A 144,179-nucleotide genomic window follows, 5' to 3' on the forward strand; every position below is an offset into this window, starting at 1 on the left:
GTAAGATGTATAATCGAAACAGAGATCATTACTTATTATAGTGTTTGGAGTTGTTAAAAAATATTTGTTTAATGAAACAGTACACTTTGAAAATCCATTACATTTGAACTGAATTTACATAACATTCTAGCACATTCTAAAAAAGTAACAAAATTTTGATAAATTTCTATTATGAGGTTTCTTGAGTAATTTGATTTTGAAAAGTTCCATAGATAATTTTTAATTTTCCAAAGAGTTTTTAATGCATTTTCTGAACTTTTAAATTTTTTATTCACACACACACACACACACACACACACACACACACACACACACACACACACACACACACACACACACACACACACACATATGTATATAATTTGTATAATATCAGTTACAATTTTCATTTTGCGAGGTTATACACTTCGAGTGAAGAAATGTTAGTTTGTTTCTAGACACAAGAAATCCTTTAGTCATCTAGTTAACTCCGTTCGTTTTCTGTATTATTTTTATCTTGTTGAACGGCAAAACAAATCAACTCAAAAATCAAACGATTAAAGATCCTATCATAAGAGTGTTCAAAATACTTTGACAGGGTTTATACTTGGGATTGTAAACACTTCTCTAGTAAACAGTTGTAGTAAATTAGTATTTTTGAGTTTGAATTAATTTTTAAGACTAATTTTCTTTCAGCTAATTATTTCTCACCGCATTAAAGCTATGATCTCTCTTCTTCAAAATTAAAACCACTAATATGTCAATGTTCATAAACTGGTGTTCTAAGAATAAAAACAGTACAAATTATGAATTCCGTAAGGACTTTAAATGTACTTTAAATTTGACTCAGGATCACCAAGTTAATAGCGTATATCTCAGTGAGCCTTTACATGCAAAAACTTGCTCCAAACATGTTATAACTTATGATTTACTTTTTATGCAATGAATTTTAATAGGCTCATCATACTTATTTATTATTATGTTTTAAAATGCAATCTAATTTAGAATGTATGTTTACGTTGCTTAGAATATATTTTATTAACTCCTGTGGAATACTAAAGTTTTCTTTAGGAACATTTCTTGTTTTCGTAGATATTTGATTCCAATTGAATGAGGAAGGATTCAATGAAATATTGCTTATATATCTTGATAAAAGTGATCTGCCACGCTAATTTTATGTTTTTATTATGTGGCAAACATTTTAAGACAAATATTTATGCAGTGGACAGTACAGAATTAACTGTGGTCTCAAAAGCCTATAATTTATTTTATCGAATGTATAATATAGACTATATTGCTCACCGGGAATGTGAAAAGAATCTTCATCTTTGAAGTAATATGGCTATTTAAAGTTCTCATCCTTAAAATAATTGTGTCTTACAGGCAACTACGTTTCGATTTCAATTCTGCCGGTTTTTAATGTACTGTATATATATATATATATATATATATTATATATATATATGTATATATATATATATGTATATATATATATTCAAAACCGGCAGAATATATATATATATATATATATATATATATATATATATATATATATATATATATGATTCTGTAAGTTAGTTAATGGAACTTAGTGAGCGAATATTTTTACTTTGGTTTTTTAAATATTATTATGATAGCAGCGATAAAGTTGCAAGATAAACAAATCGTATTTGAGAACACATATATGAGTTATACAGATTTAGTATGAAACCACAACAAACCATGTTAAGTAATGCTTGGTGGGAATTCTACTAAATATATTATTATTTATCCATACATTTATGAAATTTATAAATCAACTTACGTATAAAGATATATTAGACAGTATTTGTGTTAAAAAACTGTATTAATTTGAAAACGCAACAATCTTGGGATATTTTGTTGGATAATCGGTTTGTTATTTTATTATTTAGATATCATTTATAATTTTAACATCTTTATAACGGAAACTTAATCAAAAACCGGTTACGACTAATGGTTTTGTCGGAAAGTATGGTCTAAATGATATGTTGCAATGCCACATTTACATTTTTGTACTGTGAGTCACGAGAAGGTCGATCCAAAATGATTATTCAAAATATCTATTATATAAGAAATAATATTAATAACCTTAACAAATATGAACGATAAATCTAGAACTAAGTTATATATATATATATATATATATATATATATATATATATATATATATATATATATATACGAGTAAAGCATATGAAAGTTTGTGTTATATACTTATTCTAAATATTATTAAAAGTTATTTTATAATAAATTATTAAACATAAATTTAAATAGTTATAAAAAAATCAAATTGTCTCGCTACTTTACGGAATGTTTAATTACAAAATATTTTTCACAGGTCTTGGCATTCAATTTAAATACATTTATGTTGAAAAAACCTTTTCAAATAAGAAAATTGTCTATTAATTATGATTGATTATTAGCAGTAATATAAATGTATAACAGTGTTCTTTTCTTAAACGTGATTAAACAAGTAAAACTGTGGCAAAAAGTGTGTAAAAGTGTGGCAGTCTAGCGGTACGGTTGTATTTACCAGTTGCTCCGTGTTCCTAACCTATATCCAGTATGAGTGAGTGTTCGATTTGTGCCGATCCGCTACCGTTACCTAATGAATATGCCAAGTGTACCCCCAGTGTGATTCTAATTTACATTTTATTTGTGCTGATATTTTGGAAAGTACCTGGATTCGTATGGGACAGTCTAGGCGGGATTCGTAGAAGTGCAAGAGTTGTACTGGCAAAGCGAAAGTAACCAAGGATACTGGCAAGGATAATATAAGTAGGGAACAGATTAGTAAAGTGCATGAAGAGTTTCTCAATATAATTGAAGACACTATTAAGCAACAGTTTTCTGAGTATCGGAAACAGTTTAATAAACAGTTAGAAGAAGTTCAAAAATCCTTAGAATATTTTTCTGGCAAAATAGATAGCAACTCAAAAAGCTGTTACACTCAAATGAAGGACTTACATGAAATTTGTACTGATTTACAGAGGGAAAACCAACAATTAAAAAAGGACCTAGATTCTTATAAAATTCAGATGGAGAATCTAGAAGAGTACAACAGGAATAAAAACGTTCAAATTGAGGGAATACCAGAAGTATCTTAACGAGAAACTTAATATTGTTATTAACAAACTTGCAGAGGTAGCTAGTGTCAACATGAACCCGGACACTGATGTGCAGGCTGTGCATCGTATACCAACTAGGCGTGAAAAGGGTCCTAGGCCTATTATTGTGCAGTTTGTAAACAGGCAGGTGCGTGATAATCTACAAATATATATATATATATATATATATATATATATATATATATATATATATATATTGGCAAAGTGCAGGAAACTGCGAATTTAATCGACTGATTTTGTTGCGAACGTACCGGATACCAACGTATATGTGAATGTCCACCTGACACCTTTCAACAAATAACTACTCTACCAGGCGAAAAAGCTAAGGGATTATGGATGGTAGTTTGTTTGGACTATTGAAGGAAAGGTTTTTGCGACACAGACAGAGGATGACAGAAGAGTGCATGTTACTTCACTTGACCAAATTGAGAAACTTATCGCAGGTGGTCATAAGTAATTTTAAGTGTTTAATGTTGTTTGTATTTTTTTCCATAAAATAATAATAATATTGGTCAAAAATGGAAAATTTTACATTTTTAATTTAAATATTCGAAGTCTGCGGAGACACTTTGATGAACTGTGCATATATCTTTACGGACTTTCATCAACTTACAATATGGTAGTATTAACGGAGGTGTGGATCAAGAGCGGGGAAGAAGTACGAGATACCGGGATACGACATGATACTACAGCCAAGGACAGAGAATCAATCAGGTGGTGTCGTTATCTACGTGGACTCTGACCTCCAATACTCGCACCGGCTCATCTCTTGTTATACTGCAGAAATAGTTCATATTGATTTTAACGTTACCGTCAACAATAATTCTTTAAGTATAACACTTTTTGGGGTTTATCGAAATTGTAAATATACATTTAAGGAATTTAAAAATGATTTTATAAATATATTACAGACAACAAACGACCCTACTATAATTAGAGGAGATATGAATATGTTAAATGAAAGAGGGGGGTTCAGCTATGGATTATTTAAACTTAATATCATCATATAGATTTCAAAGCTTGGTGAATGAACCAACTAGAGATTTTAATAATAGAGAAACATGTATTGACCATTTGCTGTTCATTTGAAATTCAAAAAATTTAAACTATGAAAGTAATGTTGTGAAATTGGAAATAACCGATCACTTTGCCCTCAGTCTCACTTTGTTTGTGAGTAGTAATACATTAAATAAATTAAAGTTCGTTAAGGCTCTGGATCAGAAGCTTTTTTGTAGACAGTTAAATTTAGCTGACTGGAATCCGGTGTACAATGAAATCAATGTAAATAAGTGTGTACAAAATGTTTATACGATTTATAATAATTATTATAATAATGCTTGTTTTTTGAAAAATCTTAATAGTAAGAGTAGAAAAAGAAAGGAGTGGATTTCAGATCGCCTTATTTGTTTAATAAACAGAAAGAATAAATTGTTTTTTATGTACAATAACAATAGAAGTAATTTGGGTTTAAGGTCAGAGTATAAGAGGTATGAAAAAAATGTAACAAAGCAAATTAATTACCTTTGAATATTGACCTTCACTCATCTGTGTTTGCCTATGCGGATGACAGCGCTTGTATGCTCTGCCTATAATAGGCAATCACTGTATTATAAAATAAACAGTGATCTAGAAAAAATATCTCAATGGCTAATTAGCGATAAATTATTGATAAATGCCAGTAAATCAGAGTGTATAATGTTTTTTGACTACTGTGAGATTAAAGAAAATCTTACAAATGTTTTCAAACTGTTTTGCCACGTGCATCATTGTATTTACGGTTGTTCTTGTTCCAGTATTGAGGTAGTTGAGTTTGTAAGATATCTGGGGATTTACATTGATCAATTTTTAAAGTGGAGACAGCATGTGAATATTTTATCAAACAGATTGAGAAAAATAACTTATACAATATATCATTTAAAAAGATACTTAAAATAAGATCAATTAAAGCAGATTTATATGTCTTGGTTTGAGAGTGTATTGAGATATGGAATTGTACATTTTGGAGGTACCTACCCAACCATTTTAAAGCCAGTTGTAATGAATAATGGCACGCCTTACGAATTATATGTATTATCAAACATTATGATAGATTAAGATATATATTCGCTGAGACAAATATTTTGACATTTGAATAGTTATATAAATATTCAATGGTTATGTACATTTAGAAATATTTACAAAACTTTGAGTTTTAAACAGCATAATAGGTTTATTGATCAGGTCAGGTTATGTCAATATCAATTCAGTTTTTTGTCAAAGAAGTTAGCAGGCATCACTTTTATAACATGGGTCCGACCAATTATAACAAGTTTATGATATTTTGTGGAATGATATTATTTTTGAGACAAAAAATAAAGTAAAAATGAAATTGTTAGACTTTGTTCATATGTAATGTTTATTTATACACACAAATTAAATTATTATTATCGTATTGTATTGTTGCTGTTTTGCTGTTATATTGTTGTTAATTTATATTGTTATTGTTATGAATTTATACTGTTATTGTTATGAATTTTTATTGTTATTTATATTAATTTTAATGTTATTGTTGTATTTTTCTTATATTTATTACTTTGTTGTTATTTGATTTGTTTATGGTTCAGGTGGTATATTGAAAAAAGAAAACATTTAAATGATAAATTATCTATGTTTATGATTAAAAAATAAGGTATGAAATATTTAGTGACTAAAGACTGCTGTTAAAATACAATTAGCATAAAATAAAATTAAAATGGCCAACTGTATTCCCGCACGCGCCGTACGTGGTGCATTAGGAATGATTAATATAAACTGTGTTCTGTATTATGTTACAATGAATAAAGGAATTTTGAACTTGAACTTGAACTTGAAAACTTAGATGTTTTAGCTTCTAAATATCGTAACTCTTTACAATTTGTCTGTGGTGTGATTTTAAAGCGATTTAAACTCTTTATGTTGTTTTCAGCTATAATGTTGGTTACTATTTTAATTCAATGCTCTCCCATGAAGACGATAGCAAGGAGACAGAGTCAATAATCTCGTGATCTGTCAACGTCTATTCTCCTTGCACATTCCTTGTGAGTTTATTTCTCATTATTTGTAAATCTAACAAGATATTTAGAGCTCAAGTCTCTAGCTATTTCAGGAAAATCTGCAGTAAATTACAAATAAATAACCTTTTTGAATACAGTAAATTGTTTACAATAATTTGTTCACATAAAACGTATGTGACATATTTTCACACCAACGCCTTTTTTATTTATTAAGGTTTAAATATATCATAAAGGATCATTGTAGGGTTATAAGTATTATTTTTCTTATAATAGATATTTTGAATAATCATTTTGGATCTACCTTCTCGTGACTCACAGTACAAAAATGTAAATGTGGCATCGCAACATATAATTTAGGCCATACTTTCCGACAGAACCATTAGTCGTAAACGGTTTTTGATTAAGTTTCCGTTATAAATATGTTAAAATTATAAATGATATCTAAATAACAAATTTAACAAACCGATTATCCAACAAAATATCCCAAGATAGTTGCGTTTTCAAATTAATACAATTTTTTTATGAAAATACTGTCTAATATATCTTTCTACGTAAGTTGATTTATAAATTTCATAAATTTATGGATAAATGAATAATATATGTAGTAGAATTCCCAACAAGCATTACTTGACATGCTTTGTTGTGGTTTCATACAAAATCTGTATAACTTATTTGTTAAGCTATATGTGTTCTCAAATACGATTTGTTTATCCTGCAACTTTATCGTTGATATCATAATTATATTTAAAAAAAACCAAAGTAAAAATGTTCGCTCACTAAATTCCATTAGGTAACTTACAGAATCATCAAACTTCATGTATCCTTTCTAGATATGAAGCTTCATGTAAAATGTCAAGTCTATAGATCAGTTAGTTTGCAAGATATTGTGCAGGTAGATAGACAGACATATGTAACTAAAATGTTTCCAACCGCTAAAGTGCTTGACTTTGTTAAAGCACAGTTAAACAAACGGCTAATGTAATTGTTCAAAAACTTAATCGAAATCATCCATCAAAATTCCGCATTTGGATCAAAGATGGCGGTGGACACTGTGAACTAAATATTATTTCCATTACGAAATGACGGGTTTTTGTGGTTCAGTAAGAATTTTTAAACGTAGTAAACTGAGTGGGATGAATGTTATTATAAAACTCCTTGTTTACATAATAATTAAAAAAAAAAAAAATCAAAACACATTACCATCACGTTTATTAAAATTGGTAAAAATGTCACTAATTTTGAGTTTTAATATTTTCATAAATTTTTTATGTTTGATTTTTTTAATAGCTATGCTAGTAAACACAATTTGTCATTACAATTTCATAAAAATGGTATAAGATAAATAGCATATACTAAACATATACTAAATTATTATCAAGTAATAATTTATCTAACACGTGTATGTTTATAATTTAATCGCATGCGTTGTATAACTAGAGGATCTCTTTTGAGTAATATTTAAAATTATAAAAATAAGAATAATTTCAATCAATATACATCAAATATTAGAAGGCTTGCTACGGCTGTCTAAATTTGGTCATTGTGTAATGGCTCTTCTGCACACTCGTGTAAGAAACTAATTTTATATTTGGAAATGTATTTCCTTGTAGCCAGTAAATTTCCCTGTCCTTTACTCAAGAGAGCGATGAGATCACGTGAAGGCAAAATTGTCTTTGAAGTACCTATGATGGATCAAACAATAATGTCATCTCCAATTATAACAATTATTGGAAAATCAAACACAAATAGATTATCTTGACTTTTTCTTAAACTGTCTTGATAATTTAATGATATATAAACTTTCTTTATTTTAATTTAAACATTCTAACCGCTGGTAGATTTAAGTAATATCTTTTCCTTCAGTGATCTACAAATACTACAATGAAAGTGACATTTATTTCTTTTGTCGTGATACTCCTCAGTTTATGTAAGTAATGTTAGAAATAAGTGATATTTTGTATGAAATATTGTGTTGTCATTTTTTTGAGTGGTGGAAAATATTAAAAGTTTGAATGGTAATTAGTTAAGACAATCTATTTTACTTCCTTTATATACTTTATGTCGTATGAATGAAAATAATATAGTAACCGAACAAGTTTTGACTAGTAAGATTAACGCCAAATGTAAGATGAACAAAGTAAAAATAAATGTATTGTTCACTGACACTTTCTTTTACTTCAGTGATGGTATCTATTAATAAAGTACTATTCCGTCACATAAATTTGCAACAAAATTTAGTACAATATTTAATTTAGCATTTTCTGGATAATATTACACACAATTACTTACTGAAGTACATAATTAAAGTATAATACAAATATATTTCAATCTGTTTCTCTGCACATTTTCACGCTATCTATTGGATAAGTACAACAATATAGTAGTAACTGTTTTAGAAAGGTAGGTACATTTTTATAACCCACAACACATACTTTATGTGTATGATCTAAAAAAATTGCATTTAGGCAAATTTAAATATACACAATCAACATTTAAAAACATTTTCATATAATTAGTTACTATCAAGTGTTCTAAATACACTATCATATAAAAATCTCGCGTGCGTGTCTTACTCAATCACGTTAAAACTATAAAACTGGTTATACTAACGTTTTACGTAGCTATTATTAGTTTCTATGGTTAACATATGTTATGAATCCTATTTATATTTCTAATATCCCTCCGATCTACGCCCTACTGGTCTCTACAGTTTTGAAAATCCCATAAAAAAGTATTACAGCAAACAAATATTATTATTAACGTAATCACCTGTTTGGTGTAAACTTATTTATGACAGCACAACCTTATGAATAATGAATTTAAGTGTTATTATAGTTTACTTTTAATTTATAGTCGTGAAAGTAAATAATAACCTGGATAGTAACAACAATTTAATGTTACACGATTTACTCCAGTCTCCTTTATGCCATGGCGATTGTTATTTATTGTAGAACAGTGGTCAGTTATCAGTACTGGAATTGTGTCTATATAATTTGTGCTAATTTACAAAATGTGTGTTTAATTTTATTAAATACTTTATATCTCGTATATCATGTATTTTCTTGTGCAAGGGATTAACACTTTTCCAGACTTACGCGTAAGATAAGGCAAACTTTAATAATAAATTTAAACATTTATTATTAAGTTTATAATTTTATCCGGATCTATACGACAGTACTAGCTAATGCTCTTGAATCCGCACGCGATTTCGCAGTCTGAACGTTTAGCAGTTTATGATTTCAAAACTATAAATCTAAAAAAAAATTAATAATTGTAAATTAATTGAACTCATGTTGGGCTGTTAAAAAACTTTTTTACACAGAATTGTTTATTACATTAAACAGGAATCTTGAAATAATAACACCAGTTTTCAAATGTAAATTTCGAGACTAAAGGACATAGCTAGGAAGGAATTTGGAAATAAGACTAGGACAACCAGAGACTGTAAAGAAATTCATGTCAAATTTCAGTACAATTGGTTTTTACGCGATTAAATAACATGCCAAGCCGGCACCATTATATTTTTATGTAATAATATAGATCAATAAATACATTACAGAAAATTATTTAATTCTTCATTTTATTTTTTAACAATACTTTAACAAAATAAAGATTTAAATTTAAACTTAATTCAATAGTATTTGTAATGTTGCTAAAATTATTAATTTATCCATACATACGTCGCACTTCGTTGGTAAATATCCTCAGTCTAACAACATAAGTAGTAACAATGTTACATTTACAGGTTTAGCAAGGGGGCTACAAATTCAGGGGCAACATCCTAGGGCTAACATCGTAAGCAGTAACAATGAGAAATCCAGTCTTGGGATAATTAATGGCAAAACCACTTCCATTCAAAAATTCCCATTCATGGTAAGTATAGCTATTTGAGTGTATGTATTATTTATTTAAATCTTTCATAAATACGTATCATAGCATATCTTAGTTAAGATGTTTACAATATTATCCTTCAAAATTGTAAATTTGTTTTAATATAAATAAAAATAAATTAGAATAAGAGTAATTATCAAGACGAAACTGCTAAAATGTAAGTATAAGAAAATGTTTAATACTTGCGTGCAGGTATTAAACTACAGGTAGTGAAACAGGTACTCAACAACAAAATATACATATGAATTATTTTTAAATCAAACAAATATATATATGTATTTAATACATAATTTAACTATTAAAGGTACTATAAATTGTATAGCATTTTATTTATTTACATATAATCTTACCTTTAAAACTGTATTTATGATTTGTAAGCATGTGTTATTTATTAGATATAGGAGTGTTGAGTTATCAAAAAACATAGTCTTGGTATTTAGTAACTTAGACTATAAACTATAATCTGTAATTAAAATTGTGAATGTGTGTAAACACATAGGATTATTATTAATCAATAGTGGTGGTATCCTTGGCGTATAGTACAACGCTGTGAATAAATGTCTGGATATTAGCAGATTTAAGCTGTTACCATATATTTTTAACTCCTGTTGCAAAATTACCTATTGCAGGTTGCCGTACTCCTGTAAAATGAATTCTATAGCACAGGAGTTATTCTCAACTCTCGGTGGATACTACTTACTGCTTTCATCGTATCTTGGTAAGACATAAACAATGGTTCTTACCCTTTCCATATTTTACTCATGGTTACAAAAATACTCTTATAAAACCTGAAATAAAGACATAAAGACGCGAGCGTGAATATATATATATATATATATATATATATATATATATATATATATATATATAAGGTCCATAAAGAAAAACTGGGATTTACTCATGTTAGAATTAAACATCTTTTCTGATACATTCGATGTGCTGATTCTATCAGAGATATTTTGTGACGAAATTGAGATAGACAAATTTAACATTGATAACTTCAGCAGAATTAGTGCATGTAGGGTGGGTAAAAGAGGAGGAGGTTTAGCCTTATTTTATAATACCTTAAAACTTAAATTTACCGAATTTAACATTCATACAGAATCATTTGAAAACATTGCTGGGTCATTACATACTTACGGAAATAATTTTAGTTGCAATTTGCAGATTCTAGCTCTTTATAGGCATCCAACTCAGAGCACAGGTTTTAGCGTAGGTTATTTTGTGAACGAATTATCAATTAAGTTGGATAAAATTTATCATAATGGGAATATAATTATGATTGGGGACACAAACATTAATATTAATGGTGACCTGGAGAATTCTGCTTTAGATTATTTAACGATGTTATTGTCGAAGGGACTGGATAGAGTAATTTACGACAATACTAGGGAAGAATTTAGAGGTGAAATATTATGTTCATCTTGCATTGACCATATATTTATTAGAGAAGTTTCTACTTTCGAGAAAATTGTTGGAGGCGTTATTAGGTCTAAAATTACGGATCACTATCCTGTTGGTGTAAAACACAAATTTGTACAATCCATCACAAACTGTAGTGCATCTTTGCCCAAAATAGATAATATAAATGAAACTAGGTTGAAATTAGAATTAGGTAACATTGATTTATTAAATATGCCTATAGAGAACTCAGATATGGCCTATAACTATATAATCAACAATCTGAAAGCATTATACGATAAATGTAAGGTTATAAATAAACCCCAAAACAATAAAAAAATTAAAAATAGGACAAGAAAAAGTAAAGAGTGGATGACTAATGACCTGAGAGACCTGACAAAGGAAAGAGATAGGCTATTTAGAAAATCGAAGGCGAGTCCTACAAATCTAGTTTATAGGAGGAACTACAATTGCTTTTGAAATAGAGTAAATAGTGAAATTTCAAAAAGAAAAAATGAGTACTATAAACATTATTTTCAGAACACTAAAAGTGACCCTAGGAAACTATGGAATGGAGTAAATAAACTATTGGGCAGATTGAAAGATAAAAATTCCGATAACCAAATAATGGGTTCCATATCAGACTCTGTACAAAATATAACTAACGGATTTGCCAACCAGTTTGATACAGGGGTGATGAAAATTAAACATCACTGTGCTAATAAAGAATTTACTGGTACGTGTAACAATGCAAAACATAGTTTCTATATACCTAAGGCAACTGCAACAGAGATTAAACGTATTATTGATAACTGTAATGAGCACAAAGCTCCAGGAATAGACGGGATTAGGTACAAAGATCTGAAAAGTATATCTGCATCCTTGGCTCCTGTTCTGGCCAAAGTTATAAATATATCGATTTCGACGGGGGTATTTCCAGAAAATTTAAAAACTTCCATAGTTAGACCAATATACAAAAAGGGGCCCAGAGAGGCCTATATTAATTACCGTCCGATTGCATTGCTTTCAAGCATAGAAAAAATAACTGAGATGTTCATTGTTGGAAAATTAAATAAATATCTTAATGAATGTAGTTTAATTAATGAAAACCAATTTGCATTTCAAAAAGGCAAAGAAGCGGAAGATCTCTTACATGTATTTGGTACATATATTAATAAACAATTATATAAAGGATGTCACGTACTGTGCCTATTTATTGACTTGTAAAAGGCATTTGACACAATTGATTATTGCAAAATGGCTGAGACACTTAAAAGCATTGGGGTGGTTGGTTTGCAGCTGCAATGGTTCCAGTCCTATTTGAAAAATCGGATGTTTACAGTTAAAATTTCCAACATATTTAGCACTTACAAAACAAATACTTGTGGGGTGCCCCAAGGTAGCAATCTTGGGCCAGTACTTTTTAATATTTACCTTAATAAAGTGTTTGAAACTGTAAAACATGTAAAATTATGGGCCTATGCTGATGATTTGCTACTAGTAGCAAGTCATCATTGCTTGCCGACAGCTCAATCCATGTTGCAGGCCGACTTTGGCCGGGTTTGTGAATGGTTTCATGACATGGAACTGATCGTGAACTCGGAGAAGACGGTTATGATGCACATTCACTTGAGAAATAAAAATGTAGCAATAAATCCAGTAATAAAATATCACAAGTGTTCCTGTCCAAATTTTAGAAATTCAACAAATGGAATAGTAGCAGTATGCAGTTGCAAAGAAATAGAACTGGTAGAAGATTGCAGTTATTTAGGAATAATAATTGACAGTGGTCTTACTTGGAAAAAACATTCTGAAAAAATTCAAAAGAAAATGTTGTCATGTATGACTGCGTTTTATAGATTGAAAAACACCATTAATTTAGAATGTAAAATATCCAGATATAAAGCATTAATTGAGTCTATTATTAGATATGGAATACAACTGTATGGGTCAGCAGCGAATTGCCATTTGAATAAGATTTGCCAACTTCAAAACAGGAGTCTACAGCTGATGTTTACACGCAGCCCAGATGATATAAATATTAGCAATCTACGTAGGGCGAATACATTAACCCCTCAAGATTTTTATAAATATACGATATACGTGAGATACTTTGGTAATGACGAATACATGATGGTAAACTCTAATACTACATCTGCAAATTTAAGAAACACAAAAAAACTAATTGTTCCTTACATAAAAACGGATTTTGGGAAGAGACTGGTGGAATTTATTGTGCCTACTCTTTACAATAACTTGCCTAACCACATTTACAATGAAAATAATTTTACAAAATTTAAAGAATCTGTATATAATTGGTTAGTTCACACATATTAATGGTAAGGCTGAACATTTCCTGATACTTTATGGACCTTGTTGTTGTTTTGTTTCACTATAATATTGTTTTATTTCATATTTTTAAGAACTGTTAATGCCAAAGATGTATTCCTGTAGTTGTATTGATGTTTTTCTATGTTCATTAGTTTAGATCACTGTTGTTATTTATTATTGTCATGTTTACTAAGTATTATTTATATATAATTTTACTCATTACAAATAATATCTATAAAAGACAAGACCTATCTACAAGTGTTTGATTATATATCTGGCAGAGAATGTTTTGCTTTCTTTTATTGTTATGTGTACAGTTTAATAAGATATCTTTATTTGTTTACTAATTAATTCAAGTATATCTCTCTAGACTTCTGTTATCCTCAGGGATGGATTTTTATTATTGTTTTTTTTTCTGTTTAAAACTTAAATAATATATTTTTGCTTATTTCACACTTTAATGAACATATTGAATAATCGACTAGGTATAAGGTAATCTGAACTTTACGTAAAACTGATGATTGCAATTTGCTACTGGTGTTCCATTAATACTGCACAGTATAGCACTTTGATAATACATCAAGTAAATCAACCGGTAAAGTACTCAACCGGTGCTTACCAATTTAATAAGGAATGCATATTTTAATGGTTCTAGAGGTAATCTCCATTGTTCTGTATGTAGTGTTTCTGGTACACTATGTCTACTAAAGGATATAACAATTACTAGTTGTGTTTAATTATTTGAGCTTATATTAGAAATGAATTTATGTACTCGGTTACTATCTGTTGTTATAAACGACTAATATAGAAAGTTTGCTAAGACCTGCCAGATTGAGAGTTGCTTGAATTTTTATTTATTCTATGCACTGAATGTAAATATAACGAAGAGTGTAGCTTTAATATATAACAAAATAATTCATATTATATCTAGTATTAAATGTAAGTTATTAGGGGCAATATCATAGTTATCAAGATAATGTTATTTACCTGGAAAATAGAATATCCAAATTTCCACTTACACAGTTGAATAATTTCAATCACACTTTACACAACATTTAACAAAGACATAACCGACACACAGTACGCCAGCATATGTTCAAATACTTGTATGCGAAGAAAAGTTATTAAGTAAGAATGAATAAATTTGATATACATAATTTCTATAAAATAAATAAATTAGAATAGCTGTAACAGTTGTAAGAACCACATTTATATCATATTAATTCACCTCGATCCGTCTGTATGTAGGCTACACGACATGACTGTTGGTTCTTGCCCAATGCACGGAAATTAATCGTTTTTGAAAACATGTTTGAATTGTACGTAATATTTGTCTACCTCTTCCGATAACCCAATATCTTTAATGGTTATTACACAAATGGATAGGAATGGGTAATAACTGATAAGACTAATGAGTTACTTAGTTGACCGAGTCTTTTGACTATTCGCCACGGTCAATACCATCGACCTATTCACCCAATTTATTTACTTTTCTTCAACTTTTCAGTTTATCTAAAAGCTTAATCAACAGAATGTTCTAAATATTTAATAGTGTTATGGGAATGATGTATTGTATTAACTTATAGTCATAATCAGACAATATTTTTTAATCACTCCAAATTAATAATTTCACTGTTGTATGTATATTATATACCAATGTTCACCACAATTAAATTAAAAATACTAAGTTAAGGACCTGAAAGATAATTAAATGTAATTATGTATCTCAACTGTAGTTAAATATAGTTATATAGGTTCCCGCTGACAAGTATTGTACTTAGCGGGGCCTCAGAAATGTATAATTTCTTGGATAAACGCAATTCAATTCAATTCAATTCAAAAATTCAATATATATATATATATATATATATATATATATATATATATATACATATTTCTATGAATAGTTATTATTAAATCACAAACATTACTTTCTCCGAGGAGAGTGTGCATGTAGAGACTGTGTATGTATTTAAAAAAATATTAGGATTAAACAAAGATTGACTGTTTTTGGACTTCATCTGTCTATGATGTGGGACATCTCAAAAACAAATTGGGATGTCAATTTGTAATTTTGCATGTATCTTATTTTCTACTAAACAAAGCTACTCTTTTCATTATGTTATAAAGTTTAAATTTGGCACGGTGGAAATTTGTCAAGAAATCAATTAAATATAGATTTGAAAATTAGACATAAACATTAAGGTTTGTACGTAGCTTTATTTCGTCCCCTGGCAGATATAAAGTGTATTATATCAAATATTACATTCATATTAATGTTCCAGAGTAATAATTGGCCAGTAAAGATTTTTGAGTGGCAAAATGGCTGTATAAGGTTGCTATGTACCTTAATTATCAATAGTCTATAGTCAATAGTCAAGTATTTATTGTGGAGACAAAATGTACATTTTTATAGCTAACGTCAAATATCTAATAATTTTGACACACATGCTACATCGAACTCTCATTCATACATACATTTCACACTCACTCTGCTCCATTCATCGCCAATTTTTTACCCACCTCTTTTCGAGAGTAAGTCTACTGATTGTGCGGTCTCCCAGTTATACACCATAAACTTGTTCACGCTATAAAAATTGTTGGACACTAAACAGCGTTTCAAACGAGTTTTAAATGCTTTATGCGTAGGCGAGTTTTTAATTTAAATTGACAAGCTGTTGATGAGATGAACTACTGCCTGTGAGGGCAAACTTTCTTGGACTACCGTCCTGTGTCTCCTTGTTCGGTAGTTTTCTCTGCCTCTTGTCTCGTACGAGTAAACTTCCCGACCATTGTTCAAGGTAGATTTAAGCATACAATATGACGTTGTTTCTAAAATGTAGAGACTTGGCAGAGTCACTAGTTTCAATCTTTTATAAAACTGGTCTGCACGACCCTCTTAATTTTAATTTTGCCATGATGCGTATCGCTCGTTTTTCAAACTTGAACGGTCTTAAAAATTAGTTACTTGCACATGCACTCCACAGCACAAGTCCATACGTGAGATGTGGATAGATCAAGCAATAATAAGCCGCCATCATAACCTAAATAGGGCAGTATTTAGCTTGAGACCTCAACACATAAATGCCTGAGGCTAATTTGGAGCAAACGTAATCGATATGAAAATTTCATGTCAAAACTTGTTCAAGGTAAATTCCGAGGAATTTCGAGGAACAGACCTCTTCTAATACGGCCTCATATAACACGATGGCCGGGCCATTTTCGCAGTCTGTCAATCGCAAAGAAAAATTTAGAACATTGGATATTGAAGAATTTTCTTTTAGATTGAGGCTGTGAAAATGTTGCACGCAAATATTTACTGCAACAAATGTGTTTTGTTCTAAAACTGATTTTTTTCATTAAAACTAAGATTCGTATCATCCGCATACTGCACGATTCTTACATGTGGTAGTGATGATTCTATCTCATTAAAAAAGAGCAGGACAGAATATGGCTGAGAATTGATCCTTGAGGGAGTCCATAAATAATTTTCATTGAATTAGAAACATGGTTTGAAATTTGGACAACTTGAGATCGGTGGATTAAAAATGAACTAAGCCACAAGATAGGCACGCCTCGGGTACCATGTGACCCCAATTTGTCAAGCAGAGTAAGGTGGTCAACATAATCGAATGATTTAGATAGATCGAGAAACACACCTAATTTGTGATTTCGATTCTCTAGCTCTCTAAAATCATCTCAACAAGACTCACAACTGCGTCTATCGTTCATTTGCCCTCTCTGAATCCAAATTTTTCATTTGAGTGCTTATTTTATTTGTTAAGAAAATGAAGTAAAAAAATGTTTTCGAATATTTTGCTTATTACAGGCAAAATCAAGGGAGGCCGGTAACCATTGATGAGTGTGGGGTCGTCTATTTTGAAGATTTGGATTACTTTTGAGATTTATAGGAGCGAGGGGAAAACTCCTGTGCGAAATGACAAATTAACTAATACAGAAATATGTCTCACAATCATTGGACCTTTTCGATGGAAGCTGCTGAATGAGTCTATCCACCACTTCCTCAACGACAGTTGTAAGGCCATTGGGTTACTGGACTTGGTTTTGAATGGGTTTTACTTGATTTGATGATGGATGAGGGCCCGGGTCACAGGAAACGGAAATATTTTCAAAAAACTTGTCAAATTCATTTGCCACCTCAATCTCATCAAACACAATTCGATCCCTAATTTTAATTTGGACTTTTCGAATCTTTGCCTTTATTGTCAATAATGCCCCAAATGGTTTTTGAAATATTTTTGGAAAATATTATAGAATTTAATAAATCATATGATTATGAAGCTTGAATAAATTTTCTATAAATATTTTTATAGTTCCTGAAAAAAAACTTTATTGTCTTTTGTGTTTTTGTTAATTTTGGAGAAAAGTTTTTCTCTCGAAATCAGGATGCCTTTGGTAATCTATTTATTTTTCATGTTTTTATGACAAACTTTGACAGTTTTTGTAGAAATTAACATAAAAATTAAGACAATTGTCGAAAATTTTGAACAGCTGCTTTACAGATTAAAAAGAATTTAAAAATCTTTTTGCAAGTGAAACATTGAGAATGACGGAGTTTTTTAGCCTTGTGTCTCTTATATATACCATACCAATATTTTAGTTCTCTATTTTGTATGGTTCCAGCAAAAGTGAATTGAAAAGCAGTATTATAATATTAATATTTAGTATTATATAAGTATAAGGAAAACCAATAAAAACAGTATTGCCGAATAAGGTTTAAAAGTTGCAGCACGATAAGATTGATGCAAACATAATTGTGGCCGACAAGAAATAAATCATCTACTATGTTCGCTTCAATGAAAGATTCTTAAGTTAATTTAACAGCCAAGGTAAAAATAATATAGAGTCTTAACCACACTAATCCTACCTATACATACTCAAAGCAATAAGCATAATGTTATAATCGTTCAAATTTAAAATTAAAATAATATTAAAATCAAATAAAAATGGGTTTATATATTTTAAATTTGTTTTAATGTGTTTCTTTAGAAAAAGAATAATGTGACCCTTTTGGTCACACACTTGCTGTACCTAGCCAGAGTAGGTAACCTAACTTAAAAATATTTATTTAAAGATACAATCACTTTTTGTCATAAGAATGTATGTAGAGTTAATGTTTTTTTTAGGTGTGATACAAGAGAGCTGTCATTCCGAATTGGCAGCACCAAGTCTGAAGATGGCGGCCAGATCTTCACTGTAGACCATTTTACAATCCATGAAAACTATACGGGCAGATGGGATAACGACCTTGCGGTCGTCAAGCTGAACAAGCCCATCAAGTTTGGGAAGCACGTAAAACCCATCAAACTTGGAACAGAAAGTCTCAAAGTAGGAACTAAAGGCATGATAGCAGGATGGGGAGGGAGATCAGAAGTGAGTAGTAGCGATGTAACATTCTAAAAAATTAACAACACAGTAACAATGTAACTGGTAATATTATTTGATAAAGTTAACACAGTAAAAGTACACCACACTACTCGTCATAACGGTCTTAAATAGGTTTTCATTGCTCATTGCATTCGCCATATGTCTTGAAGACAGACAGAATGATAAACATCGTACCAACAGAGGTTGATAATAGATTATGCATTAAGGAATTCATTTTTTAAGAAAAAAAAAATCAAAATCATGTCAAAATATCAAATGTCAAATGTCAATTGTGTCATGCTCAAAATATAAAATCTTTCTTGAAGTACCTTATGTGATAAATTCTCATTTTCGTTAATTACATTGGATTTCATATAAGAATTAAAATAATAAAATACTACTCACCAAGACAGTATAACATAATGAGTGTGTTGGTATAGTTTAGCTAAGTTTTTTAATATTTTATATGTTTAAATGTATAGGTGTATTGGGTTTTTGAAAATTGATTTATTCTTATATCTTTCAGTTACCATAATATTAAAACATAAGATCAATGAAAAAATATTCGCTAACTGTCAAAAACTTACATTTACCATCATCTTCTCAGTGTTCCTCATAATAATGAAGCTTTATGGACAATTAATTGAGACTGTAGGTTTGTTTTGTTTTAAAGATGGCAGAAAATGAAATTTTTCTAGCCCCCACAGCTCTCGAGCAATACGCATTGATCATTATATTGAATAAACGAATTAAAACAACGTTGAAAGTCAGATTGGTTTTTATATATTTAGCTGCACCTTAGAGTAGGGTTGAGGCTGAGCTCTAGCCGAGAGATCACGCGGGGAAGTCAATAAAAGATCATTTTCTAAAGGCTTTGGACCATAATCTCCTAAAATCGTTTAATAAAACTGATACCGCTGACACATAAAGAACCTGATTCGAACACAGGGCTGAAAAACCTTAAATTACACCATGTGTAATGAATTGATTTGGAAAATTTACTGATTCGATTTAGTGCTAATAACAAATACCAAAATATAGGCTGTGGGAGACATTGAAATCTTTTTCGTGAACTTTTGATCATTTTATTAAACTAGAGAGGAACATATTTTCTATCTATGAAACCTGTTTTATTTCTCGTATCCAGATATATCATAGGTCTATATAGTGTAGTAGTTATCAAAATTTACAGTGTAAAATCTTTTGGAATATCACGATTACAATGTCTATTTAGTAGATTAATTCATACATCAGCTGTCCAATCCCAGTCGTATACCAGGAAAAATTTGTTGAGCCAATAAAACTATAATGACTTACAAAGTATTTAAGGATTCTGTTTGATTTAAAACATTGCTCGTCATTTATACAATAAATTATTTTAGCCATCTAAATTAAAGCACTTTTACAATATGATTTTCCATCCTTGGACTGAGCAGTGTATTGTTTATTAAAGTACGAGGAAGAAAACAGTGTACGTAAAAATTGTGATGTTTTTTATAACCTCATTATGGGTTTAGTCCGAAGAGTCGTCGCCTGTCTTGATGGCAACAAAAGTGACGGTTTCCGACTGGCAGAAATGTAAAGATATCTACCCCGATCACCTCACACCTAGACAGATTTGTACCTACGACACAAAAACAGGACCTTGCAATGTAAGTGTATTAAGATATAACGACGAATATATTAGTTATCACTAGTTACAATAATTTTAGTTTACCTTGGAAAACTCTCGATTAGCGAGTACAAAATTCATGAGTTTTATAAAATGTATCACAGCATTTAAATTTATGAACCTGCATTATTCCTGAAACGTACATATAATATCTGGTGGTTTACAATTTAAATAAGTTCTTACACTAATTATGGTACAACACCACCCGAGATTTATTATAAAGATGCAAATGTTACTATCAAACGTTTTCTTTAGCCATATAATTGTACAAGTAAAGTTATAATATTATTTTATTGGTTTCATGGTGAAAAATGTTTTTTATGAACGTGGTAGACAATTTTTATCCATGTCATATAAACATAAACCTAAATACTGTCTACTGAGAGGTATCATTTGCTTTTCACAAATTCGATAACAAGTCAAGTTTATCAAATCTGCATTTTCATTTATTTTATTGTGACACTTTCCAAATTATTTTAGCGGAATAAAATCTCTTATTATTTTTCTTTTTAACGATTCATTTCCTCAAATTTTTTAAATAATGTTCGGTGAGATAAGATGTTGGTTTAATTTTATCATTTCAATTTGCTGAGAATTATCTTAGGAAAACAAATTGGAAGTTTAGTACTAAAATTGATTTAATTATAAAACATTTACACCCAACAGTTTCAAACTTATATCAACTTATATAAACTAATAACAATTCTATATGAGTAAACAAATAATGTCATGTACAGTTTGACTGGGGAGACCCGCTGGTGTACAAGGGAGCGTTGTACGGGCAGTTGATTGGGATCAACGATTGCCTCTCTAGTCCGGTCGTTTACACTGATATTCCTGCATATGCTGACTGGATCAAAAGTGCCATACAAGAGTGATTGACCAGACATATAGAAAACTACAGTGAATAGTATAGATTGTAACATAGCTTATTTATAGATGGCCTAAACCACCATATGTGTTAGTACAGCCATGATATTTACATTGTGGTTTCATTGCCCCAGATCCATCACATTCCTCCGCAAACTCCTGTTCCAACTGCAAAACTTAGGGCATTTTTTTTACTGCATCAAATGAGCTCTGTCGTCCAAGAGATCAATTTATTGAAATAGATAAAAATAAGAGATATCAAAAAATTAATTAAATCTTTTATCAAATATTCACAACTAAAATTCGTATACGTGAATTATTTTGCAATGTATTACAGGAAAAGTATACATTATTTTAAAATGTATTAATAATGTAATTAATTATTTGCTTATTTTTTTTCTTTTTTACTTTAAGTAGTTCTGTTACTTTTAGTTTAATGATTTCTTTATTGCAAGAGTGTGGTTTTTATGTTGTTTTGAATAATTTTGGAGGTACAAATACAGATTATCTCGTTATTCTAACAATATTAATAAAAGCCAAAATAAGGACCACCCGTGGCTCTCATGGCCTGAGGATGGCTTTCATCTTTGAGAACCACTGGCTGTCTTCATTGTGCCTGTGTTGGTTTTAAAGATTGTGCCTCATGTTTCAAATTTTAAATAATCCTCGTCAGTCAACGTGCTACGTTCAAAAGGATATTATTTTATCTACTTACCCTATGAATACATGACTCATAAAGCCAATGTAAAAATACTTATTCTGTGTAGTAGCATTTTCCTTCATTGTTCTAGTGTTGCCCATGTATAAATGAAACTTCATAAAAAAATTAGACAATAGATGATTACGTTTTTGAGATGTGGGAAATAACAGACATATGGACAGTGTCATGCTTCTTTCCAGTCAATCAAATGTGGTCCAATGAATAGTTATTTGATAAGGCATATATTATGGTAAATTTAATCTATTCTTGTCTTTAGAAATAAGAATGATATTCTATATTGCCAGCTAGTCAAGCCTATTATCTCAAACACTTAAAACTCGTATTAGAACTAATTATTTTATATAAAAAAACTCATAACTGAATAAGAAAATACATACAAATTATTAAACTGACGTCTTACCTTGTACGTATGAACATAAGATACGTATACAAATCTTCCGCCTCCATTCTTAAAGTGGAAGTTCATTAAAAACTAATATTCTTAAAGTTATTTGTATAAAAATTAAACTAGAGACAATGTATTAGATCTTGTAATAAAGATAAACGTAGGGGATGAAAACAGGTAACACCTGCTATAATTCTCAGAAGTGGATGCATTTATTTGACCGTCTAACTTATTTGAATGAACTTTATTACGCACTGTAACATATTCATTTAAACATTGCATTTCCATTGCAATAGTGAAATTTATTTCCCTTGACGTTGATGTTGACTCACATGCGGTGGGCGTTAGCATCGTGGTTTGACATTGCAGCTGTAGTCGGAAAAAAGTTAAAATTAGTAGACTAGAATTCTAAATTCGCACCCGAAGTTGTAGTACTCATCATTAATATCTAACTCAGAGACTCGAAGTTAAACCCGCGGACATGGCACGCGAGGTGTTGCTCGGCAGCAGGACCGTTAGCTACAAAGTTCCCGAAAGAAAAATTAATACGTATGCTAATTAGGTTGTTAATTCGTAATGAATTTAGTTCCAAGAACATCGGATGTAAATTAAATACTTGCCTTGTGTTTCGAATAAGAAAATATATGTACAGTTATTTTTATATACCTTGAAGGTATATATATATATATATATATATATATATATATATATATATATATCTTTTGTATTACCAATCAGCTTGAATATTCTTCCAAGTAGTTTAAAGCTTAAAAACAGAAAATCTAGAGTTCATGTTTTAGTTTTCGAGTTCCTAGAACTATTCATCAGAAACACACTAAATTAATAAAACAGAACGTAAAGCAAGTAATAAAAACATTTAAAAAAGTAATTTTAACAAATAAGTACCGTAAACAACATGATTATAATCAGATGTATGTAGTATATTTGAAAATGTTTACATAGAGCTAAAAATTGGAATAGGAAAGATAATCGAATCATCTTAGGTTTAACCATTTAGTTGCCTTGTTTTTTAACTTAATTGATGTGCGATGTCAACATTTCTTAAATTTATCAGATCAGTATTTTTATTGGGATTCGGCTATAAATTGAAATTTTCTATTAGCAGATAAGGGTCTCTCATAATTTTGATGAACAACATCAACCCGGTGATTGGTCATTCTCACTCTTAATGGTGTGATGTCTTTTCCAATATAATATTTGGAACAGAATTTACAGGTTAGTTTATAAATGACGTTTTTTGTGGGGTAATCAATGTTACGTTTAATATGATATTTTTTAAGCTGTACTACTAATTCCCACATCTTGGCTTATTACAAGGATTGCACACGTTAGTATTGATGCTATTACTTTTTGAATTGCCTTCACAGTTTAGTTTTGGGCTGGAGAGAATGTTTTGTAAATTTGAAGGTTTCTTAATGATTACTTTAGAGGGCTTAGAAAATCAATTTCTAGTTTCAGGGAAAGATTTCAAAATAGGAAAAGAAACCTTCAGAATTTTGTGATTTTATGAAGGACAGGAAAATATTGAGTAATAAATGTAGGGTCATAGGATCATTAGGATTAATAGCATTGGAATTGTTTTAGTTGCTCTGATTTGTTTATCAAAAAGATGTTTTGAATACACCGTTTCAAAAAGTACATTAGACAGTCAGTTTATGTACCAAAGTTATGAAATTCTGAAATGCACTCAATTTTTTAAATCGAAGGGCATTCTAAGGAAAATCATTTAAAATACAATATGATGAAGCCCTACGATATTTTTTAAACAATAGTAGGTATAGATATAATACTTTTAATTAAGTGGTCATGGTAAAGAGGTGGAATAGTACCAAGCATCTTTATTGATTCTTATTTCAGTAGTTGCGCATGTAAGACAATGCATTGTTATTCAGATACATTACACTTCTTGTCTTAGCTCAAATTATGAAAGTAAATGAACACTAGACTTATGGAAATATTTTTAAGGTAGTTAGTGACACTTTACATCGAATGGAGGATGCTCTAAAAGAGTTCAGCAAAACTTTTTAACACAAGGGTAACTCAAGATGTACATTGCTATTAAGTGTGATTTAAGTTGTACAACAAAAGAGGTCCAACGCCTTACCTAAAGATAAAGATTTTCTATTTTAATAACTGATACCAGGTTTTTCTCTTCATCTCTGCTAAATAAACGCTTTATGTACATCTTGAGCTAAGCTTATGGTAAAAATTCCTTATATAACATTTCCATTATTCATTCCGCCAGATCATGCAAGAACAGTTTCCCGGCCGCCTGATCTCATTTTGAGGGTATGTTCCATGGCCTTATAGTTCTACCGATTTGAGCTCATGTGATTATTCTATTTGGGATTACTTTAAAACTGAGGTTAATACAGTTCGACCAAAGACCTTGGATGCCCTTAATGAAGCAAATGCTGATATAATCGCTGTAATATCGCCAGCTATGCTGGGTAGAGTTTTAGAAAACTGTTTTGGCAACTTAATATGTACATTGCTTGTCACCTAGACGATATTATTTCCAAAACCTTGAAGAAATAAAAAGCTTTTTTAAGCATTTCGGCTGTTTAGAAAAATAATACTATCTTTATTAAAAAATAACAGTTGAAAATAATAGTATTTATACTTTTAATTACATGTTCAGTCTGATTGTGACTGGCTGTTAAACTGTCTCTCTGAAGGATCTGAAGGAAGGCAGGAGCCTTGTACGTGGATGTGCTTGTATTTGTCGACTGGGTCAAATGGGCCGTGAAGCCCTGGCCGACAGCGAATTCTTGGTTGAATAAATAATGAATTATTTGACATCGTTGTTTTCTTTTCCAATTAACTTTACTCTATGAAAAAGACACGGGTATGTCGATTAGGCCACAATTATAGTCTTTGTGGAGTCTCTTATTCAGCTGTTCCTTTCACCACGACTTAATTGACTTCTTGAAGTTTGTTCGTAGGAAGAACTTCTCTTTTTCATTAGATAACTTGATGATTTCATGGAACTTTTATAATTTGTGAAATTGATACGAAAGACTAAACAAAATTACAACACTATTCACGTCACTTTCTAACTCGTCACAATAAATGAAAACCGATTGAAGTTTAGAATAATAATTTTAGCTGAGGATATCAAATACTAATGCAATATTTTAAAATATGTGACTGCTATTTTGAAATGAGAATTAAAATAATTCTCCCATGTATTTTTGGCGAGACTCCTTGTTTTAAAGAGAAATTACTTCTTGAGATCGGTGTGGATAGTTGTGAGCCTACCAGAGGCGTCGCTCTGATATAGCGGTCCTGCCACGCCATTACGTTGTTCAGAGAATTTAACTATTTTCGTTATTGCTATTTATACTTTGACCATTTTATCAAACATTTACTTAAAATTTCTACTGCAGTTTAATAATCAATAAAACTTTACAGAAAACTGAATTTAATATTTAATGAACAATATTATTTTCACTCTTGATATAAGTCTCTTAGTCTTGGAATAATGTAAACTTTATAAAGAAATTTTGAAATCGATTTTTTCTTGGTATAAATTAAGTTTCAAATGAATTTCAGTCTTATAACTAAACTTTATCAATACTTGAATTTAATGTAGAAATGGTCGTTAAAATATTTAATATTGATAGAACATTATATTCTTGAGGTATTTTTAGCCTTTTTACAGACAGACCTAAGAAAAATTCTGCTACCTAAATTAATGTAGAAAATTCGAAATAAAAGCGTTCTCGTTATATCATAAAAGATAGGCTTTTTTAGCATAGTCTCATGGAGTTTCATTATTATCAAACTCAAATCTTGCCTGTATAAATGAAGTGTAATTCTAAAATTTAGTTTTACATAAGTATAAATAGGGAAAGTGAAAAGAATAAATACTATAAACATAACTTTTTCTGTCCTTATTTGGAATTATAATATTAATCTTCAGATTTAACTGTTGAAATAAGACTGTTTTTCAATTAGTATTATTTGAATGTTTTGATGCGAAAATGAAACCTAGAGTTTTTAGTTCGGATAATGTATTTTAGAATGAAGAAGAACTTTTTTGTGTTAGAACATACAACACCTGTTATGCTTCCCAAAACGGATAAATTAATTTTAATTTTCAACTTACATGAATGAACTCTGTTATAATTAGCAAACTATTAAACTTTGTATTTGCATTGTAATGCTTTAATACTCAGGTTTGATATATCTTCTTACATCTTTCTTTTTTGTCGAGAGTTCTAATAATAATACTGTTAAAACGTAACAGATCTAAAGATATATTAATAATTCAAAATAGTAATTTCCTGAAGCGAAACTTTCTAACAATTATACATTTTCAACGCTTAGCTCACATTTTTGCGTTAATTGCTATTTGTTTATTTATATGATCAAGACCAAAATAGAGTAATAGTGAGTGAGAACTCCAAACCTGCAGAGATCCAAGGATAGCAGTCATCATGTTTTCTCTTTATTTCAAGAGAATAGCAACAGGAAAACCTCAGAGAACCTATATGAGGGGAAAATATACTGAGTTTTGTTCCATTTATAAGACCAGTGCTGATCCTCTATCTTTATTTGTGTAATTAATATCAATATTTATTAAGTAAGTACATCTGCTTGTTTAATGCAAGTTTCTTTATAAGACAAAATTATTTTAAACTTGAGAACTTTAAATTACCATATTATTTCAAGGATGAAGATTCCTTTTACATTCCAAGAGAGCAATATGGTATGTATTATAGTTTTGATAAAATAAATTATAGGCTTTGGAGACCAGATTCAATTCTGTACTATCCACTGCAGAAATGTTTGTCTAAAAACTTTTGCTACTTGTGAAGGAAACAGGATTTTTCCGGACATTTGCCATCGTTCAGTGAAACAATAAATCAGTAACACTACGTTTCGAGATCTGCAATCTGATCTCTTCTTCAGGTAAAGAACTAACCTAATACATAATATTACAAACTAGGTTAAAATAAACAAATCTTACCAAAGCGTTGTGGCACGCCTAAGTCAGGAATCACAACCTACATGTTGTTTGTCAACTTCACTAACTGTATAAACATGCACTTAATAAAAAACTATACAAAACATTAATCATTAAAACTTTTGCTACGGCATTAATTTAATTAAAATAATTAAAAAAACAAAATTGGTGCGGGCAGATTACTTTTATTAAGACATTTAGGCAACATTTCATTAAATCCTTCCCCATTCGGCTTAAATAAAATATTTAGGAAAACATGAAGTGTTCCTAAGGACAAAGTTAGTATTTTACAGGAGTTAATAAAATATATTCCAGGCAATGGAAACATACTTTCGAAGTTAGATTGCTTTTCAATAACACAATAATAAACGAGTATAATGAGCTTATGAAAAATCATGATATGACTAGTATATAAAAGGTTATGGCATGCTTGGAAAAAATTTCCGCATAACAAAGCTCACTGAGATCATCGCTATTATATTTGTAATACTGAGTCAAATATTTAAAATAAATTAAAAGTCCTTTATATAGTGAAATAAATTATTTAGTTTTTTATTCTTAGAACACCAATTTTTGAATATTGAAATGTACTTGGTTTTGATTTTGAAGAAGAGAGATCACAGCTTTAATGCGGTGCTAAAACTATATTGTTATTGGTTAACATTATATTTTACTAAGTAATAATTAGCTAAAAGACAATAGTCGTAACATGTCTTCTAAAGCAAATAAATTAATTAACTAAAAGTATTGCATAGAGAAGTGTTACAATCTCAAATATAAATTTTGTCACAGTTTTCTGTCAACTCTCTTGATAGGACTTCAAATTGTTTTAAGTAAAAAGTATATAACTTGGTGGTAGAAAATTGCACGACCCACCTTTCTCCTTATAGGTTATGGCCGTTTAGCGGATTACACTCTGTAACTGAGCCAACACGAGGACACTCCTAATTATTTATACTTCAACGATGCACACAAACACCTGCTACTGTCGTACGTAGTTTTGGCATGCCGTCTCAATTCGGGTTTGCGGAACCGATCTGTCCCTGTATGAAGTGCACACACACTGCACTAGGGTTCGTCAGGTGTTCAATATGTCTCACAATGCAGTTACACTTTAATATACCACTTGGTGAAATACAACCAGGAATTGCGCTTTTATAAAGCATGAATTGCCGACGCGATCATCTCACTACTACACACGGTAAAAATACCATAGGATTGCGTGGTGAAACATAACAGTGTGATAACGTAATTTGCTGCTCTCAAAAATAAACTAAAGAATCTGTATTCATTTTATTGGACATTATTTTATTGCTTTGCAGAGTGCACAGTACTTAAAGCATTTAATGATTCCAGTTTTCAAACCTGAATATATTAAAAGGAGAAGTAGCCTAGCATAAACATTTTTAAAGCTATTTTAACGTAACAATTTTCGTGTTGGTATGTTTTTCCATACAAAAAGATAAAAAGACAGAAAACGAACGGAGGTACCTGGATAAATAAAATTACGAAAGGAATCCATGTATCTGGAAACAAACTAATGTTTTTTCACTCGATTCTGATGACCTCTCAAAATGAAAATTTCTACAGATATTATACAATTATAAATGAATATAAATAAATAAATAAATATATATATATATATTATCTTTGGAAATTTTCAAAATCAAATGTCTCAAGAAAACCTCGTAATAAAAATTTAGCAAAATATTTTTATAGCTGTAACACATGCGGATTCGACAATATCTCGCAAAAGTGCTGTCAATATCTGGGAACTGGTGACATCTTTGGCTATAGCCCCTGTGATCTAGGTAGAAGCGGCGCGTGTACTTGTGGGACTAAAACACAAAAAGTCAAGTGCCATCAATGGAGTGTTAATGTAGATGTTAAAACGTTGTTTCAAGCAGTTAATAACACCACTAACAAAATGGGTAACTGTTAATTGAAGATTGGTATCTTCCTATCAAAATTGAAAAGAGCAAAAAATATTCCAATTTTCAAAAAGGATGGTCCTTTGCTGATCAGCAACTACCGTCCGATTTCAATTCTGCCAGTCTTGAAAAAGTCTTTGAGAAAATCTTTGTTGAACTACTCAAATGTTTTCTGGAAAATTTTGAAATTGTCAATCCCACTCAATTTGGATTCAGAGAAAAAAGTGTACAACAGCTGCTGTAAAAAACCTCATTGAGCAAGTTGGCGATGGACTGGAAAGGCGGGAACATGTGTTACGCGTCTTTCTCGACCTCTCCAAAGGATTAGAGTGTGTGCATCATGGAACATTGCATCACATGTTAGAGATGTGTGGAGTACAGGGTCTGCCTTTAAATGAATTGTGTCTTGTCGTTGCAAACAAGAGCAGTGTGTACAGATTTCGGACCGTATCACCAAAATGAAAGATCACTCATGGAGTCCCGCAGGGATATATCCTTGGTCCAATTCTCTTTTTCATTTACATCACACATGATCACAACCAATCAATACAAAATAGAAAGGTGGTTCATTAGGTGGTTGATAGGACTCTCTGCGTCAAGGCCAGAACAGTTCAGGACCTCGAAACAATTATGTTTTCTGACTGATTTCCTGCATTAACTTTTTCTCTGAAATAAACCTGAAAACAAACGAATCAAAAACAAATGTCATACAATTTGCATTGAGGAATCAAGACTCTGAAACAAAACTTTCAGTGTTTGTGGAGGATGCTCCACTCCAGGAAACACTGTTAACAATATTCCTTGTAATGTACCTAGATCAGCGTCTGACTTGGGATAACAACACTACCAGTTTTAATATTAAAACGTAAAAACGTAAGTGCTTGGTGTCTTTATCACTGATTGTATAATACCCTAAAGTTACTTTTTACAATAAGTTCGATTCTTGATACTAGGTTTTATAATGGAATTCACCATAATAGTACTTAAAATGAGAGTCCACCTTAATTGCAAATTAAAAACCCCGAAATCGCAGAACACACTAGGAAAAACACATTACTGGGTAAATGTAGCACAAAATAGAGAGGATAATACAAGAAAATGATTAGGCTAATTAAAAAAAAACTATACAATACATAAATGTTGTATTTAAAAAAATTATTTCATAACTAATTAATCACGAATTTTCATAATGGAAATCTATTTATAGAGAAAAAGATGCTACCCTAGTAGATATTTGTACTGGAGAAACATGAAAACTAACACTTATATCGAAGATTTGGTAAACTCTAATAAATTTTGCCAAGAAAGAAACACAAACAGATATGATAATAATAACAAGCACCCTCGGAAGGAAATGTTTGTTACTGGCAAAGGAACTTAAAAACATGCCAGGAGTACGGCCAACATAAGGCCAGTACTTAGAATCTATTTGCTAGAGTGGGTAATGATATTTTCCATGGAATGGGTGCACCATTCAATTATTCTAGCAAAGGAGAATCAAAGCGCAATAAACCGAAAATAAGAAATTAAGTTCCTATAAGTTTGTGGAACATATAAACTTATAGCGTACAAAGCAATATTCACATGTACGTAATAAAAATAGTATAGCGAAAGTGTATAGAATACTTTGTAAACAGTTAAGTAAAGTAGAATCCTTATGTGAAGAGCAAAAATTAATAACAATGTTATATGGAAATGAAAAAAAAAAAAAAACGAAATATTTTCTAAAACAATAAGAGTGAGCAGTTAATAAGTTCCTCTTTTTTATAGTTATAATTTGTTTTTACTGATTCAATGCCTGTTATAAAACTGTGTTTATGTATTTTTTCTGCTTTAACACATTTAATACTTTAATTTTCTCTTCGTGTAGTATTCTCTTTGTTAATCGCTTATGAAAATTATTGGAAATAAGATGTTCATTAATGATTTAATAAGCCTCTTATAAGACTTTTACAAGAGTATAAGCTGTGTGTTTTATCTAGGTGGCTGAATTAACAAGGCTGGTTTATGTTGACCAATACGTCGTAACAAAGTGACAGACAGTCAGACTATTTTGAGTTAAATTCTTGTCGGAAAGAGTATTATTCGTTTAAATAAGCCTAGACATATTTGCGTTACGTCTTAAATTCACCGCAAATTGTTATCAAAAAAATCCTGTTTGATTTTTTTTTTCTATTTTTCAGAAAATTTATGTAATTATGTAAAAAAAACTGCATTTTTCTCCAATTTTTACTTTGTAAATAATTTTTTATTGGAGCTTTCTGAAATTTCATGAAATTGCAATTAAAAAGACCATAATAAGTAATTCACATAACTTTATGTGATACTTATTACCAATAAAAGTAAGAAAAATGAAATTTCTTTTAAGATTAAAAAAAGATTTAAACCAATATTCTGGTGAAATTTAAGTGAGATTCAATTGTAAAATTTCACAAAAACTTGTCCATTTAATAAGCTACTTTTTAACATAAAAAGTATTTATTCCTGGTTCAAATAGCTGGAGAAAAGTGAAGTTGAATGTGGAAAAGCATAGACGTTTGTAACAAACAACACTAATACAAGTTGGTATTAAAGTTATAATATACACTAAAATACACTAAAAAGGACAAATTTTATTATGATTATGAGTAAAATGGTGAAACATTTGTTGTTCAGCTAGTAATGATAAAAGAGAAAATCCTCACACAGTTTTAAAATTTCACATATCATTTTCAAACTCCCTGCCTTGTTTCCTAAGACATGCTCTTGCTCTTTTCATCATCGCTCTAACTGTAACTTTGAAATATAAGGTTTGGCGAAGTTTCTCAAAAGCTGCTAATATTCTTCCTCTTAGTTCTGGTTCTGAGTTTACTGGCGTGGAGTATCTTTCATGAATCCCCAGACAAAAATCCATGTATTCTCTTTGTTAATCGCTTATGAAAATTATTGGAAATACGAAGTTCATTAATTATTCAATAAGTCTCGATCAATAATAACGATATTATGTTTTAAATACTTTGCAATACCAATTTAAAAGCTTTTAGCGTTGTATTGTATTCATTATATGCAATACGAAATAATTACAAATATTTAAAGTGTCGTACTTATTCTGCCTTGATTTATTATTTTATTTAAACCTGAAAGTTGTGAAAAAATTTGTTTCAAATACAAGACGTTAGCGACATCTGTGATTAATAAATTCTTTACAGATTTGTCATTCATATTTGATAATAAATTGCCTCTCTACAGTTTGTGTTCAATACTTTTTCTAAATATTATTACAAGTTATTTTATACAAAATTCTCAAACATAAATTTGAATGATTTATATTTTTCTTACAATCACAAAAAATATAATAAAATCGTCTCGTCACTCTACGGACTGTTTAATTCAAAAATCTGTTTGGCAGGTCTTGGCATTCCATTTAAATTCATTAATTAAAAAAATCTTTTTAAGCAAGAAATTATCTTTTATTTAGGATTGATTATTAGCAGTAATCTAAATATATTACAGTGTTCTTGGTTTAACGTAATAAAAATTAGACCAGTGAAAGTTATATGTTTTACCTTCTACATATCTCAACTTCTTATAATTAATTGTCATTGGTGTGAATTTAAAGCGATTTAAACTCTTTATGTTGTTCTCAGCTATAATGTAGGCCATTATTTTAAATAAAATGTGCACCCATGAAGTCTATAGCAAGGAGACAGAGTCTATACTCTCGTGATCTGTCATCGTCTATTCTCCTTACATATTCCTTATAAGTTTATGTCTTATTATTTGTAAATGTTTATAGTTTCTATTTCAGCAAAAATCTTCAGTATATTCCAAAAAAAAAAAAAAAAACAACCGCTTGGAATACAGTAATTTTTTAGAATTATTTGTCCACATAAAACGTATGGGGCACATATTCACGCCTACGCCTTTTATATTTCTTGAGGTTTAAATATATCATAAGGGATTTTTTTAGGTTAATTAATACTTTTGTTTCATATAATAGATATTTTGAATAATTATTTTAGATTTACCTTCTTGAGACCCACAGTACAAAAACGTAAATTTGGCACCAAAACATATACTATAATTTCCGACAGAACCATTAATCGTAAACGGTGTTTGTTTTAGTTTCTTATAAAGATTTTAAAACTATAAATGATATCTAAGTAATAAAACTGTACAGACACATTAGCCAACAAAATATTATCCAATATTCCAAAAATTGATGCGTTTTCAAAAATAATATGTAATGAAATTTCAGTCTAATATACCTTTATATGTAAGTTGATTTATAAATTTCATACTTAATAGATAAGTGAATAATATATATACAAGGTAGTCCACCAAGCATCACTTAACATGCTTTGTTGAGGTTTCATACAAAATCTGTATAGCACATTTATCAAACTATGTGTTGTCAAATACGATTTGTTTATCCTGCAACTTTATCGTTGCTATCATGATTCTTCAAAACCCAATGTAAAAATCTTCGCTAACTAAATTTCATTAGGTAACTTACAGAATCATCAAACTTCATGTATCCTCTGTAGATAGTAAGCTTCATGTAAAATGTCATATATATATAGATCAGTTAGTTCGCCAGATATAGAGAAGATAGATAGACAGACATATATATCAAATGTTTCCCACCGGTAAAGTGCTTGATTTTGTTAAAGTACTGTTAAACAAACGGCTAACCTAAACTTGTTTTGTCCAAAAACTTAATCGAAATTATCTAATTAAATTCCGCATATGGATCAAATATGGCGGTGGACAATGTGAACTAAATATTATTTCCAATACGAAATGACGGATTTTTGTGGTTCAGTAAGAATATTTAAACAAACGTAGTAAACTGAATGGGATGAATGTTATTATAAAACTCCTCCTTTACATACAGAGCAAACAAAATAATCAAAACACATTAGCATCACGTTTATTGAAAGCAAAATTAAATGTTACTGAGTTTTAACATTATTTTTTTTGTTTTTTTCAGAGACTGCTAATAAACACAATTGCTCATTACAATTTTATAAAAATGGTATAAGATAAATAGTACTGTATATGTAAAATAAATTATTACTAAGTAATGATTTGTCTAACACGTGAACGTTTATATTTTAGCCGCATTCATTGAATAACTAGAGAAGGTCTTTTGAGTAATATTTTAAATTAAAAAAGAAGAATATTTAAAAGTAATATGTAGGAAATATTAGAAGGCTTTCAAAAAGCAGTCAATTTTAAACATTGTGTAATGCATCTTGTGCACAATCACTTAAGAGAATAATTTTAGCTTTGGAAATGTATTTCCTTGTAGCCAGTAAATTTCCCTGTCCTTCATTAAAGAGAGCCATAAGATCTAATCAGTTGTAGGCATAATTGTCTTTGAAGTATCTATGATATTTTAAACAACAATGTTATCAAAAATCATAACAATTATTGGAAAATCAAACACGAATAGATTATCTTAACTTTTTCTTAAACTGTCTTGATAATTTTATGATATTTAAACCCGTACCACAATTCATATTAAATTAAACATTCTAACCGCTGGTAGGTTTAAGTAATATCTTTCCTTCAGTGATCAACAAATACTACAATGAAAGTTGCATTTATTTATTTTTTGGTGATTATCCTGAGTTTATGTAAGTAGTGTTAGAAATAAGTGATTCTTAGAGTGAAATATTGTGTTTGGCATTGTATGTGAGTGGTGAAAAATATGAAAATATTGAACGATAATTTGTTAAGACAATCTATTTTACTACCATTATGTTCTTTATGTCGTATGAATTAAATATAATAACCGAAAAAGTTTTTACTAGTAACGTTGTGATAGGGTAACACCAAATCTAAGATGAACAAAGTAAAGATAAATTTACTGTTCACTCACACTTTTTTCACTTTAGTGATGGTATCCATTAATAAAGTACTATTCCTTAAATTGAATTTACAACAAGCTTTAGTAAAATAATAAATTTTGCTATTTTCCTGCTAATATTGCACACACATACTTTAGTCTACTTTTATATATTATGAAATACATAATTAAAGTACAATACAAATATAATTCAATCTGTTTGTCTGCACATTATCCTTGGAATATATTCATATATCGACTGTATCTATTAGATATGTACAACAATATATTAGTAACTTTTTGAGAATGGTAGGTACATCTTAGTAACCCACAACACATATTTTATGTGTAATATCTAAAAAAGGATGTATAGGTTAATTTAAATATACATACTCAACATTTAAAAAACGTTTTTATATAATTAGTTACTAGCAAGTACACTAATTTACACCATCACATAAACATCGTATGTGTTTGTGCATTACTCAATTACTTTATACTTATTTTACATAACGATTCTTAGGTTCTCTGGTTAACATATGTTATGAGGCCTATTTATATTTCTAATATCCCTCCGATCTACGCCCTACTGGTCTGTAAAGTTCCCATAAAAAAGTATTACAGCAAACAAATATTATTATTATGTTTAACGTAATCAACTGTTTGGAGTAAACTTATTTTATGCCAGCACAACCTTATGAATGATGAATTCAACTGTTATTATAGTTTTTCTTTTAATTTATATTCTTGAAAGGAAATAATAACCTAGATACTAATAAGAATTTAACGTTACACGACTTGCTCCCGTCTCCTGTATGGCATGACGATTGCTATTTACTGTAGAACAGTGGTCATTTATCAGTAGCTGGAATTGTGTCTATATCATTTGTGTTAATTTACAAAATGTGTGATTAATTTGATTAAATACATGATATCTCTTATATCATGTATTATCCTGTGCAAGGGACTGACACGTATTTCCAGACTTACGCGTACCATAAGACAAACTTTATACATACAATTAATCAATTATTATTAAGGTTATACTGTTATCCGGATCTACACGACGTTATTAGGTAATACTCATGAATCAGCATGCGATTTGGCAGACTTTAAACGTTTAGCAGGATTTCTAGTTCGCGTAAATTATTTTTCCAATTGGGTATGTATATTTATGGACATTTTAATTTAATCTGGTATTTCTTGCTACATAGATTATTATGCCTTATTTACCCGACAAGAATATATATTACATAATCAGGTCTGAGAAGCATACTTTAGTCAAGAGACAACTAAGATGGATTTTACAACAATCCTTAAATATATAGTGCAAGATAAATAGTAACAGCCTTTGATACCTGCATTACAATACTGATAAGTTACTGCATTATTAATGTTTTTAATATTTATAGTTAAAAGTATTATTTTACTTAAACATTTAATTTTGTTATCTGGATATTGTCTTACTCCATGCTACACAGAGTTTGAGGAAAACGCTTAAATAAAATATATTGTGAGTATTAAACTTACTTTAGCTTCCACAACTATAAATGTAAAAAATATTAATACTAGTAAAATTAATTAAACACATATTTTGCTAGTAGTAGTACAATTGGTGAAACACATGTTGGGCCGTTAAAAACATTTTTTACACATAATTTTTTATTAAATTTAACAAGATCTTGAAATAATAACATCTTTGTTCAAATGTATATTTCGGGAGTAGTGGACGTAGCTGGGAAGAAATTTTTAAATAAGACTAGGGCAACTAGAGACTTTAAGGCAATCCATGTCAAATTTCAGCACAATCGGTTTTTACGCGATAAAATAACATGTATTTTTTTAACAACAATTTAGCAAAATAAAGATTTCAATCTTAAGTTAATTCGATAGTAATTGTAATAATGCTAACAATAGTAATTTATCCGTACATACGTCGCACTTCGTTGGTAAATATCCTCAGTCTAACAACATAAGTAGTAACAATGTTACATTTACAGGTTTAGCAAGGGGGCTACAAATTCAGGGGCAACATCCTAGGGCTAACATCGTAAGCAGTAACAATGAGAAATCCAGTCTTGGGATAATTAATGGAAAAACCACTTCCATTCAAAAATTCCCATTCATGGTAAGTATAGCTATTTGAGTGTATGCATTATTTATTTAAATCTATCATAAATACATATCATAGCGTATCTTGGTTACAGTGTTTACAATATTATCCTTTATAATTGTAAATTGGTTTTAATATAAATAAAAATAAATTAGAATAAGAGTAATTATCAAGACGAAACTGCCAAAATGTAAGTATAAGAAACTTTTTAATATTTGCGAACAGGTATTAACTACAGGTAGTGAAACAGGCACTCAACAACAAAAATATACATATACATATGAATTATTTTTAAATCAAACAAATACATAATTTAAGTATTAAAGATACTATAAATTGTATAGCATTTTATTTGTTTACATATAATCTTGTACCGTTAAAACTGTATTTATGATTTGTAAGCATGTGTTATTTATTTTATATAGGAATGTTGAGTGATCAAAAACATACATAGTCTTGGTCATTAGTAACTTAGACTATTAACTATAAACTTTACCTAAAAATGTGAATGTGTGTAAAACATATGGGATTATTATTAATCAATAGTGGTGGCATCCTTGGCGTATAGTAAAACGCTGTGAATAAATGTCTGCATATTAGCAGATTTAAGCTGTTACCATATATTTTAACTCCTGTTGCAAAATTACCTATTGCAGGTTGCCATACTCCTGGAAGATGAATTCTTTAACACAGGAGTTATTCTCAACTCTCGCTGGATACTGACTACTGCCTACACCGTTTCTTGGTAAGACATAAACAATGCTTCTTACTCTTTCCATATTTAACTCATGGTAAAAAAAATACTGTTATAAAACCCGAAATAAAGAGCCGCACTTTTTAGAGCGTATCTTACTTAGAAAAGTGTAAAGATTCTGAGTTTAATATTATTCTAGCTTTATGTAAAAAAAGATATTTAATGCAAATAATATTCTTTTCCTACCTAAGACACAAAATATTTTGTAAATATCGATAATCATTGCTATTATTAGCTGACACCAGTGAAACCTGTCCAAAGGATCCAGTCTTTATTAGAAATCAAATCAGGCCACTGCTAATTTATACATATTGAATTAAAACACACACATACACACACACAATAGCGCGCGCGTGAATATATATATATATATATATATATATATATATATATATATATATATATACGTATTTCTATGAATTATTACTGAATCACAAAAATTACTTCCTCGGAAGGGAGTGTGCATGTATAGACTGTGTATGTATTTAAAAAAGATTATGATTAAACAAAGATTGACAGTTTGTTGACTTCATCTGTCTACGTGATGTGGGATATATCAAAACCAATTGGGATGTGAATTTTGAATTTTTTTATATATCTTATTTTATACTCAACAAAGTTACTCTTCATTATGTTCATAAAGTTTAAATTTGGCACGGTGAAATCTTGTCATTAAATATAGATTTGAAAATTAGACATAAACAAAAAGGTTTGTAGGTAGTTTTATTTCGTCTCCTGCAGACCTTAAATGCATTATATCAAATACTACATTAATATTAATGTTCCTGAGTATTGCGGAGACAAAAAGTACATTGGTATAGCAAACGTCAAATATCTAATAATTTTGACACACATGCTACATCGAACTCTCATTCATACATTCATTTATGACACTCACTCTGCTCCATTCATTGCCAATGATTTACCCACCTAAATTCGAGAGTAAGTCTTCTGATTGTGCGGTGTCCCAGTTATACGCCATAAAATCGCTCACGCTATAAAAATTGTTGGACACTAAACAGCGTTTCAAACGAGTTTTAAATGCTTTATGCGTAGGCGAGTTTTTAATTTAAATTGGCAAGCTGTTTATGAGATGAACACCTGCCTGTGAGGGCAAAGGTTCATTAACTACCGTCCTGTGTCTCCTGGTTCGGTAGTTTTCTCTGCCTCTTGTCTCGTACGAGTAAACTTCCCGACCATTGTTCAAGGTAGATTTAAGCATACAATATGACGTTGTTTCTAAAATGTAGAGACTTGGCAGAGTCAATAGTTGCAATCTTTTATAATATTGGCCTGCACGACCCTCTTAATTTTAATTTTGCAATGATGCGTATCGCTAGTTTTTCAAACTTGAACGGTCTTAAAAATTGGTTACTTGCACATGCACCCACATTACAAGTCCATACGTGAGATGTGGATAGATCAAGCCATAATAAGCCGTCATCATAACCTGAATATAGCAGTATTTAGCTTGAGACCTCAACACATAAATGCCTGAGGCTAGTTTGAAGCAAACGTAATTGATATGAAAATTCCATGACAAAACTTGTTCAAGGTAAATTCCAAGGAATTTTGAGAAACAGAGCTCTTCTAATACGGCCTCATCCAGCACGTTGGCCGGGCCATTTTCGCAGTCTGTCGAGCGCAAAGAAAAATTTAGAACATTAGATTTTGAAGAATTTGTTTAAGATTGAGGCTGTGAAAATGTTGCACGCAAATCTTTACTGCAACAAATGTTTTTTGTTCTAAAACTGATTTTGTTTCATTAAAACAAAGAGTCGTATCATCCGCATACTGCACGATTCTTCCGCAAGAGAGGCACGCCTCGGGTGCCATGTGACCCTAATTTGTCAAGCAGAGTAAGGTGGTCAAACACAATCGAATGATTTAGATAGATCGAGAAACACACTTAATGTGTGATTTTGACTCTCTAGCCCTCTACAATCGTCTCAACAAAACTCACAACTGCGTCTATCGTTCATTTGCCCTTTCTGAATCCAAATTGTTCATTTGAGAGCTGATTTTATTTGGTAAGAAACTGAATCATTAAAAAAGCTTTTCGAATATTTTCTTATTACAGGCAAAATCAAGGCAGGCCGGTAACCATTGATGAGTGTGGGGTCGTCTAATTTGAAGATTGGGATTACTTTTGAGATTTATAGGAGCGAGGGGATAACTCCTGTGCGAAATGACAAATTAATTTATACAGAAAAATGTCTCACAATATGCTTAGAGCATTGCTTGATGAGCCACATTGACATTACATTATTATCATTGGACCTTTTCGATGGAAGCTGCTGAATGATTCTATCCACCACTTCCTCAACGACAGGTGTAAGGCCATTAAGGTTACTGGACTTGGTTTTGAATGGGTTTTACTTCATGTGATGATGGACGAGGGCCCTGCTCACAGGATACTTTTGCAAAAAACTTGTCAAATTCATTTGCTACCTCAATCTCATTAAACACAATTCGATCCCAAATTTTTATTTGGACTTTTTCGAATCTTTGACTTTATTGTTAATAATGCCCCCAATGGTTTTTGAAATATTTTTGGAGAATGGTATCGAATTTAATGTATCATATGATTTTGCAGCTTGAATAAATGTTATATAAATATTTTTATAGTTGCGGAAAAAAAACTGTATTGTCTTTCGTGTTTCTGTTAATTTTGGAGAAAATTTTTCTCTCAATTTCAGGATGTCTTTGGTAATCCATTTATTTTTCAGGTTTTATGACAAACTTTGACAGTTTTTGTAGTTTGCTTGTAGGGCAGCAGAATATAAGATACAAATTAAGACAATTGTCTTAAAAATTATGAACAGCTGCTTTACAAATTAAATAGAATTTAAAAAGTTTTTAGCAAGTGAAACGTTGAGGATGGCGAAGTTATTGGCCTTGTGTCTCTTATATATACCATACCAATATTTTAGTTCTCTATTTTGTATGGTTCGAGCAAAAGTGAATTGAAAAGCAGTATTATAATAATAATATTCAATATTATATAAGTATAAGGAAAACCAATAAAAACAGTACTGCCGAATTAAGGTTTAAAAGTTGCAGCACAATAAGATAGATTTAAACATAATTGTGGCCGACAAGAAATAAATCATCTACTATGTTCGCTTCAATGAAAGATTCTTTTGTTAATTTAACAGGCATAGGTAAAATTAGTATAAAGTCTTAACCACACTTATCCTACCTATAGATAATCAAAGCAGGAACATTAAATCATAATGTTATAATCGTTCAAATTTAAAATTAAAATAATATTAGAATCAAATAGAAATGGGTTTATATATTTTTAATTCGTTTTAATGTGTTTCGTTAGAAAAAGAATAAACCTTTTGGTCACACACTTGCTGTACCTAGCCAGAGTAGGTAACCTAACTTAAACATATTTATTAAAAGATACAATCACTTTTTATGTCAGAAGAATGTATGTAGAGTTAATATTTTTTTTAGGTGTGATACAAGAGAGCTGTCATTCCGAATTGGCAGCACCAAGTCTGGAAATGGCGGCCAGATCTTCACTGTAGACCATTTTACAATCCATGAAAACTATACGGGCAAATGGGATAACGACGTTGCGGTCGTCAAGCTCAACAAGCCCATCACGTTCGGAAAGAACGCAAAACCCATCAAACTTGGAACAGAAAGTCTCAAATTGGGAACTAAAGGCATGATAGCAGGATGGGGAGGGAGATCAGAAGTGAGTAGTAGCGATGTAACATTCTAAAAAATTAACAACACAGTAACAATCTAACAGGTAATATTATCTTCCAAAGTTAACACCGGAAAAGTACACCACACTACTCGTCGTAACAGTCTTAAATGAGGTTTCCATTGCTCATTTCATTCTCCATATGTCCTGAAGACAGGCAGAATGATAAATATCGTACCAACAGAGGTTGATAAAAGATTATGCATTAAGGAATTCATTCTTTAAGAAACGTAGGGTCATGCAAAATTTAAATTCTAAATATAAAATATTTCTTGAAGTACCTTATGTGATAAATTCTCATTTTTGCTAATTACATTGGGTTTCATATTAGAATTAAAATAATAAAATACTACTCACCAAGACACTATAATATAATGAGTGTGTTGGAATAGTTTAGCTAAGTGTTTTAATATTTTAGATGTTTAAATCTATAGGTGTATTGGGTTTTTGAAAATTGATTTATTCTTTTATCTTTTAGTTACCATAATATTAAAACATAATATCAATGAAAAAATATTTGCTAACTGTAAAAAGATCATATAGAGTCACATTTACCATCATCTACTCAGTGTTCTTCATACTAAAGAAGCTTTATGGACAATTGAGACTGTAGGTTTGTTTTGTTTTAAAAATGACAGAAATGACATTTTTCTAGCCCCCACAGCTCTCAAGCAATACGCATTGATCATCATACTGAATAAACAAATTAAAAATAACGTTGAAAGTCAGATTGGTTTTAATATTTTTAGCTGCACCTTAGAGTAGGGTTGAGGCTGGAGCTCTAGCCGAGAGATCACGCGGGGATGTCAATAAAAGGTCATTTTGTAAAGGTTTTGGACTATCATCTCCTAAAATCGTTTAATAAACTGATACCACTGACACATAAAGAACCTGATCGAACACAGGGCTGAATAACCTTAAATTACACCATGTGTAATGAATTGACTTGGAAAATTTACTGATTCGATTTAGTGCTAATAACAGATACCAGAATACAAGCTCTGGGAGACATTGAAATTTATTTTGTGAACTTTTGATCATTTTATTAAATTAGAGAGGAACATATTTTCTATCCATGAAGGCTGTTTTATTTCTCGTATCCAGATATATCATAGGTGTATACAGGGTGATTCATGAAGTTCTCCCCCCACTTCTACAGCACATTGTACTAGTAAAAATAATGAAAAAATGTTATATAAACATAGGTCCGAAAACGCTTCATTAGCGAGTTACAGCTAGCGAAAGATTTCGCCTGAATTCCTGGGTAAAGAGTAAAATAAAGCCATACTGAACTTTTGGAAAGGTTAATTAAGTAAGAAATATCGTGGATTCTTATGTATTTTTACCTGATAAAGCTAATAAAATAGGTTTCAGAACTGTACCTGTAGTAGTTTTTGAGGGATTCAGGGTTAAATGCAAAAAATTGGGGCACGAAACAATGTTTTTTTAAGTTTGATGTACAATAACTTTGTTAAATTGGTAATAAATACATAAAATCAACAAATATTAATTGTAGAGAATTTAATTCTGAGAAAATTGATATAATCAAAGTCTAAAATAAAACAGAAATAAGTACCAAAAAATCGATTTTATTCAGTATAATACATTACTAGCTGTAAAGAAATACTGTACGGTATTTAGTTAAAATAAAACAAAAACAAAATGTTTGTTCCTTAATGATGAGATAAATTGAGAAAACAAGATTAACTGTTAAATAAATTTGTTTGTAAATAAAAATATCATGTTTTATTACGTTGAAATTTTTTTTTAATAAAAATTTACATCAAATGTTCGAAAATAAATGAAGCAAACATTTTCCCATTATTGTTTACTAATCATCGAAATGCAGTTTTTTGTTTTATTAATTTCTAAGTTGGTAACGCACGAATAACAGCTGATCAACAATGGTATTCTGTACTGTTATGTTAGAACTGTGTATTAGTGGTGTTTTGCAAGCTACAGCAGGAGATCGGGTTCTGTGAATCGTGTTATTAAATGCAATTTTTCTGTGAGTTATAATTCGATTGTTTATTCAGCGAAAAAATGCCTTACTTATTTACATCAGAGGAATACGCTGATATGGTTTTTATTTTGGGTTACTATAATGGTAATGCTAGAGCTGCTGTAGAAGAATATGAACTACGTTACCCTAATAGGAGGATTCCAGATACCAAAACAATTTCAGGAACTTTTCGTACTCTTCGGGAAACAGGATCACTACCAAGTACTAGAACCAATTATGAACGAGCTGTCCAACTTGATGATGATATTGTTATTAATGCTGTTCATCGCAGTCCAGGTGTAAGTACACGACGTATTTCTAGGCGGATAGGAGTTTCGCAGTCAACGGTGTGGAGGTCACTTAATCGAAACAAATTTTATCCGTTTCATAAACAAAAGGTTCAACATCTACAGCTAGGGGATGGTCCGCTTCGCTTGGAGTTTTGCAACTTTTTGAATATTAATAATCAACTCTACAAGCGTATTTTGTTTACGGATGAGGCACAATTCACTCGGGATGGTGTCAATAACTTGCACAATGAACACTCATGGGCAGAAGAAAATCCACATGAGGTAGTGGAACAGAACTTTCAACACCGATTTAGCGTCAATGTCTGGTGTGGCCTTTTGCACAATCGGCTGATTGGACCTTTCATATTACCTGGACGCCTAAATGCTGAGTTCTATTTGCATTTCCTTCAAGAAGAGTTGCTGCAGCTGTTAGAGAATGTTCCTTTACATCTCAGACAAAATTTGTACTTCCAGCATTACGGAGCACCTCCCCACTTTTCACGTGCCGTTTCTGCTTACTTAAATCATCAATTTCCTGGACACTGGATTGGTCGTGGAGGGCCTCACCCTTGGCCACCAAGATCACCAGATCTATCTCCATTGGATTATTGCATCTGGGGATGGATGAAAGACATTGTATACAAGACAAAAGTGAATTCTCGTGATGAATTAATTGCCCGTATTATGGATTTGGCTGTGCAGATACAGGGAAGTCCTGAAAAATTAAGAAACGCAACAAAAGCAATACACAAACGTGCTGAAAAATGTATTGATAATGATGGCCTCATTTTCGAACATCTATTATAAAAAGGTGCGTACGGTTGGCCCAACCTGATTAATTTTGCTTAAAACTAGTAATGTATTATACTGAATAAAATCGATTTTTTGGTACTTATTTCTGTTTTATTTTAGACTTTGATTATATCAATTTTCTCAGATTTAAATTCTCTACAATTAATATTTGTTGATTTTATGTATTTATTACCAATTTAACAAAGTTATTGTACATCAAACTTAAAAAAACATTGTTTCGTGCCCCAATTTTTTGCATTTAACCCTGAATCCCTCAAAAACTACTACAGGTACAGTTCTGAAACCTATTTTATTAGCTTTATCAGGTAAAAATACATAAGAATCCACGATATTTCTTACTTAATTAACCTTTCCAAAAGTTCAGTATGGCTTTATTTTACTCTTTACCCAGGAATTCAGGCGAAATCTTTCGCTAGCTGTAACTCGCTAACGAAGCGTTTTCGGACCTACGTTTATATAACATTTTTTCATTATTTTTTCTAGTACAATGTGCTGTAGAAGTGGGGGGAGAACTTCATGAATCACCCTGTATAGTGTAGTATTTATCAAAATTTACTGTGTAAAATCTTTTGGAATATCACGATCAAAATGTCAATTTAGTAAATCAATTTATATATCAGCTGTCCAATCCCAGTCGTATACCAGGAAGGATTTGTTGAGCCAATAAAACTATAATGACTTGCAAAGTATGTAAGGATTCAGTTAGTTTTAAAACATTGCTCGACATTTATACTATAAATTATTTTAGCCATCTAAATTAAAACACTATTAAATTATGATTTTCACACGTAAAACATTGCAAGGGTTATCCTGAAAATTAAAAGCATTGCACCTTGGACATAGCAGTGTATTGTTTATTAAAGTAGGAGGATGAAAACAGTGTACGTAATAATTGTTATGTTTTTTACAACGCCATTATGGGTTTAGTCCGAAGAGTCGTCGCCTGTCTTGATGGCAACAAAAGTGACAGTTTCCGACTGGCAGAAATGTAAAGATATCTACCCCGATCACCTCACACCTAGACAGATTTGTACCTACGACACAAAAACTGGACCTTGCAATGTAAGTGTATTAATATATAACGACGAATATATTAGTTATCACTAATTGCAATAATTTTAGTTTATCTTTGAAGACTCTTGATTAGCGAGTACATAATTCATGAGTTTTATAAAATGTATCACAGCATTTAAATTTATGAACCTGCATTATTCCTGTAACGGACATATAATATCTGGTGGTTTACAAGTTAAATAAGTTCTTACACTAAATATGGTACAACACCACCCGAGATTTATTATAAAGATGCAAACGTTACTATCAAACGTTTTCTCTAGCCATATAATTGTACAATTAAAGTTATAATATTATTTTATTGGTTTCATTGTGAAAAATTTTTTTAATGAACGTGGTAGACAATTTTTATCCATGTCATATAAACAAGATATAATTTTTTTTTTAATTCGATAACAAGTCAAGTTTATCAAATCTGTATTTTTCCTTTATTTGATTGTGACACTTTCCAAATTATTTTAGCGGATTAAAATCTCTGATTATTTTTCTTTTCAACGCTTCATTTCCTCAATTTTTTTAAATAATGTTCGGTGAGATAAGATGTGGGTTTAATTTTATTATTTCAATTTGCTAAGAATTATCTTAGGAAAACAAATTGGAAGTTTAGTAATAACATTAATTTAATTATAAATCATATACACCAAACAGTTTCTAACTTCTATCAATTTACCTAACCTAATAACAATTCTATATGAGTAAACAAATAATGTCATGTACAGTTTGACTGGGGAGACCCGCTGGTGTACAAGGGAGCGTTGTACGGACAGTTGATTGGGATCAACGATTGCCTCTCTAGTCCGGTCGTTTACACTGATATTCCTGCATATGCTGACTGGATCAAAAGTGCCATACAAGAGTGATTGACCAGACATATAGAAAACTACAGTGAATAGTATAGATTGTAACAGAGCTTATTTATAGATGGCCTAAACCACCATATGTGTTAGTACAGCAATGATATTTACGTTGTGGTTTTATTGTCTTAGATCCATCCACATTCCCTCGCAAACTCCTGTTCCAACTGCAAAAATTAGGCCAGTTTTTTATATGCATCAAATTAGCTTTGTCATTTAAGAGGTCAATGTATTGATATAGATAAAAATGAGAGATATCAAAAAATTAATTAAATCTTTTATCTAATATTCACAACTCGAATTCGTATACGTGACTTATTTTTCAATCTAGCATAGGAAAAGTATACAATCTTTTAGAATTAATTAGTAATATGAGTAATTATTTGCTGGTTTTTTTTCTTTTTGATTTAAAGTAGTTCTGTTATTTTAAGTTAAGTGATTTCTTTATTGCAAAAGTGTGGTTTTATGTTGGTTTGAATACTTTTGGAGGTATAGATATAGATTATTTCTTCAGTCTAAAAATATTAATTAAAATAAAGTAAAAATAAAATTGTTGAAGCCAAAATGACGACCGGTTGTGGCTTTCATGACCTGAGGTTGGCTCTCACCTTTGAGGACCACTGGCTGTCCTCACGGTGCCTGTGTGCCGGTTTTAAAGATTGTGCCTCATGTTTCAAATTTTAAATAATCCTTGACAGTCAACGTGCTACGTTCAAAATTGAGCTAGGGAGAGTACTACAATGCATAAGTGTGATAAAATCAATTCTTTACATTGAATTTTAACGTTGAGTTTCAAATATATTATTTTATCTACTTACTCTATGAATACATGACTCATAAAGCAGCCAATGTAAAAATACTTATTCCGTGGAGTAGCATTTCCTTCATTGACCTTAGTGTTGTCCATATATAAATGAAACTTCATACACAAATAAGACTATAGATGATTAAAACTCAAAACTGAATAAGAAAATACATACAAATTGTTAGTGGGACGTCCTACCTTGTACATATGAACATAAGATACGTATACAAATCTTCCGCCTCCATTCTTAAAGTGGAACTTCATTCAAAACTAATATTGTTAAAGTATTTGTATAAAAATTAAACAAAAGACAATGTATTAGATTAAGTAATAAAGAATAACGTAGGGGCTGGAAACAGGCAACACATGATATGTTTACCAGAAGTAGATGAAATTATTTTACCGTCCAACTTACTTGAATAAACTTTATTACGCTCTGTAAAATATTCATTTAAACATTAAATTTGCAATGTAATAGTGAAATTTATTTCACTTCACGTGATGTTGACTCACATGTGCGGGCGCGTCAGCATCTTGGTTCGACATTGTAGCTGTAGTCGGAAAAAAGTGAAGGTTAGTAGACTAGAAGTTTTAAATTCGCACCCGAAGTTGTAGTACTCATCATTAATATCTAACTCAGAGACTCGAAGTTAAACCCGCGGACATGGCACGCGAGGTGTTGCTCGGCAGCAGGACCGTTAGCTACAAGTTCCCGAACGAAAAAATTAATAAGTGTGCTTATTAGATTGTTAATCCATAATGAATTTAGTTCAAAGACCTTTGGATGTTAATTAAATAGTTGCCTTGTGTTTCGAATAAAAAATATATGTACAGCTATCCGAGGTTTAGCAAGCAAGCTAGGAGGCTTTGCACGTGTATGAGCACTTCTGGTTCCAGTTAATTATATGTCCGATGAGTATTCCATGTTCCTAAGAGAATCTGCCATAAATTGTACATTTATAGCTATTAAAATTTTCTTAGGTCTAAGAATTTTTTTTCACATACATGATTTTGCTTTGTTTCCCGTACAATAATATATATATTATAATTATATATATATATATATATATATATATAATGCAGGGCAGAGTATTAGAAAACTTTTGTTGGCGACTTAATATGTACATTGCTCGTCACCTGGACAATATCGTTTCCAAAACCTTGAAGAAATAAAAAGCTTTTTTATCATTTCGGCTGTTTAGAAAAATAAAACTATCTTTATTAAATAATAACAGTTAAAAATAGTAGTATTTATACTTTTAATTGCATGTACATTCTGACTGTGACTGGGTGTTAAACCGTCTCTCTGATCCTGCCTTGTACGTGGATGTGCCTGTGTTTTTCGACTGGGTCAAATGGGCCATGAAGCCCTGACCGACAGCGAATTCTTGGTTGAATAAATAATGAATTTTTTGACATCGTTGTTTTCTTCTCTAATCAACATTACTCTATGATAAAAGACACGTGTATGTCGATTAGGCCACAATTATAGTCTTTGTAGAGTCTCTTAATGTTCATCTCACCACGACTTAATTGACTTCTTGAAGTTTGTTTGTAGGAAGAACTTCTGTTTTTCATCAGATAACTTGATGATTTCATGGAATTTTTATAATTTGTGAATTTGATACGAAAGACTTAACAAAATTAAAACACTATTCACGTCACCTTCTAACTCGTCACAATAAATGAAAACCGATTGAAGTTTAGAATAATATTTTTAGCTGAGGATATCAAATACTAATGCAATATTATAAAATACGTGACTGCTATTTTGAAATGAGAATTAAAATAATTCTCCCATGTATTTTTGGTGAGACAACTTGTTTTAAAGAGAAATTACTTCTTGAGATCGGTGTGAACAGTTGTGAGCCTACCAGAGGCGTCGCTCTGATATAACGGTCCTGCCACGCCATTTCATTGTTCAGAAAATTTATCTCTTTTCGTTATTGCTATTTATACTTTCACCATTTTATCAAACGTTTACTTAAAATTTCTACTGCAGTGTAATAATCAATAAAACCTTACAGAAAACTGAATTTAATATTTATTATTCTAACAAAAAATATTATTTTTACTCTCGATATAAGTCTCTTAGTAATGGACTCATTTAAACCTTATAAAGGAATATCGAAATCGATTTTCCCTTGGTATAAATTAAGTTTCAAATGAATTTCAGTCTTATAGCTAAACTTGATCAATCCTTGAATTTAATGTAGAAATGATCATTAAAAATATTTAATATAGATAAAACATTATATTTTTGAGGTATTTTTAGCCTTAATACAGGCAGACCTAAGAAAAATTTTGCTACCTAAATTAATGTAGAAAATTCGAAATATATGCGTTCTCATCATATCATAAAAGATAGGATTTTTTATCAGTCTCATGGTATTTCATTATTATCAAACTCAAATCTTGTCTTTATATAAATGAAGTGTCATTCTACAATTTAGGTCTAAACATCTATTAGTTTTTGTGTTATAGTTCAGATATACAAACAAAAGTGTAATTTATCCATCCCTCCCCAGAGGCCCCCAACGAGTATTCATAAACGCTCCTCACTAACACAGCTTGAATGTGATAAATACTGTAACTATGATACGCAGTCTTTTATTGCACACAAACAATGCTGAATGTAACAATAAAAGTAACACCAAGAGTGTGAATCAGTTAAGGAGGGGGGGGGCATTGCTGTTTTGTAATCGTAACCGGTTTCAAGTGTTTCATTTCAAGCTGCTGTAATTTAATATTAGTTTTTGAACTGGAACTGACCATATTATGAAATTTAAGACCGGTCTTTCTCGGTGATAGTATAATCAAAATAGAGATATTTATTTATTTTTATTTTGAAGTTGTTTAAAAATATTTGTTTAATGAAAAAATCACTGTAAATATCCATCAAGTTTGAACTGATTTTACATAAAATTCCGTTACAAAATTTATTTCTAAAAAATTTAGTTTTTTATTAGTTCTGCACTTGTAAGTAAAACGTCAGTACTAAATACCAAAAGGAATCTATTCAGATTTATGAATCGATTGGATTTTTTACCTTTTGACATATAGGGTTTTCGTCAAAAATATATTTTACAAAATAATAAAAATTTTAATTAATCGCTATTATTATGGTCCTTATATTTCTTTGCAAAACTATTATCAAACAGTTAATATTGAGCGAATTCATATTTAAAATATGTACTTCATACTACAGTAATACATTCCTGATGGATGACTACGTTGCCATTAACTAGTTAGTGTGTAATATCTTTTAGTTTAACATAAGAATAAATAGGGAAAGTGAAAAGAATAAATACTATAAACATAACTTTTTCTTTCCTTATTTGGAATTATCATATTATTCTTCAGATTTAACTGTTGAAATAAGACTGTTTTTCAATTAGTATTATTTGAATGTTTTGATGCGAAAATGAAACCTAGAGTTTTTAGTTCGGATAATGTATTTTAGAATGAAGAAGAACTTTTTTGTGTTAGAACATACAACACCTGTTATGCTTCCCAAAACGGATAAATTAATTTTAATTTTCAACTTACATGAATGAACTCTGTTATAATTAGCAAACTATTAAACTTGGCATTTGCATTGTAATGCTTTAATACTTTGATATATAAATAATTCAAAATAGTAATTTCCTATAGCGAAACTTTCTAACAATATTCATTTTCAACGCTTAGCTCTCATTTTTGTGTTAATTGCAATTTTTTATTTATATGATCAAGACCACAACAGAGTAATGGTGAGTGAGAACCCCGAACCTGCAGAGATCCATGGATCTCAGTCATGATGTTTTCTCTTTACTTCATGAGAATAGCAAAAGGAAAACCTCAGAGAACCTATATGAGAGGGAAACAGACTGCGTTTTGTTCCATTTATAAGACCAGTGCTGCTACTCTACCTTTATTTGTGTCATTAATCTCAATATTTATTGAGTAAGTACATCTGCTTGTTTTAAGCAAGTTTCTTTATAACACACAATTATTTTCAACATGAGAACTTTAAATTGCCATATTATTTCTAGGATGAAGATTCCTTTTACATTCCAGGAGAGCAATATGGTCTATATTATAGTTTCGATAAAATAAATTATAGGCTTTGGAGACCAGAGTCAATTCTGTACTATCCACTGCAGAAATGTTTGTCTAAAAACTTTTGCTACTTAATAAATACACGAAATTTGTGCGGGCAGATTACTTTTATTAAAACATATAGGCAACATGTCATTGAATCCTTCCTCATTCGGCTTGAATAAAATATTTAGGAAAACATGAAGTGTTACTAAGGACAAGTTAGTATTTTACAGGAGTTAATAAAATATATTCCAGGCAATGGAAACATACTTTCGAACTTAGATTGCTTTTAAATAACATAAAAATAAACGAGCAAAATGAGCCTATGAAAAATCATGATATGCGTGCTTGGAACAAATTTCCCCATTACAAAGCTCACTGAGATCTACGCTATTATATTTGTAATACTGAGTCAAATATTTAAAATACATTTAAAGTCCTTTATATAGTTAAATAAATTATATCGTTTTTTATTCTTAGAAAACCAGTTTGTGAATATTGACATATTAGTGGTTTTAATTTTGAAGAAGGGAGATCACATCTTCAATGTGGTGCTAAAAATATAGTAATTGGTTAAAATTACATTTTACTAAGAAATAATGAGCTAAGAGACAGTTAGTAGTAAAATGTCTTCTAAAGCAAACATACTAATTCACTGCAAATATCGCCTAGAGAAGTGTTATAAATCTCAAGTATAAATCTTGTCACAGTTTTCTGTATACTCTTTTGATAGGATTTTAAATTGTTTTAAGTAAAAGGTATTTAAATTGGTGCAAGAAAAATTCACGACCCACTATTCTTTTTATTGGTTTACGGTCGTTTAGCGGATTACGCTCTGTCTCTGAGAGTAACACAGAGACACTCCTAATTATTTAAACTTCACTGATGCACACAAACACCTGCTACTATCGTACGTAGTCTTGGTGTGCGGTCTCAATTCGGGTTTGCGGAACCGATCTGTCCCTGTACGAAGTACACACACTGCACTAGGCCTCGTCAGGTGTTTAATATGTCACACAATGCAGTTACACTTTAATATACAACCTGGTGAAATACAACCAGGAATTGCGCTTTTATAAAGCATGAATTGTCGACGCGACAATCTCACTACTACACACGGTAAAAATACCATATGATTGCGCGGTGAAACATATCAGTGTGGTAACCTCATTTGCTGCTCTCAAAAATAAACTAAAGAATCTGTATTCTTTTTATTGGACATTATTTTAATGCTTTGCAGAGTGCACAATACTTAAAGCATTTCATGAATTCAGTTTTGAAACCTGAATAAATTAAAAGGAGAAGTAGCCTAGCATAAACATTTTTAAAGCTATTTTAACGTAACAATTTTCGTGTTGGTATGTTTTTCCATACAAAAAGATAAAAAGACAGAAAACGAACGGAGGTACCTGGATAAATAAAATTACGAAAGGAATCCATGTATCTGGAAACATACTAATGTTTTTTCACTCGATTCTGATGACCTCTCAAAATGAAAATTTCTACAGATATTATACAATTATAAATGAATATAAATAAATATATATCTACATATATATATATATATATATATATATATATATATATATATATATATATATTATCTTTGGAAATTTTCAAAATCAAATGTCTCAAGAAACCTCGTAATAAAAATTTAGCAAAATATTTTTATAGCTGTAACACATGCGGATTCGACAATATCTCGCAAAAGTGCTGTCAATATCTGGGAACTGGTGACATCTTTGGATATAGCCCCTGTGATCTAGGTAGAAGCGGCGCGTGTACTTGTGGGACTAAAACACAAAAAGTCATGTGCCATCAATGGAGTGTTAATGTAGATGTTAAAACGTTGTTTCAAGCAGTTAATAACACCACTAACAAAATGGGTAACTGTTAATTGAAGATTGGTATCTTCCTATCAAAATTGAAAAGAGCAAAAAATATTCCAATTTTCAAAAAGGATGGTCCTTTGCTCATCAGCAACTACCGTCCGATTTCAATTCTGCCAGTCTTGAAAAAAGTCTTTGAGAAAATCTTTGTTGAACTACTCAAATGTTTTCTGGAAAATTTGGAAATTGTCAATCCCACTCAATTTGGATTCAGAGAAAAAAGTGTACAACAGCTGCTGTAAAAAACCTCATTGAGCAAGTTGGCGATGGACTGGAAAGGCGGGAACATGTGTTACGCGTTTTTCTCGACCTCTCCAAAGGATTAGAGTGTGTGCGTCATGGAACATTGCATCACATGTTAGAGATGTGTGGAGTACAGGGTCTGCCTTTAAATGAATTGTGTCTTGTCGTTGCAAACAAGAGCAGTGTGTATAGATTTCGGACCGTATCACCAAAATGAAAGATCACTCATGGAGTCCCGCAGGGATATATCCTTGGTCCAATTCTCTTTTTCATTTACATAAATGATCACAACCAATCAATACAAAATAGAAATGTGGTTCATTAGGTGGTTGATATGACTCTCTGCGTCAAGGCCAGAACAGTTCAGGACCTCGAAACAATTATGTTTTCTGACTGATGATCAAAAACAAATGTCATACAATTTGCATTGAGGAATCAAGACTCTGAAACAAAACCTTCAGTGTTTGTGGAGGATGCTCCACTCCAGGAAACACTGTTAACAATATTCCTTGTAATGTACCTAGATCAGCGTCTGACTTGGGATAACATCACTACCAGTTTTAATATTAAAACATAAAAACGTAAGTGCTTGGTGTCTTTATCACTGATTGTATAATACCCTAAAGTTACTTTTTACAATAAGTTCGATTCTTGATACTAGGTTTTATAATGGAATTCACCATAATAGTACTTAAAATGAGAGTCCACCTTAATTACAAATAAAAAACCCCGAAATCGCAGAACACACTAGGAAACACACATTACTGGGTAAATGTAGCACAAAATAGAGAGGATAATACAAGAAAATGATTAGGCTAATTAAAAAAACTATACAATACATAAATGTTATATTTAAAAAAATTATTTCATAATTAATTAATCACGAATTTTCATAATGGAAATCTATTTATAGAGAAAAAGATGCTACCCTAGTAGATATTTGTACTGGAGAAACATGAAAAACTAACACTTATGTCGAAGATTTGGTAAACTCTAATAAATGTTGCCAAGAAAGAAACACAAACAGATATGATAATAATAACAAGCACCCTCGGAAGGAAATGTTTGTTACTGGCAAAGGAACTTAACAACATGCCAGGAGTACGGCCAACATAAGGCCAGTACTTAGAATCTATTTGCTAGAGTGGTAATGATATTTTCCATAGAATGGGTGCACCATTCAATTATTCTAGCAAAGGAGAATCAAAGCGCTTAAACCGAAAATAAGAAATTAAGTTCCTATAAGTTTGTGGAACATACAAACTTATAGCGTACAAAGCAATATTCACATGTACGTAATAAAAATAGTATGGCGAAAGTGTATAGAATACTTTGTAAACAGTTAAATAAAGTAGAATCCTTATGTGAAGAACAAAAATTAATAACAATGTTATATGGAAATGAAAAAAACGAAATATTTTCTAAAACAATAAGAGTGAGCAGTTAATAAGTTCCTCTTTTTTATAGTTATAATTTGTTTTTACTGATTCAATGCCTGTTATAAAACTGTGTTTATGTATTTTTTCTACTTTAACACATTTAATACTTTAATTTTCTCTTCGTGTAGTATTCTCTTTGTTAATCGCTTATGAAAATTATTGGAAATAAGATGTTCATTAATGATTTAATAAGCCTCTTATAAGACTTTTACAAGAGTATAAGCTGTGTGTTTTATCTAGGTGGCTGAATTAACAAGGCTGGTTTATGTTGACCAATACGTCGTAACAAAGTGACAGACAGTCAGACAATTTTGAGTTAAATTCTTGTCGGAAAGAGTATTATTCGTTTAAATAAGCCTAGACATATTTGCGTTACGTCTTACATTCACCGCAAATTGTTATCCAAAAAATCCTGTTTGATTTTTTTTTATTTTTCAGAAAATTTATGTAATTATGTAAAAAACTGCATTTTTCTCCAATTTTTATTTTGTAAATAATTTTTTATTGGAGCTTTCTGAAATTTCATGAAATTGCAATTAAAAAGACCATAATAATTAATTCACATAACTTTATGTGATACTTATTACCAATAAAAGTAAGAAAAATGAAATTTCTTTTAAGATTAAAAAAAGATTTAAACCAATATTCTGGTGAAATTTAAGTGAGATTCAATTGTAAAATTTCACAAAAACTTGTCCATTTAATAAGCTACTTTTTAACATAAAAAGTATTTATTCCTGGTTTAAATAGCTGGAGAAAAGTGAAGTTGAATGTGGAAAAGCATAGACGTTTGTAACAAACAACACTAATACAAGTTGGTATTAAAGTTATAATATACACTAAAATACACTAAAAAGGACAAATTTTATTATGATTATGAGTAAAATGGTGAAACATTTGTTGTTCAGCTAGTAATGATAAAAGAGAAAATCCTCACACAGTTTTAAAATTTCATATATCATTTTCAAACTGCCTGCCTTGTTTCCTAAGACATGCTCTTGCTCTTTTCATCATCGCTCTAACTGTAACTTTGAAATATAAGGTTTGGCGAAGTTTCTCAAATGCTGCTAATATTCTTCCTCTTAGTTCTGGTTCTGAGTTTACTGGCGTGGAGTATCTTTCATGAATCTCCAGACAAAAATCCATGTATTCTCTTTGTTAATCGCTTATGAAAATTATTTGAAATACGAAGTTCATTAATTATTCAATAAGTCTCGATCAATAATAACGATAATATGTTTTAAATTCTTTGCAATACCAATTTAAAAGCTTTTAGCGTTGTATTGTATTCATTATATGCAATACGAAATAATTACAAATATTTAAAGTGTCGTACTTATTCTGCCATGATTTATTATTTTATTTAAACCTGAAAGTTGTGAAAAAATTTGTTTCAAATACAAGACGTTAGCGACATCTGTGATTAATAAATTCTTTACAGATTTGTCATTCATATTTGATAATAAATTGCCTCTCTACAGTTTGTGTTCAATACTTTTTCTAAATATTATTACAAGTTATTTAATACAAAATTCTCAAACATAAATTTGAATGATTTATATTTTTCTTACAATCACAAAAATAGAATAAAATCGTCTCGTCACTCTACGGACTGTTTAATTCAAAAATCTGTTTGGCAGGTCTTGGCATTCCATTTAAATTCATTAATTAAAAAAATCTGTTTAAGCAAGAAATTATCTTTTATTTAGGATTGATTATTAGCAGTAATCTAAATATATTACAGTGTTCTTGGTTTAACGTAATAAAAATTAGACCAGTGAAAGTTATATGTTTTACCTTCTACATATCTTAACTTCTTATAATTAATTGTTATTGGTGTGAATTTAATGCGATTTAAACTCTTTATGTTGTTCTCAGCTATAATGTAGGCCATTATTTTAAATAAAATGTGCACCCATGAAGTCTATAGCAAGGAGACAGAGTCTATACTCTCGTGATCTGTCATCGTCTATTCTCCTTACGTATTCCTTATAAGTTTATCTCTTATTATTTGTAAATGTTTATATTTTCTATTTCAGCAAAAATCTTCAGTATATTACAAAAAAAAACAACCGCTTGGAATACAGTAATTTTTTAGAATTATTTGTCCACATAAAACGTATGGGGCACATTTTCACGCCTACGCCTTTTTTATTTCTTGAGGTTTAAATATATCATAAGGGATTTTTGTGGGGTAATTAATACTTTTGTTTCATATAATAGATATTTTGAATAATTATTTTAGATTTACCTTCTTGAGACCCACAGTACAAAAACGTAAATTTGGCACCAAAACATATACTATAATTTCCGACAGAACCATTAATCGTAAACTGTTTTTGTTTTAGTTTCTTATAAAGATTTTAAAACTATAAATGATATCTAAGTAATAAAACTGTACAGACACATTAGCCAACAAAATATTATCCAATATTCCAAAGATTAATGCGATTTTAAAAATAATTTGTAATGAAATTACAGTCTAATATATCTTTACATGTAAGTTGATTTATAAATTTCATAAATTTATAAATAAGTGAATAATATATATACAAGGTAGACCACCAAGCATCACTTAACATGCTTTGTTAAGATTTCATACAAAATCTCAATTGCTCATTTATCAAACTATGTGTTGTCAAATACGATTTGTTTATCCTGAAACTTTATCGTTGCTATCATGATTCTTAAAAACCCAATGTAAAAATGTTCGCTAACTAAATTTCATTAGGTATCTTACAGAATCATCAAACTTCATGTGTCCTCTGTAGATAAGAAGCTTCATGTAATATTTCAAGTCTATACATCAGTTAGTTCACCAGATATAGATAAGATAGATAGACAGACATATAAAATGTTTCCAACCGCTAAAGTGCTTTACTTTATTAAAGTACGGTTAAACAAACGGCTAACGTAAACTTGATTTGTCCAAAAACTTAATCGAAATTATCCATTAAAATTCTGCATATGGATCAAATATGGCGGTGGACAATGTGAACTAAATATTATTTCCAATACGAAATGACGGATTTTTGTGGTTCAGTAAGAATATTTAAACAAACATTGTAAACTGTTTTGGATGAACGCTATTATAAAACTCCTCATTACATACTGAGTAAACAAAATAATCAAAACACATTGGCATCACGTTTATTGAAAGCAAAATTAAATGTTACTGAGTTTTAACATTATTTTTTTCAAAGACTGCTAATAAACATAATTGTTCATTACATTTTTATAAAAAATGGTATAATATAAATAGTATATGTTAAATAAATTATTACTAAGTAATGAGTTGTCTAACACGTGAACGTTTATATTTTAACCGCATCCATTGTATAAATAGAGGAGGTCTTTTTAGTAATATTTTAAATTAAAAAATAAGAATATTTTAAGTAATATGTAAGAAATATTAGAAGGCTTTCAAAAAGCTGTCAATTTTATACATTGCGTAATACATCTTGTGCAAAATCACTTAAGAGAATAATTTTAGCTTTGGAAATGTATTTCCTTGTAGCCAGTAAATTTCCCTGTCCTTCATTAAAAAGAGCAATGAGATCTAATCAGGTGTAGGCAAAATTTTCTTTGAAGTATCTATGATATATTAAACAACAATGTTATCTCAAATCATAACAATTATTGGAAAATCAAACACAAATAGATTATCTTAACTTTTTCTTAAACTGTCTTGATAATTTTATGATATTTAAACCCGTACCACAATTCATATTAAATTAAACATTCTAACCGCTGGTAGGTTTAAGTAATATCTTTTCCTTCAGTGATCTATAAATACTACAATGAAAGTGGCATTTATTTATTTTATCGTGATTCTCCTGAGTTTATGTAAGTAGTGTTAGAAATAAGTGATTCTTAGAGTGGAATATTGTGTTTGGCAATGTATGGGAGTGGTGGAAAATATGAAAATATTGAACGATAATTTGTTAAAACAATCTATTTTACTACTATTATGTTCTTTATGTCGTATGAATGACATGTAGTAACCGAAAAGGTTTTTACTAGTAACGTTGTAATAGGGTAATACCAAATCTAAGATGAACAAAGTAAAGATAATATTATTGTTCACTGATACTTTTTTTCACTTTAGTGATGGTATCCATTAATAAAGTACTACTCCTTAAATTGAATTTACAACAAGCTTTAGTAAAATATTAAATTTTGCTATTTTCCTGCTAATACTACACACACATACTTTAGTCTACTTTTATCTATTATGAAATACATAATTAAAGTACAATATAAATACAATTCAATCTGTCTGTCTGCACATTATCCTTGGAATATATTCATATGTCGACTGCATCTATTAGATATGTACAACAATATATTAGTAACTTTTTGAGAATGGTAGGTACATCTTAGTAACCCACAACACATATTTTATGTGTACTATTTAAAAAAGGATATATAGGTTAATTTAAATATACATATTCTACATTTAAAAAACGTTTTTATATAATTAGTTACTAGCAAGTACACTAATTTACACCATCACGTAAACATCTAGCGTATGTGTATGTGCATTACTCAATTACGTTATACTTATTTTACATAACTATTCTTAGGTTCTCTGGTTAACATATGTTATGAGGCCTATTTATATTTCTAATATCCTTCCGATCTACGCCCTACTGGTCTCTAAAGTTTTGAAAATCCCATTAAAAATTATTACAGCAAACAAATGTTATTATTATGTTTAACGTAATCAATTGTTTGATATAAACTTATTTTATGACCTTATGAATGATGAATTCAACTGTTATTATACTTTTCTTTTAATTTGGAATCTTGAAAGGAAACAATAACCTAGATACTAACAAGAATGTAATGTTACACGACTTGGTCCCGTCTCCTGTATGGCATGACGATTGCTATTTACTGTAGAACAGTGGTCATTTATCAGTACCTGGAATTGTGTCTATATCATTTGTGTTAATTTACAAAATGTGTGATTAATTTGATTAAATACATGATATCTCTTATATCATGTATTATCCTGTGCAAGGGACTGACACGTGTTTCCAGACTTACGCGTACCATAAGACAAACTTTATACATAAAATTAATCAATTATTATTAAGGTTATAATTTTATACGGATCGATACGACGGTAATACTCATAAATCCGCATGCGTTTTTGGCAGACTTTAAACGTTTAGCAGGATTTCTAGTTCCCGTAAATTATTTTTCCAATTGGGTATGTATATTTATGGACATTTTAATTTAATCTAGTATTTCTTGCTACATATTTCATTATGCCTTATTTACCCGACAAGAATATATATTACATAATCAGGTCTGAGAAGCATACTTTAGTCAAGAGACAACTAAGATGGATTTTACAACAGTCCTTAAATATATAGTGCAAGATAAATAGTAACATTCTTGTTTTTAATATTTATAGTTAAAAGTATTATTTTACTTAAACATTTAATTTTGTTATCTGGATATTGTCTTACCCCATGCTACACAGAGTTTGAGGAAAACCCTTAAATAGGAGATATTGTGAGTATTAAGCTTACTTTAGCTTCCACAACTATAAATGTAAAAAATATTAATAGTAGTACAATTGGCAAAACACATGTTTGGCCGTTAAAAAAACATTTTTTACACATAATTTTTTATTAAATTTAACAAGATCTTGAAATAATAACATCTTTGTTCAAATGTATATTTCGGGAGTAGTGGACGTAGCTGGGAAGGAATTTTTAAATAAGACTAGGGCAACCAGAGACTTTAAGGAAATCCATTTTAAATTTCAGCACGATCGGTTTTTACGCGATAAAATAACATGTATTTTTTTAACAACACTTTAGCAAAACAAAGATTTCAATCTTAAGTTAATTCGATAATAATTGTAATAATGCTAACAATAGTAATTTATCCGTACATACGTCGCACTTCATTGGTAAATATCCTCAGGCTAACAACATAAGCAGTAACAATGTTACGCTTTACAGGTTTGGCAAGAGGGCTACAAATTCGGGGGCAACATTCTAGGGCTAACATCGTAAGCAGTAACAATGAGAAATCCAGTCTTGGGATAATTAATGGCAAAACCACTTCCATTCAAAAATTCCCATTCATAGTAAGTATAGCTATTTGAGTGTATGCATTATTTATTTAAACCTATCATAAATACATATCATAGCATATCTTGGTTACAGTGTTTACAATATTATCCTTCATAATAATTGGAAATTTGTTCTAATTTAATCATTTATAATTATAATTTAAGAAAAATAAATTAGAATAAGAGCATTATCCAGACGAAACTGCTAAACTGTTAGTATAAGAGAACTTTTAATACTTGCTTACAGGTATTAAACTACAGAACAGGTAGTGAAACAGGTACTCAACAACAAAAATATACATATACATATGAATTATTTTTGAATCAATCAAATACATAATTTAAATATTAAAGATACTATAAATTGTATAGCATTTTATTTATTTACGTATAATCTTGTACCGTTAAAACTCTATTTATGATTTGTAAGCATGTGTTATTTATTTAATATAGGAGTGTTGAGTGATCAATAAACATACATATTCTTGGTCATTAGTAACTTAGACTATAAACTATAAACTTTACCTAAAAATTGAATGTGTGTAAAACATATGGGATTATTATTAATAAATAGTGGTGGTATCCTTGGCGTATAGTACAACGCTGTGAATAAATGTCTGCATATTAGCAGATTTAAGCTGTTACCATATATTTTAACTCCTGTTGCAAAATTACCTATTGCAGGTTGCCATACTCCTGGAAGATGAATTCTTTAACACAGGAGTTATTCTCAACTCTCGCTGGATACTGACTACTGCCTACACTGTTTCTTGGTAAGACATAAACAATCGTTCTTACTCTTTCCATATTTTACTCATGGTAAAAAAAATACTGTTTTAAAACCCGAAATAAAGACCCGCACTTTTTAGAGCGTATCTTACTTAGAAAAGTGTAAAGATCTAAGTTTAATATTATTCTAGCTTTATGTAAAAAAAGATATTTAATGCAAATAATATTCTTTTGCTAGCTAAGACACAAAATATTTTGTAAATATCGATAATCATTGCTATTATTAGCTGACACCAGTGAAACCTGTCCAAAGGATCCAGTCTTTATTAGAAATCAAATCAGGCCACTGCTAATTTATACATATTGAATTAAAACACACACACAATAGCGCGCGCGTGAATATATTTATATATAAATACATATCATTGAAATATATTCAAATAAATATTTATACATATTTAAGTGAATTTTTATTCTTGAATCACAAAAATTACTTCCTCCGAAGAGAATGTGCATGATCTCGAGAACAAATTGATATATACATATTAGAAATTAAATTATACTATTAGGGCTATCAAGTGCTTTTAAAGATCCAATCTTGATTAGAAATCAAATCAGATCACTGCTGCTTATACATATTTAATAAAACACACACAAACGCCCGAGCGTGAATATATATATATATATACATACATATTTCTATGAATTATTAATGAATCAAAAAAATTACTCCGAAGGGAGTGTGCATGTGGAGACTGTGTATGTATTTGAAAAAGATTATGATTAAACAAAGATTGAATGTTTGTTGACTTCATCTGTCTACGTGATGTGGGATATCTCAAAAACAAATTGGGATGTGAATTTGTAATATTTCATGTATCTTATTTTATACTAAACAAAGCTACTCTTTTCATTATGTTATAAAGTTTAAATTTGGCACGGTGAAATTTTGTCATTAAATATAGATTTGAAAATTAGACATAAACAAAAAGGTTTGTAGGTAGTTTTATTTCGTCCCCTGCAGACCTTATATGCATTATATCAAATATTACATTAATATTAATGTTCCTGAGTATTGCGGAGACAAAAAGTACATTGGTATAGCAAACGTCAAATATCTAATAATTTTGACACACATGCTACATCGAACTCTCATTCATACATTCATTTATGACACTCACTCTGCTCCATTCATTGCCAATGATTTACCCACCTCAATTCGAGAGTAAGCCTTCTGATTGTGCGGTGTCCCAGTTATACGCCATAAACTCGTTCACGCTATAAAAAAGGTTTGACACTAATCAGCTTTTCAAACGAGTTTTAAATGCTTAAAGTGCAGGCGGATTTTTAATTTAAATTGGTAAGCTGTTTATGAGATGAACTACTGCCTGTGAGGGCAAACTTTCTTGGACTACCGTCCTGTGTCTCCTTGTTCGGTAGTTTTCTCTGCCTCTTGTCTCGTACGAGTAAACTTCCCGACCATTGTTCAAGGTAGATTTAAGCATACAATATGACGTTGTTTCTAAAATGTAGAGACTTGGCAGAGTCACTAGTTTCAATCTTTTATAAAACTGGTTAGCACGACCCTCTTAATTTTAATTTTGCCATGATGCGTATCGCTCGTTTTTCAAACTTGAACGGTCATAAAAATTGGTTTCTTGCACATGCACCCCACAGCACAAGTCCATACGTGAGATGTGGATAGATCAAGCCATAATAAGCCGTCATCATAACCTGAATATAACAGTATTTAGCTTGAGACCTCAACACTTAAATGCCTGAGGCTAATTTGGAGCAAACGTAATTGATATGAAAATTCCACGTCAAAACTTGTTCAAGGTAAATTCCAAGGAATTTTGAGAAATTGACCTCTTCTAATACGGCCTCATCCAGCACGATGGCCAGGCCATTTTCGCAGTCTGTCGAGCGCAAAGAAAAATTTAGAACATTGGATTTTGAAGAATTTGTTTAAGATTGAGGCTGTGAAAATGTTGCACGCAAATCTTTACTGCAACAAATAATATAAAATAATATAAAACAAATATATAAAAGTATTTGTTCTAAAACTGATTTTGTTTCATTGAAACAAATAGTCGTATCATCCGCATACTGAACGATTCTTCCGCAAGAGAGGCATGCCTCGGGTGCCATGGGACCCTAATTTGTCAAGCAGAGTAAGGTGTTCAAACACAATCGAACAATTTATATAGATCGAAAAACACACTTAATCAGCCCTCTACAATCGTCTCAACAAGACTCACAACTGCGTCTATCGTTCATTTGCCCTTTCTGAATCCAAATTGTTCATTTGAGAGCTGATTTTATTTGGTAAGAAACTGAATCATTAAAAAAGCTTTTCGAATATTTTGCTTATTACAGGCTAAATCAAGGCAGGCCGGTAACCATTGATGAGTGTTGGGTCATCTATTTTGAAGATTGGGATTACTTTTGAGATTTATAGGAGCGAGGGGAAAACTCCTGTGCGAAATGACAAATTAACTAATACAGAAAAATGTCTCAAATATGCTTAGAGCATTGCTTGATGAGCCACATTGACATTACATTAGTATCATTGGACCTTTTCGATGGAAGCTGCTGAATGATTCTATCCACCACTTCCTCAACGACAGGTGTAAGGCCATTGAGGTTACTGGACTTGGTTTTGAATGTGTTTTACTTGATGTGATGATGGACGAGGGCCCTGCTCACAGGATACTTTTGCAAAAAAACTCAATCTCATTAAACACAATTCGATCCCAAATTTTAATTTGGACTTTTTCGAATCTTTGACTTGTTGTTAATAATGCCCCCAATGGTTTTTGAAATATTTTTGGAGAATAGTATCGAATTTAATGTATCATATGATTTTGCAGCTTGAATAAATTTTCTATAAATATTTTTATAGTTGCGGAAAAAACTTTATTGTCTTTCGTGTTTCTGTTAATTTTGGAGAAAAGTTTTCTCTCAATTTCAGGATGTCTTTGGTAATCCATTTATTTTTCATGTTTTTATGACAAACTTTGACAGTTTTTGTAGTTTGCTTGTAGGACAGCAGAATATAAGATACAAATTTTCGACAATTGTCTTAAAAATTTTGAACAGCTGCTTTTCAGATTAAAAAGAATTTAAAAAGTTTTCAGCAAGTGAAACGTTGAGGATGGCGAAGTTTTTGGCCTTGCGTCTCTTATATATACCATACCAATATTTTAGTTCTCTATTTTGTATGGTTCGAGCAAAAGTGAATTGAAAAGCAGTATTATAATATTAATATTCAATATTATATAAGTATAAGGAAAACCAATAAAACCAGTTTTGCTGAATTAAGGTTTAAAAGTTTCAGCACAATAAGATAGATTTAAACATAATTGTGGCCGACAAGAAATAAATCATCTACTATGTTCGCTTCAATGAAAGATTCTTTATTTTTTCATTTATTTTTCAAGTTTTTATGACAAACTTTGACAGTTTTTGTAGGGCAGCAGAAATTAAGATAAAAATTAAGACAATTGTTGAAAACTTTGAACACCTGCTTTACGGATTAAAAAGAATTTAAAACGTGTTTTGCAAGTGAAACATTGAGGATGGCGGAATTTTTGGCCTTGTGTCTCTTATATATACCATACCTATATTTTAGTTCTCTATTTTTCATGGTTCCAGCAAAAGTGAATTGAAAAGCAGTATTATATAAGTATAAGGAAAACCAAAAAAACAGTATTTCCGAATTAATGTTTAAAAGTTGCAGCACAATAAGATAGATTTAAACATAATTGTGGCCGACAAGAAATAAATCATCTACTCTGTTCGCTTCCATGAAAGATTCTTAGGTTAATTTAACAGCCATAGGTAAAATTAGTACAAAGTCTTAACTACACTAATCCTACCTATAGATAATCAAAACAGGAACATTAAAGCATAATGTTATAATCGTTCAAATTTAAAATTAAAATAATATTAAAATCAAATAGAAATGGGTTTATATATTTTTAATTTGTTTTTATGTGTTTCGTTAGAAAAAGAATAAAACTTTTGGTCACACACTTGCTGTACCTAGCCAGAGTAGGTAACCTAACTTAAACATATTTATTTAAAGATACAATCACTTTTTATGTCATAAGAATGTATGTAGAGTTAATATTTTTTAGGTGTGACACAAGAGAGCTGTCATTCCGAATTGGCAGCACCGAGTCTAAAGATGGCGGCCAGATCTTCACTGTAGACCATTTTACAATCCATGAAAACTATACGGGCAAATGGGATAACGACGTTGCGGTCGTCAAGCTCAACAAGCCCATCACGTTCGGAAAGAACGCAAAAGCCATCAAACTTGGAACAGAAAGTCTCAAATTGGGAACTAAAGGTATGATAGCGGGATGGGGAGGGAGATCAGAAGTGAGTAGTAGCGATGTAACATTCTAAAAAATTAACAACACAGTAACAATCTAACAGGTAATATTATCTGCCAATGTTAACACCGTAAACGTACACCACACTACTCGTCGTAACAGACTTAAATAGGTTTCCATTGCTCATTTCATTCTCCATATGTCCTGAAGACAGGCAGAATGATAAACATCGTACCAACAGAGGTTGATAAAAGATTATGCATTAAGGAATTCATTCTTTAAGAAACGTAGGGTCATGCAAAATTTAAAATCTAAATATAAAATCTTTCTTGAAGTACCTTATGTGATAAATTCTCATTTTCGCTAATTACATTGGGTTTCATATAAGAATTAAATAATAAAATACTACTCACCAAGACACTATAATAAGATGAGTGTGTTAGAATAGTTTAGCTAAGTGTTTTAATATTTTATATGTTTAAATTTATAGGTGTATTGGGTTTTTTTAAATTAATTTATTCTTTTATCTTTCAGTTACCATAATATTAAAAACATAAGATCAATGAAAAAATATTCGCTAACTGTTAAAAACTGTTACATTTACCATCATCTACTCAGTGTTCCTCATACTAAAGAAGCTTTATGGACAATTGAGACTGTAGGTTTGTTTTGTTTAAAAATGACAGAAATGAAATGAAATTAAATTACACCATGTGTAATGAATTGATTTGGAAAATTTACTGATTCGATTTAGTGTTAATAACAGATACCAAAATACAAGCTCTGGGAGACATTGCAATTTTTTTTTAACTTTTGATCATTTTATTAAATTAGAGAGGAACATATTTTCTATCCATGAAGGCTGTTTTATTTCTCGTATCCGATATATCATAGGTCTATATAGTGTAGTATTTATCAAAATTTACTGTGTACAATCTTTTGGAATATCACGATCAAAATGTCTATTTAGTAGATTAATTCATATATCAGCTGTCGAATCCCAGTCGTATACCAGGAAGAATTTGTTGAGCCAATAAAACTATAATGACTTGCAAAGTATCTAAGCATTCAGTTTGATTTAAAACATTGCTCTACATTTATACTATAAATTATTTTAGCCATCTAAATTAAAACACTATTACATTATGATTTTCACACGTAAAACATTTCAAGTGTTATCCTGAAAATTACAAGCATTGCACTGATATATATATATATATATATATATATATATATATATATAATATATATAGATATTTATATATATAAGACAATTGGCACTACGCAATATGACAATACTGTAACTAAATTAAAACATTGAATATATATCAATGTGTTGATTGATATGATCTTTTCCATCCTTGGACATAGCAGTGTATTGTTTATTAAAGTAGGAGGATGAAAACAGTGTACGTAATAATTGTTATGCTTTTTATAACGTCATTATGGGTTTAGTCCGAAGAGTCGTCGCCTGTCTTGATGGCAACAAAAGTGACGGTTTCCGACTGGCAGAAATGTAAAGATATCTAACCCGATCACGTCACACCTAGACAGATTTGTACCTACGACACAAAAACAGGACCTTGCAATGTAAGTGTATTAAGATATAACGACGAATATTTTAGTTATCACTAATTACAATAATTTTAGTTTACCTTGGAAAACTCTCGATTAGCGAGTACAAAATTCATGAGTTTTATAAAATGTATCACAGCATTTAAATTTATGAACCTGCATTATTCCTGAAACGTACATATAATATCTGGTGGTTTACAATTTAAATAAGTTCTTACACTAATTATGGTACAACACCACCCGAGATTTATTATAAAGATGCAAATGTTACTATCAAACGTTTTCTCTAGCCATATAATTGTACAAGTAAAGTTATAATATTATTTTATTGGTTTCATGGTGAAAAGTTTTTTTAATGAACGTGGTAGACAATTTTTATCCATGTCATATAAACATAAACCTAAATACTGTCTACTGAGAGGTGTCATTTGCTTTTTACAAATTCGATAACAAGTCAAGTTTATCAAATCTTCATTTTCATTTATTTTATTGTGACACTTTCCAAATTATTTTAGCGGATTAAAATCTCTTATTATTTTTCTTTTTAACGATTCATTTCCTCAAATTTTTTAAATAATGTTCGGTGAGATAAGATGTGGGTTTAATTGAATCATTTCAATTTGCTGAGAATTATCTTAGGAAAACAAATTGGAAGTTTAGTACTAAAATTGATTTAATTATAAAAAATTTACACCCAACAGTTTCAAACTTATATCAACTTATCTAAACTAATAACAATTCTATATGAGTAAACAAATAATGTCACGTACAGTTTGACTGGGGAGACCCGCTGATGTACAAGGGAGCGTTGTACGGGCAGTTGATTGGGATCAACGATTGCCTCTCTAGTCCGGTCGTTTACACTGATATTCCTGCATATGCTGACTGGATCAAAAGTGCCATACAAGAGTGATTGACCAGACATATAGAAAACTACAGTGAATAGTATAGATTGTAACATAGCCTAAACCACCATATGTGTTAGTACAGCCATGATATTTACATTGTGGTTTCATTGCCCCAGATCCATCACATTCCTCCGCAAACTCCTGTTCCAACTGCAAAACTTAGGGCAGTTTTTTTACTGCATCAAATGAGCTCTGTCGTCCAAGAAATCAACGTATTGAAATAGATAAAAATGAGATTATATAAAAAATATAAAAAAAAACTCGAATTCGTACACGTGAATTATTTTGCAATCTGGCAGAGGAAAAGTATACATTCTCTTAAAATTAATTAATAATATGATTAATTATTTGTTGTTTTTTTTTTTTTTTATTTAAAGTAGTTCTGTTATTTTAAGTTAAGTCATTTCTTAATTGCAAGATTGTGGTTTTTATATTGGTTTGAATACTTTTGGAGGTACAGATACAGATTATTTCTTCAGTTTAACAATATTAATTAAAATAAAGTAAAAATAAAATTGTTGAAGATAAAATGACGACCACCCGTGGTTGTGGCTTTCATGGCCTGAGGATGGCTCTCACCTTTGAGGACAAATTGACTGTCCTCACGCTGCCTGTGTGTCGGTTTTAAAGATTTTGCATCATGTTTCAAATTGTAAATAATCCTCGACAGTCAACACGCTACGTTCAAAAGTGAGCTAGGGAGAGTACTACAATGCATAAGTGTGATAAATCAATTCTTTACATTGAATTTTAACGTTGAATTTCAATTATATTATTTTATCTACTTACTCTATGAATACATGACTCATAAAGCCAATGTAAAAATACTTATTCCGTGGAGTAGCATTTCCTTCATTGACCTTATTGTTGTCAATATATAAATAAATCTTCATACACAACTTAGACTATAGATGAATAAAACTCAAAACTGAATAAGAAAATACATACAAATAGTTAGTGGGACGTCTTACCTTGTAAATATGGACATAAGATACGAATACAAATCTTCCGCATCCATTCTCAAAGTGGAACTTCATTCAAAACTAAAATTTTTAAATTTATTTGTATAAAATTTAAACAAAAGACAATGTATTAGATCAAGTAATAAAGAATAACGTAGGGCTTGGAAACATGCAACACATGATATGTTTCCCAGAAGTGGATGAAATTATTTTACCGTCCAACTTATTTGAATAAACTTTATTACGCTCTGAAAAATATTCATTTAAACATTGAATTTGCAATGTAATAGTGAAATTTATTTCACTTCACGTTGATGTCGACTCACATGTGCGGGCGTCAGTATTTTGGTTCGACATTGCAGCTGTAGTCGGAACAAAGTGAGGATTACTAGACTAGAAGTCTAAAACATGAATGCTGGACCAGGGAGGACAGAACAAGATAGAGTGGCTGTGTATATTACGCGCAGATAGCCGACTGCTGGCGGGTAGACGGACCAAGATGGCTGCCCTAGAGTGGTGAGCCACCCTACTGCTGCGCGCCACAACCACGTTGTACCTCATCCCCGCTAGCAGTACCACGCTGACAGTGTTAAGTTATGGTGTTTTGTAATAGTGAAATTTATTTCACTTCACGTTGATGTCGGCTCACATGTGCGGGCGTCAGCATCTTGGTTCGACATTGCAGCTGTAGTCGGAAAAAAGTGAAAGTTAGTTGTAGACTAGAAGTTTTAAAACATGAATGCTGGACGCACCTGAAGTTGTACTCATCGTTAATATTAAACTCAGAGACTCGAAGTTAAACTCGCGGACATGGCGCACGAGGTGTTGCTCGGCAGCAAGACCGTTAGCTACAAAGTTCCCGAAAGATAAAATTAATACGTGTGGCAATTGTGTTGTTAATCCGTAATGAATTTAGTTCCAAGAACATCGGATGTAAATTAAATAGTTGCCTTGTGTTATTCAGATACATTACACTTCTTGTCTTAGCTCAAATTATGAAATTAAATGAACACTAGACTTATGGAAAAACAGCATTTTTCTCGAATTTTTACTTTGTAAATAATTTTTTATTGGTGCTTTCTGAAATGTCATACAAATTCAATTAAAAAGATCATAATAAGCAATTTACATAACTTTATGTGATACTTATTACCAATAAAAGTAAGAAAATTTAAATTTCTTTTACAATTAAAAAAAGATTTGAACCAATATTCTGATGAAATTTAAGTGAGATTCAATTGTAAAATTTCACAAAAACTTGTCCATTTAATAAGCTACTTTTTAACATAAAAAGTATTTATTCCTGGTTAAAATAGCTGGAGAAATGTGAAGTTGAATGTGGAAAAGCATAGACGTTTGTAACAAACAACACTAATACAAGTTGGTATTAAAGTTATAATATACACTAAAATATACTAAAAAGGACAAATTTTATCATGATTATAAGTAAAATGGTGAAACATTTGTTGTTCAGCTAGTAATGATAAAAGAGAAAATCCTCACACAGTTTTAAAATTTCACATATCATTTTCAAACTGCCTGCCTTGTTTCCTAAGACATGCTCTTGCTCTTTTCATCATCGCTCTAACTGTAACTTATATAAGGTTTGGCGAAGTTTCTCAAATGCTGCTAATATTCTTGCTCTTATTTCTGGTTCTGAGTTTACTGGCGTGGAGTATACTTCATCTTTCATGAATCCCCAGACAAAAATACATGTATTCTCTTTGTTAATAGCTTATGAAAATTATTGGAAATACGTAGTTCATTAATTATTCAATAAGTCTCTTATAATACTTTTACATGTGTGTAAGCTGTGTGTTTTGTTAAGGTGGCTGGATTAACAAGGCTGGTTTATGTAGATCAACACGTCGTAAGAAATTAAAAAGTCGGACTATTTTAAGTAAAATTAAGTAAAATATGATTTGATATATATATATATATATATATATATATATATATATATAAATATATATAAATTAAGTTTCTACCATAGCACGTTCACCCGGTAAGTGAGAGATCTGGGTTCGAGTCCCGGCGGAACAAGACATTTTTTTGATTCAACGTACACTAAAATTATATGAATATATATACATATATATATATATATATGTTTCTTAATTTACAAATAGAATATATATGTATATATGTATATATTTAAAACTTCGTTCTAGATTTTTCATTTATAGTAACTGCCTCTCAAGAGTTTATGTTCATACTGTTCTAAATATTAATAACATTTCAACGATATTTGTTTTAAATTCTTTGCAATACCAATTTCAAAGCTTTTAGCGTTGTATTGTATTCATTATATGCAATAAGAAATAATTACAAATATTTGAAGTGTCGTACTTATTCTGCCATGATTTATTATTTTATTTAAACCTGAAAGTTGTGATAAAATTTGTTTCAAATACAAGACGTTAGCGACATCTGTGATTAATAAATTCTTTACAGATTTGTCATTCATATTTGATAATAAATTGCCTCTCTACAGTTTGTGTTCAATACTTTTTCTAAATATTATTAAAAGTTATTTTATACAAAATTCTCAAACATAAATTTGAATGATTTATATTTTTCTTACAATCACAAAAATAGAATAAAATCGTCTCGTCACTCTACGGACTGTTTAATTCAAAAATCTGTTTCGCAGGTCTTGGCATTCCATTTAAATTCATTAATTAAAAAAATCTTTTTAAGCAAGAAATTATCTTTTATTTAGGATTGATTATTAGCAGTAATCTAAATATATTACAGTGTTCTTGGTTTAACGTAATAAAAATTAGACCAGTGAAAGTTATATGTTTTACCTTCTACATATCTTAACTTCTTATAATTAATTGTCATTGGTGTGAATTTAAAGCGATTTAAACTCTTTATGTTGTTCTCAGCTACAATGTTGGTTATTACTTTAAATAAAATGTGCTCCCATGAAGTCGATAGCAAGGAGACAGAGTCAGTACTCTCGTGATCTGTCAACGTCTATTCTCCTTGCATATTCCTTATGAGTTTATCTCTTATTATTTGTAAATGTTTATAGTTTCTTTATATTTATAGTTTTACTTCTGTAGCTATTTCAGCAAAAATCTTCAGTATATTACAAAAAAAACAACCGCTTGGAATACAGTAATTTTTTAGAATTATTTGTCCACATAAAACGTATGGGGCACATTTTCACGCCCACGCTTTTTTATTTCTTGAGGTTTAAATATATCATATGGGATTATTGTGGGGTAATTAATACTTTTGTTTCATATAATATATATTTTGAATAATTATTATAGATTTACCTTCTTGTGACCCACAGTACAAAAACGTAAATTTGGCACCAAAACATATACTATAATTTCCGACAGAACCATTAATCGTAAACGGTTTTTGTTTTAGTTTCCGTTATAAAGATTTAAAAACTATAAATGATATCTAAGTAATAAAACTGTACAGACACATTAGCAAACAAAATATTATCCAATATTCCAAAAATTGATGCGTTTTCAAAAATAATATGTAATGAAATTTCAGTCTAATATACCTTTATATGTAAGTTGATTTATAAATTTCATACTTGATAGATAAGTGAATAATATAAATACAAGGTAGTCAACCAAGCATAACTTAACATGCTTTGTTGAGGTTTCATACAAAATCTGTATAGCTCATTTATCAAACTATGTGTTGTCAAATACGATTTGTTTATCCTGAAACTTTATCGTTGCTATCATGAGTCTTCAAAACCCAATGTAAAAATCTTCGCTAACTAAATTTCATTAGGTAACTTACAGAATCATCAAACTTCATGTATCCTCTGTAGATAGGAAGCTTCATGTAAAATTGCATATATATATAGATCAGTTAGTTCGCCAGATATAGAGAAGATAGATAGACAGACATATATATCAAATGTTTCCCACCGGTAAAGTGCTTGATTTTGTTAAAGTACCGTTAAACAAACGGCTAACGTAAACTTGATTTGTCCAAAAACCTAATCGAAATTATCCATTAAAATTCCGCATATGGATCAAATATGGCGGTGGACAATGTGAACTAAATATTATTTCCAATACGAAATGACGGATTTTTGTGGTTCAGTAAGAATATTTAAACAAACGTAGTAAACTGTGTTGAAGGAATGTTATTATAAAACTACTCCTTTACACACTGAGCAACAAAATAATCAAAACACATTGGCATCACGTTTATTGAAAGCAGAATTAAATGTTACTGAGTTTTAACATTTTTTTTCAAATACTGTTAATAAACACAATTGTTCATTACATTTTTATAAAAATGGTGTAAGATAAATAGTATATGTTAAATAAATTATTACTAAGTAATGATTTGTCTAAACACGTGAACGTTTATATTTTAACCGCATCCATTGTATAAATAGAGGAGGTCTTTTTAGTAATATTTTTAATTAAAAAATAAGAATATTTTAAAGTAATATGTAGGAAATATTAGAAGGCTTTCAAAAGGCTGTCAATTTTATACATTGCGTAATGCATCTTGTGCACAATCACTTAAGAGAATAATTTTAGCTTTGGAAATGTATTTCCTTGTAGCCAGTAAATTTCCCTGTCCTTCATTAAAGAGAGCAATGAGATCTAATCAGGTGTAGGCAAAATTTTCTTTGAAGTATCTATGATATATTAAACAACAATGTTATCTCAAATCATAACAATTATTGGAAAATCAAACACAAATAGATTATCTTAACTTTTTCTTAAACTGTCTTGATAATTTTATGATATTTAAACCCGTACCACAATTCATATTAAATTAAACATTCTAACCGCTGGTAGGTTTAAGTAATATCTTTTCCTTCAGTGATCTATAAATACTACAATGAAAGTGGCATTTATTTCTTTTGTCGTGATTCTCCTGAGTTTATTTAAGTAGTGTTAGAAATAAGTGATTCTTAGAGTGGAATATTGTGTTTGGCATTGTATGGGAGTGGTGGAAAATATGAAAATATTGAACGATAATTTGTTAAAACAATCTATTTTACTACTATTATGTTCTTTATGTCGTATGAATGAAATGTAGTAACCGAAAAGGTTTTTACTAGTAACGTTGTAATAGGGTAACACCAAATCTAAGATGAAAAAAGTAAAGATAATATTATTGTTCACTGATACTTTTTTTCACTTCAGTGATAGTATGAATTAATAAAGTACTACTCCTTAAATTGAATTTACAACAAGCTTTAGTAAAATATTAAATTTTGCTATTTTCCTGCTAATACTACACACACATACTTTAATCTACTTTTATCTATTATGAAATACATAATTAAAGTACAATATAAATATAATTCAATCTGTCTGTCTGCACATTATCCTTGGAATATATTCATATATCGACTGTATCTATTAGATATGTAGAACAATATATTAGTAACTTTTTGAGAATGGTAGGTACATCTTAGTAACCTACAACACATATTTTATGTGTACTATCTAAAAAAGGATATATAGGTAAATTTAAATATACATATTCTACATTTAAAAAACGTTTTTATATAATTAGTTACTAGCAAGTACACTAATTTACACCATCACGTAAACATCTAGCGTATGTGTATGTGCATTACTCAATTACGTTATACTTATTTTACATAACTATTCTTAGGTTCTCTGGTTAACATATGTTATGAGGCCTATTTATATTTCTAATATCCTTCCGATCTACGCCCTACTGGTCTCTAAAGTTTTGAAAATCCCATATAAAAGTATTACAGCAAACAATTATTGTTATTATGTTTAACGTAATCAACTGTTTGGTGTAAACTTATTTTATGACAGCACAACCCTATGAATGATGAATTCAACTGTTATTATAGTTTTCTTTTAATTTGGAATCTTGAAAGGAAATAATAACCTAGATACTAACAAGAATGTAATGTTACACGACTTTCTCCCGTCTCCTGTATGGCATGACGATTGCTATTTACTGTAGAACAGTGGTCATTTATCAGTAGCTGGAATTGTGTCTATATCATTTGTGTTAATTTACAAAATGTGTGATTAATTTGATTAAATACATGATATCTCTTATATCACGTATTATCCTGTGCAAGGGACTGACACGTGTTTCCAGACTTACGCGTACCATAAGACAAACTTTATACATAAAATTAATCAATTATTATTAAGGTTATACTTTTATCCGAATTTATACGACGGTATTAGCTAATACTCATGAATCTCCATGCGATTTGGCAGACTTTAAACGTTTAGCAGGATTTCTAGTTTGCGTAAATTATTTTTCCACTTGTGTATGTATATTTATGGACATTTTAATTTAATCTGGTATTTCTTGCTACATAGTTTATTACGCCTTATTTACCCGACAAGAATATATATTACATAATCAGGTCTGAGAAGCATACTTTAGTCAAGAGACAACTAAGATGGTTTTACAACAGTCCTTAAATATATAGTGAAAGATAAGTAGTAACAGTCTTTGATACCGGCATTACAATAATTATAAGTTACTGCATTATTAATGTTTGTAATATTTATAGTTAAAAATATTATTTTACTTAAAATTTTAATTTTGTTATCTGGATATTGTCTTACTCCATGCTACACAGAGTTTGAGGAAAACGCTTAAATATGAGATATAGTGAGTATTAAGCTTACTTTAGCTTTCACAAGTATAAATGTAAAAAATATTAATAATAGTACAATTAGTGAAACACGTGTTGGGCCGTTACAAAAAATTTTTTACACGTAATTGTTTATTAAATTTAACAAGATTCTTGAAATAATAACATCTGTGTTCAAATGTAGATTTCGGGAGTAGTGGACGTACCTGGGAAGGAATTTTGAAATAAGACTAGGACAACCAGAGACTTTAAGGAAATCCATGTCAAATTTCAGTGCAATCGGTTTTTACGCGATAAAATGTATTTTTTTAACAATACTTTAGCAAAATAAAGATTTCAATCTTAACTTAATTTGATAGTAATTGTAATAATGCTAACAATATTAATTTATCCGTGCATACGTCGCACTTCATTGGTAAATATCCTCAGGCTAACAACATAAGTAGTAACAATGTTATATTTACAGGTTTGGCAAGGGGGCTACAAATTCGGGGGCAACATCCTAGGGCTAACATCGTAAGCAGTAACAATGAGAAATCCAGTCTTGGAATAATTAATGGCAAAACCACTTCCATTCAAAAATTCCCATTCATGGTAAGTATAGCTATTTGAGTGTATGCATAATTTATTTAAATCTTTCATAAATACATATCATATCATATCTTGGTTACAATGTTTACAATATTATCTTTCAAAATTGTAAATTTGTTTTAATATAAATAAAAATAAATTAGAATAAGTGTAATTATCAAGACGAAACTGCTAAATGTAAGTATAAGAAAATTTTTAATACTTGCGTACAGGTATTAAACTACAGGTAGTGAAACAGGTATTCAACAACAAAAATATACATATAAATATGAATTATTTTTAAATCAAACAAATACATAATTTACGTATTAAAGATACTATAAATTGTATAGCATTTTATTTATTTACCTATAATCTTACCTTTAAAACTCTATTTATGATTTGTAAGCATGTGTTATTTATTTGATATAGGATTGTTGAGTTATCAAAAAACATACATAGTCTTGGTCATTAGTAACTTAGACTATAAACTACGAACTTCACCTAAAAATGTGAATGTGTGTAAAACATATGGGATTATTATTAATCAATAGTGTTGGTATCCTTGGCGTATAGTAAAACGCTGTGAATAAATGTCTGCATATTAGCAGATTTAAGCTGTTACCATATATTTTTACTCCTGTTGCAAAATTACCTATTGCAGGTTGCCATACTCCTGGAAGATGAATTCTTTAACACAGGAGTTATTCTCAACTCTCGCTGGATACTGACTACTGCCTACACCGTTTCTTGGTAAGACATAAACAATGGTTCTTACACTTTCCATATTTTACTCATGGTTACAAAAATACTCTTATAAAATCTGAAATAAATACCCGCGCTTTTTAGAGCTTATCTTACTTAGAGAAGTGTAAAGATTCTAAGTTTAATCTTATTCTAGCTTTAATGTAAAAAAGGATATTTAATGCAAATAATAATCTTTTGCTAGATAAGACACAAAGTATTTAGTAAATATCGATAATCATTGCTTTTATTACCTGACACCAGTGAAACCTGTCCAAAGGATCCAATCTTTATTAGAAATCAAATCCGGCCACTGCTGCTTATACATATTGAATTAAAACACACACACAATAGCGCGCGCGTGAATATATTATATATATAAATACATATCATTGAAAATATATTCAAATAAATATTTATACATATTTAAGTGAATTTTTATTCTTGAATCACAAAAATTACTTCCTCCGAAGAGAATGTGCATGATCTCGAGAACAAATTGATATATACATATTAGAAATTAAATTATACTATTAGGGCTATCAAGTGCTTTTAAAGATCCAATCTTGATTAGAAATCAAATCAGATCACTGCTGCTTATACATATTTAATAAAACACACACAAACGCCCGAGCGTGAATATAAATATATATATACATACATATTTCTATGAATTATTAATGAATCAAAAAAATTACTCCGAAGGGAGTGTGCATGTGGAGACTGTGTATGTATTTGAAAAGATTATGATTATAACAAAGATTGAATGTTTGTTGACTTCATCTGTCTACGTGATGTGGGATATCTCAAAAACAAATTGGGATGTGAATTTGTAATATTTTCATGTATCTTATTTTATACTAAACAAAGCTACTCTTTTCATTATGTTATAAAGTTTAAATTTGGCACGGTGAAATTTTGTCATTAAATATAGATTTGAAAATTTAGACATAAACAAAAAGGTTTTGTAGGTAGTTTTATTTCGTCCCCTGCAGACCTTATATTGCATTATATCAAAATATTACATTAATATTAATGTTCCTGAGTATTGCGGAGACAAAAAGTACATTGGTATAGCAAACGTCAAATATCTAATAATTTTTGACACACATGCTACATCGAACTCTCATTCATACATTCATTTATGACACTCACTCTATGCTCCATTCATTGCCATAATGCCAATGATTACCCACCTCAATTCGAGAGTAAGCCTTCTGATTGTGCGGTGTCCCAGTTATACGCCATAAACTCGTTCACGCTATAAAAAAGGTTTGACACTAATCAGCTTTTCAAACGAGTTTTTTAAATGCTTAAAGTGCAGGCGGATTTTTAATTTAAATTGGTAATTGGGCTGTTTATTACAAAAATACTTCTTATAAAATCTGAAATAAATACCCCGCGCTTTTTTAGAGCTTATCTTACTTAGAGAAGTGTAAAGATTCTAAGTTTAATCTTATTCTAGCTTTAATGTAAAAAAGGATATTTATTTAAGCCATAATAATAATCTCTTTGCTAGATAAGACACAAAGTATTTAGTAAATCGATAATCATTGCTTTATTTTAAAACCTGACACCAGTGAAACCTGTCCAAAGGATCCAATCTTTATTAGAAATCAAATCCGGCCACTGCTGCTTATACATATTTAATTAAAACACACACACACACACACACACAAAAGCGCGCGTGAATATATAAATGAATATTCACATATTTAAATGAATTGTTATTCTTGAATCACAAAAATTACTTCCTCCGAAGAGAATGTGCATGATCTCGAGAACAAATTGATATATACATATTAGAAATTAAATTATACTAATAGGGCTATCAAGTGCTTTTAAGGCCGGTATCGACAGTGCGATGCTGCTCGCTGCAAATGCCTCTTGGCGAATGCTCGGCTTTGCCTCGGACTGTGGATACCGGGGTTGCTCGCTATGAGGCGTTCGCGTCGCACAATGTGAGGTGAGCCGTGTGCTTGTCGGTTTTAGAGCAGTGCTCAAAGGTGCCTCGCTTCGAGCTGTGTGTCAAGTAGATACCTGCGCTGTCTGCCTCGCACCGTACAAGACACAATTCTGCACTGCAAACCAACACACCTCCACAACGAAACTGTCAACACGGATAATCATGAAATGATCAGACAATTAGGCTCTATCAATGTAATTAAACGTTCAAAGTCTTGCTTGGACATTCGCAAGAAATTTGACACGTATTCTTCGAACCTCACGTCTTCTAGGAGTCTGTTCCCATATTAGAACCGATTTCGATAAATTTTTTGACCCACCGATGGGGTTTACATCGCTTTTTCTCTTGTTTTTTTCCTGATAATCACAATAAAATCAGCGGCAGCAACTTGCGCATTTCTAAAAAAAAACATATTGTCCCGACTGTCTGCACTACGAATGCGGGTGGTTCGCGTGCTCGCAGTGAGCATTCGTGGTTACAACCTAGCTGCTAGCTGAAGAGCTCACCCTGAGGCAGATGGCACGAGGCATTCGCAGCGAGCAGCCTCGCACTGTCGATACCGGCCTTTAAGGATCCAATCTTGATTAGAAATCAAATCACGTCACTGCTGCTTATACATATTTAATAAACACACACAAACACACACACAAACGCGCGCACGTGAATACAGTATTACATATTTCTATGAATTATTACTGAATCACAAAAATTACTTCCTCCGAAGGGAGTGTGCATGTAGAGACTGTGTATGTATTTAAAAAATATTATGATTAAACAAAGATTGACTGTTTGTTGACTTCATCTGTCTACGTGATGTGGGATATCTCAAAAACAAATTGGGATGTGAATTTGTAATTTTTCATGTATCTTATTTTATACTAAACAAAGCTACTCTTTTCATTATGTTATAAAGTTTAAATTTGGCACGGTGAAATTTTGTCATTAAATATAGATTTGAAAATTAGACATAAACAAAAGGTTTGTAGGTAGTTCTATTTCGTCCTCTGGCAGACCTTAAATGCATTATATCAAATATTACATTAATATTAATGTTCCTGAGTATTGCGGGGACAAAAAGTACATTGGTATAACAAACGTCAAATATCTAATAATTTTGACACACATGCTACATCGAACTCTCATTCATACATACATTTTGACACTCACTTTGCTCCATTCATCGCCAATTTTTTACCCACCTCAATTCGAGAGTAAGTCTTCTCATTGTGCGGTGTCCCAGTTATACGCCATAAACTCGTTCACGCTATAAAAATTGTTGGACACTAAACAACGTTCAAACGAGTATTAAATGCTTTATGCGGACGCGAGTTTTTAATTTAAATTGGCAAGCTGTTTCTGAGATGAACTCCTACCTGTGAGGGCAAACTTTCTTGAACTACCGTCCTGTGTCTCCTGGTTCGGTAGTTTTCTCTGCCTCTTGTCTCGTACGAGTAAACTTCCTGACCGTTGGTCAAGGTGGATTTAAGCATAGAATATGACGTTGTTTCTAAAATGTAGAGACTTGGCAGAGTCAATAGATGCAATCTCTTATAAAACTAGCTTGCACGACCCTCTTAATTTTAATTTTGCAATGATGTGTATCGCTCGTTTTTCAAACTTGAACGGTCTTAAAAATTGGTTACTTGCACATGCACTCCACAGCACAAGTCCATACGTGAGATGTGGATAAATCCAGCCATAATAAGCCGTCATCATAACCTGAATATGGCAGTATTTAGCTTGAGACCTCAACACATAAATGACTGAGGCTAATTTGGAGCAAACGTAATCGATATGAAAATTCCATGTCAAAACTTTTTCAAGGTAAATTCCAAGGAATTTTGAGGAACAGACCTCTTCTAAAACGGCCTCATCCAGCACGATGGCCGGGCCATTTTCGCAGTCTGTCGAGCGCAAAGAAAAATTTAGAACATTGGATTTTGAAGAATTTGTTTTTAGATTGAGGCTGTGAAAATTTTTACTGCAACAAATGTGTTTTGTTCTAAAACTGATATTGTTTCATTAAAACAATGAGTCTTATTATCCGCATACTGCACGATTCTTCCGCAAGAGAGGGACACCTCGGGTGCCATGTGACCCCAATTTGTCAAGAAGAGTAAGGTGGTCAAACACAATCGTATGATTCAGATAGATCGAGAAACACACTTAATGTGTGATTTCGACTCTCTAGCCCTCTACAATCGTATCAACAAGACTCACAAATGCGTCTATCGTTCATTTGCCCTTTCTGAATCCAAATTGTTCATTTGAGAGCTGATTTTATTTGGTAAGAAACTAAATCATTAAAAAAGCTTTTCGAATATTTTGCTTATTACAGGCAAAATCAAGGCAGGCCGGTAACCATTGATGAGTGTGGGGTCGTCTATTTTGAAGATTGGGATTACTTTTGAGATTTATAGGAGCGAGGGGAAAACTCCTGTGCGAAATGACAAATTAACTAATACAGAAAAATGTCTCACAATATGCTTAGAGCATTGCTTGATGAGCCACATTGACATTAAATTAGTATCATTGGTCCTTTTCGATGGAAGCTGCTGAATGATTCTATCCACCACTTCCTCAACGACAGGTGTAAGGCTATTGAGGTTACTGGACTTGGTTTTGAATGGGTTTAACTTGCTTTGATGATGGACGAGGGCCCTGCTCACAGGATACATTATATTGGACTTTTTCGAATCTTTGACTTTATTGTTAATAATGCCCCAAATGGTTTTTGAAATATTTTTGGAGAATATTATCGAATTTAATGTATCATATGATTTTTGCAGCTTGAATAAACTTTCTATAAATATTTTTATAGTTGCGGAAAAAACTTTATTGTCTTTCGTGTTTCTGTTAATTTTGGAGAAAAGTTTTTCTCTCAATTTCAGGATGTCTTTGGTAATCCATTTATTTTTCATGTTTTTATGAAAAACTTTGACAGTTTTTGTAGTTTGCTTGTAGGGCAGCAGAATATAGGATACAAATTAAGACAATTGTCGAAAATTTTGAACAGCTGCTTTACAGATTAAAAAGAATTTAAAAAGTTTTTAGCAAGTGAAACGTTGAGGATGGCGGAGTTTTTGGCCTTGTGTCTCTTATATATACCATACCAATATTTTAGTTCTCTATTTTGTATGGTTCCAGCAAAAGTGAATTGAAAAGCAGTATTATAATATTAATATTTAGTATTAAATAAGTATAAGGAAAACCAATAAAAACAGTATTGCCGAATTAAGGTTTAAAAGTTGCAGCACGATAAGATAGATTTAAACGTAATTGTGGCCGACAAGAAACAAATCATCTACAATGTTCGCTTCCATGAAAGATTCTTAGGTTAGTTGGTAAAATTAGTATAAAGGTAAAAACAGCCATAGGTAAAATTAGTATAAAGTCTTAACCACACTTATCCTACCTGTAGATAGTCGAAGCAGGAACATTAAAGCATAATGTTATAATCGTTCAAATTTAAAATTAAAATAATATTAAAATCAAATAAAAATGGGTATATATTTTAAATTTGTTTTAATGTGTTTCATTAGAAAAAGAATAATGTGACCCTTTTGGTCACACACTTGCTGTACCTAGCTAGAGTAGGTAACCTAACTTAAACATATTTATTTAAAGATACAATCACTTTTTGTCATAAGAATGTATGTAGAGTTAATATTTTTTAGGTGTGAAACAAGAGAGCTGTCATTCCGAATTGGCAGCACCAAGTCTGAAGATGGCGGCCAGATCTTCACTGTAGACCATTTTACAATCCATGAGAACTATACGGGCAAATGGGATAACGACCTTGCGGTCGTCAAGCTCAACAAGCCCATCAAGTTCGGGAAGCACGCAAAACCCATCAGTAGACCTCCCGCGGATCTGGCCGTAACATGGGCTCTTATGGAGTTATTCTGGACCAATGAGAGAGCAGCAATGGCGGCTAGGCCACGCCCCCTGCACCCCTCCCCCGCCACCACCATCGCCTCTGGACCAATGAGAGGGCAGCAATGGCGGCTAGGCCACGCCCCCTGCCCCCACCCACCCCCTCCTACACCCCCTGTCACCTCCTGGTCCCTCCCCTAGCCAATGGGAGATTGTCTCTTATGGGAGGTACATTTCGGTGTTTCCTAACCACAGACTTCCTGTTTTCCGACGACTTATCTCAACCTAGACTTCCTGTTTGTCACACACCTCTGACTTTCTGCACTGCTTAACCACCCGTCCACAGGTTCCGTGTCGATGTCTATTGACACTCACCTTTTTGAGTACCTGAGAGTCTTAACACCCGCACCCGCGTATCTGATGGCTCCTACAGGAGTCCGACACTGTCCTACTGCCTCCCGCACTCCGAGCCTGGCGTAATGCCCATACCCGGATTTTGACCGCCTAACCTTTACCGGCAATGCACGACATATTCCGTCACCCATCTTTTCGAGTACCGGAGTGCATGACAAACCGCACCCACATTTCTAACGGCACCTGCCCAAACATTTCGAATGCCTCCAATACTCTTAACCACATATATTACCCACACTGTTATTTCTAACAATTCACTCCAGGACCTAGCCACCCATCTATACCCCCGTCTCTTGCAGACCCATACCTGAACAGTTCCTCACAGGGTTCCAACTTATACCCAAATCGGTACTCTGATCGCCTATCTTTTATCGGATGAATGATGATCTTTTAATCGTGTACTCGTACCCTGCCGAAACCCTACACTTTTCGATTGCCTCCAGTACTCCTACCCGAGCGTATCGCTCTTACCCGAATTTTGACCAATTTACAGTCCAATGTACCACATAGGCCTGCAATCGCCCGTTTCCCGGACCTACACCTGTATTTCTAATGGTCGCTACAGAAAACTCACACTATGCTATTACCTCTCATACCTCGGCTCTTAACCACGGATATTGCACATACTACGATTTCTAAATCCCCGACCTTTACGTGTGTATACGCCTACAGCCTCCCACCTCTCTCGTGTACCCAAGCGTCTTCGGCCCTCATCCGCACCCTACCGAGGCCCCACACTTTCCACTCCTAGTCAGGCATAAAGCCTATACCCAGATTTTTACCATTTTACCGACCAATGTACCACATAGGCCTGCAATAGCCCGTCTCCTGGACATGCTAAGACCTACTTTTCTAACGGATCCTGCAGAGGCTTCACACTTTCCTATTGTCTCCCATACCTCGCTCTTAACTACGGATATTGCACATACTATGATTTCTAACTCCCCGAGCTTTACGTGTGTATGCGCCTATATCTCGTGTACCCTAGCGTCTTCAGGCCCTCACCCTCACACTGACGGGACAACAACACTTTCCAAATGCCTCCCGTACTCTTACCCAGGGGTATCACCCATACCCAATTTAGACCACCTACACATTACCCACTAGTATCCACAAAGTCCAACAGGCATCCATATAATATGTCGTACACCACGTCTCTTAGCCCTTACACATACTCCACGACTCCACACTCTAAAGTGTTTACTACGCGTAGCGTCACATACGAAAATTGTCTTCCCACCATTAATACCCTGTACTGGTTCCCACACATATAGTTAACACCTTTACCGTATTAATCTCCATATACGAGTATTTACCGAGCACATCGCACAATCTTAGTTAGCCTTACCTTCGTAGGATTCAAACTTGCATTTCGTTCAATTTCTAACATACCGAGGTCCCCATTAAAAAAAAACCAAGCCTAACACGGGACTCTCATTTTACTGACAAATATTCATACATTACCTGAAAGTGTAATGCTAATATTTACCGAGTACTTTCCCAACAGGATATTCTCATCCCGAGGTCCTAGTCTCAAGCTAACAGCTTATAACACGAGGCGTACCTTCTGAGCGACTACTATTTGCCGATCAATGCCCGTGCATATGTTTCAATACCTGGACACCTAATGTCTACGAAGTACTTCATATACTCTTATCCCACGCAACCCATCACGGGACCCTAATTTCTGTTACCTTTCACTTGGATGTCTATCACTTCATTCCGGGACCCAACTCTCAAGCAGACTTAACCGGTAATTAAAAGAACCGTATTTCATTATTAACAAAGCACCATACATTTATTTCAACTACTGCTTAGACATTTAGTTTCCATATTAATCAAGTATTTTGTTTTCACTTAACCCACGCCTCCCTTTACGGCACTCCAACTTTTTATCCACGTTAAATCCACCGTCACTTTCTAACGGCCAGGCTCTCATTTTCATAATATCAAGCGGGCGTAGCTTAATACGGAATACCATCCCATACAATTTAAGCTTTACCGTGTGTAATTATATATGTCGCTTATACTTGGACATCTAAAGACCCATCATACCTCACTCTGGTTTCCTAGCTGTTCCCTTACTTTAATTTATTTATAAAGAGACGCATACAGAGGTATTAATCCAATCGTCTCGAGACCGCGTTATACTAATGTTTATATTATAATCTATACTAGCACTTTATGAAATCTCGACCACAGTGACTTACCCATTGCACCGGCTCATGACACTGCTCGTAACGGACAGTTTGCGGTTTGCGGTTACCTGCATCCTCGGACTCTAATAATTCATTTTCTACAACAATATTAAAACTAATAACTATTATAACATCTTCAGTACAGCACGGGATATCTGCCATCCTGAATACAGTCGGAATAATACATAGGTACTGCATTCGGTGTGTAATAAGTTTTAATTTTTCTCCCGAGTGTGATGTAAAGAGCTTTAACTTATTTATAGTCTATTTTCAAAAAAAAAACGTATACCGCTTCGTATACTTTGAATTTAGTTAATCATACAGGATGCGATGATTGAGGTTTGCGGTTACATGTAAAAACCCAGACGAGTAACGGTACAGCTGCAACCGCAATTTTAAGAGACCTCATTGGTCAAAATAAGCGCGTCTCTGATTGGTCTAAAATAGCCGCCAAGCACTCCGATTGGTCAGTGTTCTACACAGGCGGCAGAGATTTCCCTGTCTCGCCAGTCTGGAGGTGGACGTCAAAGAGGTAAGACCTATGTCGCTCTGTTCCTTGATATTGCACAACATTGTGTATACAGAGTCGATATCAAGACAAGAAATTTTATAAAAGTAAATTAGCTTATAGGAGTTTTATTACATTTTCAGTTTATTAAGTGCTTGTACTTTATTTAGCGATCACAGACATTAAACTCCTTTACACTGTGTGTGTTCTTAAAGTGTTTATACTATTGCTTCTTTAAATCTAATACAGTGTTATTGTGTTTTTATGAAAGTGAACAAGTTAATTCGTTGTGTTACTGTGTTTGTATCGTAGTGACAAATCCAACATAGATTTCATTAATTTATTTGTGTGTCGTATTTATAATCAAGTTTTGTGTAATTTATTTCGGTTATTACATCATACCACAGTGCACTGTAAAAAAGTTTACTGCGCATGCGCACCTCCTACACTTACTTAAATGCGTGACGTAGTCTTCTTGTCATTCTTAGACGTGACGTTGAACAGTCAACACCCATTCCAAAAGCTTGTATCAAAGCTGCTTGCTGTATTATTTTAGAGCTAATTACATACAACATGGATCCCGTAAAAGTTTTGCATACCGGTGAAACCTACTGTAGAAGGTTTAGAACATATGGGTCAGAAACAGTTTTCAAGTTTAACCCAGTACCCAAAGGAGTGTCCGAACTTGATTGGATTAAAAAGGGTTTTGGGAGTATTGTCGAAAAGGCGAAAGCCGGTACTACCGAATATGACTACCTAGGCTTCACTTTAGATTCTCTGAATTTTAGGACCAAAGATTCCGGATATATCGCTTATAGACCTGCAAATCAAGTTCACGGGGATATAATTTGGGATATATTTGGAAAACTTATCCAAAGTAATACGGATTCGATTAAGTCCATGGATACATTTAGAGTTAAGTGCACCCGCACCAATATTCCAGTAGGTAGTGGTGGCCTCAGAAGACCAGGTTTGTACAATAATTTCCAAGAAGAATGTAAAGCACGTAATGGTATCGTAGTCATTAAGAATAGTGATAATCTGTGTCTGCCCCGAGCTATAGTGGTAGCAAAAGCCTATGCCAAAAAAGATCCTCAGTTCAAAGCAATAAGGCAGGACATGGGTAAGCGACAAACTTTTAGAGCCCAAAAACTGATGACTAAAGCCGGGATCCAAATTTCTGAACAGGGAGCGGGGATCCCCGAACTTAATAAATTTCAAGACCACCTCAAAAAGTACAATATTACAGTTTATAACTACGATAATAAGGGTCGAGATGTTTATTTTTCAGGTACTAACTCCGATGCTCAGTACAAAATAAACTTGCTGTATCACGAAAGCCATTACAACGTAATAACTAGCTTAACTGCAGCTTTTGCATGCCATTTCTATTGTGAAGCATGCCATGTCCCTTATGACCACAAAGCTGAACACAGATGTTCAAATATCTGTCCTGCATGTCAAACCGTTTCTCCACCCTGTAAAGAGGAGCATGGGGGAATTTTATGCCCTGACTGTAACATGACCATGAAAAATCAGATCTGTTTCGCAGCTCACAAGAGTCAACGATGCAAGTCGGTAAAAAAATGTTTACAGTGCCAAAGGCTTGTCTTTCTCAACAGTCGTAAGTCAAAACACGTGTGCGGGGAAGTTTTTTGTAAAATATGTAACGATTTCATGCCCCCGAACCATCAATGTTACATGCGGGTCGACACAAACAAACCAAAAACCAAAGACTTTCTTTTCATTTTCTTTGATTTAGAGACCCGTCAAGATGAAATTTTAACGGAAGAATCTAGAGTTCATAAAGTTAACCTTTGTGTTTCTCAACAATTTTGTTGGAAATGTATTAATGGTAAATCTTGTGAAATGTGCAAAGACCGAACAAAGATCTTTGATAGTGATCCTGTGAATCAATTTATGAATTACGTAATGGAGGAGAGAAAAAAATTCAAAAACGTATGTGTAATGGCTCATAACGGTCAGGGTTTTGATTTTCAATTTCTGTTAAAGTACGTTCTCGAACAAACAAAATTCACTCCAGAGCTAATTATGCGTGGCACTAAAGTCATTCTTATGGAACTGGATAACGTTAGATTTATCGATTCGCTAAATTATTTCCCCATGGCCCTCTCTGCACTACCCAAAGCCTTTGATCTCCCCCCGGAGAAGAAGAAGGGTTACTTCCCTCATCTTTTCAACACTTTGGCAAACCAAAATTATGTGGGCCCCATACCACCCAAGGAGTACTACTGCCCTGAATCAATGTTTGAAAAGACTTACAAAGATTTTGAAAATTGGCACAACGACCAACTTAACCAAAATGTAGTTTTTGACTTTCAAAAAGAGTTGGTCGAGTACTGTATCTCCGATGTGGAGATACTGGCGCAAGCGTGTATTAAGTTTAGAAACATGTTTCTGAAAGAATGTAATGTAGATCCATTCATGGAAGCCGTCACCATTGCCAGTGCCTGTAATTTGGTTTTTAGACGGAATTTTCTCAAAGCCAACACTATTGGTCTAGTCCCAAAGAACGGATACCGTATGGTTGATAACCAATCGCCTATTGCTTTACAATGGCTGAGCTGGGAGGAAGAACAGCGTAGTGTCCGCATTCAGCATGCGGGGAGGGACAGAGAAGTTAAAATCGAGGGATTAAAAGTAGACGGTTTTGACGGAGAACGAATCTATGAATTTCAGGGCTGTTATTTCCATGGGTGCCCGAAATGTTTTCCATTTAATAGAGAAGAACCACTCAAAGAGGACCCTTCCGACTCCCTGCACTTAAGGTTTGAGAGAACCAAAGCTAAAATGGCTCGTCTCCGAGCATCTGACTATGAAGTAATTGAAATGTGGGAGTGTAAATTCAATCATTTAAAGAAAGAACAAAAATTGGATTATCTAAATTTTCTCCCCATTCTAAACACACTCCCACTCAATCCCAGAGAGGCCTTCTTCGGGGGCAGAACAGGCAATGCAAAATCTTATCACAAGTGCGAGGACGGGGAAACAATTCAGTATGTAGACGTTTGCTCCTTGTACCCGTTTGTCAATAAGTTTTCTCCTTATGTTTTATCCCATCCAAAAATATATGTAGGGGACAAGGAGTGTAGAGAAAGAGACATGGAGGCCGAAGGTCTCATGAAATGTAAAGTATTGCCTCCACTAAATTTGTACCATCCCGTCCTTCCAGCACGCATGAACAATAAATTAATGTTTGTTTTATGCCGTACATGTGGTCTAGAAATGCTAAACACAGACTGTAACCATAACATCGAAGAAAGAGCATTGACAGGGACATGGACAATGCAGGAAATGAGAAAGGCCGTAGAGAAGGGGTATACCATTTTAGAAATGTACGAACTTTGGGATTATAAAATTATTACTTACGAAGACGGTGGTCTTTTTACGGATTTTATTAACACATTTCTCAAGATTAAACAGGAGGCATCGGGCTACCCCTCTTGGTGCCTCACTGAAGAGGACAAGGCTAAGTACGTTCAAAATTATTATGAACACGAAGGTGTCAGACTTGACCCTTTCAAAATTGAAAAGAACGGAGGTCTTCGCTCCCTTGCTAAATTGATGTTAAATTCTTTCTGGGGTAAATTTGGTCAAAGGGAAAATCAGACAAAAACATCAATCATAAGAGACCCCTTTGAATACTTTCAGTTGCTGTCCAACCCTGAAATAGATGTAAATACTACTCAAATTATTAACGATACTGTACTAATTGTGAACTGGCAGCATATTGAAGAAGCCGCAGAAGCCCTAAGGACAGTGAATGTTGTGGTTGCAGCATTTACAACGTCACATGCTCGATTAAAACTGTATGAACACTTAGAAAAGTTAGGGAGGCAAGTTCTTTACTATGATACAGACAGTGTCCTTTACGTACACAGGGAGAGTATGCACAAGGTCCCCACAGGGGACTACTTGGGCGAAATGACCGACGAGTTGGCTGACTATGGTCCAGGGTCATACATAGTAGAATTTGTTTCCGGAGGCCCCAAGACTTACGCCTATCTTGTCTGGTCAACAAATAAAAACGCACTAGTTGAAGTTTGTAAAATAAAAGGCCTTACTCTAAATTTAAAAACTAGCGAAAAATTAAATTTCGAAACATTGAAAGCATTAGTTCTGAGTAATTCATTTGACTCAGTGGACATAGAAGAGAACAGAATAAGACGAACCAAGGACAAAGACATTGTTACAGTCAAAGAAACAAAGTCTTTTAAAATTACAGGGCCCAAAAGGAGACTTGAAGGACCCTACGATACTGTACCGTTTGGATTTAAGAAACAAAAATTAACACTCTAACATGTTTAAAAAACTACATTTTCACCAATCACAACGTTAAAATTTCATTACAAATCCTGAGACATACATAGAGAGAGATTAAATGTAATTATAACCCACCACATCCGTTGGTTGTGACCGATCGTTCGTTAAACCGCTTCCTTCAGATGTGTACTAGTATTGAATTATGTTATGAGAGCTGACAACGAGTAAAAATTTTAAATTATTTTATTATACAGGTATTTCAATTACGTACAAAAGAACTTTTTAAATACTAGATAATTGTACTGTATTATTGCAGCCATTACATATAATTTTGCACTCCAGACCCTTCTTTGGGTGGTTGGCCGAAAGTGCAAAATACAAATGTTTTGAGTGTATATCTCCCCCCGTCATCTTTACCTTCAAATGTCACATAAGTGTGAATGTTTGATCACCCTCGCGTCAAGGGAGCTTCTGCTTCTAAGGCCGGCGTAAAACCTGTAAGTCCTGGAGCAGTTCGACCTCTTTCACGGCCGGCTTAAAACCCGTAAGCCCGGGAGAGGTTGACCCTTGGACAGTGTGGAGGGTGAGACTGATTTGAAGGAGTGAATGTGGGAACTCAGTAGGATGCGTGGACTTGGGCATGGAGATGAACAAGTCTATGCTCCGAACGGCTCAGCATGAACGAGGTCTCTAAGGCAGGCCTAAACTCTGTAAGTCCTGGGACCGTGATCGTGTAATATAGTGACCACATTGAATGTGTACTGATGACGGAGCCGATAAACGCTGATTTCCCTCTTCTTAAGCCATCTGATACAGCAAACTGTTAGATACGTCATTACATAGTTATTTGCTCGAATGTTAGCATTTTATATTTGTTTATTGTTTTTAATAACATAAATACCTTCCAGTGTATGGATAAAGTCAATTATCACAAACATTTTACCATACCGATTTTTCTACGTCACTTAAATATGCTCTTATGTGTGATCTCAGGTCCACTTCAATACATACACGCTGACATATCCATCAAACACTATTCACTCTGTAATTTCACCGCAAAATCAGAATGTCTAGGAGCTTTAAATAATTATGCCCCTCAAACACTCACATGCACTACACAGGCTTACAGGTGGATACCAATAGTTTTATTTATAAATTTGTAGATGACTCGTCTCATGTTCATTCGCAAATGAGCACTCAGAGCGTTAACATGGCAACCTTCCTTAAGCTTGAATCTAGAAATGTGGTTAACAGAAGTGAGAGGTTTCGTACCACACGTGAAGAACTAACGTTTATACTGACCTCTCCCATTGACTCAATAGATTGGCCCCTAGCATTTTCAGAGTACATTGTCGATCATATAAAGGATGGAGCCTCACCTACTGATCACTTTGGAATTACAATTAAACATCAAACTATAGCCAAAGAAGGGATTATACCTTTCATGGCAGCATCTAAATTAACCTCTTACGTGTTTGATGATGCGCTTGAGAAGACATTCGTTAATGTGGAAACATTGATAGGGCCTTTAATTGTGACAGCAACTATAGTAAAAGTACCTGAGCAGTTTCTTCAGTAATAGGCATTTAGTATATCTCCTTGTATTATTAGTAAAGAGACAGAGAGAGGTTAGGCATTGAGTTGAGGATCACTTTGTGTTTGCTTTGAATAGGTACACGGAGGAGGAATAAAAATAAGTACAAAGACCCATTTTACGTTTTTTAGTAGAGTGAATTGAAAGACTTCTCCGAGTATAGAGAACTGTTGAACTTGCAATGGACAAAATAAAAAAAAATAAAAATAAAAAATAAAGTATAAAATCTATCTCACCGAGAGGTGAGGTACAAAAAAAATATGTTGGGAGGTAGCAGATTTGTCATGGAATGGCTACCACCGTAAAGAGCGATGGTTGGGGCTCTTTACACACGTGGATAGGCCTACTGGGGAAGGAGCCACGTAAAAAATCTCCTAACGCGCCATGGTCCTACGCCCTGGTCACGCGGCAAGCACGTGTGTACCTAGCGTGGTGGGGAAATGTGACCACTCGTCACAACACGGTTGTTAATACATATAGACCTCACCGAAACATACGAGTATTTCTAGGACGTCAGATTAACATATATAGTGACACCATTTAATCTACATACCAATAGCATGACTTGACTGGTTCATCTGAACCCTCATCTGCACCCTGCGCCTAACACTGTTGCCAGTTTTACTTGTAGTGAAAATTATTGGTCTCTCTCAGCATATGTTGCAATAAACAAACGTTATCAATTGTTACCGTAAACAAATAAATGTACATTTTATTTCACTCATCTATTTTACATTCATATACATTAAGCAGAGCCAGTATATGACCATATCCAGGTCATAACGGGATCAGCTGGTGATCAGCATCGATATGGTAACACCGTCTCAAATGTCATTGAACTATTTTAGTGCAGACTGTTTTAATTGTTTAAACAAATGGGTAAATAAAACAAAAATTTCAGAAAATCTTTTGTCAGTAATAGGTCCATTACCCGCAGGTTAGTGAGGCGGTAGAAGGCATCCAGCGAGACGGTGCAGTTGTTCATGTGCAGCTCCTCGAGTGTACTCTCCACAGGTTTGAACGTGTTCATAGACAGTCGGATTTGCTGTAATGTTAAATATGTATTTTTAACTTAAAATCTATGAAAACAACTTTATAAAAAGGAAATTTTACTCTGGGTGATTTAGGTTAAGTTGGAGCGTAGGGTTTTAGGTTGATTAAGGACTACCTAGGATATAAGGGAGTAGGAACGTTAGGGCTACCAGGAATAGGACTACTAGGATACTCCAACTTAACCTAAATCACCCAGAGTAAAATTTCCTTTTTATAAAGTTGTTTTCATAGATTTTAAGTTAAAAATACATATTTAACATTACAGCAAATCCGACTGTCTATGAACACGTTCAAACCTGTGGAGAGTACACTCGAGGAGCTGCACATGAACAACTGCACCGTCTCGCTGGATGCCTTCTACCGCCTCACTAACCTGCGGGTAATGGACCTATTACTGACAAAAGATTTTCTGAAATTTTTGTTTTATTTACCCATTTGTTTAAACAATTAAAACAGTCTGCACTAAAATAGTTCAATGACATTTGAGACGGTGTTACCATATCGATGCTGATCACCAGCTGATCCCGTTATGACCTGGATATGGTCATATACTGGCTCTGCTTAATGTATATGAATGTAAAATAGATGAGTGAAATAAAATGTACATTTATTTGTTTACGGTAACAATTGATAACGTTTGTTTATTGCAACATATGCTGAGAGAGACCAATAATTTTCACTACAAGTAAAACTGGCAACAGTGTTAGGCGCAGGGTGCAGATGAGGGTTCAGATGAACCAGTCAAGTCATGCTATTGGTATGTAGATTAAATGGTGTCACTATATATGTTAATCTGACGTCCTAGAAATACTCGTATGTTTCGGTGAGGTCTATATGTTTTAACAACCGTGTTGTGACGAGTGGTCACATTTCCCCACCACGCTAGGTACACACGTGCTTGCCGCGTGACCAGGGCGTAGGACCATGGCGCGTTAGGAGATTTTTTACGTGGCTCCTTCCCCAGTAGGCCTATCCACGTGTGTAAAGAGCCCCAACCATCGCTCTTTACGGTGGTAGCCATTCCATGACAAATCTGCTACCTCCCAACATATTTTTTTTGTACCTCACAGTTCAACAGTTCTCTATACTCGGAGAAGTCTTTCAATTCACTCTACTAAAAAACGTAAAATGGGTCTTTGTACTTATTTTTATTCCTCCTCCGTGTACCTATTCAAAGCAAACACAAAGTGATCCTCAACTCAATGCCTAACCTCTCTCTGTCTCTTTACTAATAATACAAGGAGATATACTAAATGCCTATTACTGAAGAAACTGCTCAGGTACTTTTACTATAGTTGCTGTCACAATTAAAGGCCCTATCAATGTTTCCACATTAACGAATGTCTTCTCAAGCGCATCATCAAACACGTAAGAGGTTAATTTAGATGCTGCCATGAAAGGTATAATCCCTTCTTTGGCTATACTTTGATGTTTAATTGTAATTCCAAAGTGATCAGTAGGTGAGGCTCCATCCTTTATATGATCGACAATGTACTCTGAAAATGCTAGGGGCCAATCTATTGAGTCAATGGGAGAGGTCAGTATAAACGTTAGTTCTTCACGTGTGGTACGAAACCTCTCACTTCTGTTAACCACATTTCTAGATTCAAGCTTAAGGAAGGTTGCCATGTTAACGCTCTGAGTGCTCATTTGCGAATGAACATGAGACGAGTCATCTACAAATTTATAAATAAAACTATTGGTATCCACCTGTAAGCCTGTGTAGTGCATGTGAGTGTTTGAGGGGCATAATTATTTAAAGCTCCTAGACATTCTGATTTTGCGGTGAAATTACAGAGTGAATAGTGTTTGATGGATATGTCAGCGTGTATGTATTGAAGTGGACCTGAGATCACACATAAGAGCATATTTAAGTGACGTAGAAAAATCGGTATGGTAAAATGTTTGTGATAATTGACTTTATCCATACACTGGAAGGTATTTATGTTATTAAAAACAATAAACAAATATAAAATGCTAACATTCGAGCAAATAACTATGTAATGACGTATCTAACAGTTTGCTGTATCAGATGGCTTAAGAAGAGGGAAATCAGCGTTTATCGGCTCCGTCATCAGTACACATTCAATGTGGTCACTATATTACACGATCACGGTCCCAGGACTTACAGAGTTTAGGCCTGCCTTAGAGACCTCGTTCATGCTGAGCCGTTCGGAGCATAGACTTGTTCATCTCCATGCCCAAGTCCACGCATCCTACTGAGTTCCCACATTCACTCCTTCAAATCAGTCTCACCCTCCACACTGTCCAAGGGTCAACCTCTCCCGGGCTTACGGGTTTTAAGCCGGCCGTGAAAGAGGTCGAACTGCTCCAGGACTTACAGGTTTTACGCCGGCCTTAGAAGCAGAAGCTCCCTTGACGCGAGGGTGATCAAACATTCACACTTATGTGACATTTGAAGGTAAAGATGACGGGGGGAGATATACACTCAAAACATTTGTATTTTGCACTTTCGGCCAACCACCCAAAGAAGGGTCTGGAGTGCAAAATTATATGTAATGGCTGCAATAATACAGTACAATTATCTAGTATTTAAAAAGTTCTTTTGTACGTAATTGAAATACCTGTATAATAAAATAATTTAAAATTTTTACTCGTTGTCAGCTCTCATAACATAATTCAATACTAGTACACATCTGAAGGAAGCGGTTTAACGAACGATCGGTCACAACCAACGGATGTGGTGGGTTATAATTACATTTAATCTCTCTCTATGTATGTCTCAGGATTTGTAATGAAATTTTAACGTTGTGATTGGTGAAAATGTAGTTTTTTAAACATGTTAGAGTGTTAATTTTTGTTTCTTAAATCCAAACGGTACAGTATCGTAGGGTCCTTCAAGTCTCCTTTTGGGCCCTGTAATTTTAAAAGACTTTGTTTCTTTGACTGTAACAATGTCTTTGTCCTTGGTTCGTCTTATTCTGTTCTCTTCTATGTCCACTGAGTCAAATGAATTACTCAGAACTAATGCTTTCAATGTTTCGAAATTTAATTTTTAGCTAGTTTTTAAATTTAGAGTAAGGCCTTTTATTTTACAAACTTCAACTAGTGCGTTTTTATTTGTTGACCAGACAAGATAGGCGTAAGTCTTGGGGCCTCCGGAAACAAATTCTACTATGTATGACCCTGGACCATAGTCAGCCAACTCGTCGGTCATTTCGCCCAAGTAGTCCCCTGTGGGGACCTTGTGCATACTCTCCCTGTGTACGTAAAGGACACTGTCTGTATCATAGTAAAGAACTTGCCTCCCTAACTTTTCTAAGTGTTCATACAGTTTTAATCGAGCATGTGACGTTGTAAATGCTGCAACCACAACATTCACTGTCCTTAGGGCTTCTGCGGCTTCTTCAATATGCTGCCAGTTCACAATTAGTACAGTATCGTTAATAATTTGAGTAGTATTTACATCTATTTCAGGGTTGGACAGCAACTGAAAGTATTCAAAGGGGTCTCTTATGATTGATGTTTTTGTCTGATTTTCCCTTTGACCAAATTTACCCCAGAAAGAATTTAACATCAATTTAGCAAGGGAGCGAAGACCTCCGTTCTTTTCAATTTTGAAAGGGTCAAGTCTGACACCTTCGTGTTCATAATAATTTTGAACGTACTTAGCCTTGTCCTCTTCAGTGAGGCACCAAGAGGGGTAGCCCGATGCCTCCTGTTTAATCTTGAGAAATTTGTTAATAAAATCCGTAAAAAGACCACCGTCTTCGTAAGTAATAATTTTATAATCCCAAAGTTCGTACATTTCTAAAATGGTATACCCCTTCTCTACGGCCTTTCTCATTTCCTGCATTGTCCATGTCCCTGTCAATGCTCTTTCTTCGATGTTATGGTTACAGTCTGTGTTTAGCATTTCTAGACCACATGTACGGCATAAAACAAACATTAATTTATTGTTCATGCGTGCTGGAAGGACGGGATGGTACAAATTTAGTGGAGGCAATACTTTACATTTCATGAGACCTTCGGCCTCCATGCCTCTTTCTCTACACTCCTTGTCCCCTACATATATTTTTGGATGGGATAAAACATAAGGAGAAAACTTATTGACAAACGGGTACAAGGAGCAAACGTCTACATACTGAATTGTTTCCCCGTCCTCGCACTTGTGATAAGATTTTGCATTGCCTGTTCTGCCCCCGAAGAAGGCCTCTCTGGGATTGAGTGGGAGTGTGTTTAGAATGGGGAGAAAATTTAGATAATCCAATTTTTGTTCTTTCTTTAAATGATTGAATTTACACTCCCACATTTCAATTACTTCATAGTCAGATGCTCGGAGACGAGCCATTTTAGCTTTGGTTCTCTCAAACCTTAAGTGCAGGGAGTCGGAAGGGTCCTCTTTGAGTGGTTCTTCTCTATTAAATGGAAAACATTTCGGGCACCCATGGAAATAACAGCCCTGAAATTCATAGATTCGTTCTCCGTCAAAACCGTCTACTTTTAATCCCTCGATTTTAACTTCTCTGTCCCTCCCCGCATGCTGAATGCGGACACTACGCTGTTCTTCCTCCCAGCTCAGCCATTGTAAAGCAATAGGCGATTGGTTATCAACCATACGGTATCCGTTCTTTGGGACTAGACCAATAGTGTTGGCTTTGAGAAAATTCCGTCTAAAAACCAAATTACAGGCACTGGCAATGGTGACGGCTTCCATGAATGGATCTACATTACATTCTTTCAGAAACATGTTTCTAAACTTAATACACGCTTGCGCCAGTATCTCCACATCGGAGATACAGTACTCGACCAACTCTTTTTGAAAGTCAAAAACTACATTTTGGTTAAGTTGGTCGTTGTGCCAATTTTCAAAATCTTTGTAAGTCTTTTCAAACATTGATTCAGGGCAGTAGTACTCCTTGGGTGGTATGGGGCCCACATAATTTTGGTTTGCCAAAGTGTTGAAAAGATGAGGGAAGTAACCCTTCTTCTTCTCCGGGGGGAGATCAAAGGCTTTGGGTAGTGCAGAGAGGGCCATGGGGAAATAATTTAGCGAATCGATAAATCTAACGTTATCCAGTTCCATAAGAATGACTTTAGTGCCACGCATAATTAGCTCTGGAGTGAATTTTGTTTGTTCGAGAACGTACTTTAACAGAAATTGAAAATCAAAACCCTGACCGTTATGAGCCATTACACATACGTTTTTGAATTTTTTTCTCTCCTCCATTACGTAATTCATAAATTGATTCACAGGATCACTATCAAAGATCTTTGTTCGGTCTTTGCACATTTCACAAGATTTACCATTAATACATTTCCAACAAAATTGTTGAGAAACACAAAGGTTAACTTTATGAACTCTAGATTCTTCCGTTAAAATTTCATCTTGACGGGTCTCTAAATCAAAGAAAATGAAAAGAAAGTCTTTGGTTTTTGGTTTGTTTGTGTCGACCCGCATGTAACATTGATGGTTCGGGGGCATGAAATCGTTACATATTTTACAAAAAACTTCCCCGCACACGTGTTTTGACTTACGACTGTTGAGAAAGACAAGCCTTTGGCACTGTAAACATTTTTTTACCGACTTGCATCGTTGACTCTTGTGAGCTGCGAAACAGATCTGATTTTTCATGGTCATGTTACAGTCAGGGCATAAAATTCCCCCATGCTCCTCTTTACAGGGTGGAGAAACGGTTTGACATGCAGGACAGATATTTGAACATCTGTGTTCAGCTTTGTGGTCATAAGGGACATGGCATGCTTCACAATAGAAATGGCATGCAAAAGCTGCAGTTAAGCTAGTTATTACGTTGTAATGGCTTTCGTGATACAGCAAGTTTATTTTGTACTGAGCATCGGAGTTAGTACCTGAAAAATAAACATCTCGACCCTTATTATCGTAGTTATAAACTGTAATATTGTACTTTTTGAGGTGGTCTTGAAATTTATTAAGTTCGGGGATCCCCGCTCCCTGTTCAGAAATTTGGACCCCGGCTTTAGTCATCAGTTTTTGGGCTCTAAAAGTTTGTCGCTTACCCATGTCCTGCCTTATTGCTTTGAACTGAGGATCTTTTTTGGCATAGGCTTTTGCTACCACTATAGCTCGGGGCAGACACAGATTATCACTATTCTTAATGACTACGATACCATTACGTGCTTTACATTCTTCTTGGAAATTATTGTACAAACCTGGTCTTCTGAGGCCACCACTACCTACTGGAATATTGGTGCGGGTGCACTTAACTCTAAATGTATCCATGGACTTAATCGAATCCGTATTACTTTGGATAAGTTTTCCAAATATATCCCAAATTATATCCCCGTGAACTTGATTTGCAGGTCTATAAGCGATATATCCGGAATCTTTGGTCCTAAAATTCAGAGAATCTAAAGTGAAGCCTAGGTAGTCATATTCGGTAGTACCGGCTTTCGCCTTTTCGACAATACTCCCAAAACCCTTTTTAATCCAATCAAGTTCGGACACTCCTTTGGGTACTGGGTTAAACTTGAAAACTGTTTCTGACCCATATGTTCTAAACCTTCTACAGTAGGTTTCACCGGTATGCAAAACTTTTACGGGATCCATGTTGTATGTAATTAGCTCTAAAATAATACAGCAAGCAGCTTTGATACAAGCTTTTGGAATGGGTGTTGACTGTTCAACGTCACGTCTAAGAATGACAAGAAGACTACGTCACGCATTTAAGTAAGTGTAGGAGGTGCGCATGCGCAGTAAACTTTTTTACAGTGCACTGTGGTATGATGTAATAACCGAAATAAATTACACAAAACTTGATTATAAATACGACACACAAATAAATTAATGAAATCTATGTTGGATTTGTCACTACGATACAAACACAGTAACACAACGAATTAACTTGTTCACTTTCATAAAAACACAATAACACTGTATTAGATTTAAAGAAGCAATAGTATAAACACTTTAAGAACACACACAGTGTAAAGGAGTTTAATGTCTGTGATCGCTAAATAAAGTACAAGCACTTAATAAACTGAAAATGTAATAAAACTCCTATAAGCTAATTTACTTTTATAAAATTTCTTGTCTTGATATCGACTCTGTATACACAATGTTGTGCAATATCAAGGAACAGAGCGACATAGGTCTTACCTCTTTGACGTCCACCTCCAGACTGGCGAGACAGGGAAATCTCTGCCGCCTGTGTAGAACACTGACCAATCGGAGTGCTTGGCGGCTATTTTAGACCAATCAGAGACGCGCTTATTTTGACCAATGAGGTCTCTTAAAATTGCGGTTGCAGCTGTACCGTTACTCGTCTGGGTTTTTACATGTAACCGCAAACCTCAATCATCGCATCCTGTATGATTAACTAAATTCAAAGTATACGAAGCGGTATACGTTTTTTTTGAAAATAGACTATAAATAAGTTAAAGCTCTTTACATCACACTCGGGAGAAAAATTAAAACTTATTACACACCGAATGCAGTACCTATGTATTATTCCGACTGTATTCAGGATGGCAGATATCCCGTGCTGTACTGAAGATGTTATAATAGTTATTAGTTTTAATATTGTTGTAGAAAATGAATTATCAGAGTCCGAGGATGCAGGTAACCGCAAACCGCAAACTGTCCGTTACGAGCAGTGTCATGAGCCGGTGCAATGGGTAAGTCACTGTGGTCGAGATTTCATAAAGTGCTAGTATAGATTATAATATAAACATTAGTATAACGCGGTCTCGAGACGATTGGATTAATACCTCTGTATGCGTCTCTTTATAAATAAATTAAAGTAAGGGAACAGCTAGGAAACCAGAGTGAGGTATGATGGGTCTTTAGATGTCCAAGTATAAGCGACATATATAATTACACACGGTAAAGCTTAAATTGTATGGGATGGTATTCCGTATTAAGCTACGCCCGCTTGATATTATGAAAATGAGAGCCTGGCCGTTAGAAAGTGATGGTGGATTTAACGTGGATAAAAAGTTGGAGTGCCGTAAAGGGAGGCGTGGGTTAAGTGAAAACAAAATACTTGATTAATATGGAAACTAAATGTCTAAGCAGTAGTTGAAATAAATGTATGGTGCTTTGTTAATAATGAAATACGGTTCTTTTAATTACCGGTTAAGTCTGCTTGAGAGTTGGGTCCCGGAATGAAGTGATAGACATCCAAGTGAAAGGTAACAGAAATTAGGGTCCCGTGATGGGTTGCGTGGGATAAGAGTATATGAAGTACTTCGTAGACATTAGGTGTCCAGGTATTGAAACATATGCACGGGCATTGATCGGCAAATAGTAGTCGCTCAGAAGGTACGCCTCGTGTTATAAGCTGTTAGCTTGAGACTAGGACCTCGGGATGAGAATATCCTGTTGGGAAAGTACTCGGTAAATATTAGCATTACACTTTCAGGTAATGTATGAATATTTGTCAGTAAAATGAGAGTCCCGTGTTAGGCTTGGTTTTTTTTTAATGGGGACCTCGGTATGTTAGAAATTGAACGAAATGCAAGTTTGAATCCTACGAAGGTAAGGCTAACTAAGATTGTGCGATGTGCTCGGTAAATACTCGTATATGGAGATTAATACGGTAAAGGTGTTAACTATATGTGTGGGAACCAGTACAGGGTATTAATGGTGGGAAGACAATTTTCGAATGTGACGCTACGCGTAGTAAACACTTTAGAGTGTGGAGTCGTGGAGTATGTGTAAGGGCTAAGAGACGTGGTGTACGACATATTATATGGATGCCTGTTGGACTTTGTGGATACTAGTGGGTAATGTGTAGGTGGTCTAAATTGGGTATGGGTGATACCCCTGGGTAAGAGTACGGGAGGCATTTGGAAAGTGTTGTTGTCCCGTCAGTGTGAGGGTGAGGGCCTGAAGACGCTAGGGTACACGAGATATAGGCGCATACACACGTAAAGCTCGGGGAGTTAGAAATCATAGTATGTGCAATATCCGTAGTTAAGAGCGAGGTATGGGAGACAATAGGAAAGTGTGAAGCCTCTGCAGGATCCGTTAGAAAAGTAGGTCTTAGCATGTCCAGGAGACGGGCTATTGCAGGCCTATGTGGTACATTGGTTGGTAAAATGGTAAAAATCTGGGTATAGGCTTTATGCCTGACTAGGAGTGGAAAGTGTGGGGCCTCGGTAGGGTGCGGATGAGGGCCGAAGACGCTTGGGTACACGAGAGAGGTGGGAGGCTGTAGGCGTATACACACGTAAAGGTCGGGGATTTAGAAATCGTAGTATGTGCAATATCCGTGGTTAAGAGCCGAGGTATGAGAGGTAATAGCATAGTGTGAGTTTTCTGTAGCGACCATTAGAAATACAGGTGTAGGTCCGGGAAACGGGCGATTGCAGGCCTATGTGGTACATTGGACTGTAAATTGGTCAAAATTCGGGTAAGAGCGATACGCTCGGGTAGGAGTACTGGAGGCAATCGAAAAGTGTAGGGTTTCGGCAGGGTACGAGTACACGGTTAAAAGATCATCATTCATCCGATAAAAGATAGGCGATCAGAGTACCGATTTGGGTATAAGTTGGAACCCTGTGAGGAACTGTTCAGGTATGGGTCTGCAAGAGACGGGGGTATAGATGGGTGGCTAGGTCCTGGAGTGAATTGTTAGAAATAACAGTGTGGGTAATATATGTGGTTAAGAGTATTGGAGGCATTCGAAATGTTTGGGCAGGTGCCGTTAGAAATGTGGGTGCGGTTTGTCATGCACTCCGGTACTCGAAAAGATGGGTGACGGAATATGTCGTGCATTGCCGGTAAAGGTTAGGCGGTCAAAATCCGGGTATGGGCATTACGCCAGGCTCGGAGTGCGGGAGGCAGTAGGACAGTGTCGGACTCCTGTAGGAGCCATCAGATACGCGGGTGCGGGTGTTAAGACTCTCAGGTACTCAAAAAGGTGAGTGTCAATAGACGTCGACACGGAACCTGTGGACGGGTGGTTAAGCAGTGCAGAAAGTCAGAGGTGTGTGACAAACAGGAAGTCTAGGTTGAGATAAGTCGTCGGAAAACAGGAAGTCTGTGGTTAGGAAACACCGAAATGTACCTCCCATAAGAGACAATCTCCCATTGGCTAGGGGAGGGACCAGGAGGTGACAGGGGGTGTAGGAGGGGGTGGGTGGGGGCAGGGGGCGTGGCCTAGCCGCCATTGCTGCCCTCTCATTGGTCCAGAGGCGATGGTGGTGGCGGGGGAGGGGTGCAGGGGGCGTGGCCTAGCCGCCATTGCTGCTCTCTCATTGGTCCAGAATAACTCCATAAGAGCCCATGTTACGGCCAGATCCGCGGGAGGTCTACTCCCATCAACCTTGGAACAGAAAGTCTCAAAGTGGGAACTAAAGGTATGATAGCAGGATGGGGAGGGAGATCAGAAGTGAGTAGTAGCGATGTAACATTCTAAAAAATTAACAACACAGTAACAATGTAACTGGTAATGTTATCTGCCAATGTTAACACCGTAAAAGTACACCACACTACTCGTCATAACATTCTTAAATGAGGTTTCCATTGCTCATTTCATTCTCCATATGTTCTTAAGACAGACAGAATGATAAAAATCGTACCAACAGAGGTTGATAAGAGATAATGCAAAAGGAACTCATTCTTTAAGAAATGAAGGGTCATGCAAAATTTAAACTCTAAATATTAAACCTTTCTTGAAGTACCTGATGTGATAAATTCTCATTTTCGCTAATTACATTGGTTTTCATATAAGAATTAAAATAATAAAATATTACTCACCAAGACACTATAATATAATGAGTGTGTTGGAATAGTTTAGCTAAGTGTTTTAATATTTTATATGTTGAATCTATAGATTTATTGCGTTTTTGAAAATAAGATCAATGAAAAAATATTCGCTTACTGTAAAGAAATCATATAGAGTCACATTTACCATCATCTACTCAGTTTTCCTCATACTAAAGAGGCTTTATGGACAATGGAGACTGTAGGTTTGTTTAAATATGACAGGAATGACATTTTTCTAGCCCCCACAGCTCCCAAGCAATACGCATGGATCATTATATTGAATAAACAAATTAAAAACAACGTTGAAAGTCAGATTGGTTTTTATGTTTTTAGCTGCACCTTAGAGTAGGGTTGAGGCTGGAGCTCTAGCCGAGAGATCACGCGGGGAAGGCAATAAACGATCATTTTCTTAAGGTTTTGGACCATCATCTCCTAAAATCGTTTAATAAAACTGATACCACTGAGACATAAAGAACCTGATCGAACACATGGCTGAATAACCTTAAATTACACCATGTGTAATGAATTGATTTGGAAAATTTACTGATTCGATTTAGTGCTAACAACAGATACCAAAATATAAGCTGTGGGAGACATTGAAATATTTTTTGTGAACTTTTGAGCATTTTATTAGATTAGAGAGGAACATATTTTCTATCCATAAAACCTGTTTTATTTCTCGTATCCAGATATTTCATAGGTATATATAGTGTAGTAGTTATAAAAATTTACTATGTAAAATCTTTTGGAAAGTCACGATTAAAAATGTCTATTTAGTAGATTAATTCATACATCAGCTGTCCAATCCAGTCGTATCCCAGGAAAATATTGTTGAGCCATTAAAACTATAACGACTTACAAAGTATTTACGGATTCAGTTTGATTTAAAACATAGCACGAGATTTATACTATAAATTATTTTAGCCATCTAAATTATAACACTTTTACACATGATTTTCACACGTAAATCATTGCAAGGGTTATCCTGAAAATTACAAGATTGCACTGATATATACAAGCCAATAGGCACTAAGCAAAATAAGAATACTGTAACTAAATTAAAACATTCAATATATCAATATTTTAATTGATATGAACTTTGCCATCCTTGGACAGAGCAGTTTATTGTTTATTAAACTACGAGGAAGAAAACAGTGTACGTAATAATTGTTATGTTTTTTATAACGTCATTATGGGTTTAGTCCGAAGAGTCGTCGCCTGTCTTGATGGCAACAAAAGTGACGGTTTCCGACTGGCAGAAATGTAAAGATATCTACCCCGATCACCTCACACCTAGACAGATTTGTACCTACGACACAAAAACTGGACCTTGCAATGTAAGTGTATTAAGATATAACGACGAATATAAAAGTTATCACTAATTACAATAATTTTAGTTTATCTTTGAAAACTCTTGATTAGCGAGTACATAATTCATGAGTTTTATAAAATGTATCGCAGCATTTAAATTTATGAACCTGCATTATTCCTGAAACGTACATATAATATCTGGTGGTTTACAAGTTAAATAAGTTCTTACACTAATTAAGGTACAACACCACCCGAGATTTATTATAAAGATGCAAATGTTACTATCAAACGTTTTCTCTAGCCATATAATTGTACAATTAAAGTTATAATATTATTTTATTGGTTTCATGGTGAAAATTTTGTTTAATGAACGTGGTAGACAGTTTTTATCCATGTCATAAACATAAATCTAAATGCTGTCTACTGAGAGGCGTCATTTGCTTTTCAAAAATTCGATAACAAGTCAAGTTTATCAAATCTGCATTTTCATTTATTTTATTGTGACACTTTCCAAATTATTTTAGCGGATTAAAATCTCTTATTATTTTTCTTTTCAACGCTTCATTTCCTATATTTTTTAAAATAATGTTCGGTGAGATAAGATGTGGGTTTACTTTTATTATTTCAATTTGCTTAGAATTATCCTAGGAAAACAAGTTGGAAGTTTAGTAATAAAACTGATTTAATTTTAAAACATTTACACCAAACAGTTTCAAACTTATAACAACTTATACCAAATTTAAGTAAACTAATACCAATTCTATATGAGTACAAATAATGTCATGTACAGTTTGACTGGGGAGACCCGCTGGTGTACAAGGGAGCGTTGTACGGACAGTTGATTGGGATCAACGATTGCCTCTCTAGTCCGGTCGTTTACACTGATATTCCTGCATATGCTGACTGGATCAAAAGTGCCATACAAGAGTGATTGACCAGACATATAGAAACTTACAGTTTATCATATACATTGTAGTAGAGCTTATTATAGATGGCCTAAACTCCCATCTGTATTAGTACAGCAATAGCATTTACATTGTCGTTTTATTGTCCCTAGTCCTTCCAATTTCCCCTGCATGCTATTTTACCAACTGCCAAATTAGGCCAATTTTTTTAATAGTATTAAAATAGCTCTGTCGTCTAAGAGATCAATGTATGGAAATGGATAAAAATAAGAGATATCAAAGCAATTATTTTAATCTTTTATCAAATATTCTTAACTCAAATTCTTACAAATGGTTTATTTGCCAATGTGGCAGAGGAAAAGTATACATTCTTTCAAAATTTAATATAGACCCAATTATTTAGATTTTTCTTTTATACTTTAAGTAGTTCTGAAAAGGTTTGAAAATGTTTAGTGATATTTTCCTTGCAAGGGTCTGGTAGATATATTGGCTTGAAACATAAGACAAAAACTTTCTCATACTATGGAAGGTAAACATACAGATTATTTTGTTAGTATAACAATATTAATAAATATAAACTTGTTCAAGTCAAAACGAGGCCCACCTGTTGCTCTATGGCCTGTGGGTGCATTACCTATGAGGACCACTGGCTGTCCTCAAGGCGCCTGTGTGCAGGTTTTAAAGATTGTGACTCGTGTTTCAAATGATAATTAGTCCTCAACAGTCAACGTGCTACGTTCAAACGTGAGCTAGGGAGAGTACCACAATGCATGACTGTGCTGAAATCATATCTTTATTGAATTTTAACGTAGAATTTCAACTGTATTATTTTATCTACTTACTCTATGAATACATGACTCATAAAATCAATGTAAATATACTTATCCCGTGGGGTGGCATTTTCCTTAATTTGCCTCAGTGTTGTCTATACATAATTGAAGCTTCATTAAAAATTAAGTCTATAAATTATTATGTTTCCGAGATGTGCTAAATAATGATATATAGACAGAGACATGCATGTTTCTAGCCCTTCGTATGAGCTCCAATGAATATTTAATAAAAGTTATATGTTAAAATAAATATATTTCTATGTTAAGAAATAAGGATGCTATTCCGATTTGCTAGGTAGTCAGACCTATTATTTCAAACACTTAAAAAGTTTAAGAGAACTAATTATATTATATAATTAACTCAAAATGAAACAAACACAAAATACATTCAAATTGTTAGACGCATATCTCACCCTGTATGTATGAACATAAGATACTTATACAAATTTTCCGTCTCTACCATTAACGTGGAACATACTAAATAATAAAATTGTTAAGGTTATTTGTATAAAAATGTGACCAGTTTTCTTCGGCAGAATTCAATGTATTATAACAATCTAATAAATAAAAACTTAGGAGATGGAAACAGGCAACACCTGTTATGCTTTTCAGAGTGGATGAATTAATTTTACCGTCCAACTTATTTGAATCAACTTTATGACGCTCTGTAAAATATTCATTTAAACATTGGATTTGCATTGTAATAGTTAAATTTATTTCACTTCACGATGATGTCAACTCGCATGCGCGGGCGTCAGCATCTTGGTTCAACATTGCAGGTGTATTCAGAAAAATGTGAAGATTAGTAGACTAGAAGTCTAAACATGAATACTAGACGCAGCCGAAGTTGTATCTATCGTTAATATCAAAATCAGAGGCTAGAAGTTAAATTCACGGACTCTTATATCTCGAGAACTATCGGAGGATTTTTTATGAAATTTTGTATATAGAATCAGTAAATATTAAAGTATTTTTATAAATCATCACTTCCGGCCATCCTTTAAGATAACCTTGAAAAAGACTTTTCTTCTTTTCTTAATATAATCCCTATTTTTCAAAATGTTTTTATATTTTAAAATAAGTAATTTGATCAATGTCTTAAATTAACATTAACTCTGTAAAGTTTTCAAACCATACGATGAGTAATATAGAAAATAAGACATTTTTCTAAAAGCTTACTGAATTTCTCTAATATCATTCTTAATTACATCATATAATACACATTTCTTAGAAACAACGACATAACAAATCGCAACTATAACAGCATTTTGAAAATCCATATTGATGATTATATCGTTCTTTAAACCAGAAATATTAGTCAAACTCTTCGTTGTTATATCAATGAGATCAATTTGCATATTTGTTATAAATTCTTTGGGAGTGTAATACATTTCCATATTTTTTTTGTAAACTTTCTTAAAATATTGTTACATCTGATACATATTTCTGAAAAATATAATCAGAAATGTGTAAATTTTGTGATTTATCTGGATAATAAGAACCATTCAATTGTACTCTGATATTTTTTACATTCAAAATATCGAATTTTGAAGGATTTATTCTTGATTATTATGTTTATCTGTTTGAAAACCTATAATAACAAACTAGGGATTGGAAATATTTCTATAAATATTTGTGGTATCGAAAGAATAAGTTGTTCTAGAAATACCTTTTTGCCCAATACATTTCCAATCTAAAACATTAAACTTAATATTTTGACTTTATATAATTTCATCAATCAACCGAATTTTACTCATGGTTTTATAAGCAGTGATTAGCACTCTAATAACACACTTGTTAATTGTAATTTTTACCGTCAATTGGCATATCGTATCCAGTTTTTTTAATTATTACCCCATCATTATCTTCAGCTCTGTTGAAACTAATGTAAAATCCACATTTTTATGAATGGGCAACTTTAAACCTGCACTATTAGATTATCATTGAAGGATTAAGTTTGACAGACTGAAATTTATTTGCAATAATTACAACCAGCTTCGGGTATATCCATGTCTAGGATTAGTGAGTGCTTTAAATACCAGATATAGCATAAAGAGTCTCAAAGCTAGGCATATTATTACTGTAATATTACCATATTATTCCTGACATATCCAGTATGATAAGCCTACTTTAGTTAAAAAGTGTCTTATTCTGTCCATTGTAATCTTTGTGGCGGAGCCAAGATAAGTCCAAAAGGGACAAGGTACAAATGACGTCACGAGTGACGTAGGAAGGGCGAGGGTTATAGCGATAAAGTCGGGAGTCGGGGACAAGCTCTTGAGGCGAGCAGACCGCGGACGGATGAGTACCTTAGTTTAAGATTGGTAACTTATTAACCATGTTCTAATTCACTTTAATTAGGGGTAGAGTCCCGGGGGTGAGGTGTTGTGAGGGGAAATTTAGTTTTAACAATGTAGTTGACAATTATTCAGTTCAAAATTAGCAGGCCATGTGGAATCGGCAGGAATCAGCCAGCACTAAATTAGTTACACGATGATTATTATTCTCAATTATTCGTAGGTCCTCATTAAAGCTGGGTGTGATTTTAATTAGTAATTTAGTTTAGGGAAACAGCTCTGGAGTAGAATTAACTATTTTTCGAACTAATAAATAAGTATTTGGCCAGCAATAAGTCTTCCAGTCCTGAAGGGAAACGATGTCGAGGTGAATTGCTGTATAAAATTACATATCGGCATTACTATTTGTAACCGCAGGTAACATCTTAGTTGTACTACTTCATACCTAAAGTATTTTCGATAATGTAGTAGGCTTGCATTGTTGCCCTGACCAAGAAAATAAATACTTATAAGTCTGAAACCTCTTTGTTAAAACTCTTAAACTTACAATTAACATAATCTTCTTTTGGTCTAAGTTATTTCTCCCGCTTCAATAGCGTCTTTCGATCAAAGAAGTAAGTCTGAAAAGTCTACAACGGGCAATATTAAGGTAACGGCTGCACCGTTGCCCCAATTAAGAAAATATACACTAAGTTAGTTTAAATTATCTACTTCAGTCAAAAAGTGATTACTTCCGGCTATTCAAATCTACTTCCGGTTTAAGGTATTTCAGGTACTGATAGTCTGTCAAGGGCATAATACACATATTTGTAAATATCACATTTCTAGGACATTGGGAGTTGGAAAAAAATACAGTTCTTTTCAACAAAGTTTCATAAGTGGTTTTGTACCGTTATTTTGTTGTACTTTATATAATGCAAATTTTCCCGACCCTGTTACTCATTAATGGGTAATTTAATTTACATCCGATTCTCTTGGATCTAAATTATTGGCAGTTTAACAACCTAATTGGCATACGTACTAATATTTTCCCTCGGGAACGTTGTAGCTGCGGGCCGGTCCTGCTGCCGAACAACACCCCGCGCGCGTTGTCCGCGGGCTTAACTTCGAGTCTCTGAGTTTTATATTAACTTTGAGTAAAAATTCGAGTGCTTCTAGCATGCATGTTTTAGACTTTTAGTTTACTAATTTACTACAGCTGCTAGCCAAGGTGCTGACTCCCGCGGTTGCGAGTCGACACAATGTGAAAGCTTGTCAAATTTAAAGTTTTAATAATTATTAAGATCGTATGAAAAATTTCCAAAGAACATTGGAACCAGTAAACCCTTATGATATCATTTAGTTAATTATCACTCTATTTGGCAGCAGTATTTTTATATTAACGTCTAGAAGAGGTGCTGTTATGTTTATTTGCCACAGTCAAACATACAAGTAATCTTTCCAAATCGAGCATTCATTTCTACGACCTTAGCGGTATCCAACTCCATGTGTTTCGTCCATTCGGTACACATAATTTATTGCCCCACTTTGCTATTGATTTACCAAAACTGCCATTAAACTGATATAAACTGGGTGAAAACCCCACAATGCCTTCCAGTAAGTTAGATTATTTAACTAAAAATTAAATAGTTTTAGAACTAATATCCAGAGGTGTAAAGTTACGTTTACAAGTGCAAAATTTTGATAAAATTTAAATATAAACTCATGAATTTTGTATCAGAAGTTTTGGCAACATCAGTTCAAATTTAATGTATTCTTACAATGTATTAGTAAGCAAATTATTTTAGACAACTTTAATATTTCAGTAAATAATGCTTTCTGTTTTAATTATACCATCTTACCGACGAATACCGGTCTTAAATTTAATATAATGGTCAGTTCCAGTTCAACGACTAATATTAAATTAAAGCAACTTGCAATAAAACACTGAAAGCCGGTTATGGTTACAATATAGTAATGCACCCCTCCCCTTCCTTAACTGATTATAGCTCTTGTTTTGTTATCTTTAACATAGGATTATTTGTGTGCAACTAAATGCTACTGTCATAGTTACAGAGTTTATCACACTTTTAATATTTTAGTAGGTTAGTTTAGTACTAGTTTATCACTGTTAATACTAGTTAGGGGCCGGTGTGGAGGGCTGTATAAATTTCACTTATGTTTATATATCTGCTCTACCTCTCAAAAATTACTAGATGTATAGACTTAAATGATCGAATTACATTTCATTTTTTTTTTAACAAAATCGAGTTCTATATCAGTACATCTCAATTGAATTTTTCTGAGAAGTATATCTTATAGGATATAACGAGAATGGATTTATTTAGAATTTTTCTTTGGGACATCAAAATCTTTCTTAAGTTTGTCTGTGTAGTGTCTGTATTCTGAAAGATATCTCAAGAATGAAATATTCTATAGATTTTTAAAATGTTTACATCTTCTTTTATAAAAATCATTATAAATCATCAATACATTTTTCTTGGTATGGTTATTTATACCGATTCAAAAGCGTTTAGATTGTATTCATTTGATCAGCCACAATAAGTAAAAAAATTTTGAAACAATTGCACTTTTCTCAAATTTAGAGGTTATTTACCTTTATCAAATGAAAGGGTAAGTACATACAAAATCATTTACTTAAATATCTAATATTGCATCACCAAGATTAGTTTTATGTTTAGTTTTTAGTATTACTCATTTATAATTTTTAATAAATGTTACGTATTATGCGCTATTCAAACATTTATTACCCAAACTTGAAACTTTACAGCCTTCAATTATTTAATTATTAATAAAAAAATTAGCATCATTCTTGGAAGAGGAGATTTTGTTATTAACAGTTATATTTAATAAAAATTATTCAATCCAGAAGCATTTAGTTTAACATTTAGTTTTATTTTTGTTTAAAAGAGGGATCTAAATTTAATATTCTATAATTCAATAAGCTTTCATTTACTGTGGCGAGTTTAAAGGTTGACCTGAACGGTGTTGCACTTTATTTTTGGTGTCTTTCTTTTCAATTTCACAAAATATAAAAGCCCCTTGAAAAGATCAAATTACCTGATTCTTCATATAAATAAAATTCAAGAAATCAATAAAAATCCTTTACAACGTTTTACTTTATTTTTAATATTGAAAACTGCAAGGGAGGAAGCGCTTTTTTACTTTCCATTGACTCTATCAATTGAGTTCCAAAATAAAAGAACCACCCACCATGGATTTTAGGTTTTCATATAATTAGTTTTTTATATTTTTATTTGGAATTTTTTTATTGGGAAGTATTTACATTTTTATGTCTTGCAATTTAAAAATATAAACTTTATAACTTTATAAGGTAATACCTTCAATTGATTTCATATGTATATAGCTATTTATTTAATATGATTTTAATGAAGACATTTTATTTTAATTTTATCTAGTTTAGCAATGATTCTTACTTGTTCAAAATTGAGTAAAAATATCGTGGTGAAATGAATATCTGGTTAGGATATTCCATCAAGACTATAATCGTGACTTATTCTACCAACACGTGTCTTATACTACAGACTAGTAATAATTGGAGAAGAAAACAACGATCTCAATTAATTATTTATTTATTCAACCAATAATTCGCTGTTGGTCACTGCTTCATGGCCCATTTGACCCAGTTAACAAATACAGGCAAATCCACGTACAAGGCAGGATCAGAGAGACAGTTGTAAGACCCGGCGTACAGTCCGTACACAGCCTTCTTGTACACCAGGGGATCACCACAGTCAGACTGTACATGAAATTATAAGTATCAGTAATAGTATGTTAAAAAGTACATGTTTTTTAACAAAGATAGTGTTTATAGTATATATAGTATTACATCAAACTAAAATCTTTATTAAATATACTATACTGCATAAAATACTTAAGTAGACCTTGGCCCTGGAAGTCTAGAACACGTTTTTAAATTTTAAAAAACACATAAAAATGTTTCATAAGAAAGAAAGAAATCAAAATTATTAAAAAAATACTTGTATTTATATCTTAAGAAATCAAAGTTAAAAGTAACTAATAATACGAAATTGATTAAAATTATAACGTTATGAGATTTTATTTAGGCTACTATGCGGTTATGGGTTTGTTAGATCGGATCTGTTGACTTTGTAACTAATATTTTACACCAAATTTTCAAAAGATACAATATGTAAGTACATGTTCAGTATGTAATATGTATTCGAAATTGATGTATAGTATTTGTATTGCCATTACATTAGTATTAATTAATTGTATTTCCTACAATTATGTGCGATATATAAGTCTCTAAATTCGTTATCTCCTGTATTTTCAGGTTTTATATCAAATTAAGGGTATTTCATACACTTTATATTTTAGCAAGAGAACAAATATCAATTCAACAAAAATCATGTTTATATTTCTGTAACACGTAAAGATATGAAATATTAGAAATGTTGTCATTCTTTCTAATTATTCATAAAGATTTATAAGTTATAAATATAAATTAGTTCTTTAAAAGTATAAGATTCTTAAGATTTGTATTTCAGTAGTATTTTGTTTCTTCCACTTGTTTTAATATTAATTACATAAACACTACTAAATAAACAATAACATCATTTAAAATACATGGTATTAATTATGTAATACCGACAATGAATTAAATATAAATTTAGGATACATATTATGCCACTACACCCGATGGTCAAGTATTTTATCATTTTAATTTTCTTGAAGAAATATTACTTAAATCTTCCTTTATGGGTATTTTTATAAACTTAATTTATTTTGAATAACTAATATTACTCTTCCCTATTACTATTACAAGACTGAAGTAGTGTATACTTACACCACAAGGACCAACTTTCGTGTCGTATGTACACATTAATCTTGGAGTAAGGTCAGAGGGGTAAGCTTTTTCACATTTCTTCCGGTCGTACACTGTCACCTTAGTTGTCAGTAAGGTGGTTGACTTAGTTTCAGACTATAACATAATTTTAATCTTATTAAATAATAAGTGTTTGAAAGAATAAACTTACTTACTTTTACTTTAATAATAAAGTATTTAGCCTATATAGTTACAATTGGGTTTATGTTTAATACAGTGTGCAGAATCATCAATTATGCACATATTTCTGTAATTATTGTTTCAAAAAACCCATTATGTACTGCTATTTATTAATATTTCGTTTTCTCGTTGTGTAGGTTATGGAGTATTATAATAGATTTACATTCAAAAAACATAAAACAATAATATATTATTATTCATAGAAACTTATAACTGTCTTCTCAGTCAGTAATATTAAAAAACAACTTCTTCTCACATTTATACCTATGATTATTGTTTCCATCATTCTACGTCTGGCTTAAATCATTATATCTCCAAAATAATAAAAATATCCATAGCTTTTGTGTGTATTTGAAAAAGTGCAATCTCAATGACCATTACAGCTACGTAATAAAAACATTTCATTTTAAAAATAGAAAAGTTTGCGCATAGCCATACAATGCATTAGTGCAATATGTGAGTTTCAGTGAAAGTAATTATAGGTTTTAGAATAGTATTAGCATTAGTTAAATCCAAACACTATGTATTTACGACATATATGAGAGAACAGATTATTATTGTCACGAGATGTCAGCTCATATAAGTTGTACTTTAAGAATTTGGTTTTTTCCAGACACGTGATAAAGTTCAGCTAGCATTCAAAAACCTTTAAAAAAACTAACCTCATGTAGCACATGTGAATTTACATCTTAAACTTTATTTCTCCATTACCTCACACGTTAGTAAATATAATTTCTACACTTATTACTAGCTACGTGTTAAACTTAAGTAACAACTAACGGTAATCTTGAACTTACATGATGATCTATATTTCTCCCTTAATCACACACGTAAACAAATACTACTTTTATCAATGGATCTCAAAAATTATTTTGTACAATAAATAGATTTATGAGTCTTTATAACTTTTAATACTAATTCTAGGCAGTACCATTAATTTTGTCCTCAGTGATTCCAAAATTAGATAAATTGGGTTAAGGTAAGTATAAATAACAAAAGAGAATAAAATTAATTAAACTAACTTTGTATATAAATTTCCTATTTAATATCTCTGTAATTAGTTTATACTATAGTATAATAACATCGATCATTATAGAGGACTAAAAAAGAGTTCATATACTTATAACTCCTCATGTAACTATCGAATACATTAAATACGACTAAAAGTTAATTAAGAACGCACTACTTTTCCAAAATTGAATTTTATCGAATTCTCATTTCAGCTCCCTCTACTTTCATAGAGTATCTAATATGGCCTGGAAAAATTTCAAAACTGAAAGTTAAGTTATTGGATCTCCTTAAATAGTAAATGTAGGCTACAACATGAATATTGAAAGGATGTTTTGAGAGATAGGGTTATGAAGTACTCTGTGCTAATTATTTTCATAAATAGTGATCAATGCCATCTATTGGGTATCTTAAATGTGCTTTTCAATGGAAGGTACAATTTAAAAATCTTGAGGCTGCCAACTGGCAATGATTGAAACTCTGTATTGCGTAAATGTTCAAAATATATTTATATTTTCCTCGTGAAGTGTTATTTGTATTTTGATTTTTTTATAATTCGAACCTTAGTAGTAAAATATCAGAAAACCTCGATTGCAATTAAAACTGTAAGGGGTTCTACCGCGATTCTAAATTGATCGAATATTCAGGATGGGAACTTTGGATGGCTCATATCAAGGATTTATGATTTAACCATTATAAATAGAGAATGTGTGCACTATCACAGCAATGCCACGTCGCGTCGGAAGAACGGAAGTCCTTTTTTCTTTCAGTCACTATCACTCATACTGAAGAGATAGTACTTCTCCCTCATGTTCATGTTTTCAAAATCCTATATCATTAAGTGAGTTCAAACAACTCCAATAGTTATCTATTGGTTAAGATAAAAAGCCTATCCAAATATTTCGACATTTCGGTTAGTACTAATTGTCTGGTAACAGACAGAACTCAGAGAAGCCAGAAGCAACATAAGTAACGTAAATTTATAGTGCACCCATGGAGTAAGTAAAAATTTAGTTTCCAATGGAAGGTTCCCCCCCCCCACCCCCCCCCCCCCCCACCCCCCCCCCCCCCCACCCCCCCCCCCCCCCACCCCCCCCCCCCCCCACCCCCCCCCCCCCCCACCCCCCCCATACGTGTTAGGTTCTTAAGAAATACACAATTTATATAGACTTTTATTCCTTCCTTAAACACCAGTTTGGTGAACATTTAAATATTGTATTTTTAATTTAGGAAGTAAAGAGATCATCTCAGTTTCAACACGGATTATAAAACAAGTATGTATTTGTTAAATTTAATTTTCCCGACAAACAGTTAGCTAAGAGACCTCTTCATAGTCTTAAAATAACTTTTAAAGCAAGGAATACTATTAAATAAAATACACCTGTTTTACTAAAGGAAGTGTTTTCTATGTCATGCATATATCTTGTCAAAGTTTTTTTGTGTACACACTTGATGGGATCTTAGATTGGTTTTCGGTATAAGTTAAGTACGGGCTCCAGTATATAACTTGGCGTAGAAAAATGAAACGGGACCCACCATTTTCCTTAATGGTTTACGGCCCTTTGATGGATTACACTCTCGTGTCTGAGAGTAGTAACACGATGACACTTATTGTTTTTATACTTCACTGATAGATACAAATGTGTGCTACTGTTGTACGTAGCCTTGGCATCAGGCACGCACCAACGGAGGGAGGGGTGTCTAACGGGGTTGTAGACCCCCGCTCAAGAGAAAGATTACATTGTAGCTCAAAAAAACACACCAGAGGCAAAATGTTCTGCAGGGAAAAAATTGAAACCCTAGAACCAAAAACTAAGAAACCAAAAACTCAAAACAGCCATGTCCCAATCAGATGGGTTCAAAGGCATGATGCTGCCCTCGTCATGGAGGGAGCTGTAACAACCCTATCAGATGAACCTTAGAAGACATCAAGTGTTGGAATGATAAGGACACGTCTTCAGGATTCGATATCCTTTTGACAGATATACGTCAGTCCAGAAGTATATTGCATCTCTAGTATCAGCTGAAAAACTACTCAGCCACCACTTTGATATTGTGTCAAAAGTTATGCGGATCTCTGGGCTGCTTTAAACTTGAATACGCTTGACTGTGTATGTCGTAGTTTAAAGTCACTAAGAGAATGTTTGAAGAATTTTTCAGTCTTATTTCAAGAGGGCCAATAAAAATTGGCCGAATTGAATGGACACTACAATTAATGTTCCAAGGAGTCTTGGGAGGCAGAACACAAAAAAATCAATGTCTCAGCTGAAAGCAAAGGATAATTTTTATAGAATTAACATATCCATAGAGGAATTAAAAGTTTTATTTCATGAATCGAAGAACGTCTCTTAAAGTACAATTGATTTTCTAAATATATGCGATAAAACTGTACAGGTTTGCATTGATATGACGGCTGCTCAATAAGGTATCACAAAACTGTGTCGTTATTGAGTTTTAGTTGGCAAGTTTTACTTATTGGCTACTCGGACCTTAAAAATAGTAGGCCATGCACTTAAATAATGTCTCAGTATTGTAGACTTGCCGGATTTAAAATCACCGGCAGTTTTACTGTTGGGCTTGGCACTCATGATAGAGAATGGTAAGAGTTTATAGTTACAATAATGAATTACTGATATACATTAAAAATATATAACAGTTGTATGTATAACAGTGACTTGCATTAACAAAAAAAACTTGTGTAAAACATTGAGGTAATCAGAATATCGATCTGGTCAATATTTGCAATTTTTGGAGCAACTCTACTATAAATATGAGAGAATGAGATTAGGAACGGATCCCGTTGTTTACACATATTATTTGTTTTAAATAGATTTTTAAGAATTGTTAGCTGTTAAAAACACATGAATACGAACTCAAGGACTCACAAACACAAGGTGACATACATTTAAAGAATGTGCAACCAGATTAAATAAATGCATGGCTAGCTGGTTTATTTACGCCTGTAAATAGCACGTTTTAATTTTCATTGTTTCAATTAATTGTTCTAATGCATTGAAAGTTTAAATTTTAGGTTAAATTTATATTACCATAACTTTCACGAAACAAGGTTTTGTTGGGACGGAGTAGCCTTTATGTGTAACCATCGTACGCTGTAGTCTTGCGATTCGCAGTTTATGCAACACTGATTTTTTTTCACTGGGAGAGACCGGTGGAGGGAGGACGTATCAATATAAAATAATAATAAAAAACATAAAACTTCCCTATATTTCGCCCAAACAAGACATTTTTAAAACATGTAGGGAAATAAGTAAAAACTATTTAAAAAAAACAATAGGAAATATCATATTTTAATAAAGCTAATTTTGAGCTAGGTAAAAATAGTAATTAAATTTGTTTAATACAAGGAATATAAAGTTATAAATTCAATTTGCAGTTAAATATGTAGTTTTATATAATAAAACAATTTAAATTTGTAAAGGGTAATTTATATCTACAACTATCCTTACCTTAAATTTATATAAAGAGAAATGCAAACTCGAGTGACTCTCATGAATTCCGATATTGATGCTCAGATGATATGATGACCAGAACTTTTGCATTAGGTTCATTTTCAATCTCAGACGTGGTGATCACGTAACGCCCTACTAAAAACAATTTTCTATCTTAAAACTACAAGATATTCGCAACTATCACTCAGTCATTCTGTTGCACGCTTTTTAAAATACAAATTGTCCCAGATATCTTTCAAACAATTTTCAATTTTATGTCTGAAATAAGTGAACGAAATACAAGGAGGGGTACATTCTCATTATCTATCCCAATTCATCGAAACAACTACCTTTAGTAAGTCGTTTACAGTTTCTGCTTGTCGATTGTGGAATGCCTTACCTTGTGAACGTCAGAGCCATCGATAAGCGCGCTCACTTTGGAGCGGAGGTCAGAGCCTTGATGCTGGGGGCTCAGGGGTATAGCGGTTGGCGGCTTTGGGTGTGCTACTTAAGGCAATTGAATGCAATTTTAACGAATGCGTTTATGTCTTGCTATAGTATTGTAAGTATGAATAAAGTTACATTAATTATAGTTGTTTGCTTTTTTTAAAGCTAAGATTCATTTAATATATAATGTAAATAAATAGATTTATTTTTAGTTATAAATGTTTATAAATGTATATGTTAGTTTCATATTTAATGGGGTTTAAGTGGTAGAGAGGACTTTTATAGTCCAAACTTCGCCTCTAATAAAGACACTTTTCTTTCTTTTCATTACCTTCAATTTAGACCATCTGGCTGTTTTGTTTGTAATAGCACCCTGTAATGAGCTAGTTTTAAATAATTCATTATAACTTTATTTGAGTTCTGCATTTTCATAATACTTTTTAAATAAAATCATTCACCAGTGATTTTGTCATCCCCCATTGCATTGGCCGAAATAGGATTGGATTTAAATTTAAGATTAGTATCGCTGCGGTTAAAACAGATTTCTAATGTACAATGGAGTTATGGTCTATACATAACTATGGTTATGGTTGAAGTCTTTCGGACAGTTTTTGCATGACAATTGGTAAATGACATTGCTGGATTCACAAGTCATTTTACCAATTATCGGATAATTTCTTTTTGTTGTGCTGCAAAAGAAATGTTGTGAATTTATTATTTAATTTCACGTTTTGCAGCAAGGCTTACAACAGGGTTCACAGCCAAAAAGTTTTGTTTAAATTTACCACAAATCCCTTACTTTATACGAATCAATTATTTTGTATATGCTCCTATCTGTCACATATGCCTTTATAACCAAACTAACATATGATTTGAAAACCAAATACCTGTCAAACGACTTTTATATACATTAATTTATTAAATTGGTATAAATAGCAATAGCCGAAACTTAATTTTAATAAAACGTTTTAATCACAAAAATTACTTCCTCCGCCTGGACTCGAACCCGGATACATTTTATGATTCATTTGTTATGTATTTGTCAATATCTGTCACATATACGTAAAAAAAATATATAATATACTTTGTAGAAACGATAACTGCCCCAAAATAGCTAAAATATTTTTAAACTGATAATAAATGTAAGTAATAAATATCTCGGCCAAGTTCTTTGGTCAGCTTGTTATGCCATTTTGTTTCAACATGGCGACCACTCCAATTAAAAAAAAAATCACAACACCACTATTTATGAAAAACCAAACCTTCTCTAGAATTCTTACAATATTTACTAAACATTTTGTGATTAATAATGTTTGATACCTTGAAAGGTTTTCGAGATATTGATTACACGTAAATACCATGAAGCTAATTGATAATTCTGCAGTTTTTCTAACTCTACCTACTTCTTTCGACTGAGACAGTTAGTCTATTGAAGACTGGTAAGTGGCAGATAGGCTGTATAAATATATTGTGTTGCATGTATCCCAGCGTTTGGTTACTTACGTTGATAGGCTCTTAACTTGTTTTATTAAGGTAGACAGTTCACTAAGGTTTTCACTATACAACATGGAGTAGAAAGAATCAAAACCTAATAAATATCCTTCATGAGGAGTTACGGTTGATGAAAACTGAACAAATATTGCATTGATGAGTGCCAATGTATGCAATGCAGCATGGAAATGACATCGGTATATCGACGAACAATTCTTTGTATGAAGAGCGTCTACCGTACTGAGGTGCGTCAGGTGTTCAATATGTCACACAATGCAGTTACACTCTAATATACTGCCTGGTGCAATATAGCCATGAATTGTGCTTCTGTAGTTGGTTTATTGCTGACGGAAATAATTATAATTACTGTGATGACTTCATCTGTTCCTCCTTAAATGAACCAAATATATATATTATTTTATTAATAATTATTATAAATCTTTATACGGCACAAGGTATGAAGAATGATAAACATATGACAGGTTTTTTTGTAACGAAACGAAAACTTCATTACACATAATTGATAAATTAAAAACAGAACAATAAAAATTAAAGCTATACTAAAAAAGTAATCTGTAATGTATTAGAAGAGTTGAAAGCGGAACCCTTATTATATTTAGGCATTATATATTGTTGTGTAAATATAATGAATTCTGCATTTAATTAAGTTTCAAAATATCACCCTCTCTAATTCACTCTTTAGCTTAATTCGACCACATTCCCCATTTTAGACATTGTTACTTACACGTGGTATAAATTACCATACATAGGCCCTTTGCTTGTCAATTTACTGCTTGTACTGAAAAATAATAGTATTAGATCCTGAACTAATTCTAACTGCTCTAAAACTAACTGTTATCTAAAGATATACGTCGTTAGACCCATCGTTTCACTCTAAAAAAAAAATCATTCGTCTTGGATTTTAATTAGAACTATGATCCATAATACCAATTTAAAGTAATGGATGTTTTTGTTTTTGTTTTACAACGTACAGTGTTTTAAGAACAATATCGTATTACCAACAATAATTTAAATTGGTATCTGAATTTAGAAGGTTTATTAAATATTATTCAGATAATTATAGTCACTGACGAATCTGTCATTATCTATCTTTTTAATGATAAATTAGCAGTAATAATTTTAAGGAATACTATTGTTCCTAAGAAATTAAAATTAATGTGTTGTTAACATTGAAACACACGTGTGTGTGTGTGTGTTTTTGTGTTACTTAAAATAACATAAAAAACAAACAAACAATTTGACTCATTACTTTAAAAATTGCTTTTCCGCAAAATTTGATAGATAATCTCGTCATTCCCATTACGTCTTTAATATAATCGTTTGTGAATCTTAGAAGCTATTTCTGTATCTAGTTTTATATCTGTCGCTATTTCGGGAAAAAAAATTCGCATAATCTTGTCACAAATCAATGTTCCTCTAGAATGATATATTCTTTAAATCATTATAGCACGTTGATTCCTCAATCCCAACACCGTTACAATTAGTGCAAATACGAATAGAAAATTCAAATATTTATAATTATTGTAGCATTATTTTTATTTTTGTTATTTGTTCTAAAAATATAATTTAAAAAAATGGAAATCTGAGTGAAGCGTACCACGTTATTAGAAAATCCATGATGCGTTACAACTACATAATTATTATTGAAATTGGTAATGAACAATAAAATGAAATTTAAATACACAAATTTGACGGAATAAAGATCACAGCTGACAACAGCAACCGTTTCAAAACCAAGTATTTAATATTCCATCTTTTCAGTTGATTCGGTATAAATTCTTTTATTAAAAATGGAGAAATAAAAAAAATATTGTGGTAAGAGGAACTTATAAAAGTAATTAAAAGGAACTAAAATAAAAGCAGGAAACCTATATAACATCAAACTGTTTGTACAAGGGAAGTATTTTATATTTCATAGCTTTTCAATGTTTTTACTAATAATCACTCAATGTCTCAATCGCATTTATTGTATGACTTTAATGGCTTTTATAAATGTCTGCTTTAAGAATATTTTTTTAATCATACACGTACAAGTAAAAATTATTAATCTGGATACTTTGATATATATACCTTTTATAGGAATGCAAACTAAAGTTATTCGTCAAATTAGCGTATAATATATTAAAAATTTAAGTCAGAGAAGAAATTACTTCAAGCACTAATAGAACCATACAGCACTTGTGAAATTTCCAAACAATTAACTAATTTTCCAATGGAAATTTGTAAGTAGTCAACCAATGAATTCCCCACGTATTTACTTACGCGATGGGAAGACATAGCGATTAAGACAATGTAATCTGTGAGGTATTTGCATTACAGTAATCAACTGTATTAAAATATCCAAAAGATAAATAGTGATATCTTATCTGAAGATTTATGTTATGTTAATCCAATAAATAGGAAGTTACAGTTAGTAGAGTATTCTAGTCCTATTTTGTGCGTTTGAATACGAGTTGTTTCATTCATTGTTTCATTTCACCTTGACTTAGTGTCGACTAAAGATTACAATGAAAATTTTGTTCTTATCTGTTTGGCTATTACTGCTGAGTGTATGTAAGTAATCACAACTTGTTAATAACTTATTAATCAGAGAATTTATATTTTTTTATCTTTCAGATATGAAATATATTTTAACAATACAAAATACGTAGAAATTTAATGTAAATCTGTTATCTTTATCTAGTACTATAAGTGGACAACTCATTATTATCTTTTCATAATAAAAAGAAATGTTAATTGAGAATCTTGATATATTTAGATTCTTCGCCTGTCAACGTTGCACGAACATCTGGCTCAACTAAATTTACCTGATAGAATATACCAAAACATATATATCTTTCAAAGCCACAATTTGATCTGGAGTCATCGTGATTTTTTACAGATCTTTTACGGAGCGTTTTAATATAATTGAAAGTACATTTATTATTATATATAGTTGATTTTGGTAATTTTGAAACAATTGTTACTTTGTTGATGAGTCCAAATTATTCGCATAATATGAGCATAACAGTTTGCAGCAGCGATCCTATGTAGGTTTTGATGCGGTTGTGTGAGTTTAACTTGCTAGTCCGTTGTACTCGAAGCAAACTATATGAGCCTATGAACTATCAACTGTGCGTGTTTCTGCCACCCACCGTGGTTGACAAATATATAAAAAATAATTTTCCAGTATTTAGGAACTGACGTAGAGTTGGGGGTTGGATTTAGGGATATTTCCTTCTTTTCATTGTAGTTATCTTGTCGTCAATTTAAATAGGGCCCCTGTGAGATGAAATAAAGACATATGCTTTCTTCTAATAACTATTGCTGCTCTAAGACATCTCTGTATCACCTCGCTATCCAGGAAAGAAATCCAATTGTATCTTTATTTGCTCTAACAAGGATATAACTAGACATTCCCAGACCACCTACTGAGAGGTCAAGCAAGATAAATGTTATAGAGAATAGAATATCATTAACGAATCACCATTTCTCCCCATGACTAGTACTCACAGATAACAACTTTGAATATTTTATTTAAGTTAAATAAATTATTTATACTGTGTTTTAAGAATTAGTCTACAATAAAATGCCTACACTAAATAATGAGCGTATCATACATGTTTTAGCCTAATTTAAAATCCGTTAGCGATGTGGGTACCTTCACCTGTCTATTTATTCGTTTCTTTTCTATTTATGTTGCTTTTTACTTCGTCCCTGATTGTGATAGTGGTAAAGAAGAAAGAGATGAAATTATGTACATGGATTTATTATTAAAAACGGATATTACGAGTTTCTGCAAAACACTGAACCATCTCCGGATATAAGATAAACGATGTTAAAATAACTAATACAATATTTAACAATATTATTATTTATAGGTTTGGCAAGTGATTTTCAAATTGGGAAATACACTAATGTTAATCATGCAAGAAGTAACAAAGAGAAAACCAGTCTTGGGATATACAATGGTAAAGAAACTTCTATTCAGAAATTCCCTTACATGGTAAGTACAATAGTGTTTCATTAGTTTTCTCTTAAAATTCGTTTACTAATATGTTACAATGATAAAAAATTCCTATTCGTACATACTTGTTTGATATTTAAAAAATAAACAAACTTATAATTAAATGTCTATTGATAAACTTAAAATTATTGTATATAATATGGTTTAATTTAACACAATTTAAGTACTTTTAATACATACAAATGTACAGTTGCTAGCATTGTATTAATAAAAATACCTCGTATAGTTTGTCAAGTTTCTCTGGTTTTATGTCTACCGTTTTAAACTTTCAAGTCTATAGATCAATTCGTTATTCAGCTATTAGAATAATTACGGAATTACAGTTAAAAAACACACCTTATAACAGTTTTGCAGTTGTTTTTCTACTATGTAAAATTCGGATTCAAAGAATACCCCTTAAGTTATTGTATTTGAAGGTAAAGAAATTAATTAAACAAGTAATTTAGCCAAAATTGGCATTTGATTGAACTACTTCGGTGGCTATATTATATATTTAGGTTTTATATGTCGTAAATTATTTAAAATCCTTAAAAGGCCGTTTTGTTTATTATAATGATTTTGAAAATCGTTGCATTTTAATTTGTATAGTTCACTATTTCTAAACGATTAGTTTTGAATTTGGTGTGTTGAATTACACAATAATTAGAGATCAATGATTCAGTCAAAACGCATGGTGAGATACACACTATGATTAAATGGTGTAATTAAATTTTAATAATATCTTGTCTATGAAAAAGTGAGGTTTCACAGAACATTTTGACTGAAGTGTAATTACATTTTGTTGTCGAGATATCCTGTGGAAAGTTAGTATTTGCTAGTACTCAGCCAGCAAATATATCCAACATTTAAAAACTCTTAATACATAAATACATGAAACTTATATACATAAATTAAGTTTTATATGCAAATTTTCACGTTTATAGTCTAATTTGTTCTGGTGACATACTGTAGACAAAACGTATTCGTAAATTCTCACCTTAAGCACATGAAGGAACATTTATCTCGTACGATATGTTAAAAGAAATCTCATGAAATCTTACTATAATGCAGTTTGTTCTCGAGATATCGTGCTAGTAGGAAGACAGACAGATAATAAATTCTGCCTGCACTCTAAGTGATAGATTTTGCTAACGTTCAGCAACTGGCTGGCTGAAAATGATAAACTCCTGATCTATGTATAGCTCTGATTACAAAGAGCTTAGAATAGTTGCTTGATAACACACAATACTTTTTTCTCTCATATATTTTTATATTATTGATGATTTACATTGTTAAAGGTTTCCATACTACTCGATAATGAATACTTTGGATCTGGAGTGATTCTAAATGCTCACTGGATACTGACTACCGGCTTCGACGTTAACTGGTAAGACATACATAAATTAAGTTGAATTTTATGTCCAGTAATAAAATAATAATTACATATAAATAGTTAAAACATTCAAGGAGTAATGAAGGAGGAGGAGCTCTTCTTATTGGAATATCAATTTTCTATTATTTTACAAAAGAAAACTCACAATTCTCCCATAATTTGTGTATTTTACCACGAGGCCTTTCGACATCGAAGATGCCATCATCAGGTGTGAATCAACAATATTTAAAACAAATATCAGCTGAGTAAAACTTAATACAAAATTTATATGGTTAAAAGTAAAATAAAATAAAATAATTATTAGTATTTGTATAACAGTTTTGGTCAAAAAAACATTTAGTTATATTTTAAAGGAATGGTGAATTTTGAACCGGTCTAAAATCATTGTTTAAAATTTTATCTTTATGTTTTGTTATGTATAATGTTTCATATGCGTCGAGTTCTTCTTGTTTATGGACTTGTTTTAATAATGTAAAGTTTTTAAAGGTGTGGTTTGTTTCAAATGCATGTTTGGCAATAGCTGATTTTTCAGTTTGAATGAAGTTTGGAAAAGGAAGATATAAGTTATCATGTTTTAGAGTACAAAACAGAAAAAATCTTCTTAGGTAGTTTACAATAATGTTAGATCGGTTAGATAGGTAGTTTAGTTAATGTTTGTGTTACATATAGAAATTTCTCCAGTTAGCTACGTACATATTTTTAGTACTATACGAACATTGTGGTAATAATTATTGTGAACAGGATAACCAAGGTAGTTTGTAATAGATTCAGATTGAAAATGTAAAATCACAATATCGAAACATAGCTTGTTTGAGTTGTCTGGCTTACCTAAGCTTAAGCTATATCTGTAGCGTTATAACTGAATAGTTTTGAAAAAATAGTTGAGGACTAATTGCAAGTATATCTAGCTTAAGCTTTTACTAAGCAATTAATATGGTTAGCACCGGTTTTTCTAATACAGTTTGTAAAATTTTAGGCATTCTAAATGTTTTATAAGTGTTAACATTCCTATTATCTAGTAATGCATCGTGAGCTTGAAATTTATGAAATGAACTTTTTTCCGACTGATGATCAGGAAGGGATACTTTAATTACAACCATTTAAACCATTCAAGACTGAAATTGAAACTGTCTAGTTATTTATGAACATCTACTATTTTATATTTCACAAAATTTATTTTTATAAACACAAATACCGATTTTATAAAAAATCTGTTATTAAAAATAACAAAACTTTAAGCAATTTTAGATTAGTTTAATATAATAAAATCCAAAAAAACAAGTTAGTAAAAAAAGATAGTTTTCAATTGCACAAACCTTTATCTAGATTAGAATGTGTTTAATTCCCTACGCCAGGAAGAACATTTTTAAGTTACTCGTACAACAAAAGACCACATTTTCAGGTTCCCACAAGACGAGCTGTCGTTCCGCGTGGGAAGTACTGACTCTGGGAATGGTGGTCAAACTTTCACCGCTGCCAAGCTTGTTGTGCACGAGAAATACACGGGATCCTGGGACTACGATATCGCGGTCGTCAAGCTCAACAAGCCCATCAAGTTCGGCAAGAACGCTAAACCCATCAAGCTTGGGAACTAAAAGTCTCAAGGCGGCGACTAAGGCCGTAATAGCGGGATGGGGGCCATCTTCCCAAGTTAGTGATATAAGGAAAATGTTTTTGAACATTAAGAATATAATAATAGTGAAACAGATTAAGTTTTTGTGTAAAGAATAACATTACATGTTTTGTGATTATTATAACGTACTTCAAAAACTGTTGACGTTCAGATGTGTTCTTACATTTTAATGTATTTTACTGCATACTGGTCACTGATCAATTTCAAAGTAAGTTTGACATAAGTTTGCGTTCTCTTTTTTCTCAGAGGTGTTTACTTTTGGCTGGTTGACACCTGCCATTGGAACCTAGACTTATACTTATACCATGGGTGCACCATAAACTTACGTTTACTTAAGTTGCGTCAGGTTTAAAAAGTGTTTTTCTGTTTCCAGATGTTATTACTAACAGCAATTTCGAAATATTTTGGTAAGAGTTTTATGTTACCCAATTGATGACTGTTGGACTTTTTCGAACTCACTTAGGAATATAGGATTTTTCAAACATGAACATGAGAGAGGAGTACCATCTCTTCGATATGATTGGTAGAGACGGAATAAAAAAAGACTCCCTTTCTTCTAATATGGCATAGATGTGATAGTTCAAACTTTTCCATATTAAATTTTTAAAATTAAATGATTTATGTCCTTATTATGTAAATTTACTAGTCATTAACATTGCACTTTGCCAAATACATCCAACAGCTATGGACATTTCTGTTTTATTTATAAAAAATAATGATTTGAGCCAGGCGTAGATTTTTTTTGAAAACATTACACATAGGTATTAGTGTGAGTTGAAATTATTTTTGAATATTACTGACTGAAAATATAGTAACAAGTTTGAATGAATATTAGAATTAACATGCTATTATGTTTTTTATTTATGATTTATTAATAAAAATACAACAAGAAAACAAAATATATAAAATTTGAATGCGTAATGGATGTTTTGGAACATTATAATTTTAAACAATAAATAGAGAAATATGTTTAATCGATGCTTCTTCTCACTTTATTGGACATAAAAAGCAATTAGAACTATAAATAAACTTTATTATTGAAATAAGAGTTCATGAACTTTTGTTGAAGTGTAATATTTATTATTTCTAACACTTATTATTTAATGAGAGTAAAATTATTATGTTTTAGTCTGAAACTAATTCGACCACATTACTGACAACTACGGTGACAGTGTACGACCGGAAGAAATGTGAAAAAGCTTACCCCTCTGACCTTACTCCAAGATTAATGTGTACATACGACACGAAAGTTGGTCCTTGTGGTGTAAGTATACACTATTTTATTAGTGTCGTAATGATAATAGACAAGAGTAATACTAGTTTTTTTAGAATATTGTACGTTTTTAAATAATATCTAAAAGTAAAATTTAAGTATTTGTTCCTCAATTTAATATATATGTTAAAATCCTTGATAATCATTTAGATATAGTTGCATAATTTGTATCTTAAATATATATTCAATTTATTGAGGGCAATAAATAAATAATACCACATTTTCAAATTGTGTTATATATATTGTAGTAGTTATTTCAGTAATTATTAATTATTTAAAACGAGTTGAAGAAACAAAATTCTACTAAACTTCAAATGTTTGAAATTTTATACTTTATAAAGAATAAATTTATGCATATGTTTTATTAAATGATTATGAATTATTTGAAAGAATAAAAAAATGTAAAATATTTTTTATCGTTACTTGTTCCAGAAATAGAAACATATTTTTTTCTAAAATTGATATTTGTTTTTTTTTTCAAAACCTTATAAAATATAATGTGTATGGAAATTCCTTTACTTTAAAATACGGGAGATACCTATTTTCGAGTCTTATTTTTGTAGTTTAGGATATAATTGTAGCAATTAAAATCAATAAATATGATACAATGCAATACAAATAATATACATCAATTTCGAATACTTATTACTTACTTTGATTTTTTATCAAGTACTTAATTATTGTCTCTGTTGTAAATTTGGTGTTAAATATTGGTAAAAAAATCTTTACAGATCCGATTTTCCAATCTAAAGTACGCATTGTCGCCAAAATATAATCTCAATAAGTTTTTATTTTCAATAAATTTCCTTTAATTAGTAAAAGTTTTTTGATTTTTAAGGTATACATACTAGTATCTTTAAGGTAATAATGAATGTTTATGTTTTTTGTAAACTCAAACACTTATTAAGACATCCTAGACCAAGGTCTATTGATGTCTTATGTGCAGTATAGTACATTTAAGAAGGATTTAAGTCTGATGTAATACTATATATACTATAAATGTTAAAAACTATAAATTCTATTTTTGATTAAATAAATAACATGTACCATTTAAAATACTATTTCTCATACTTCTAATTTAATGTACAGTCTGACTGTGGAGCCCCTCTGGTGTACAAGAAGGCTGTGTACGGACTATACGCCGGGTCTTACAACTGTCTCTCTGATCCTGCCTTGTACGTGGATGTGCCTGTATTTGTCGACTGGGTTCAAATGGGCCATGAAGCAGTGACTAACAGAGAATCATGGGTTGAATAAATGAAGAATTATTAGACTTCGTTGTTTTCTCCTTCCAATTAACATTACTCTATAGTATAAGACACAACAAAACACAAAAAGGTGCAAAACGTAAATACGTAAATGGTATAATTCCAGTAATGATTTAATTTTATTTATACAATACACCACACAGGACAAATTAATATTAAAATCACATATGTCTAACTATTATTAAAAATCAAATTTACTTTTTTATTTGTTTTTGTGATGTGTCTGACGAAAATAAGTTTGATATCGAAAGGACTCACAAAAATAAAAGTTCTAAATATTGATTTATGTGTTTGAATGTAAATAAGTTAAGAATTGAAATTTATCCAGTCCTCCACACCGGCTGCCAACGAGGAGTAGACTTCGTAATCACTCCTTACCAAGGCAGTTTAAATGTGATAAAATGTGTTACATTATATCAGTCTTTTATTTCACACAAACAATGCTATGCTGAATATAACAAAACAAGTAACACCAAGAGCGAGAATTAGTTAAGGAGGAGTGAACATTGCTTTTTTGTATTTATGACAGGCTTTCAGTGTTTTATTGCAAGTTGCTTTAATTTAACATTAGTCGATTTGAACTAGAAGTGACCACATTATTAAATTTAAGACCGGTCTGTGTCGGTAAGATTGTATAATCACAAAACAGAAATTAAGCAAATTATTTAAATTGTTGGGTTTTTTTAATTTGTTTAATAATACAGTACACTGTTAACAATAAATTAAGTTGAAAATGATTTTACATAAGCTTCCGGTACAAAACCAATTTGTTAAAATTTAAGTTTTATATTAGTTTTGCACTTGTAAGTAGAACATCAATAGTAGATACCAAAGGAATCTATTCAGATTTCGGCATTTATAACGATTTGGAATCATGTAATAACTTTTTTCAACTTTTAGACTAATGAAGTATTCGTCACAATACCTTTTACAAATCATAGCAATTTGAATTAATGCCTATTATTATGGTCTTAATTTGTAGGTTTTCTTTATAAAAACGTTATTAAATAGTTAAGAATGAGCGATCTCTTACATTTTAAAATGTATTTAATACTAATACATTCCTAATGGAGGACTACATTGCCACAAACTTGTATATGTGTAATGTTCTTTAGTTGGGCATAAGCGTAAGGAGAAAAGTGAAAAGAATAAATCCTATAAACGTTAGCTATCATTTGTATTCGTTGTGTTTTGTCCTTACTTGAAATGCTTACATTAACCTTTAGATTCTACTGTTGACATAGGACTGGTTTTTCAGTAAATATTCTTTCAAGGTGTTAATAAGAAATTATATCTCTAGTTTTCAGTTGGGATAATATACAAGTACTTAGATAATCTAACGAGTACTCGTAGTAGAATAATCTAATAAAGAACAACTTTCGAGATAAGAACAGTCAACACCTGTTATGCTTCCCAGAAATGGATGAATTAATTTTACTGTTCAACTTATTTGAATGAACTCTATTAAACTCAGCAAAATCTATTAAACTTAGGATTTGCACTGTGATGCTTTAAATACCCAGGTTTGTTACATATTCACAGACTTTTCATTTTTTATGACAGTTCTTCAACTAATAGTGTTAAAACATAACATATCTAAAGGTATTTTAATAATTTTTAATAGTACTTTTCTCTAGAGAAAATTTCTAACATCTAAAGCGTTTTCAAAACCTAAAACTCATTTTCGTTTTAGGTTCTTAAGAAAATTTATTTAGACATTTATTCCTTAAACACCAGTTTGTGAACATTGAAATATTGTATTTTTCATTTTGAAGTAAAGAGATCACAGTTTCAACACGGATGTAAAAGTATTTGTTTGTAAAATTTAAAACTTCCCGACAAATAGTTAGCTAAGAGTCTCTCATAGTCTTAAAATATCTTTTAACGCACGAATACTAATTAACTGCAACTTTTTACAAAAGGGACTTTTTACACAATTTATATAGACTTTCCTGAAACACCGGTTTGTGAACATTGAAATATTGCATTTTTAATTTTGAAATAAAGAGATCACAGTTTCAACACGGATTATAAAAGTATTCATTTGTTAAATTATAATTTTCTCTAGAAATAGTTAGCTAAGAGACCTCTCATAGTCTTAAAATATCTTTTAACGCAAGAATACTAATTATCTACAACTGTTTACTAAAGGAAGTGTTTTGTATGTCATGCATACATCTTGTCTAAGTTTTTTTGTACACTCATTTGATGGGATCTTAAATTGGTTTAAAGTATAAACAGTCAAGTATGGGCTCCAGTATATAACTTGGTGAAGAAAAATTCACTACCCCCCATTCACCTTAATGTTTTACGGCCCTTTAACGGATTACACTCTGTGTCTGAGAGTAACACGGTGACACTCCTCATTATTTATACTTCACTGATGGATACAAATGCCTGCTACTGTCGTACGTAGCTTTGGCGACAGGAGCGCACCAACGGGGGGGGGGGGCTAAAGGGGCTGTAGCCCACGCTGAAGAGAAAGATTTCATTGTAGCTCAAAATCACACTAGAGGCAAATTGTTCTCCAGGGAAAAATTGAAACCTAAAGCAAACCAAAACTAAGAAACTCAAACGTGTATGCCCAACCAGATGGGTTCAAAGTCATGATGCTGCCCTCATCATGAAGGAGCTGTACAACCCTACCATTTCATCCTTTAAGTGAATGCAGATCTCTGGGCTGCTTTTGAAATATGCTGACTATGTACTTCAGACAGTGTGACACCAAAACTTTGTGTAAAACATTGAGGTAATCAAAAAATCGATCTTGGTCAATATATTTGCAACTTTTGGATCAACTCTACTATAAATCTGAGAGAATGAGAATTAGGAACGGAAGACGTAAGTTTACACATATTATTAAATTGTTTTAAATAGATTTTTAAGAATGGTTAGTTGTTATAAACACATGAACACGAACAAAAGGAGTCACAAAACACACGAGGTGACATAAACACTTAAAGAATGTGTAACCAGACTAAATAAGTGCATTAGAAGATTAGCTAATTTGCTTACGCCTGTAAACTGCAAATTTGTATTTTGATCGTTTAAATTAATCGTGATATGCATTGCAAGTTTAACTTTAATTTTAAATTCATATTCCCATAACCTTCCACGAAACACGGTTTTTGTTTGCAATGGAATAGTCCCTTTACGTGTAACCATCATAAGTCTTTCGATTCGCAGCTGGGCAACACGGATTTTTTCGGAGACACCGGTGAGAGAGGACTTAGGAATTCATCCCCGTCCCACACTGCAAACGGTATACCCTTAGGTGATTATTATATCAAATCATTATAGGTATAATAAAATAAAAAATATGTTTAACTCATTCTAAAACATTACACGTTATGCATCATAGAAAATTGTAGGAATATAAACAAAAAAAAATACTCAAAATAACAACATAAAACATAACAATTCTCTATATTTCGCCTAAACAAGACATTTTTCAAGAGATGTAGTTAAATAGGTAAACATATTAACAAAAAATAATGAAAAAAACATCATATTTTAATAAAACTAATTTTAAATTATGTAAAAAAGAGCAAATAACTTTGCTTAATAAAAGGAATATAAATTTATATATTCAATTTGTAGTTAAATATGTAATTTTTGTAAGATAAAACAAATTAAAATTGTAATGGGTAATTTATATCTACAACTATCCATACCTTAAATTTATACCATCCGGCTGTTTACTTTCCAGCACCCTCTGAATGAGCTATTTCTAAATGATTCATATTAAGTTTATGGGAAATCTTAATTTTTTTAATACTCTTTTAACGAAAAGCATTCATCGATGTTGTTGTTATATGCTTTCAACTGCATGGACCGAAAATGAGGATTGGATTTAATTTAAACATTTGTTTCTCTGCGATTTTTTAAAATTCTAATATGCAATGGAGTTATGGTCTGACCAATGTAAAATTTCGGACCAGTTTTTACATGAACAATTAATTAGTAAATGAAATTGCTGGATTCACAAGTCATTTTAACCTATTATCGGATAATTTCTTTTTGTTGTATTTAATTATTAAGTTATGTATTTGGCAATATCCGTCACATATGCGTTTAAATAAATAATATATAATATTTTTTGTGGAAAACGATAACTGCCCCCAAAATAGGTAAAATATTTTTACACAAACTGATTATAAATTTAAATTATAAATATCTCTCTCGGCCAAGATTCTTTGGTCAGCTTGTTATGCCATTTCCTTTCAACATAGCGGCCCACTCAAATTAAAAATATCACTACATCTTCTCTGGAATGCTTGGAACATTTACCCAACATTTTTTATTTAAAATGCTTTCGTACCTTTAAAGTTTTTCGAGATATTGAGTACATGTAAATACCATGAAACTAATTAATAGTTCTGCAATTTTCAAAATCTACCTACTTCTTTCGACTAAGCTGGTTAGTTTATTGAAGACTGGTAAGTGCAGACAGGCTGTATAAATATATTGTGCTGCATGTATCACAGTGTTTTGATTACTTACGTTGATAGGCTCTTAACTTGTTGTATTACGGTAGACAGTTCACTAAAAGTATGACTATACAACATGGAGTAGAAAAAATCAGAACCTAATATCCTTCATGAGGAGTTTTTACGGGTCAAAGATAAAAACTGAGAACATATTGCATTGATTGAGTGCCAATGTGTGGTCTAATGTAAGTATAGAATTAGACAACCGGTAAAGATCGTAAACGAACAGTTCTATGTATGAAAGAGCGTCTACCGTACTGAGAGTGCCGTCAGGTGTTCAATATGTCCACAACAATGCATGTTAACAACTCTGTTTATACAGCCTGGTTGCAAATACAAACCAGGAATTGTTGCCTTCCTGACTCAGTATGTGGGGTTTTAATTTTACTTCACGGGAATAATTATAAATTACTGTGATGAAACTTCATGCTGTTCTTCCCCTGTAAATTGAACAAAATAATATTTTTTTGTATCTAATCAATATTCTAAATATTTATATGGTGCATAGGATAATGACCGAATGATATACAATTTAATAGAAGTTTTGTTCTTTATCAACAATAATTAATTCACTGTGAGGGTTTTTTTTCTAACTAAAAGTAAGACCTTCCGATTACACCATAATTGAAAAATGAAAATCCCCACCCCCCCCCCCCCCCACCCCCCCCCCCCCCCACCCCCCCCCCCCCCCACCCCCCCCCCCCCCCACCCCCCCCCCCCCCCACCCCCCCCCCCCCCAGAAGGAAATATTTCCTAGACCTAATTGCTTACTTTTGAACGTTTTCTCTTTAAAAAATACAATATTACAAAAACAGTAGAGTTGCTTAAGTACAATACAATACTTTAGACTTTATTTGAAGGAGGTATTTGTTTTCCGACAGAACTTTTCATGAAATGGAACCAGCAGTAGGTATCTTCTGTTAAATATTCATTTTCTATAAAAATATATTTAAAATCCACATATATTTCGATACATTATTTAGTTTTCGAATACGAACAAGCATTTTATACGATAGAATGTTTTCTTTTGCATTTTTAACAAACATTTAAGGAATTATCCTGTATGAATTTAAAACCATTTGTTTAACACATTTCCTTCTGAAGAGTGTGAAACTGTTTAAAGTGATGGACGAGCCATTTAGAATCCACTACTTCACTCCCTACTCATCTCCTCTTTTGATACGAAATCGATGATTCATTTATTCCAACAAAAGAGTATGATTAGGCAGCCTTAAATAGCTTTCTTCTCTGAACTGGCATTCACCTTTTGACTTCTTTAAGTGAATGAAAAAGAGATTAACACAAGTATCTTCTTTTGAAGTATAAACATTTGTTCGTTACAGGAATTATTATTCCTTGAAAATCGCACTTGGAATTTTTGTAGTGGGTTTATTTAAATAATCAGAAGGACGATTTAAATGGTTTTGTTTATAATTTTATTTTAATCACAGTATGTTAGATCGTTAAAACATATGAGTGAACGAAAATAGCAATAATAACTGACAGACAAAATGTCTCGGTTATGTGAAATAATGGTAGCATTCTGGTTTGGTAAGTGAAAGATCCAAGTTCGAGTAGAGTCTTGGTGGAGTGAGTAAATTTTGCCATAAATATAAATATTAAACCAACAATAAAACAGTAATAATAATAGAACATTTTTTTCACTTTCTACGCATCCACTGAAACAGTAATGTTAATAAGATGTATCATTTCAGGTACTAGGTTCACTGTCTTCGGGATTCTTCACATACTGCCTGGGATTTATACTTCGAGTTCTCTCGTCATATCCAAAAAACATCATTGGCCACACTTTGAAGGATATTCATATAAATTGAACTGTCAATAAAATCCTTCTTCTACTTTTTCTTAGAATATTTTATACGAATAGTAATTGAGAACCCATATTATGGAGTTGATTGCTTTAGTGTTCAAAAATTCCTTGAACAGGTGTTTGTTCAATTTTGATCAGCTCCTCCAAAGAATTTTAGATCTCTCTTGTACTCCGTGCAACTTTTCATTGGTTATCCTCACCCTTATACACCAGACGTTACATTCAGTTATCTAGAGTCAAAGCATATTGTGCGTTGAAAATACCTGTTTAAGTCCACAGATTTAATCCATCCAAGTGCTTGGTTTTTGTTATTCCATATTCATAATTTATCCAGATGTTTTTTATATTCTCTTGAGATGAGATGTATGTATAAAATTGTATTTATTGTGATACTTTTGCCGTTATTGTTACCCATAAGATCAATGTAAAAAAGAACGCTGTCAATCACCGGAAGCCCATGGAGTGACTTGCACCATCATCAAACTCTTCCTATTTAGAAACTCAACTTCTTGTTTAGTTAAACTGTAAGTCTATAGGTCAGTTCACTTAGAGATATTGTACCGACAGGCAGATCCGTATGTATGAATAGACAGTCAGTCATACATAATGAAACTTTGTCAGTCCCTCGAGGGAAAGGATTCGCTAACTTTCCAATAGCATTGTTGAAATATAAATAAATGGACAAGATTATAATTAATGGAAACATTTTGAGGATTTTAAAATATTATAGGTTGTCTTAAGGATAATATTATAGATTGAATGTTCAGTGGATGGATAAAATTCTATTTATCGATTCGTTAATGATTTGATATTCCTATTTAATCATTTTATTAATCTGAGAATGAAAGAGAACTGCTCCTATAGGTATTATACAGGGTGTTCTGAAAAAAGGTTGCCCATAAGTCAGGGCGTGATTCCTCACATCAAAATAAGAAAAAAAGGTCTAATTAACATAGGTCCGAAAATGCTTAGTTACCAAGTTATACAGGGTGAAAGATTTCGTCTGAATTTCAGTTCCCCTGCTGCAAACGAAGCCCTACGGGTATTTGTTGGCTGTTAATTAAGATGTACAATTTAGCGTACTTTATGTAAAATGAACTGAAAAAATTGAATAAAACCGTTTCCAGACCTGTAGCTACAGTAATTTTTAAGATATGTGACGAAATACGCGAAACTTGGTCCCGAAAAACAAGTTACATTTAGGTTTGAAGCAGATTTACTATGTTAAATGTACAATAAACACAAAATATTTTTTTCACGGTACTTGTAGAAAATTTAATTTCGAAGAGAAAGATGTAAAATAAGTCTATAATAGACAAACGCAAACTTTAAAAAATAATCCTTAATTACATACAAAACGCATGAAAAATAGACAAAATCTGTTAAGCTCTCTACAAATGTAATATTGAAATTAAAACAGCTGTTTTATTAAAACAAATTAATGAGTTACTATTATTTTTATCAGGTAAATATTTTTAACAATCATACATTATCATACATAAAAAAAGTTATCTGAATTATCATTCAACAAAAAAGTTACACTTGTCCTAAAAAACTAACCACGTCACAGTAGATGTTCAAAATGTTTCCCCTCATTCAAAATACAAGCATCCAGCCGTCTTCTCATAGACTGCCGAACTCTTTCGAAGATCCCAGGTGTCTCTCACGTATCCTTTGAATCCCGTTAACAATCCTTATTCGCAACTCTTCTATGGTATCCACAGGCGAGTCGTAGACAAGCGTCTTTAAATGTCCCCATAAGAAAAAGTCTAGAGGATTGAGGTCAGGTGACCTTGCAGGCCATGCTACTGGGGCTCCTCGACCAATCCATCTGTTTGGATATGCTTCATTTAAAAATTCTCTTACTTGTAATGTGTAATGAGCTGGAGCTCCATCCTGCATGAACCACATGTTGTAGCGTGTGTATAGTGGCACATCTTCGAGTAACTCATTCAGATTAGTCGTCAAGAAATGTAAATAATTTTCACCATTGAGCGTATCAGGTAAAAAAACTAATAAAAATTTTATCACCCAGAATAGCAGCCCATACGTTTATAGAAAACTGATATTGGTGACGGTTCTCTGAAATAGCACGTGGATTTTCAATTGCCCACATGTGAGTATTGTGGGTGTTAAGAATAGCCATTCTTGAAAATTTTGCTTCATCAGTAAAGATAATGTAATTTAAAAATGTGGATTTCTGCACCTTTGGATAAGCCATTGGCATAGCTGAACACGAGGAAAGTAATCTCGAGGCAAAAGAGCCTGGACCCTTTGATAGTGATAAGAATGCAACTGCTGCTCGTGTAAAATCTTCCAGACAATTGAATTACTAACACCGAAATCCAAGGCTAGTTCTCTAGTACTTCTTCCAGGATGATTCTCTATTTCGTCCAACACGCCCTCCTCCAATTCAGCTGTACACGTTGTACGTGGCCGTCCTGATCTACAACTTTTCCAGATTTAAAGGTTCCCGTCTCGCTTAGCCTTCTATGAATGGAAGAAAACATTTTATGAGTCGGTAACTGTCTATGAGGAAAATGTTCCTGATAGAGTCGTCTAGCCTGTCGACTGTTGCAATGTGCAAGACCGTACATTAAATGCATGTCTGCCATTTCACCATTAGTGTACATAATATTCATATTTACCTGCAATGATGAATAAGATATTATTAGCTATCAAAAATTAACTTCAACGGCACTCGCACTAACTTGTATTTAAAGTACAGATCAACACACGCACTTAATGAGCAATGGAAAAAATAGCTGCTTGTAATGTTTATTTAAATTATTATAAACAATGTTACATTGTTAAAACATATGTTTTAAATAGAAATTATTTTGTTTCTCAAATCAAATATTTTAATAAAACAGCTGTTTTAATTTCAATATTACATTTGTAGAGAGCTTAACAGATTTTGTCTATTTTTCATGCGTTTTGTATGTAATTAAGGATTTTTTTTAAAGTTTGCGTTTGTCTATTATAGACTTATTTTACATCTTTCTCTTCGAAATAAATTTTCTACAAGTACCGTGAAAAATATTTTGTGTTTATTGTACATTTAACATAGTAAATCTGCTTCAAACCTAAATGTAACTTGTTTTTCGGGACCAAGTTTCGCGTATTTCGTCACATTATCTTAAAAATTACTGTAGCTACAGGTCTGGAAACGGTTTTTTATTCAATTTTTCAGTTCATTTTACATAAAGTACGCTAAATTGTACATCTTAATTAACAGCCAACAAATACCCGTAGGGCTTCGTTGCAGCAGGGGAACTGAAATTCAGACGAAATCTTTCACCCTGTATAACTTGGTAACTAAGCATTTTCGGACCTATGTTAATTAGACCTTTTTTTCTTATTTTGATGTGAGGAATCACGCCCTGACTTATGGGCACCTTTTTTCAGAACACCCTGTATGTCCAAATAAAACATTTAGTTGTACTATATTTTGTAAATAGGTAGTAGCCTATTTAAAACATTGTTCTCAAGCAATTTTAAAATAAATTATACACACCTTTTCTAATTAGTATAGTTTTGAATTTTAGAGATCATCTGAGAAAATACTTAAGATTCTCAGAGTTGTATTTTGAAAGTGGTTATTACGAGCGTATTCCAACCTAAGCCTATTACTGTTATGGTAACTTAGTAGGTACTAGTAAAAATAGACATAGTTAGTGTGAAATTACTTAATATAACTAAAATCGTTTAAGTATAAAGGTTTTAATACTACAATCATGGTCCAGCCATTTTTTCGTTTGCAAAAACACGAAAGAGGTGCTTTGGTGAACTACTTGAATTTTACAGGTATTGCAAATAAAAATGTGAAATAATTTTTAGACTTTTCAAACTCCTGGTTTAATATGTAAATTTTGATTTTAAAAACAGGCAAAAGAGATCCCAGATTTAAATTTCATAACGTTAGAGTTTAAAGAAAATGAAGAACGTACTTTCCAATATGGCAGATCTCTAAATTTTGTGTAACTAATCTTTGTACTTCCTCAAATTTTGTTCCGTTGATATATCGAACAATAACCGTAAATAGCTTAAAATTAGTTTGTTTTATTAACGTTATTTTTACCCATACATAATATGTGTTCAGTAGAAATGTTAGTTTTTATTTGTGAGAGATAATTACAACATTTTTAATTCTTGGTAACGACTGAGATAATATTTGGTTCTATCGTTCTCATTCTTTTAAGTTAAATGTAGATCCCTTTTATTTAAAATATGAAGGTAACTTGATCTAAAAAAAGTGCTAAATGTCCGTGTAAAGTATTCGTAAGTGTGTTTAGCAGAAGAAGCCCGTAGGTGATTTTCCACGAACTCCCCAGGAATGCTTTGTGGTAAGCCTCGGGTACTTTAGCCGTACGTGGCGTCGGAATGTGCCTTTGACAAGATAAAGAAGACAAACTCACACAGGAAAGTCCTGTGACGCCCGTAAAATAACCTCGACGCAGTATATTTGCACTACAAAGCATAATATGGCGGTCTGAGCCTCTAGTGGAATATTATTATCCTCATTAAATAATCTGCATCGTTAAACTATTTTCTGAGTAGAAACAAACATTGCTGTGGTTTTAGTAACATTCTTTTGAAAATAAATTCAATGATGTTATCTGGGTGCGAAGAGTCTACCATAGTTGGTGGGATTATTCTATTTCTGTTCGTCTTTGGTTCACACGAGAATGTCCTACATCAGCTATAATATCAGACTTTCAAAAGAATCTTTTCTCAAAAAAGTAGCATTTAATGTTGGTGGCTTTATCTGCAATTAAATACTTTTATTAGGCTTTCCTTGTGAAGTGAAATGTGGATCACTACATACTTATTTATCAATTCCGTCCATCTTCACTAAGTCAGCACAGACAACCACGCCAACGTCTCACTCAATCTGAATTGGCTTAGCCGATAGCCTGGTGTGATCTACCATTATTCCAACACTCTTGATTTAGCGGATTGATAGATTTTCGATACTCTTGTATTCACCGATACTTTTGTACAAAACTAGTATCCGCCAGCTGCAGAAGGACAAGTGCGGGATTTAGCGATAGTCCTTTAGTTAACACGAATGGACACCAAAATTGAGCCGTGGCAATTTTACTGTTATCGGCCTTATCAGTTACATTAAAAATTGTTTCCTCTGATTAACTCAAGTATGATCCCCTTATACACCCCAATGCGCGTATTTCACTCGAATCTATCAGCAACAACAACATCCATGACTTCCCCAGCAGCAGGATGCATATATAGTAGTTACATCAGTATAGTTGATTTATAGTGCATTTGATTTGAATTATATGGCTTGTATGAAAGGTTAGTTAACTGATTTTCTTCTGTAATCCAACATTTTACAATGAAAAGACACATGTCTACATGTCTAATATGCCTGATGTTTTACTAACAGAAACAGTATCTCGCGTATTTTAATATGCATAGGTGACTAGTGTTCATGATGACGTGTAAAGCGAAATTTAAAAAATCTTTTAGCAATGGACGAGGAAAGCTTTCATTACGGAATGTTTACTGGATATACAGAATTACAAATGGTTACAGTAGTTAAGACTTTTGTAAAAATCTCTATTTTTTAGGATATAAAACAGATTGATTATCAATGTCCGTAAAACAATATTATTATTTCACAATTTTATAAAGAAACCATGGCATTTATGTTTTCAGCTCCTTTGTTAGGAAACGAGAGTTTTTGCAATTTTCGGTGAAACCTACCAAGTTGAATTCCTTATGATCGGCGCCTCCAGTCAGGAGCGACAAGTATGCGAAGAATGTATGCAGGAGTAGAACTGTGCGAACGTGCTTTACTTGATTTCGAAGCGTACTCCAATCTGATAGCTTATTTTCAAGTAACTTCTTATTACTGTAATTATACAATTACAATTTGGTGAACATCATTAAAAAAACCTCTTCTTATTTTGAAACCATAAATTAAATTAAATCAATTTGTAAACGAATTAATAATTAAACTATTCTATACACTAATTACAAAATTAAGTGATAAGATATTATTAAATTTGAACATTTAATTTTATAATATAAATTGTGAAGTGAAGAAACACATTTTTACAAAAGATAAAGATGCGGTAGCATATCATTGAATAGATATACTCGTACTGTATCTACGAGCACTTTCATGGGACATTTTACACGATTGTTTCAGATTACATTGAAATCTTTTGGAAACTATGTTATTGGTGGTATTTACTAGCACTGCTGTTGTGCAGTATATAACATATATGGAATTAAACACCCCATACTAAAATATATAACAAGATATTAAACACGTGTAAGGAAGTTGAAGTTAATTAATCGAGTAATTCAAAATACAACCTTTCTTTAAGATATCTATATTGCGTAAACAGTTACTTACTTATTTCAACATTTCTGCAGTCAACATGTTTAAATGTAGGCCTAATACAAAAGTGGCTCATCAATATATTTTGTTTAAGCTGATCCTACGAACTCATCCTTAGTAAATATTACTTCTTTCCTTACACCAAGATAGATATTATGTCAGTTATAATTTTCACAAACTGTAGTTATATGTATATTATGTCGAATATATACCAGCAGCTTCGAAAATTTCTACCTTAAATTTGGAAAATAGACGCGAAAGCAATAAAACCACTTTTTTATTACAATAAAGCGAGAATGATAGCAACATACAAGATAAAAATAAAA

The 144,179-nt window shown here is 32.1% G+C and overlaps 4 protein-coding genes across 4 annotated transcripts; all 4 read left to right on the forward strand.

Annotated features, from left to right (window-relative positions):
* The first annotated feature begins 3,744 nt into the window (after positions 1-3,744).
* On the forward strand, positions 3,745-47,206 carry LOC124363618 (transmembrane protease serine 9-like). The gene is made up of 9 exons (XM_046818876.1): positions 3,745-3,842; positions 18,931-19,177; positions 20,689-20,823; positions 21,581-21,704; positions 37,577-37,704; positions 38,346-38,434; positions 41,909-42,155; positions 46,200-46,334; positions 47,066-47,206. The coding sequence occupies exons 1-9, from the start codon at positions 3,745-3,747 to the stop codon at positions 47,204-47,206; spliced, it is 1,344 nt and encodes a 447-aa protein (XP_046674832.1).
* A 558-nt stretch (positions 47,207-47,764) lies between these two features.
* On the forward strand, positions 47,765-69,313 carry LOC124363619 (trypsin epsilon-like). Its single transcript, XM_046818877.1, has 3 exons — positions 47,765-47,835; positions 66,625-66,871; positions 69,173-69,313. Exons 1-3 carry the CDS (start codon positions 47,765-47,767, stop codon positions 69,311-69,313), a joined length of 459 nt encoding a protein of 152 aa, XP_046674833.1.
* Positions 69,314-71,080: 1,767 nt separating this feature from the next.
* Positions 71,081-107,043, forward strand: LOC124363620 (snake venom serine protease ussurase-like). Its single transcript, XM_046818878.1, has 7 exons — positions 71,081-71,113; positions 78,115-78,203; positions 80,041-80,160; positions 83,838-84,003; positions 104,332-104,424; positions 106,004-106,138; positions 106,903-107,043. Exons 1-7 carry the CDS (start codon positions 71,081-71,083, stop codon positions 107,041-107,043), a joined length of 777 nt encoding a protein of 258 aa, XP_046674834.1.
* Positions 107,044-125,524: 18,481 nt separating this feature from the next.
* On the forward strand, positions 125,525-129,885 carry LOC124363921 (trypsin-6-like). The gene is made up of 4 exons (XM_046819193.1): positions 125,525-125,595; positions 126,894-126,982; positions 128,391-128,638; positions 129,751-129,885. Exons 1-3 carry the CDS (start codon positions 125,593-125,595, stop codon positions 128,581-128,583), a joined length of 285 nt encoding a protein of 94 aa, XP_046675149.1. The 5' UTR covers positions 125,525-125,592; the 3' UTR covers positions 128,584-128,638; positions 129,751-129,885.
* Positions 129,886-144,179: the final 14,294 nt, after the last annotated feature.

Source organism: Homalodisca vitripennis, chromosome 5 (genome assembly GCF_021130785.1).
Source record: "Homalodisca vitripennis isolate AUS2020 chromosome 5, UT_GWSS_2.1, whole genome shotgun sequence".
NCBI lineage: Eukaryota > Metazoa > Arthropoda > Insecta > Hemiptera > Cicadellidae > Homalodisca > Homalodisca vitripennis.

Coding starts and splice junctions, on each gene's coding strand:
- LOC124363618 (XM_046818876.1), top strand. CDS start 3,745: ATGGTAGTATTAACGGAGGTGTGGATCAAGAGCGGGGAAGAAGTACGA. Junction 20,824..21,580: donor CAAAAACAGGACCTTGCAAT/GTAAGTGTATTA, acceptor TGTCATGTACAG/TTTGACTGGGGAGACCCGCT. Junction 42,156..46,199: donor GATGGGGAGGGAGATCAGAA/GTGAGTAGTAGC, acceptor TTATGGGTTTAG/TCCGAAGAGTCGTCGCCTGT.
- LOC124363619 (XM_046818877.1), top strand. CDS start 47,765: ATGACGACCGGTTGTGGCTTTCATGACCTGAGGTTGGCTCTCACCTTT. Junction 47,836..66,624: donor GACCACTGGCTGTCCTCACG/GTGCCTGTGTGC, acceptor AATATTTTTTAG/GTGTGACACAAGAGAGCTGT. Junction 66,872..69,172: donor GATGGGGAGGGAGATCAGAA/GTGAGTAGTAGC, acceptor TGTCACGTACAG/TTTGACTGGGGAGACCCGCT.
- LOC124363620 (XM_046818878.1), top strand. CDS start 71,081: ATGGCGCACGAGGTGTTGCTCGGCAGCAAGACC. Junction 71,114..78,114: donor TGTTGCTCGGCAGCAAGACC/GTTAGCTACAAA, acceptor TACCTATTGCAG/GTTGCCATACTCCTGGAAGA. Junction 104,425..106,003: donor GATGGGGAGGGAGATCAGAA/GTGAGTAGTAGC, acceptor TTATGGGTTTAG/TCCGAAGAGTCGTCGCCTGT.
- LOC124363921 (XM_046819193.1), top strand. Junction 126,983..128,390: donor ACCGGCTTCGACGTTAACTG/GTAAGACATACA, acceptor CCACATTTTCAG/GTTCCCACAAGACGAGCTGT.